The following is a 144179-nucleotide window of genomic DNA, read 5'->3' on the forward strand; positions in this document are numbered from 1 at the left end:
ATGGCATTCAACCCAGATGGTGATGCTCTAACCAGTGTCATATGTTGCATGATCCCTTGAGATTTCACTAATTGTGTGTGTATATATATTCAAGTGGACCTAAGTTTTACAATAGGGCCAAGATTTGTTGCAAACTAAGTTGCAGCAACTCCTACAAAATGCACACGTGTCAATACCTAAGATAGACACTTGTCTAGAGCTTTTTCTTAAAGAAAACTGCTGTTAACCCACTTAACCTTAATGTTAACACCTCTCTCTCTCTCTCTCTCTCTCTTTCTCTGTATTTTGAAAACAAAAATCACTCTAATTTTATCTTACTTCACACAATCTCCTTTTTCAGATTTTTTTTTTTATTCACTCTTTAAACATTCATCACTCCCTTAGAATTTTGGTGAAAGTTTTATTCTAAAAATAATAATAATAAATTAAAAAGTCTTTAAGTACGTGCAATGCTCATGCGTAGAAACTAATGTTAATATATTTAAGTTTTACTTTTATTAAATTGAGAATAATTTAATTTTTTTAATAACAAACCTAGAAAAAGTTCTTGGACGGACCTGCCCATACTCTCTGAAATACTAATAGTGTAATCTTCAATCAATGTCAAGTAGAACTAACAACTGTATATGCCCCTCAGAGTTGCTTTAGCTTTAACCTAAACTATAATTTATCATAAAGATTCATGTATTAAAAAAAAAAAATTATCATAAAGAAAACAAAAGAGTTTCAATGATAGACCGACCGCCCTTGTGGATTACACCTAATGCATCACGCGGAAGTGACTCAATGACTGGGCGGCGACGCTTTCGCTTTATTCTTTGTTCCTTGCATATAGAAAGCGAAAAAGAGAAGAAAACTAAAGTAGTAAAAGCAAGCAAATGACTCCACTCCGTACCAGTACCTATCCAATCTATCAACTTTAGACTTTTCTTAAAGCATTCACAGCAGTGGTGCTAAATAGCTATATTGCTATTTTTTAGCACCACTGCACACAAAAGAAGCCCACAACAGTGGAGCTATAAGCAAATTTTTTGCTTCTCTCAAAGGTAAAATATATATATATATATATATATATTTTATTTTGTGTTCACACTATGATTAGAATATTTTATTTATTTTTTCTTTTTCCTCCTTCCCATTTCTACCAGTTGCTCCTCTCTTCCTTCGCCATTTTTTTTCTTTCTCCTCCTTCCTCCACTCACCATCGACCCAAGCCCCTGCCCAGCGCCAATCGCCTCAGACCCACGCCCTGATCGCCTCCGGCCTCGTGGATCGAAGTGGCTTCCCTCACCTCCACTCTGCTGCTGGGTCGTGGTTGTGCTCCAGTGTGCATTGGTATTGGGGTTGAGATCGGTGTGTGGTTTCAACGTTTCGGTAGCTGGATTTGGGTTTGGTGGGTTTTGGCGTCTGGGTTGCTGTATTTTAGGGGTCACGGTGGAGATGGTGGTGGTGGTGGGTCATATCGGTGTGGGTTCGATTTGTGATTTTGGGCCGATTTGTGTTTTGTGGTGCTGTGAGTTTGTTTGTTTGTTTTTTTTTTCCTTACTGTGGACTGCTAGTGGTGGTGGTGGTTGTGGGTGTGGCTGATGGTAGAGTGGGTTTGTTTTGTGGTGCTGTGTTGGCGGTGGTTGTGTCATGTTTTGTGGTGCTGTGAGTTTTTTTTCCCCTGCTGTGGACTGGTGGTGGTGGTGGTTGTGGTTGTGGCTGATGGTAAAGTGGGTTTGTTTTGTGGTGTTGTGTTGGCAGTGGTTGTGCTGTGTTTTGTGGTGCTATGGGTTTTTTTTTTTTTTTTTTTTCTTCTTCTTCTACTGTGGACTGCTGGTGGTGGTGGTGGGTGTGGGTGTGGGTGTGGCTGATGGTAGAGTGGTTGTGGTTGGTGCTGTGGTTGTTTTTTTGGGTAGTAGGATATATTATTTTATTGTAGTGGTTATATTATTTTATTGTGATGTATATATTATTTTATTGTGTTGAAAACTAAAATAGATCCACTGCTGCAGCATGTGTGTAGGTAAAATAGATAAAGTGACTTTTGTATAGCTAAATAGCTAAAATTTTGCCTTCACTGCTGTGAATGCTCAAGCTTTGAGCCATTTTTAAACTTCCCCCTCTTCTTTCTTCTCTCTTCTTCTCCTTAGAAATTAATCCTGTGTTAGCAATTTTTTTGCTTGCTTAATCTCTGTTTCAAATGGGTTTCTTTTTGGAAGAGTCCTCGGGTTTGCTAGTAACTCATCTACTATACAAGGTAGCTCTTATAATTGCAGTGGTGAGATGGGTCTTCTTGTACTGTTGGGCTTTCAGAGTTAGAAATGGATCCTCTGATGAGGCAGAGGCAGAGGCGGAGGCTTCTTCTCAGATGATAAAAGACAATCTCATACTGACCACCTTTGGTGATATCACAGAGAGATTGGCAGAGGAGAGTAAAAGTTATGACACTTGTGCCGTGTGCTTGAACAAGCTAAGAGTGCAAGATGAGGTAAGAGAGCTCAGGAACTGTTGCCATGTGTTCCACAGGGAATGCATTGATAGATGGGTAGATCATGGGCCAAAATTGGGAATTAACATTGTTTGCTAAACAATATAATTAGTAGGAACTGTATTCAAACTATATTTCATACCAACATCTCGAGTCTAAAAGACTCAATTTTGGGCCTATAAATCAAGTCTCAAAGAACCGGTTTTCATGTTCTGATCAGATCTGAGTTGGCCTTTTCCATGTGGCGTCTACCGGGAAATTGAGTTTTAGAGACTCAATTTCTATCTCGACCCTTAAATGCTCGATTTATGTTCATATATGCATCCCACGTGGATTCTAGCTGGATATCGAGCCTTGGAGACTTGGTTTTTAAAAAGAGTAATCGAGTCTTAGAGACTCGATTTTCAATCTTTGGTCCACAAGCTTCCACGTGGTTAGGGCAGCTACTGACCTTAGTCCTCATAATGTGGGTCTAGGGCCTATCCGTATTTTCCTCCAAAAAACCCAATAGCTCTCTCTTCCTCTCTCACTCTCTCTCTTTCTCTCACTCTCATACAAAAAACTCACCCCCATTACAAAACTTCAAATCAAACTCACCCTCCATATTTTCACATCCTCATGTCAGGTAAGGTTTCTCACTCTCTCTAGTTGTTAGTTATATATATATATATATATATATGTATGTATTGTCAGGTTTTTTTATGGGTATATATGTCATGACTTTTTTTTTTGTTTAGTGTGCTTGAACAAGTTAAGAGTGCAAGATGAGGTGAGAGAGCTCAGGAACTGTTGCCATGTGTTCCACAGGGAATGCATCGATAGATGGGTAGATCATGATCATCAGAACCAGACTACTTGTCCACTTTGTAGAGCCCCTTTGCTGACTTCTTCACAATTCCAGAACAGTTTGAATAGTTGTGGATCCTGCAGGAACCAGCAGCCCAGCTGGGCCGTTGAAAGAATTCTATACCTCTTTGGGGACGATCTGCTCTAAAGTTTTTAACTTGATTTGTATAAGAGCTCAGCCCCAAACAAAATGGCCCTTGATGAGTTGATATAAAGAAGAGCACTAAATTGATGGATACCAAAATGGTCATGGTGATCATGTGAATGAGTTTTTGTTTTACCGTGTTGTACAGAAAAGGGAAAAGTGAAAAAAAAAAAAAAAATAGGGAAATTCATTGTAGTCCAACAATGCTTTGGAATTCTGTGTGTACATGTTCTTTTTACAGTCAATACCTATTTTGTACATTCTGATAAAGAAAAAATAAAACCTACTTGTATTCTCTCATTTTCAAGCTGTTTTATTTATTATTTATTTTTAAGTTGAAACATGAACCAAGATATATGTCTTTTAAGAAACATTAAAAAAAAAAAAAAGATTTACTATTGCATCAACGCATTTATGAGGTCCCCATTGCATTTAACTCAATTTTTAATTACATTAGTGGCCATTTAAGAAAATTTCAAATTACCATAGCATATCTTTGGTGCGATGGTTACTCCACAAGTATAAGTGCTTGTGGGGTGTAGAGGGTAAGGACCGGAGTTCAAGTTTTCAGAATGAAACTTCACACACATATACTTAGATTAGGTTATTATATAATTTCTATCTTGTATAAAAAAAAAAAAATCCAAATTGATCACCACATATTATTAGCATAATAGTCATTCTACAAGTATAAAGTTTGTGTAATGTGAAGGACAAAGGCTGGGGTTTCAAGTTTTCAAGGGAGAGTTTTGCATACATATATACTTAAATTAGACTAGGGTGTAAATTTTATCTTGTATAAAATAAAAAAAACATACAGATATACTTAGATCATACTAGAGTATAATTTATATATTGTATAAAATAAAATAAAAATTCCAACTGAGAATTGTTGCATTTACAATATTTTCACAACAAATCATAGGTAGTAAGTTGTTATTAGTTCTAATTTAAATCTGTGGTGGGCAAAGTTTAGCCATGTGAACTTTTAACTTCACACAATTAATTTATAGTGATGGGATGCCAATAAGCCTTTGTTACCTTTGTTTAAGTGTGTTAAGCTTGAAATGAAAGGATAAGTGCTAAGAATGAGAATGAGACAAGGAAATTGTTAAGTCTCGGATTGCTTGTATTATATTCCCCGAGCTCGGTTTAAGGTACATATTTTACGCTTGTTCTTAGATTACAATAATGTTCCTTTCTTTCGATTTTTTTCTTCTTCTTCACAGAGGCCTCTTTGCCTTATATAGTCACCCAGATTATATCTTGGCCTTCCATTTGAGTTCATTCTCCTTGATACTTGTCCCATCAGGGCCTTACTAAAAGGTTTCTACATCAAGTTATGAGCTGTGATGACACTGTTTAGGTGTCATTTTCACATTAATGTAACTAGCTAAGTGCGTTCAGAACATTGAATGCGAAGGTGATAGATGCTTTATCTGTATTCCTCATTTTCTTACTTGACAACAAGTCTTCATTCTCTTCCTTGGTTTGTACTCGATGGTCTTCAGAATTGGGCCTTGATCCCCCCCAAGGACATGTCGGCATCCTCTGGGTCCTCGGGTATTATAGTCTCCTTGTGCTTGTGATGAGTTATTATATTCACCCAAAGGGTTCGCTATCAGTACTTTCTGAGGTTTGCTCTTTTGACATTGGCCTCTTGACACTTGTCCCTATTCTCGGATTCTCATCCTCCCATAAAACTCATTGTTGAAATTACATTTTTGTCAATTAATAACAATCAATAACAACCTACTATTTAAAATTTGTCGTGAAATTGTTTTGGACATAACCTTTTATATATGTATATCTATAATTATTTTATAATTTTATTAGGTATTTGTGTATCTTACGATTCACAATTTGATATGATATACAATACAAAAAAATAAAAAGTCGATTCACGATTTGACAACTATGTCCCAATTCATACCATTTTCCTAACAATTAAATATTTTTAACTGAAACGAAAAAAAAAACCACCTGTCCACTTATTTATTTATTTATTTTCCTTCATAAAAAGAAAACTACTCATTCCTTTCCCAATCTGTACAATTATCACAACAATTATGTCGGTTTAACTATAAAAAGAAAATTTTAAAAACTCCACAACCACACAATCTAAAAATAAAAAACCACTTGCTTCACGGTCTCTCCCACTTTCCTCACTCCTCTCCTCCAGTGGGGGTAGTTTTCATAAGTTATAACATTTTCTTACCAAAAGAAAAAAAAAAAAGTTTTAACATTTGCAGTGGCCAAGTCAAATTAAAATCAAATAAAGAGGAAAAATAAAAATCCATTACACTTTCCTTCTCTTTTAAAAAAAACAGAAAGGAAAAAAAATTCTCTCTTTTATCACTTCTCACTTTCCCGAGAAAATGCCGAAGAAAAGGCGGGTACCGGAGGTACTATGGCGACTATTCCGCCACCGCGCGCGGACGCTCGCTTCCACAATCGTATCGCTCGTTCCTCCTCTTCCGCCGTCCTCGTGCTCGTGCTCGCGCTCGCGCACAGGTTCACAATGCCTCAGCTGTAGTGGCTCCGAAGCGATGTCGTTTTTGGTGAGAAAAGAGGATCCTCAAGAGTACGTGAAACTGTTGAATAAGTGCTTCGTTGTGGCCTCTGAAAACGCTCCTCCTCTCTCTCCTTTCCAATCTCACTCTCGCTGGCCCCAGTCTCAGGTACATTTATACGCATATACATACACCTATATATGCGTGTGTGTGTGTGTGTGTTTGAAGTTAAAAAACGATAGCTTTTGGTTTACAAACTGAACGTATTTGGTCCCTGAGTGGTTGAAATATCAAAAGCTCTCATTTTTTTTTTTAATAAATATTTTTATCAAATGATCGTGTTCACTCTAATAAACGAGAGATATGTGTGTAAAAATATCTACCATTTTTGGTTGACAATGAGTTAGTTATTTTTTGCTAACATGTCTCATGCATATTAGATTTTGATACTGCTGACATGGTATGGTACCAAATACCTTTTCCTAATTTTTTAAACTTCAGATTACCAAATGCCACTCACCAGAAACTAGTGACAAAAAACACTCATTTTATTTGAAACTTTTACTTGATAAAAAATGCTCATTTTTAAACTTTTGGTCCTTGAAGTTTAAAAAATTATAGAGCTTTTGAAATTTTAAACACCAATAGCGCTAGGAAGCACGGATATGGATACGGTATGATACAGTAACATGAGCAATTTTTGAAAAATTATAATATGGAGTGACTGGAATAACATAGGTATGACACGAAACCCTAAACGAAGTGTACATGCTTCCTAGCTCATGAGAAACTTAGGGGACCAAAAAAAGGCTTATTTTTTAAACTTTAAGGACCAAAAATGCTAAGCAAGTAAAGTATATAGTTTAAACTTTGGGGACGAATAGCACTCGCTTGAAACTTCAGAACCAAAAACACTAAGTAAACAAATTATATAGCTATGGATTATGGTAATACTTTTAGTTTAACTTCATCGTAGTGAGTAAGCTTAAAATATTTTAAGTTTCTCTTTATATATTATATGGATTGATGGTGGTGGTACTGATTGTTTTGTAGGTAGTGTTTCCATTTCTGGGTTGGTTGTCTCGTACTCTCATTGATTAAATAAAGTCTTGAGAAGGGAATCACACTGCACATCTAATATGTAAACTACTGCTGATTATGTTTTCAGATTGTGCAAAGGACCATTGAAATTATAATGCATGAGCAATTCAACTCTATCAATGTAATTTGCAAGGCTTATGATAAGGCAAGCATTCGTTTGTTTATTTATTGTGTAAACTTCATAGACAATGTTCAATGTTGCTATCAACATTGTCAATATCATCCATTTCATTCTGGAAATGGGGTTGGCAGTGTTTTGTTTTTTGGGTATCCTCATTTATTTATTTTTCTAGGAGTAGTTTTTAACATTTCATATTTGCCTTATTTCTTGTTTGAAAATATTCATCAATATGTAACAGATTAATCGTGCAAGTCCCATTGTAGAACTTCTATCTTCTTCAGCTTGGTGTCTTCTTTCACAAAGGGTATGGTTTGCTAACTTCTTCTCTGTTGTTTCTTGAACTACATCACCAAAATTAAGGTCAAAATTGCATTTATGCAGGTTGGGGATGATGTCATGGTTTATCTTTTAAAGTATACATCAATATTTTTGCCAGTTTCTTCTAAGAAGCACCAACAAGTAACAGGTCCTCCTATAAGTGATATATGCCTCAAGCAGTCAAAAAAGCGAACATTGGAGTCTCAGTATCAACATACTTCACTTGATAAATGTGGTAATGACTAATGAAGACTTTCTAAACACTTGTAGTTGTTCTGTCAACATTGTCAGTTGAATTAAAATTCCCTTTTACGGTACCTAGGAAAAATAATGTTACATAAATATTTATTTTATTTTTTGTATGTATGTGTATATGTAAATGTGTACACATGCAGACACTGGCACACATATCAGCATTAGCTTATTATTTATATATATATATATGTATGTATGTATGTATGTATGTAAATGTGCACACTTGCAGACACTGGCACACAAATCAGCATTAGGGCCATAAATTTGCAAAATTCGTTGTTAATATTTTAGCCTTAAGCGTAAAATTAAGTTTAATGAAATTTTCTATTCAGAATGAATGATTGGTGAATAAAAATTATTTTAGATTTAAATAATATATTAATGCAACCGTTTTGACATTAAAACTTTAATACTTTTTTTGATAAGCATTAAAACTTTAATACTATTAGATCACTATACACAGCCAAATCAATTTTACAATTTGAATAAATTATAAATAGAATCTGATGGTACATATTGCCTTTCTTTTTAATATTTAACAACCTCTGTTTTTTGGGATAAAACGTATTTGCCGTAGTCTCTTTCTGACCTTAGGCCGGTTCTTTCTTGGTCTTTTCTTACCTGACTTGTTCTGACTTTAGGCCAGTTCTTTCTTGGTCTTTTCTTACCTGACTTGTTCCCATCTATTTGTGGATGTTCTTTTATAATAGATCTTTCCATTTTCTTATTGTCCTTAATTCCTTTTGCTTTGTGGCTATTGTGTTTGCATTAGATTGTTCAGTCATGTATAACATATCATTTCTTAAAGATTAAGAGGAGTCCAGATGATGATTTAGTCCAAACTTTTCTCAGGATCCAAAAAGAAGAGGGCTTTAGTTGACAATGTTAACCCAGTGCTAGAGATACAGAAATGGAGTAATTCTTCTAGTGTTGATGATCCATCAACTTCATTAGATCATGTTGGCTCCAATGTTAGGAGTTCTTCAAGTCCAAGATCATTTAGTCGGCTTCATGGAAACAAGCGTTCTCAAGCGAGTTCATCGGAAGTAGCTATACCAATTTCTGGAACTTTTACCAATAATACTGAAGGGGATTTAAATGAGAAACTTCAAGAAAGCTCAAATCCCACAGCTACAAAGTTTGGAAAGCGTTCAAGGCCATTTAGTTGGCAGCGTCGCAGAAATAGAAGGCGTTTAAATTTTGAAGAAACCAGCTCTTTTGCAACAATTCATATGGATAAAGATGGCGTATCTGGGAGGCTCCAGCATGATGCAAATTCTAGCTTAAATAGTTCTGAAAAGGTGATTGATTTCCTATGAAGGATCCTTCAGTCAAGTTCAACATTGGTTTGATATATTGGAGGGTTTCAATTTTTCCCAAAATAATGGAATGAAGGGTGAGTTTGTGGGTTCAAGACTCACTAAATGCGTGTGTAACTCACCAATAGAATAAAAAAAAAAAAAGATTTTTAGTACATGAAACCTAATTACTATTTGTTGCCTAACCTAGAAGGCTTTAAGAAATATGCTGTGTGCGCCACCCTTAACATGGATACAGTTTTATTTAATTTATCCCCTCATAAATTGATAAGTAATTCGTACCTTTATTTCAACACATTATGGAATACTTTTAAACATCAAACTTTTGTTATTATTGTAATTAAAGATTATTGGAGCATGAGTGACATAACATCTGGATTAATAATGATGTGGTTTGCCTTCCTATTATCAGAATAAAGGGGTTAGATGCAGAAATAGTAATCTCCAAGTGAACAGAAGACATACAGCCAAACAATCTCAGCAGGTAGTTGTGGCTTTGTACTCATGGTGCCTGCTTGAGCATGAGAACAAGATGCAGTATGTCACAGCTTACTCTTCTGGTAGATGAGAATCTCCAAGAAAGTAAAAGAAGTTGGAAGTAAAACAACAATAAGGAGATATCAGTACCCTAATTAATATTAACACATACATGGCTAGAACAGTGTTTGTTGGCATGGAGATTCTAAGATAGATAAGATTGTCAATTACAAAAGAACCCTGAATCTCAAAAGGGTTAGAAAGATTAATGTTTGGTTTATATATACCCATATCAAGAAGATTGAATGACTTAATGCCATCTCTTAGTGAACATTTGGATTCTTCCAATGCAGTGAAAATGAAAAGGCATCTCTCCCTGCTATTACAGTTTATTATTATTATTTTAACTTTTAACCTTTTCCTTTTGGATATGATCTATTCTGCAGATGCCTTGTTTTTCAGTATCACAAGCTCCCAAGCCCCTGGTAGTTGCCAAAGGGGCTTGTATTAACAGGAAATTCATGTTTTATAACAGGGAATGTTCTTCATCAGTTTTTCCAGCAAAGCGTATCCTTCAGTTTAATTTTAAATGTACATGTACTTAATTTGTCTCTTTGTTATAAAATTGCTTGTATTTCCATTTTTTTCACCCGGCTTTATAGACTGAATGATCAGTGACAAACGGATAATATGTTATCTTTTTATGTTGTGCAATTATGCTTTCTTATTTTTGGAAAAGAAACACAGTTTGAACTTAAATTTGTGATGTTAAGAGCTTCTGTCATGCCTTTTCTTTGGTGTAAAAGAACACAGTACCTTAATAATCTTCAGATATACTAAATTCTCTGAAGCCCAATTTTTCTGGTGCAAATTTTCTTATTGGCGATATCTTTGGCTTAAATGCAACTCAGGAAATGCTGTGCAAATCATCATGCCTGTAAGTGCAAATTCAAATACTGTGATTTCACAACCTTTTTAAGTGTACAGTACCCTTACAGGGCTTTTCTGATTTGTCATGGTAAAATTATTGTTTTATTTTTATTTTTATGTGGCATGCATGTTGATTTCAGTTTGATTTCTAGAATACAAATTTTTTCTTACTGTGGAATATTGATCCCATAGTTATTATAATCTTTTACATAAGGAATCATGAAAAGCTCCTTTGCTGGATATAACAGGAAATTTATGCATGATGTAGTTCCAAACTTCAAGTTATGAAATAATGAAAACGAGTTCCTCAATCAGTATCGGGATTGCAATTTAAAAGCTCTGGAATGGATTAAGGTTAAAAGGGACACTAATGGCACAGTGAAGTCTCTTTGTGCTAAAATCTTATGGCCAATGTCAACTAATTCGCTCTTTAGACTAGGGTCTGGAATCTATGATCATTACCATTACAATGAGTTTCTTTGGATGTAAGCTGTATTGTGTCTTAGAGCACAGATACATGAAAACTTTTTCTGAAGTATAAATGTGGGACATGTTTATGAGAATATTAGGGCAATAAATAATTGCAGTTATAGCCAATATTTCAGGTTTTTAATTTAATTTGGATGGCACTGCTTTAACTGCTTGTTTTTGGTTCTGAAGGTACCGCTCACTCGTTAAGTTGCTTAAGAAGCTCATACGCAAGGCACAACATTGCCAACATCTGAGATTATTGGATAAGCATTGCGCTGTTCCAACATTGGATGCTACTGTAAAATCTGGCACTAACTTTGAGGTAAATTGTGTGAAGGCATATTTAGCATTCACAATTTCACATTCTGAGGTTACACCTCGCTCAGTTTCATATGTGTTTGAATGCATTGGTGCATAGTATGCACACCTTGATAGCTGTGCAAATTGAAATTATGTATGTGATTTTTTTTTTTTTTTTGAGTGGTGGGTGGTTTTTATTTTTATTTTTATTTTTATTTTTTTGTGGGGGGTGGGGGCGGGGGGATTTGTTAAATGGGAGAGCTCATTATAGAATTGCACTGTGTAATGTACATCCCTTAAGCTATCTCACTAATTTAAGCACTTCTTGCTTCCTCTAAGAAAAATATAATTCTTGCGAAATTGTTATTTTAGGGGAATGAATCAGAGAAAATTGTTCCTGAGAACTCTCATGGATCTAATACTTCATATTACGTGGATATTGAACCTCAGTTTGAAGCAAATAAGTCTTATTGCTTGAGAAGTCAGGTAGAGTCATTTATATGGGCAGTTATTAGGAGTGTAGTTCCCACAGAATTGCTAGGTTCCTGTCATAACTGGAGAATGTTTAGGAGGAATATTGCCAGGTTTATTAAACTTCGAAGATTTGAGAAGTTCTCGTTAAAGCAATGCATGCTTAAATTAAAAGCATCAAGTTTCCCGTTTCTATCAACTGAACAATTTTCATGTTGCTCGAGTAATCATGTGCTAAAATGTACAACGGGGGAGAGTATAGACATGCATAAGGGATCCAGAATATTGGACGATGCCACACATGTTTTGAGACATAAACTTCTGGAGAGCTGGATCTTTTGGCTCTTTTCATCTCTAGTGGTGCCACTGGTGCAAGCAAACTTCTATGTCACTGAAATTGAGCATGGGAATCAAGATCTATATTATTATAGGAAATCAGTTTGGGAGAAGTTGATAAATAAGTCTGTCACTTGCTTGAAAAAAGATCAGGGCTATAATGACTTGGATGCTGCAACTGTTAGACATATTATAAGAAAAAGATTATTTGGTTTCTCGAAGCTAAGATTTCGTCCAAAAGAAGATGGAATGAGGATGCTGTCAAATCTAAAAGCATCATCAAGAATGCCATCACGAAAGTCCTCTTTGGAAGATAAATCTTGTGGAATGCAGGGAAAAGGAAAATTTTGTTCCAAGAAAGTTGAATTTAATTATTTCAAGTCTGTAAATCTTGTTCTTCGTGATACACATGCTGTTTTAAAAGGTATACAGTTGGAAGAACCTGAGAAGCTGGGAGCATCAGTTTTTGATTACAATGATGTCTACAGAAAGTTATGTCCATTTCTAATTGGTCTGAAAAATAGGTTGGTAACCGTGCCTAGTGCATTTGTTGTTGTTTCTGATGTACTGAAAGCATATGATTCTATTGATCAGGATAAGCTTCTTAGTGTAATGAAAGATGTCATACAGAAAGATGAGTATCTTCTTAAACAGTCCCATCAAGTAGTCTGCACAAAGAAATCTTTGTGGGTTCATAAGAACCTTGTATTGATGGATCAAAATATGAGCACTGCAAAAGTCACATCCTCTGTTCCCTTTTGTTCACTGCATACTGTCTTTGTTAACCAGGTAGCTATTTCGAGTCGCTCTTCAAGGAAAGCTGTTAATATTTATTCTTATAGATCTTTCCTATTTCCATTGAATATTTTAATGATTACTGCTTTTCTTTTTTATGAGGTTAGTCACTTGGTATCAGCTTTCACTACTTGTCTAACTACTACCTTCATGCATAATGCTTGTGTATGTCATATGTTACCTGCAAGATACAAATAGTCTATAGAATCCTGTAAGCATCATAAGCAATTTTTTGAGTTGGATCTTTATTTTTTATATCCTTCTTGTGTGACTGGTTTTGCAAATCAGCGGAAATGTTTACCTTTTTTTCTTGATCAATCATGGCTTTTAGTTTGGGGTACTAGAAGTTTTGATGTTCAAATAAAGCTCTACTAAAAGAAAATAGATTTGGTACCTACAGAGATATCTTTATCTGGTTCCCAGCTGAGTGTGCTACCCATTGGGTAATTTTGGTAAGATTGGCGGGCGCTCATTTGGTTTTAGTACCAAATGACAAGGGTATTCTAGCCATTTTTGTTATGGCCTGGGAACTGGTTAGTTGGTAGGGACTCTGTTTAGTTGTCTACTCAGATAAGTGTATTTAAGTAGCCAATGAGCTCTAGCTTAAATGACACCTCTTTCTTTGTGATTGTAAGGTGTGGAGGGCGAGGTCGTGGGTTTAAGATCCATGGGGTACATATGTTACTTAGCAATAATTGAAAAAAGAAAAAGAAAAAAAGAGACTAAAGTATACTTTTGTCCCTAAGTTTGGGTTGTTTTCATTTTTGCCCTACATGTTTAATTCAGTTTTCATATTGGCCCTACCATCCATTTCTTTAGTAATATGATTGTTAAGTGTCGTTTATTTTTAACTGTTGCATCGAATACTAGCTCTTAAATGTTGTAGAATTCAGGAATTTTATTTTTTAGGCAGAAAAACATATTATGGATGGTCTCATTACCAATGGAAATGGACACCAGAGTCAATATGAAAACAAAATTAAAAATGAAGGGCCAAAATTAAAATTTTGAAAATAAAGGGCCAAAATGAAAACAATCCCTAAATTTAAGGGCTAAAAGTGTACTTTAGTCTTTAAAAAATGTATTTGGGTCATTGAGATTTAGTCTTAGATTTTCCTTGGTCCCCTACTGTGCTCATTTACCAAGCATATGCAGCCTATGTCAAGATATCCATTGATGTACATTGCATGGGATGAAGAATAAAGTATTTTTAGCCCATGTGGAGTATCTGTGTGGTGTAATAAGATATTTGGATGATCAATGCATCAATGCTGTCGTGATGAATAGGTTTGACTCTTTCCTCTTCCTTGTTACTCCCATCATCAAGCTTTCATCCTAACTGATGTAGGATCGACTAATTTGTATTCTTGATGAGATCTTGAAATGGTTGACGGCTGTGTGGTATTAAAACAATGAAAAGAGCATGAAATAAAGAAAGATAAAATATTAGGCAGTTTTGCTGGTTTTTTTTTTTCCTTAGTACACTGCCTGTTTGCTTTGGTTTCCTGTATTGTTTTCTTTTTTCAATGAAGTTATATTTCTTATTAAAAAAAAAAAAAAAAGATAAAATATTAGGCAATCACACCTAGGTTTTCCCAAGCAATCACACTTAGGTAGGAGACTTTTGAAGTAAAAAAATGAAATGCCTCTTTTCTGAATTTTTCATACTTGTGAATAAATAATCTCTTTTGAGGAAGCTAAGTTTTGTTTAATATTTTTTATTCTTACAGGAGTGGAGCAGGCGTGTGAAAAAAGAAGAGTTATTTTTCAATTTAAAGGAACATGTTAAGTACAACGTACTGCAATTAGATAAGAAGTTTTTTGTTCTAGGTGTAGGTATTCCTCAAGGAAGTATTGTGTCATCTCTGCTTTGCTCATTTTACTATGGACATCTGGAAAGAAATTTGATAATTCCGTATCTTGAGAAAGCTGGTGAAGCTGCTGCTGAAGATATATCTAGAAGACATATTTCTAATGATGTTTCTGCAGAGGAAAGTAGTGGGGATGGATATATACTTCTTAGATTCATTGATGACTTCCTTCTCATTTCAACCTCAAAGAAGCTGGCTGCTAGCTTCGTTTCCAGGTTGCGAAGAGGATTTCATGCGTACAACTGCTACATGAATGATGACAAATTTTCTATCAATTTTGATATTGGAGACTTATCAGGGATTCCATCAAGCAGGGTTTATGTGGGTGAAGATGGTATTTCATTTATTCGATGGAGTGGATTGCTTATCAATTGTTTCACTTTAGAAGTTCAGGCAGACTACTCAAAGTTAATTTTCGTATATAATTTTACTTCTTGTCATTCTACTTGCTAGATGTATCTTATAATGTTCTGTTTTGGATTTTAGCTTCAGATGTCAAGATTAGGACCCAATCATTTGAACCTTTGAAATCATTCCATATCGTTGTCATGCTACTCATTAAGCGTATATTTGATACTCTCGAAATTGTTACATAGCATTCTTAATTGGTTTTATATCTCTTTCTTCCAAACAATTATGCTTGAGAGTTTCCTTTTGCTTGATTTCTTTTTATTTATCAGTATTGGACCTAGTTCTTATCAAATTTCCAGCCACAAATTATCAATATCACATCCTTAGCAACTTCTTCAATATGTTGTGCGAGTTAAATGTTTAAATTGCAAGCGGTAGTCAAGTAGTGTCCAGTCCTCTTTGAAGTACTTTTGTGATTTTTGTTTAATAGGATTCATTTAAGATAAGTCTGTGGGTGGGATCTTAGAATGAAGCTAGGTCTAATTGTTTGCCTCACAGTTTTGGGCTCATTTAAAAAAAAAAAAATGATATTTCATTGTCTTGTTATTTAAGCTCTACATGTTGCAGTTAGATTTTCTTTTTGGTTATCTAATGTAAACTTTGAATCTCAGTTTTATGAAAGTTCAATTTCTTCCCCAAGTAACTTGTTCCCTATACTAAACAGGTATCTGAATAACCATTTAAGTTCGACTCTTACTGTCAGCTGGCAAGGTAAACCAGGTCACCATCTGAAGACAAAGCTATATGGCTTTATGAGACCTAAATGCCATCCTATATTCTTCTGTTCAAATATTAATTCTACAGATGTTGTCAGATTAAATATATATCAGGCTTTTCTGGTATGTGCAATGAAATTTCATTGCTATGTTCGTGACTTATCGTACATATGCAAACTTCACAAGGGATTCTATCTAAAAATGATTCAAAAATCTGTGAGGTATGGATGTAATCCTTGTTTATCTTACAGTGTATGTGGTTGTTAAACTTGGTTTATTGAGATACAGTTTTCCTGTGCTGATTTTAGTTGATATTTTAGCATTTGTGAAGCCCCATGTGCAATGGCCATGTAAAGTAATTGAATGGCTGTCTATGCTTTGATACATAAGAGGTATGGATGTAATCCTTGTTTATCTTACAGTGTATGTGGTTGTTAAACTTGGTTTATTGAGATACAGTTTTCCTGTGCTGATTTTAGTTGATATTTTAGCATTTGTGAAGCCCCATGTGCAATGGCCATGTAAAGTAATTGAATGGCTGTCTATGCTTTGATACATATTCTTTTAATTTAACAACTATAAAATTTAATTTTCAACATTTAATGATACTTCTTTTCTACTATTTTTTTCAGTTCATTGGCTTTGTTGCTTGTCTTGTTAGGTATATGTACAAGCTCATAAAGAAACGGATGCGTTCTGCATACTGCTATTCTGATATCCGGACTATACTTCAGTTGGAGGAAGAAGAAGTTGGATGGCTTGGATTATATGCGTACATCCAGGTACTGAAGAGAAAAGAATCACGGCATAAACAGTTGCTATCTTCATTAAGGTCTGAGTTGGCACATAAAATACATATGAGTGAGCCACTGCCTTCTCAACTAAAGTATGCAGTTGATGCCTCACATTCATCCTTAATTTGGAAAATTAAGTATTAAATTTTTGAAGGTATGTGACTAGTATAATGATGGAACTTTTTTCTTTTCATTTGGCGACTGTATTCAAGCTTATTTGGTTATTCTTTTTCCTAATGCTTAGTAAAAAGTAGAAAGTCATACTAGAGACTTATTTTAAAAAAAAGAAAAAGAAAAAGAAAAAGAACAAAGAATGTTATGTTTATTTGCATAGAATAAAGCTAGGATGCATAGACAGTCCAATATAGTAGTCATAACCACATTTGTTGCAACAGACAGAAATATAAGGGAGATATTTTTATTTTTATTTTGGAAAATTCTGCTTGTAAATCTGTTCAACGATAATTTGCATTCTACACCCAACAATTTGTTATTGAATATTTTTTAAGTTATATACTTATTTATGATATATTGTCGACTAAGTACCATATGTTAAATTGTCAATAACAAACTGATCTAAAATTTATAAATTCTTTTAATCAGTTAATCCCATCTTCAATCTGAATAGAATCAATAGATGCATATGTATGTTGGTAAAGTCCGAAACATGTTTTCATTTTTGTAGACTTAAGACTCATTGTTTTCTGTTATACCTTCTTTTCACGTAAAGATGTACTCCACATGATGATCCTCCACTTAGAAGTTAGAAATCATTTTTGTGAGAGGGGGAGGCATACAAATGGAACTTCAATTCTTTCTTACCCAAAAAAGAAACAAGAAAAAGGAGATCCAATGTATATTTTCCTATTATAGGAAATGTAGGAATGTCTTCGCATCCTTTTTTTTTTTTTTTTCAAAAGTAAACTCTTTGCATCTTCATTGAGTACCTATTGTTATTTTGGATTGCAGGTCTCTCCTAACTAGAACATGGCAAGTGAATGTAAGACGCATCTGGTGAGAAGCAAATTTTTGTACAGACAGATTGACAAAACAGGGAGCTTCTCAAAGGGATAGAGAGATCTTTTATGATACATGCCCTACATATTTGCTAACCTGTCTTTTTTTGGACTTGATGGGATTCGACACAGCCCGTGTATGTCGCTAATGAAGATGCTGTTTTGTAATTTACCTGTGTTTTGTGGTCTGTAATATGCTAGTCTGTATATGGTAGTAGTATGGTTGTAAGGCTGCCATCCCTTTCTGCTGTTTGTGATTGTTTGCTCTGTATATAAGTGATGCAAAATAGATATAAAGGGAAAACACGGTTTTTTTTTTTTTTTTTTTTTAACCAAGTTAGGGGGAAAAAGAAGAAGAATAAATGGAAATTGGCATCTCCACATGTTATCTATATACATTATTTATTTTTACCTTGCTTTAGGAAAAATTATAAATTATTAGACACGGTTGTGAAGTGGGACTCTTTTTTTCTTTTTGGTAAACTTCTTTTGGGGATTCATTCCTCGGTAGAAGAACGTTACTGGACTACTAATTTATCAATCTCTTGTACACATTCTAATGGACAAAAACTACGTTGGGATTACACAAATCGCAAGATTTGATTTCTCTTAATTATATATATATATATATATATATTCTAAAGCAAATGATTCAAGGGCTTTGATTGGTAAGAGGAAAGAGAGAAAAGGGTATTTGCATTGCTTAGCAGTGTGGAAGATGAGGGAATTAAAAAAAAAGGACAAATTTGATAAAGATGCAGTGTAAAACTCTCCAATTAAATATTGATAAAACTATTGCCCGAGTCTGAGACTGAAATGATTTTATTAATTTTTAATTATTATTTATTTTATAACAAAGCCCAAACGAGAAGTCGGTGAAAAAAAAAAAAAAAGGACCATCTGTTCATGAACCATCTTTGGAAGTACAACATTCCTGATCAAAATCCGATTAGATAAATTGGACAATCTTGAAATTCTTTGTTTCAAAATTTAGGTGCCTATTCCAATATACAAGGTGAATAAAGAAAGAACAAGATACATTGGATAGAGGTGAAAAAAAATGTATATATAAAATGAAACAAACAACCAGAAACACAAAAAAAAAAAAAAAACAAAATCATCCATTGATTGATCCTCATATCCTTATCTTTATAGCTTCAGCAGCCTTTGCATTGGTCAACACTCAAAAAGCTTCTTAGCCACATCAAGATGATCAAACACTTGCAGGGCAGGCTCAGCAATTACACAATCGTCATATCATCAAGAGGAGTTTCATTGAGATCAAACGCTGGGGCAGACTTCACAATTACACAATCCTCATCAAGAGTAGTACTGTCCACATTGAGATCAAGAGGGACATTGAGATCAGGGATACCAAGTGGAGCCATGCAAGAACTCATCAATTCTTGTTCTTGTTTTTTTAGTTCTTTCAACTTCTCATTATTATGACTCTTCACATTGGCTATCTCCTTCTTAAACGACTCTATACGTTTAGTGAATTGGTTGATAATGTCAAACAAGAAGTCATCTCTTTTCCTTTTCAAATTCTTTGGCTTCTTGTGGGGCAAGCAAGAAACTGGGGTTTCACTTTCACTTTCACTTTCAGTTCTTGAAGTCTTGTCAATGCATGCTGGCACTGAAGGTAAAGTGGACCTTGGTTTGGTGCAACCCCAGGTGACTTTGAATGTGTAGCGGCTAAACTTCTTAGATTGCAAGATTACCGAAGGAAGTTGAAGCAAGATTTCACAGACCTCAAGCTCTTTGTTGGTAAACAAAGGGGAAGTAGTAGGGTTGCCATTGTTGCTGCCTTTGTCTTCCATTGTTTTCTCTGCTCTATGTAACAATGTAATTTGGAAACCAAAGACAATGACCAAGTTTTTTTTTTTTTTTTAAAAAAAAAAAAAAAAAAAAAAAAAAAAAAAAAAAAAAAAAAAAACAAAATCATCCATTGATTGATCCTCATATCCTTATCTTTATAGCTTCAGCAGCCTTTGCATTAGTCAACACTCAAAAAGCTTCTTAGCCACATCAAGATGATCAAACACTTGCAGGGCAGGCTCCACAATTACACAATCGTCATATCATCAAGAGGAGTTTCATTGAGATCAAACGCTGGGGCAGACTTCACAATTACACAATCCTCATCAAGAGTAGTACTGTCCACATTGAGATCAAGAGGGACATTGAGATCAGGGATACCAAGTGGAGCCATGCAAGAACTCATCAATTCTTGTTCTTGTTTTTTTAGTTCTTTCAACTTCTCATTATTATGACTCTTCGCATTGGCTATCTCCTTCTTAAACGACTCTATACGTTTAGTGAACTGGTTGATAATGTCAAACAAGAAGTCATCTCTTTTCCTTTTCAAATTCTTTGGCTTCTTGTGGGGCAAGCAAGAAACTGGGGTTTCACTTTCACTTTCAGTTCTTGAAGTCTTGTCAATGCATGCTGGCACTGAAGGTAAAGTGGACCTTGGTTTGGTGCAACCCCAGGCGACTTTGAATGTGTAGCGGCTAAACTTCTTAGATTGCAAGATTACCGAAGGAAGTTGAAGCAAGATTTCACAGACCTCAAGCTCTTTGTTGGTAAACAAAGGGGAAGTAGTATGGTTGCCATTGTTGCTGCCTTTGTCTTCCATTGTTTTCTCTGCTCTATGTAACAATGTAATTTGGAAACCAAAGACAATGACCAAGTTTTTTTTTTTTTGGTGGGTTTAATTCAGAAACATATTATATATAGACCCAATTCATTGATATTATCCTTCAACAATTAGGAGAATGGAGGTTTAAATTTTTAACCTTATTGCTAGTCGGTTTATTATTACTATTCCGCATTCTATTTGGAAAAAACACTAGAAAAATAAGACCCTATTATTCTTCTCTCTCTTTGAATGCTTTCTTTTCCAAATCATCATACGTAGTGCCGGAATGCGATAATTTTAAGTAGAATTTATTTAAATAACATTTATTTATTCCATAAAAAGTATTTATTCAACTTTTTATTTTGTAACTTAGAAAATAAAATATTCTTCTTTTGTTTAAATGCAAACTTACTAATTAGAATTTTGTATTTAGGTTTTACTAAAAATCTCTTTTACTATTAATAATAGATAATCCACTCAATGGGCTTTAAATTTTTTTTATTTATTATTGAACAATTTAAGGATTTTTTCAATTGGGTTGAATATCTATTAGTCCAATATTTTAGTGGTCTTCTAGGGTGGGAGAGAGAAACTCACTTATATATTTTCATTTAAAAATTAATTATTATTACTTTTGAGACTTGTTATAAAATTTTGGGAATTTTTTTTCAATGGGAGACATTGGGACCCTTTGGAAAATGTTTGTGGGTAAAACAATTAGATTACATTTTTTTCATACATTGTGTGGGTTTGCAACTGATAATATTTAAAAGTTAAAGCGTGACATTTATTATTGCTATGCTCATTTAGAGCCACATCAACTAGCATTTCAGTCCACATTGGTTCAAGTCAACCCTTTTTGTTCACTTCAATATGATTTGGTTTACTTCGATCCATTTCAGTTCACATCAGTCTATTTCTTCCAATTTAGTCATTTTTGGACCATAGATTCTTTTTTTTTTTTTTTTTTAAACCTTATTGCTAGTCGGTTTATTATTACTATTCCGCATTCTATTTGGAAAAAACACTAGAAAAATAAGACCCTATTATTCTTCTCTCTCTTTGAATGCTTTCTTTTCCAAATCATCATACGTAGTGCCGGAATGCGATAATTTTAAGTAGAATTTATTTAAATAACATTTATTTATTCCATAAAAAGTATTTATTCAACTTTTTATTTTGTAACTTAGAAAATAAAATATTCTTCTTTTGTTTAAATGCAAACTTACTAATTAGAATTTTGTATTTAGGTTTTACTAAAAATCTCTTTTACTATTAATAATAGATAATCCACTCAATGGGCTTTAAATTTTTTTTATTTATTATTGAACAATTTAAGGATTTTTTCAATTGGGTTGAATATCTATTAGTCCAATATTTTAGTGGTCTTCTAGGGTGGGAGAGAGAAACTCACTTATATATTTTCATTTAAAAATTAATTATTATTACTTTTGAGACTTGTTATAAAATTTTGGGAATTTTTTTTCAATGGGAGACATTGGGACCCTTTGGAAAATGTTTGTGGGTAAAACAATTAGATTACATTTTTTTCATACATTGTGTGGGTTTGCAACTGATAATATTTAAAAGTTAAAGCGTGACATTTATTATTGCTATGCTCATTTAGAGCCACATCAACTAGCATTTCAGTCCACATTGGTTCAAGTCAACCCTTTTTGTTCACTTCAATATGATTTGGTTTACTTCGATCCATTTCAGTTCACATCAGTCTATTTCTTCCAATTTAGTCATTTTTGGACCATAGATTCTTTTTTTTTTTTTTTTTTTGGGGCTCAAAAATTCGCTTTTCCCCTTCATTTTTGGGTTGAAAAGTATGAAATATCTACTTGGGCCAAACTTATTTCATTTTGGACTTAAAAATACAAGCAAAATAGACATTAGAAATTAGAGATATAGACCCTAAAAAAAACAATATGTATTAGCCCACTTATGTCAATCCCAGACCTAGTTTGAATGTTTGTGAGATTGAAACCACATAGCCAAATCAAAAGAAATCACTATATAACAAGATTTCACATGTTCTAGGACTATTGAAGGCAAGTGAGTCATTTGCAGAGGTTGCATAGAGTCAAGGCTAGCAAAGGTTTTGTAAGTTGTTGATGGTATTTTTTTGTGTGAATTTTTCTATAAGACTATTTGCATCCTGTAATGGTTTTTCCATTGTAAATGTTTTCACTTGTTTTCCACATCGTGACCAATCCTTGTGTCAGTATCTTTATTAATCCTTGTGTCAGTATCTTTATTGCTTTGAGTCTTTGACTGTTGATTAATATAAATATATATCTGTTGGGTGTATAATTTTTATTTGTTGTGTTTAATTGATAAATTTATCATTGTTGCAAGGTTAAACACTAGCCTTAAACAATATTTTTCACTAAGAAACAGATATATCAACAATTTCACTCATTCCAAATGATTAAACGACTCATTTTGAAAAATACAAGGACTAACTTGATGCATAACATGACATTTGGGTGATGGGTTTAGGAACCAAAGGTATATTTCAACCCAATTACTAACAAGGCTTGAAGAAACTGCACATGGGCATTTCCTAGCAGCAGCTTAATTTTGTATTTCCGATTACATGATGCATAGTCTTGCTAGGACATTGAGAAAACCATTATACCCAGTTGTTGCATCTAGTAAGCTTCGTTAGAAATCTTCTGAGTAAACACTTCCACTTGCAGGATGAGACCAATATTCCTTGACAAGCTGACCAAAAAGTGACCCCTCCGTGTTCATCAGCTTTAATGGTTCATCATACTCTGCTACATTCCCTGGTAATGCAAAATAATATATCAAATCCACTATAGTTGATAAGATGGTATAGTTCTTTAACAAGAACTCAGGGGTACATCACTCACCATCGCTAATAGCAAGCACCTTAGTGCAGTCCATGATAGTTGGTATCCGATGGGCCACTGTTATTACAGTGCAGTTTGTGAATTCGGTTCGTATAGTTTTCTGAATAAGAGAGTCTGTAGCATTGTCAATTGATGCGGTGGCTTCATCAAGCACTAGTATCTGACTTCTCTTAAGTAACGCACGTCCCAAACAAAATAATTGTCGTTGTCCAAGGCTCCAATTTGATCCATCTTGCATTACTGCAATGTAGATTATTAGTTGTGATTTTCTAACCAAAGGAAATGACAACTTACATACACAATTTTTTACCTAAGGAATCCAGGCCCTCCTCTTTTCCACAAATAGCCTCTCGAAGCTGACATTTTCCTAGAACCTGTAACATAATAATAAATACTCTGAGCTAATTCTAAAGAGTAAGCAAAGTAAAACTGTTATTAGTTCTTGGATGTTGATATGATGGCAATCAGTTTCCTTTAACCGCTACAAGTTGACAAAACATCGAAATTGAATAACATTTTCTAGAACTTGCCATATGACTATAAATATTGAATCCAGCTATTATTAAAAGAGTGTAATAATGCAAAAGAGCATCTGAACAAGGTAGATTGCAATGCACATTTCTCAATCCATCCTAATAATTAAAATATGTTATAAAAGCCTTACCTCCCATATTTCCTGATCAGTATGATTTGATAGGGGGTCTAGATTGTATCTCACTGACCCACTAAAGAGTGTTGGATCTTGTGGTATGATTCCTAGGCGTGATCTTAGATCATGAAGCCCAATTGTAGAAATGTCAATTCCATCTATAATGATCATTCCCTCAGTTGGCTCTACCAGACGAAACAAAGCACTAATAAGAGTTGTCTTTCCACTACCAGTCCGGCCAACGATCCCAATTTTGTGCCCTCCTTCAAAAACGCAACTTATACCCTGAAGAACTCGCGGAGCATTGGGCCGATACCTCACCTGATTGATGCCAAATAATAATAATAATTACATTTCCATAATTCAAGAACTTGTTGATGTATAGAGTAATACTCTTTGCAATTTCTTTTCTTTGGTTTACCTTCAAATCACATATTTTCACTTGTCCAACAGCAGGCCAATTGTGCATGGGTTGGTGTCCTTCTATTTCTTCTGCAGCTTCACTAGGAATATGCATGTATTGTTCTAGCCTTTCTACAGATGTAATTGAAGTTTCTAGCAAGCTCCAGTTTAGGACAAAAAAAACAACATATACATTCAATGAAAGACCATATGACAGTGCCATGCCAACATATCCTGCCATCACATAGTAAATGTTGGTTAGAAAATACAGTATAGAGAGATTTATAAACTAGCCTCCAATATCAGTAATATAGCTTGCTCAATTATATTTTAGAAGCAAAATAAATTGTATCTTTGTACTAACCATCCATGATTTTATAAATCCCAAATTTTGTAGCATGTCAGGGCATATTGCTAACGCAAAACCAACAGATGCCTTTGGTTGACTAAGCAAAAGGATGTGAGGGTAGAACCATAAAGAAGTCAAATTTTGGAGTGACTAATTCATGCAAGGAATCCTAAGGAATGCCCAAATGATAAAATAAAAAAGATGAAGGAGCTTCAGTTAAGATGGTTTGTACATACTCATAGAAGAAGCAGACCACTTCCATTACTGGGACAGAGAAAATGGAATAGTGGTATTTTTAGTGGCAGCCTGGGTTGTAATTGGTCCGAGTGTATAGGCATGGGTTGTATTACTAGTTGGAGGGGTTGGATTTATATGTTGCTTATAAGAAATGCATATGTTGAGTCTGAAGCTTAGAGAATTAATAATCATGATATGTAGTAGCATCGCAAGAATTTAACTGAAACATATAAGATTATTTAAATTCAATTGGGTTAAGTTGATAGTACTAACCAGAGGCAGAAGCTCCAAGATGAAGCAAAGTCATGGAAAGTGCTGAGAATGAGAGAACAATTGCACATAGAATTTCCACACGTTGGATCAGCCATTCGTTTGCTGAAAAATTATGAAAGCATGGACTTGCGTTTCTGTCAATAAGGTTCAAGTTCTTTACAAAGAACCGATCCTCCTCTCCAAAAGCTCTAATTGTCATGGCTCCAGCAATGGATTCAGCAAGATGGCTGGCGATTAAAGACTTGGTTGTACCATCTGTTCGCATCAATTCTTTTGCAGAAGCAAAGTAGTATCTCTATATTTCCAAACAGAAACAAGTTCAGTATTTATTTGTTGAGAATGCTGTAGATAATAGGAAAAGGAAGACACCTCTGGATGTGGATGGAGTTTTCTATTTTGTAAGTATTTCATTAGGACATCAAAGAATGTGGTAAACATTCAGAAACATAGAAAATCTAGAGTTTTAACTTATGTCAGTTGACAACCAGTGTATTAGAAAATACTAACATCTTAAATGTCAAGCTATTGGAAAACAAAGTACTAAACCACCAATTGGAGAATTGAGAATGCACTGATGCCACGCCCCAAGTAAATACATAGGTCATGCAATATGTCAAAATAGTTACCAGAGACATGGACAAGGTAATGTTCCCTTTCAATAAATATAAATTTTTTTTGAAAGAATCATGTTGTTAATTGTTATTGGTGCATGTATTACCTGTAACAGTATAGTTAGATAAACCATGGGAATTATGAGAAACAAGATTGGCCAGGTTAGAAGAGCTAATACTGCATAGCTAGTGTACATAATCATAGATGCCCCAAGAGCGAAACTTAATTTGAAAGCCACATCAAGGTCGATGACAGTCAAATCAGACGATACCTGTAAAAGTAACCATTAGTGTAAGTCCAACTGTGTTTTTCTTAAGGAAAGCATATAACTTTTAGTTTTGAACTCTTACCCGGTTGAGAATCCTTCCCAGAGGTGTTGAGTCATAAAATGACATTGGCGCCCGGAAAAGAGAGGTCATCAGTGTAGAAAAGATCAAACGCGATGCCCCAAAACTTAAAGTAACTACGTAAAAGGATCTAAGAAACAAAAAAAGTACTAGGATACATGCAATCACTGAGTAAACTGTGATAAGTTCTACTCTATTTACATGAGAATCCTGGATGTGAGCTGCTAACCAGTAGCTTTGAATAATTTGAACAACTATGAATATGATATGGCATATGGTTGTCAAGGAGAAGTACAAAAAGCCCTTGTTCATATTCAGATACTGTAAGTAAGGCTTAAAACCAGTGTCTCCTGTTTCTCTTTCTTCTTGATTAATCAATTGATCTCCTGGAGATGACATTAATTGCTTCTTGTTATAATTCTTCTTGATTTCACTTTTGGAGGGTTCAAATTTTCTAAAAGAAGCATACTTGGTTTGTCTCTCAAAACCAACAGTGTCATGGTGTGCACTGACAAGATTTTGAAATTCTTGACTAGAAGCCGCCAACTCATCATATTTATACGCTTTTAGTATAGCCCCTTTAGTCATAAACTGCCAAAAAATTGAAGTTTATTTAGTCCTAAAGTTTTTCACAACACTCTAGTAGATAATTGAAAATGTTTAGTAAAATTGGAAAATGAAATCTATCAGTTATTTTTAAGGTATCAGAACCATAATGGTGAAAGTAACCCCAACTAAAACTAATAAATAAATGAAAGACATTGAGAAAACAGCACAATTTCACTGGTATACCAACCAAAACAGAATCAAATGCAGGAAGGAAGTCAACTTGGTGAGTCACCAGCAAGACTGTCTTCCTAGATAGAGCTCCCATCACATATTCCTGGACACAAGGCATATTAGATGTTTCTTTCCTTGAAAGAAAGAAAGAGTATTGCTAGAAAAATCATATTGGATGGAAGTAAAAATTACATGAAATAGTGTAGTGGAAGTATGTGCATCAACCGCGCTGAATGGATCATCCAAGAGATATACATCTGCATCCTGATAGAGTGCACGTGCAAGTTGAACACGCTGCTTTTGTCCACCGCTCAGAGTAACTCCTCTTTCTCCTATTTCTGTGAGATCACCATATGGAAGCATCTCAAGGTCTTTTATTAGGGAACATCTTCTAAGCACTTCTTGATATCTAAGCATATCCATGGGGGACCCAAACAGAATGTTTTCTTGTATAGACCCTGTTTGGATCCAGGATGTCTGAGAAACATATGCTATCTTTCCATAGGCGGTAACCTGAAAATATAGATCCAGAAGCTTTATTAATTCTTTTATCATTTATGAATTTTGAAATCTACATGTAATTGATGCATATAATTAATCAGGAAAATGTCGTATGCTCTAGAAATTTTGTAGGGGGAAATCCTAAGTCTCATGAAAATTTCAAAATATACAATTATCTAGTTGAGGGCTTAGTCTCCTTCATGGATAAGGAATAAATGATTACTTACCATGCCCTTGATGTTTGGCACCTCTCCAAGAATTGCAGCTAGAAGGGTAGATTTACCTGATCCAACCTCTCCACAAATAGCTACATTTTCTCCTGGTTTCACAAACAAGTTAATGTTTCTTAGTATGAAATTTTCTGAATCAGTCTCCCAAGATATTTCACTGGCCCTCATAAATATGGAGTGCTCTTGCTCTTTCCCATTGCACTTTTGCCTTGTATTTCTGTTCTCCAACTCAGGCGCCTCAAGAAACTTCACAATTCGGGTTAATGAAACCTTTGCTTCGATGAAAACTCCTGCAACATCAGGGATCATCCTAATAGGCTCTTGAACAATGCGTAGACTTGATAGGAACATGAATACATTACTAGTAGAAAGTGGAATTCCAAGGAAGTAGCATGACCAAAAGGTGGCAGTTGATACTAAAATCTGAGATGACCAAAATAAAGACACATAATGCCCCTTTTGTGATAAAACTGGTAGTATCCACTTGGATTCTTCTTTCCTTAACACTTCTATGACATTCTTAAAATGTTTCTCCCAGGCATACAACTTCAAGACCTTCATATTTGTAAGAGCTTCTGTAATGGCCATTAGCCTCTTATCTTGTGCCACCATAAGCTTGGTCTGATACTTATGCTGCAATTTGGCTAATGGAGAAGTTGCAATCACAGTTAGTATGATTACAATTAAAGCTCCAACAGTTGCCAGCCCCATAGCATAGTAAACAATAGATAAAGCAATACATAGCTGAATTATTGTTGACCATATCTGATGGAACCAGTATGGGAATTCACCTATTCTATAGGCATCTACTGTGACATAATTCATTATCTGGCTAGGAGAATGAGTAACCTTAGCAGCATTTGAGAGTTGCAGTTGCTTTTGATAAATAGTTGCAGACAAGGAGGATCTTACCTGGAGACCAATCAATCTGGTTCGGAAGAACCACTGCCTCTCAGAGAATGACTCTAAACACTTTGCCACGAAGAGTCCTCCGGCCAGTGCATAACCCTCATATTTAAAAGCTTCTTTGCCATCTGCGATCTCAATGAAGGCTTTAAGAAACAATGGACCAGTGGACACTGTGAGGACCTTGATCAATGCAAAAAATCCAGAAATTAAAATTTCTCTTTTATGGCAGGAAAATATAACAGAGAACATTGAAGGAGATTCATATGTTGCCTTTTGTTTCTGCTTGTTTAGTTGCTCCTTAAACATTAAGTAGCATGTTTGAGCCTGATCTTCCTGCCTTAACTGTGGAATAACACTTTCCTCGAGAATTTTCTCTTTACCCTGCTTCATTAATGGATTCAACCACCAAAATGTCATAGTACTAAGAAATCTGGCTTTTGCAAAAGGAGTAACATTTTCATTAAAATAATTTTCACCTTTGGCATTGTTGTCTTCACTTTGCAAAGGTGCATAGGAAGTATCATAACTAAAGTATGGATCAGTTTCCACTAGCTTGTGTCCCCGAAAAACACACAAGAGAAGCAGGATTGCTCCGGGAAGGGACAAAATATCCAATATCATCTCCATAGTTGCCATTTTTTCCACAATAATGACCCAAAGAGATGAAAAGAAGAGGAATCCAGCATACATGAGGGCTACAATCGAACAAGGCTTTGCAGTTGTGGTGTGCTGAAGGCGTATGCTGTCAATAATTACTGTAAAATCCAGCATCAACCATGTGAACCCTTGGAATAGCATTACTAGCCATCCATGCAAAGGTAAGATGGTTCCTGTTGCATTGAGTTCCTTATAACATATCCAAAACCCAGATCCCAAGTAAGCCAAACCCAGACCACCACTGAAAATGGCTGAGAAAATCAGAATTGGAGAGAAGCGTTTAGACTGTAATGGCTCTATTCTCTTCCTTAAGAATGATCTAAAAAGGACCAAATATACAAATATGAGCAGAAATAGGAAATTAACAGAAATGACCAAACAATTGTTGATGCATGTATTTGGATCGATTATGGATAGAAAATCATAACTGCAACTCTTTCCAACTTCACTTGAACACTCAGAATTCCCACAGAATACAGTCCAGAAACCCTTTGCCATTCCTATTCTTTCAGAGCTGAAACTTCTAACAAGAAGCCTTATGTTGTTGAGAAGCAATCCAATTTATAGAGCCTAACAGGAAAGAACAATTAAACAAGTGAATAATTTAAACATGTTAACAACCATATCTTAATATATTACAAATAGGTTATCATCATAAATTTCACCAACATTAATCCTACAAAACTATTTTTATTTCGTGTGAAATAAAGCCTTTGTTTTTATCCCAATTGACACTCAAATATGGAATTTGTAGTTTGGTTAACCGCATTCTGGAATTGCACTTTCAAACCATCCTCAAGAGTTTAACGTGTTAAAGATATCAACTCCTATAGCCCTCGTATTATCCTGGCGAAAGCCAATTCATTCATATTATCCTAGTTTCAGTTTATTGTTCTAGAAATCCTTCTCTTATTTGCACTACAAGTATTGTAATCCAATGGTTAGTCTATTATATATACTTTTCAAATGGGGCAAAGTTTAATATTTAAGATGTAGTTGTTTGAAGCTTTCCACTATGAATGTAGATGATCTCTAAAAGTAAACCGCAAGGGTTTTTGGTCTAAAATTCCTAATTCCGTATCTTCACTCCTGAGTCCTTTCTTTATAGCATTAGCAATGCTTCCTTCTGTTGGCAATATCAGCTTTCTTTGGTATTGCCCACTTTAGACGTTCCCCTTCTAAAACATTATTTTTCGTTACCAAACCACATGATTCTATCCCTAGGAAGCCGATCTACAAGAGTATGTAAGAACCACCACTAGAATAGCCAACACATGCCCTCAAGTGCCACTAGAATATCCCAAGACAATGTACAGCTATGGCTCCATATACATCCCATCAATATCAAAGCCAAAGCCTATTGTATCCTAGTCAAGACTCAGTACATTTTATTGTGTTATCCTGGTGCATGTTCATTTTACTAGCTAATCTAATCCTGCTTTTAGTGCAACTAGCATAAAGCCTAATGGTCTGTTTGGTTGAATGGAAAACTAAAATACTTTCTATCTTCCCATTTTTCTATATTCTCTACATTTTCTACCATCTCATTTTTCCATCCTCCCAACCAAACAAAGCCTACAATTAGCCTACAGATAATCCACTATGTATGCTCTTCAATGGATTCATTATTACACATAGAACCAAATGTAAAGATGTTGCCATTTGGATTTTTTGTTTGACTTAAGTCTCTAAGGCCAAACACATAAATCTCCAACATTCTCTCTCACACATCCTCCTCTTTGCCTTTTCTTAAGTCTCTACTGCATTTCCCTCACTATTTGACTTGCAGTGTTTCATTTTTTGCACTACAAAAATTACATTGCGGACACTAAAGAAGGGAGGGAGTTGGGAAGGGAGAAGTAAATTTTCAGATGAAGACAAATTGAAACTTATTACCGATAAAGTATGTAATAAACAAATATACACCTAGAAACCAAAAGATGAAGCTAAATATATAACTAAAATAAGTTCGAATGTATAATTATGAACCACTCTATTCTAAATACATGTGCTTTTCATTACAATCCAAGCAGGACAAGAAAAAAGAAATTAAAAGACAAACAAATTGTATAAGTTACAGTATATTTGATTTGTAAGTACGGAACTCTAAGAAGACAGTGATTAATAGTAATTTAATACTTGTGTTACAAGAAAACCAGAAATTCACTTTACCTTTAGGCTTTAGCGAATCAAGGTTCTTGTCATGCAAGAAACTTGAGTCCTGTTTTGCTCAAGCTGACACATTTGTTTTGCAATGCACAAGTGTTATGGCTAGCTCCTGTCATCTTATATATAAATAAAAACCACTTTTAGTGATTAGAAAATGTAGCAGAGACGTGGTGAACCCAACAAAAATTTATACAATTTATAGTGTGAAATTTTTTACGAACCACGAGGAAGTCAATGAGCTTTTAGTGGCTGTTGTATATTGTATCTTTTAGTTAAGTATATAATATGATCCATATGGAGAATCATGATCAGTGCCTGTTAGCTGTAAATCTGAAAACGTTGGTCAACAATTTTTCTTTTTCTTAAGAACCTAAATCTACGGGATCAACAATTTGTTTTTTGCCATGCTTTAGGAAAAATTATAAATTATTAGACATGGTTGTCTAGTGGGATTTTTTTTTTTGGTCTCGAGGGATTCATTCCTCGGTAGAACTTTGAGCTCCTAATAAATAGTCAGTCTTTTCTAGACACATTATAATAATGGATAAAAATCTCATGCTTTGGATTACACAATTCACAATTGTCTTTTCTAAAGTAAACATTCTCAATTGTCACCACGGTGATTTGGAAACCATAACTTTAACTATTCTAACACTAGATCTGAAGCTGGGTTCTTTTGCAGGTGCGGTACAGGAAAAAGAAGGAGACCGGAAAAAAAAAAAAAAAAAAAAAATTTAAAGGGTTCTTTTGCAGGTGCGGTACAGGAAAAAGAAGGAGACCGGAAAAAAAAAAAAAAAAAAAAATTTAACGCTGTTTGTTTGGAGGATTAAATTGGACGAACATCAAAATTTTAAATAAAAAATTTAAGGTACTATACTTTAATTTTACCCTTTATAAAAATAGAATTAATTTCAATTTTTTTCATTTATTGGGTCATTATAATGCCCTCCAAAATTATAAAATCAACCATTATTCCCTTAATATTCCATAATCCATACTGAATTGATTACCGTCTCTTGTCAAAGGGAGAATTGCAAATGAGTCAATAATTAAGTGGGGAGTATAATTAACCTTTTTTTTTTACCATTTATTCAATTATTTTTAATTTAAGCGGGCCCAATAAAATCACTTAAAAAAAAAAAGAGTTTCCTGTCAGAGGGAGAATTGCAAATGAGTCAATAATTAAGTGGGGAGTATAATTTTTTTTTTTTACCATTTATTTAATTATTTTTAATTTAAGCGGGCCTAATAAAATCACTAAAAAAAAAAAAAATAGAGTTTCCGCTGCCAAGATTTGGACCTGGATTCTTAATTATTAAGAATTGCCAATGTGCGACAGCGGATTTCATGTCACATCCATTATCATTTTTTCTTTTATTGAATGCTCTCCAACAAGCTAACAAGTACGATTGCAAAATTTTACCTTTAAACACTATGCTTTAAATGGATCACAAATAAAATCCTTTTATATATATATATATATAAATTTTTAATAATAAGCATATATTATAAAATAATATAATCCAAAATATGCATATTATACAAGCGTAGATGTACAACTTTTTGTGATTTCCCAGAAATACACAACGTACAAAAACCATGGACAAGTAAGTCCAAACTCCAATATAATTGAAATGATACACACATTTATTTGTGTCATGCTAAATGTGTTGAATTGAAACCTAACAATTTATATGTTTCATGGTAAATGTGTTGAATAATTGAAACCTGTTAGAATTGGATATTCACTCACTCACACACACAAATATTTCCAATAGTCTAGCACATATGTCTTCGTTTGTGAGCTTAAATTTTGATAACTTGGCATTTGACCTTTTCTTTTTTAACTTAAGAGAAAAATGGGCTTGTAGGTGTGATCACTGCCCATGACCCTATATACCCGATTCAAGAATGACGTGAGACCACTTGTGTAATACTAGATGTAAGGAAATTTAGACCCCAGTTGATAGAATTAACAAGTTTTAAATCCAAGTTGTTAATTAGATTTATTATGATTAAACCTTGATAAAACAAACTAACATCAATATTATGTCAATATCATGCACAGCAAAAAAGTAAATAAAATAAGATATGATAATTTAGGAAAACCAATGAAACAAACTAGTTTCACAGTAAAAAACCTGGTGAGAAAACTTCCTGAAATGCAATTCACTATAGTAAAGAGAAGTTTTAAATCTAGTACAAAACTTTTGTCCCTAGACTCTACAATCTTTGTAGATAAACTTACAGTAGAAAGTTTCTACTGCTTTAGAACCTCTGAACTCTTTAATATATGAATGCCACCCTTTTGCGTGGATCCCAGTACATGACTAACCAATGATGCACAACTCCTAGTACGTGACTAACACACCAACTTGAAGAAGATTGTTGGCTGCAAAGTTCTTCACTTCATCAACAATAAAGATCAAAAAGCACCTGGTTACAAAACTCTAAGGTGCAAAGACGCAGTAGCTTCTTTCAGAGAGAATAAGCACTCGGTTCACTTTTTGCATATATTCTCCTTGTATTCTCTTATGTGTCGGTCTTTAATATAAGCCTTATATATGTCAAGGGTTATAAGAAAAGAAACCCTACACATACATGTTAACATGAACCAAAAATCAAATCTAGAAATTTTGATTTCGTAATTCTCGATAGATACAGCTGTCGAGATATCTGTCGAAACCTCTATAGATATATCTATCGAGATATCTGTCAAGATTAATTAATCCTCAATAGATATTATCTGTCGACAGCTATTGGGAATCTGTCCAGCTTTAATGAATAGCTTTTCTTTACTTGTTTCTTGGTCCAATCTTCATGGCTTTAATACTAGACTTGAACTCTTGTTCTTTGAAGTATTAAACACATCCTAGGTCTACCCAATTACAAGTAAAATGCATTTTGTCAAAGGATTAGTCAATTCTAAATGACATATGTTCTTAACATGATCCACATATGCAATAACACTAGAGCTTGCCACTACTTGAACCCAAAATTCCTAGACTCACAAGTGTGATAAGTCACAATAACTTCCTATTTATAAGCCAATTTCAACTTGAAAATCGGAGTTTTAGAAATTTATTTTTATGCAATCATCTTATCAAATTATTCATGTGATTTAAGGAGATCATTTGTGACCGTCACTATGTTCTTATAAAATTAAACTAAATATAATTAAAGATTGTTTAAAGCATGTGATAGAATTTCATCACTATCTAATTTATACATACATACATAAATACATATATACATATATATATATATATATATATATATATCACATCACTATTAACCGCCATATTTACCTTTAAACATTATGCTTTAAAAGGATCACAAATAAAATCCTTTTATATACATACACACACACACATATATATATATATATATATAATTTTAATAATAAGCATATATTATAAAATAATATAATCTAAAATATGCATATTATACAAGCATAGATGTACAACTTTTTTTGATTTCTCAAAAATACACAAAGTACAAAAACCATGGACAAGTAAGTCCAAACTCCAATATAATCGAAATGATCACTAGCAAATTTATACATACATACATAAATACATACATACATATACATACATATATATATATATATATCACATCACTATTAACCGCCATAACTGTTAACCACATAACATGCATATTATAGTTACATGATTGTATGTCTACTTCATCACAAAGAATGGAATAACAACCTCTTGAAACTCTAATTGCATATCTTTCATTTAACCAAGACAATTTATGTTGATGTTTCAATTCTTAATTGTTCAAAAATCAAAATCTCTTGTGACTCCATATTCTCATAACTACTTTTCTCAATCAACAAGGCACAAATTCTTCCTTCAATGCAGAAATTAATTGGAAAAATTTTACCTTTATGTTTTTTGTCTTCCTCCATTTCTTGCTTTGGAACTTGTAAGGCTTTTGTTCCTAATGATAAATCATTTTCTTCCTCAACAATAACAAATGCTTCTTCCATAGACTGATCATAAACAAGTTCAACCACATATTTCATGCTATCACTCATTTCTTTCCCTTCTTCACCAATCTGTTCTTCAATATAATTATCAAAAATAGGTTGCCCCACGTCATGATCTTCTAACTCTTCAACCAAAAAATCTTCTAACTCTTGAATTAGAAAGTCTTGATCTTCTGTCTCTTCAAACCACCATGGTTTTTTTACCCTTTGACAAAATAAGATGGTTCTTGGCTGGTACCTAGGAAGCCTTACTTGATTTAGCAAAATTTGATCTATTTTCAACCTTCTTAGTGAAGTTAAATGTTGCATCACCACTTCGAGCACTAATTCTAGAAGTGAAAGGAGCTAATTGTGCCCCCTTGACTTGCTGATTCTCAATCAGCAATGCCCTACTAAAAGCTTCTAAAACAGTCCAGTCATTGTGGAGGAAATGGGCATCTTGGATTTGCACTTTGCTGTAAAGGGTGTGACTGTAGTTGTAAGCCAAGAATTGCTCTCTAAGCTTCTAATTCATCTTCTCCCAAGTATGAATCTTGGTCTTTCATTTCCTCAATCTTTCAATCTTCATCTCCTCCCACCAAGATCTTGCCTTGCCTCTCAAATTGGTTGTTGCCAATTTAACTTTCTTGGATTCTTGAATATCATAACAAGCAAAAATCTCTTCAACTTCATTAAGCCAATCCACAAACTCCTCATGATCCAAGCTACCATCAAATTCAGGGAATTCAATCTCAAATCTTGATACCCAATTCTGGTTTAACATCTTTGGTTGAACCATCACAGGATTGTGGTTATGCCACTCTTGATTTTTCTTAGGAATATGAACAAAGAACCACTCATAATCCCCTCCATTTGAAGTTTCACTTCCAACAACATCATGCTAATTGTGTTGTTGTTTCCTATCTCTTCTCAATTGTTCAGTCAAGTCTTGTAATTGCCTCCTCAACAATGCTACCTCAGCTACCAAATTAGGTTAACCCCCTTGAATCCCCCATTTCGTTGGCTGCAACTTCTTCCCCATATGCTACAAAAATAGCAGGCTTCTTTCCTATATCCTTTCTGGCCTTCTCACTCACTATGACTTATTGTTGTTACAAACTAATTGTTAATGCAACAGAAGGCTGTGGTTGGCTAAAGGAAGTTATTTAGGATCAGAATTAACAATCAAGATTGAATCTTGATGAGTTCTTGGAACCGGGATGAAGAAAAGAAAAGAAAAAAAAAAATGTAAAGGAACTTGAAACCTAAGGATCTCAAGCTCTAATACCAAACTGATGCAGGGAATATGATGGATTGTTTGTGTATGGTTTAGAAACAACGAAAAGGCTAAGTTGCTTTTAACAAAATGATAGGTGGATAAGTACCTCCACAAGAAAACACAGTTCCAAATAGCACACAAATGCTAACAATTCATTCAATTACCAAAATTGATTTACAAAAAGCTTACATTCTACTACTTATACTAGTTGTTTGGCATTGGCAGCCTCTAGATGCTTGACAAGTGTCTAAATCCTATCAGCTAATGCCTAAGAAATCATCTAACTAACTAACTAATTAGTTATAAAAGGATTAGGATATAGCTACTTGAAATTGCCGTGCATCAACCCTTAAAAAAGACAAGGATGGGCCTAAGGTCCAATCAGAGAACAATGATAGGCCTAATTTCTTTAGACAAAAACAAAGGTAGGCCTAAGGCCCTATGACAAAACAAAATGGACCTAACACCCTAAGACAAAAAAGGATGGTGTAGACACCCGATTTCACAACTTACATTTAATCGATATTGAGGGCAAAATAGTAATTTTGCATCAAGGGCATAATCATAACTTCAACATTTAGATCTTCAATTTTGTTATACAAAACAAATCTTGACACTCTAACGATCACAACGGTATGTCATGGGCCTTGATCGGACCACTAGATCAAAAGTTATCATTAAAACAATATTCAATGATCATGGCACACCTATAGAATGGGCCCAGATCACGCTTGATTTTAAAAACTTAATTTTAATTGGTTTAAACAAAAATTAATTTAAAATTAATTAAGCATAAATTTTGATTGGGTTGCATTTTATTTTATTTTTATTTTCTAATATAAAAAATTCATATGCATACATTATTCAATAGATAATAAATTTGACATTTAAGTTAGATTGTGATAAATTCCTTTTTGACACCTTATTTGCTTTCTTGAAAAACAAGATTGGTATCATTTGTTAGTATAGTTCATATTATTTTAATGAGTTATATGTAAAAATAGAAATCGGGGATACTAGATGAGTTGTAAAATAAGATGATAAAATAGATAAAGTAGGTTTTAAGGATGTATAATAGATACTTTTTTGCATCCCCAGATGCTAATGCTCTAAGGCTTCTAGACAAAATAAGTATAAGCTTAAGACCCAAACAAAGGACATGACGTAGTTAAACCTCAAGACAAACTAGGATGGACCTAAGGCGCAAATAGAGAACAAGGTGGGCCTAAAGGCACCTAGACAAACAAAGACAAGCCCAAAGCAAAACAAGATGGGCCTAATTCCCTAAAAAGGACAAGGATGGGCCTAAGGCCCAATCTGAGAACAACGATACGCCTAATTCCAATCCCCTAGACAAAAACAAAGATAGGCTTAAGACCCTATGACAAAACAAGATGGATCTAACACCCCAAGACAAACAAGAATGGGCCTAAGGGCCAAACAAAGAACTAGATGAGCCTAAAACCCCCTAAATGAAAGGAAAAAAAGAAAAAAGAAAAAAGAGACTTAATTCCCCTAAACAAGATAAATATAGATTTAAGTCCCAAACAAAACTAGAAAACAAGATGGACACAAGGCCCCTTGACAAAATTGGAAATGAAAGACTTGAATCATTAGAAAACTTGCGTTATAACTTTGATGACCTGCTGATTTTGTAGTTTTTTGTATCATAATTTGTTTAATTGAAACTTAATTAATAAATTCATTGCATAAAAAAATTTGGGGTCTAAATAAGATTTTTCAAATAAAGTTTTAGTACGTCAAATTGGAAGTATAGCTAAGGATTTTGACGAATAAGTTTTGTGCGAGCTACGGCTTACCGGCAATATTCCTAAGCCATGAAGGATGAATCGGATTTGGAAAAGCTAAAATAAAGTGGGAGAAGAATAAGAAAGGGACTTTTCATGCAAAACTAATTTATTTAGTTGAGAAAGATATCCAAATTGGGAAATGTGCATCCCTTCTCAATAGGTTTTCTGCTTCTGGATCCAAAGAATACCAGCACACAATGATCAACAAGTTAACTCAATTCCTAACTTTCTTGATAGATGTTCTTCAAATAAGGTGATTGGTCAGCCAAATGGGTTTTCCCTTGGAATCCAGTTCCTTATTGAATCCCTTATGTAATTCCTTACCTTTCTTTTCATAAAAGGAAAAGAAGATTCATGTATACCTTTGAACATAGGTTCAATTAAATATTACTTCATATATATATAGTTGTGTTGGAGCAAGAAACCCAAGAAAACAAAAAAGTTGGGAGAAAATCAACATGGGTTTCCGCTATTTCTTATGGTTCTTGTTGTTTTGCATGTTATTAGGAGGACAAGTAAAGGGGGTCTTAGGCCTGGGTGTTAACTGGGGAACTCGTTTAACGCATCCAGTCCCACCAAAAATAGTGGTCAGGCTATTGAAAGACAATGGATTTGATAAAGTGAAGCTGTTTGAAGCAGATCCTGGAGCACTCCAAGCTCTTGGGAGATCTGGTATTGCGGTTATGCTTGGGATACCCAATGAGTTCTTAGCATCGCTTGCAAGCAGTGTCCGAGTTGCCGAGGACTGGGTAGCTAAAAATGTCTCCAACTACATATCCAAATATGGGACCAATATAAGGTAAACCCTTTATCTTGTTTTTTCTCAAGCCTGACGACTCCCAAAATTCAATATTTTCATTTCTAAGACAAGCATCTGCATGGCTAATGCATGAACTTATTCGGAAGAGATGAACACTGATTACTAGTTCTCAAGAAGTCACCCTGTACGTTTTCGTTTGGGTAAAGAAACAGAGCACTTTTTTTTTTCTTTTTTTTCTTTTTTTTTAGAAACAAACACATAGAGAGAGAAAGAGATTATAACACAAAAGCACACCATAACTACACTCAAAAACCATGGTAACTTTTATTTCTCTTTTTTGTTGCAAATAATTCAATTTTTTAAGGTTTTATTTATTTTTATTTTTATAAAAATAAACTAGTTTTTAGTTATTTAATACACATTTAGAACAACTTATGACACTTTATAATAAATGTGTAATAGATTTATTATAAACTAGTTTATTATACGTTTAGAGTCTGTTTGTGAGTAACTTATTTATAATAAATGTGTAATAGATTTATTATAAACTAGTTTATTATATATTTAGAGTCTGTTTGTGAACAACTTATTTATTATAAAGTGTCATTTATCCAAATATTTTAATTTTAATTTTAAGTTGTAGTTGTTTTTTCTTTTTTCTTTTAATTTTTAATTTATTTTTATACTTTAAAATTAAATAACTTACGATTGTTAATTGTTAGATTTTTAAAATATTAATAATAAAAAATTTGTACGTGTCATCTTGTATATTAGTACTTTTTATTTGGTCTAATTGCTATGCATGGCAATGCCTTGGGTTTAATATATTTTCCGACCCAATCCCGATGCTAATAGTATTGGTGTTGAAATTTTTAAATGGGTTTGGTGTGAGTTTGGATTTAAATTTTTAAGCGTGCTACGGTTAAGTTTTGCACATTTGGTATTGAACCCATCCTGATTATGTATTTAAATAACTAAATTACTTGTATTATTATTTTTATTTACAAAAACAATGAGGGTTTGTATATCAAAAGCAGTAACTGTGTTTCACTTTATTTTAAAAAATTACTTATTATTTAATTTAGCGTAAGAGTGCTTACTAATATATATGCTTAAATTTAAATAAACAATATTATAGATATTTAACTTTCGGTTAACTTCTCTTCAAAAAAACAAAAAAACTTTCGGTTAACTTGTCCTGATCTAACTTTTTTAACTCAACTTAATTAAACGAATGGGTGGTTTTGTATTTTTTATTAATATAAAAAGAATGAATTTCTGATGGAATTTCTGAAATTAAATAGACTTTGATATGTAGAAATAATTAAAGAGTTTGGGTTTGAAAAGTACCAAACCCTTAACCATTGTCATTCCTACATTTTATAGGCCTTTTTATATATGTCCTGTTGAAGAATTACAGGCCTTTCTATATATGTCCCGTTCATCTTCAACGTAAGGACTAGAAATTTGATTTATGCTATACGTGTATTATTGAATTTATTTCTTATCATGTTTAACATAAGATTGATGTGAAAATTGAGAAGCATGTTGAGAATATACACATGAAAATCATTGTTAAGAAATGTAATCCAACAATTGAGAATGACAACATATTGATCCAATACAATTTGAATTCAACTATATATATATATATATACACACACACTTAGGTTCCTTATTGCTTTCTCAAAAAAAAAAAAAAAAAAAAAAAAAAATGCCTTGGGTTTAATATATTTTCCGACCCAATCCCGATGCTAATAGTATTGGTGTTGAAATTTTTAAATGGGTTTGGTGTGAGTTTGGATTTAAATTTTTAAGCGTGCTACGGTTTAAGTTTTGCACATTAGGTATTGAACCCATCTTGATTATGTATTTAAATAACTAAATTACCTGTATTATTATTTTTATTTACATAAACACAATGAGGGTTTGTATATCAAAAGCAGTAAGTGTGTTTCACTGTATTTTAAAAAATTACTTATTATTTAATTTAGCGTAAGAGTGCTTACTAATATGCTTAAATTTAAATAAATAATATTTTAGATATTCAACTTTCGGTTAACTCATCCTGATCTAACTTGTTTAACTCAACTTAATTAAATGAATGGGTGGTTTTGTATTTTTCTAAATATAAAAAGAATGAATTTGTGATGGAATTTCTAAAATTAAATAGACTTTGATACATAGAAATATTTAAAGAGTTTGGGTTTGAAAAGTACTAAATCCTTACCCATTGTCATTCCTACCTTTTATAGGCCTTTCTATATATGTCCTGTTCATCTTCAACGTAAGGACTAGAAATTTGATTTATGCTATACGTGTATTATTGAATTTATTTCTTATCATGTTTAACATAAGATTGATGTGAAAATTGAGAAGCATGTTGAGAACATACACATGAAAATCATTGTTGAGAAATGTAATCCAACAATTGAGAATGACAACATATTGATCCAATACAATTTGAATTCAACTATATACACACACTTAGGTTCCTTATTGCTTTCTCAAAAAAAAAAAAGGTACCTTATTACTTTCTTATTGTTCATGTATTAATAAAAAAAAATTTAGAAGGGGAATTATTAATTGCAATTGATTGCATTAATTAAACTGTGTTTAACACATGTTATGCATATATCCACACAGCTATGTAGCAGTGGGTAATGAACCTTTTCTTAAGACATACAAAGACAAATTTCTGCAAACCACATTTCCAGCTCTCAAAAATGTTCAAGCAGCCCTCATAAAAGCCGGCTTAGGCCGACAAGTGAAGGTGACAGTCCCATTAAATGCAGATGTGTACCAGACCGACACTGATCTTCCTTCTGGAGGTGACTTCCGGTCGGATATTCGTACTCTCATGATTTCCATGGTCAAGTTTCTCAGTGACAGTGGTTCTGCCCTCGTCATCAACATCTACCCATTTCTCAGCCTCTACGCAGACCCCCATTTTCCAAAAGATTATGCCTTTTTCAATGGCAATTCTACCCCAATTGTTGATGGCTCTATCTCTTACACCAATGTGTTTGATGCAAACTATGACACCCTTATTTCAGCTCTTGAAAAGAATGGTTTTGCATCAATGCCTGTTATCATTGGTGAAGTTGGATGGCCAACTGATGGTGACATCAATGCTAACATAGAGTACGCAAAAAGATTCAATCAAGGCTTATTTGATCGAATAATTAAAGGTCAAGGCACACCCAAGAGGCGTACTCCACCAGATATCTATTTGTTTGGCCTTATTGATGAAGATGCTAAGAGCATAGATCCAGGTAATTTTGAAAGGCATTGGGGTCTATTCTATTATGATGGAACTGTTAAATATGCTTTGAATTTGGGAAATGGACGAGGTCTAGTTGCGGCTAAAGGAGTAAAGTATTTGGCTAGGGAATGGTGTGTAATGTCACCTGGGGCAAATCTTTTGGACCCCAATTTGACAAACAGTGTAAACTACGCATGCACTTATGCTGATTGCACCTCTCTTGGATATGGATCAAGTTGCGGTACATTGGATGCTAGAAGCAATGCTTCTTATGCTTTTAATATGTACTACCAGACCTTGGATCAGCGAAAAGATGCATGCATATTTAATAATCTATCAACCATTTCAAAAGTGAATCCATCTCAGGGTACATGTCGATTTGAGATAATGATCGACCTTGGGAAGCACGAGCTTCCGCCATCTCGTTCTTCGTCATTGGCTATTGGAAGCAACCAAAACTCACTACTCTTGGCGCTTCTTGGGCTCATCACATTGGTTACATATGTATAACTTGGATTGATTTCACAACTGGATGAATTTTCATGCACATATCACATCCGATTTCTAAAATAAATCTATTTATTTTTTTTTTTTTTTTTTATCTTTATGTTTATCTTTTTTTTTTTTCTTTTTTTTTTTACTCGAGAAGGTATTTGTATAAGAAGAATTCGACTTAAATTCATTCGTTATTCAATATGAATATTCTTTATTTCTTGTCCAAATAATACAAGACAATTCCTAGCTAGAGTTACTTTCATCATGCATGTCTCAAAACTTGTAAAAATATTAATTAACTAACTAATCTTAAAAATAGCTTTGCATGGACTTCATTTCACATTGTGATTTGTGAAGCCATTTCCTGCGTAAGTTGGAGCCGATTGTATTGTGCTCTCAACTCTCTCATCATGCACCGCAAAAGTTACCCAGCTTTCTAATCATTATATGAAGTCGTAACTCATTACGTCTTGACAAACATATCAGCCAAAGCTGTAGCCACCAAATGCTGAGTAATAAACGTGATTTGAATATATCTAGTTTTCAATATTGTAACTATATAATTAGTTTCTTTTTTACTTTATAATTCAATAATTACAAGGGGAAGTTTATCTGTTTTACATTACCACTTTATCAATACACCATACATCCAATACTTCTACTACCTTATCTCTCTATTTAAATATTTTTATTCTATTTTACATTATATATCATTTTAATAATACATCCTACATCTTATACTCTATTCTTTTTGAGAGATTAAAATAATTGGGGTTGAATAAAATAATAATATTTAAGATATAAATGTTGCTACAAGAACATCTAAAAATAAATGTTGCTACAATAACATTGTAGACGACTAAATTTCCCTCTCTACAAACATCTTAAAAAAAGATGTTACCATTAAAACAAGAAAAAATCTCAGCAAAGAGCATCAGATATCTGTTTTTATTTTAAGAGTAATTTGTGTTATAGTAAAATGAAAAATAGCTTAAAAAAAAATTTTAGAGCATTGGATGAGAATGCTCTAAAAGCTAAAGGTATAAAGTGAAATACAAAAGTAAGTTGAACAATTGAATAATTATAAACCACAATCTTCTTTAATAAAATCCTATTCATAATTTCTTAAGAAAGCAAATGAACAAAATCACAAATACCTAAAATTATCAAACTACCTTTGAAACCTCCAAAACAATGACTAAAATACCCAACAAAAATATAAAATGAACAAAGTACTTCTGAAATATCAAAAATAACAAAAATATCTCTTAAACCTCTAAAATGGCAAAAAACACACTTGATGCCTTGAACTTGGTCAATATAAACTTGAAACAACCAAAATGTCTAATAAGTGCTCCATAATGACAAAAAGAACACTAAAACCTCTCCAAAATGATCAATATATCCCCTAAAAATTTATTCTTTTTCAAATAAATTATCATATTTTCATGAATAGATCTAGAATATAATATTTCCTCCATCTCATGAGGTAATCAAATTACAATAATATATGGTAATTTAAAACTCTTTGTAATCTTACATTCCTATAATATTGTGCACAAATAAACCATCCATAATATCTCACATTCTCTGTAATATTCAAATATTTGGCAAACTAAACAAATTATATAGTTACGCCAAGAGTTTTATAACTCAATTAATTGGTATTTCTTGATATTTTCAATGGAAATATCTAATGTAATTTAGTGTTCAAAACTCCTTTGTAACGTTTTGGTTATGCAAAATCCTTTTTTTTAGTGTAATCTAGGGCACGCGACACAAGACCCACAAAGGGGCATATACCAAGAGACTCCAAATCCAGAATGGTGAGAGGCCTGCAAGTTGACTTTGGTTAGTAGACTTGTCATAATAATTATTAATTCTTTCTTTGGGTAAATAACACTAATTTCTCCTTTAGGGTTCAGTTGGTTAGAGGGGTGGAAAAGTGAAAGGATAGAAAATTGTGGGATGATAGAAAAGTAAGAGGATAGAAAAGATTTTAATTTATCTCCTTTTTGTTTGGTTGGGAATGGGAAAGTGGGGGGATGGAAAAAAATGAATTTATATAAATTTATTCATACACCATTATTAAAAAATGATGGCCAATTAAAAAAAAAAGTGACAAACAACCAAAAAAAAATAAGAAAGAAAAAAAAAAAAGAAAAAAAAGAGGTAACGTGCCCACCCACAGCCCAAGAAATCAAAAAATCAAAAATAAAATAAAAGAAAGAGGCAATATGTGCCCAGCACGTAGCACGCGTGCGCGCACACACACAAGAAAAAAAAAAAGAAAAAAAAAGGACTGGATATGAGTATTTTTGTCCATTAAGTAGCCTTATTTTCTCCCTTCAGTTTTCTCTCAATTTTGGGAGAAAACTTTTTGGTGGCGGAGGAGAAAACACCTGGCCTCACAATTTATTTTCCTCTTCCCACCCAACCAAGCATACTCAAAAAAGTTTTTCTTCCCATTTTCTTCCAAAGTTTTCTGTCCACTTATTTCACCTCCAAACAAACACACTCCTAGGCTTTAATTAGCCTCCAATTTTCATAAATGAAGTTTCACCTCTTTGAGGTTTTGATTTATGTAACAAATATCACCTATGATCATTTGTGTTATTAAAATCACAAAATGTTTTATCATTTAAAAGAAATTTTCTTCATTATAGTTGGTAAAACCTATGATCATTTATGTGTTATTATAAATCTCAAAGGGTTTATCTATCTAAAAAGAAACGTTCTTCATTATGGTTGGTAAGATTTTTGAAGTAATACTTACTAGGTGAGTTTCGTAGTCATTGGCTACAACTAAGTTTGTAGCCAAACTTAATCCATAAAATGAATGCATTTCATTATAGTCGGTAAAATATTGCAAATCTAAGGGTATGTTTGGTAACTGTTTTTTTTTTTTATATTTTCTGTTTCCAAAAACAATTTTCTATTTTTGAGATTAAAAAATTTGTTTGGCAATCCAAAATGGACAAAAACAAAAACAGTTCTCAAAACTCAATTTTGAAGGAAATTGAAAATAGACAAAGCCAATGAAAACCGTACCTAATTTAATAAATCCTTTCCATTTAATGAGTTAGCGTTAGATTTCGAATCCTAGTAATAACATATTTTAGTATTTTTTTTTTTTTTAGAAAATTGTTTTTTTTTTAACTAACCAACATGTTTTTAATTTAAAAAATACAAGAAAATTTTTTTTTTTCTAATTCCAAAAACAAGTTTTGAAAATAGAAAACAAAAATTGTTACCAAACATGACCTATGTAAGCTTGTTTTATTTATCTTTATGGCAGGCTGTCTTATGAGCTTGCACTAAATAAGAATAGAAATGTGATTAAGCTTCCCCATGATTGGGAGGAAGAGGCAAAAAGAATTAACTTGAATTAGGGACAGCTATTCGAATCTTAGTGAAAGACTGAATTGATTATCTCATCTTTGCTTTTATGAAAAAACACAAATTGAAGTGGAGGATTTTTCAAATAACAAGTAACTAGGTCAACTATTCAAATTTTGATTGAAGAAATTGCTATTTAAATACCAATTTAATAATCTAAACATTATAATTTTTTCATTGCCTTTGCGATTATATAGTTTCATGTGATACTTGAATATATAATTTTTAAAGCCTATAAAATTTTCCATGCTAGATAACTAAACTAGTTTATAATTATACTTTATAAAAAACTAGTTTATAATTATAATTAATGATGAATGAGATACCAGTGGTTCAATTCCCACCTATATCAAAAGTTGATTGATATCTTAGTTTGATGATAAAGAATGTAATTATTAAAAGCGAACACCATAGGTTAAAATTCTATAATAAAAAATTAATGATAAATCTTTCAAATGAGCCTAAAAGTGAAAGACATTTTTTTTAGACAAAAAAGTGAAAGAAAAATATTTATAATGAACCTTGAAAGCTGAAACATTAACGGATGATTTTTTTGTTTTTTTAAATGACAAAATTTAGCTACAAAATTGATTGTGTCTTAAACTACAACTGATGAATCTAAGGAAATCAGTAGGCTGAAAATCTGCAGGTGTTGATCTTGAAGGCTGAGTCCTGGAAAATCAAACAGAATCAGAGAAGACTGGTGGAGGCCGGCTAAAATCCTCCGATGGTAAAGTCAGTGAGGAGACAACTAAAAGGAAAAATTTCCAAGTTCTTATTTTTTTAAGAATGTTTTTCATACTCTTGTTCTTCACACACGAATGTTTATATAGTGTCCGTGAAATGGTTACTCATTTGACAACCGCTCCTGTTATTAAGGAATTTAGGAAATTATAAGATAACTTCCATAACTGCCATGGAAGTTACCTGATCAGAACTTGTGCTCAACGGTTAGTGAAGGGTTTGGTTCGTAACGACGCAACCCATCCTCGGCTTTTGAAAGAGACTAAGTCAAAAGAGTCAACAAGCTCGTCCGTCCATTACTAAGGATGGACAGCTTGCTACAAGGATCAACAAAAAAGGGGGGACATATATAGAGGGACGAGGTAAGAGCCCTTGCCCTCTTCTTTGCATTTTGTCATGGACGGCTCATATGGACGAATAAACTTGACATTTTCTTTACACCATCAACAACCATACTCAATATCTTTTTATTAGAGGTGAATTTATTGACAAATCTCACGATTAGATTACATCTACGTCTTATATCCTCCATGCTCGCAAATTTATAGAAAATTAAAGATCAATAACTATGTCATCAATAAATTGTTTAAATTGCAAGTTTTTGAAATTTAAAATTATGCATAAAATATAAACTTATCGATCATATAGTATATTGTAGGGACTCAATTTGGATTTGACCTGAGTATGAATGAGTTTTCAGCCCAACAAGCCCAAATAATAATTTTTAGAGCATGGGTATAAGAAGTAGTGCTGTTTGACAGGAAAGGTTATACTCATCAAGTAACAAGGGATATTTTAGGTTCATTCCTTGAGAAAAACTCTCCTCGGCTTTCTTTCAGTCCGTCTCTCTTTTCTTCTTTCTTTCTTTTTATCCAAAAGTCCCCCTTACAATTTCATTCGTTTCTATATTATATACTTCGTTCTCCCCTCTGTTTCCATTGTACACGTGTAGTTCTTATCGTGGGAGCTCCTTTCTGTCCCATCCAGCACCTACCGGAACGTTTTGCTCAGTGGCTATAAAGCTGCTTAGTCACTGTTCAGGTATCACTCCACATTAATGCGCCAGAGGGTCAGCTGGAAAGCATTTAATGTGGAGGTGATGGCCTTGAAAGATATTTGCTACCTACCTTCCCCGACTCCCCCTTAGGTCTATACCCAATTTCCAGTTCAGATGCAACTTTGCGGAGTCTCCTCAATAAAANAAAAAAAGCAATTACCCAATATATTAAAAAAAAAATCAAGTTCCCAAAAAAAAAAAATCATGTCTAGTTAAAAAAAAAAAAAAAAAAAAAAAAAGAAAGAAAAACAAAACAACTATCACACCAACAGCCCAAAAAGAAATGCAACATCTTGGAAAGAAAAGAAAAAAGAAAAAAGAAAAAAAAGAGGTAACGTGCCCACCCACAGCCCAAGAAATCAAAAAATCAAAATAAAATAAAAGAAAGAGGCAATATGTGCCCAGCACGTACGCACGTGTGCGCGCACACACACAAGGAAAAAAAAAAAAAGAAAAAAAAAAGACTGGAATGAGTATTTTTGTCCATTAAGTAGCCTTATTTTCTCCCTTCAGTTTTCTCTCAATTTTGGGAGAAAACTTTTTGGTGGGCCGGAGGAGAAAACACCTGGCCTCACAATTTATTTTCCTCTTCCCACCCAACCAAGCATACTCAAAAAAGTTTTTCTTCCCATTTTCTTCCAAAGTTTTCTGTCCACTTATTTCACCTCCAAACAAACACACTCCTAGGCTTTAATTAGCCTCCAATTTTCATAAATGAAGTTTCACCTCTTTGAGGTTTTGATTTATGTAACAAATATCACCTATGATCATTTGTGTTATTAAAATCACAAAATGTTTTATCATTTAAAAGAAATTTTCTTCATTATAGTTGGTAAAACCTATGATCATTTATGTGTTATTATAAATCTCAAAGGGTTTATCTATCTAAAAAGAAACGTTCTTCATTATGGTTGGTAAGATTTTTGAAGTAATACTTACTAGGTGGGTTTCGTAGTCATTGGCTACAACTAAGTTTGTAGCCAAACTTAATCCATAAAATGAATGCATTTCATTATAGTCGGTAAAATATTGCAAATCTAAGGGTATGTTTGGTAACTGTTTTTTTTTTTTATATTTTCTGTTTCCAAAAACAATTTTCTATTTTTGAGATTAAAAAATTTGTTTGGCAATCCAAAATGGACAAAAACAAAAACAGTTCTCAAAACTCAATTTTGAAGGAAATTGAAAATAGACAAAGCCAATGAAAACCGTACCTAATTTAATAAATCCTTTCCATTTAATGAGTTAGCGTTAGATTCGAATCCTAGTAATAACATATTTTAGTATTTTTTTTTTTTTTAGAAAATTGTTTTTTTTTAAACTAACCAACATGTTTTTAATTTAAAAAATACAAGAAAATTTTTTTTTTTCTAATTCCAAAAACAAGTTTTGAAAATAGAAAACAAAAATTGTTACCAAACATGACCTAAGTGTTTTATACTCTAAGTGTTTATATCTTTATGGCAGGCTGTCTTATGAGCTTGCACTAAATAAGAATAGAAATGTGATTAAGCTTCCCCATGATTGGGAGGAAGAGGCAAAACAGAATTAACTTGAATTAGGGACAGCTATTCGAATCTTAGTGAAAGACTGAATTGATTATCTCATCTTTGCTTTTATGAAAAAACACAAATTGAAGTGGAGGATTTTTCAAATAACAAGTAACTAGGTCAACTATTCAAATTTTGATTGAAGAAATTGCTATTTAAATACCAATTTAATAATCTAAACATTATAATTTTTTCATTGCCTTTGCGATTATATAGTTTCATGTGATACTTGAATATATAATTTTTAAAGCCTATAAAATTTTCCATGCTAGATAACTAAACTAGTTTATAATTATACTTTATAAAAAACTAGTTTATAATTATAATTAATGATGAATGAGATACCAGTGGTTCAATTCCCACCTATATCAAAAGTTGATTGATATCTTAGTTTGATGATAAAGAATGTAATTATTAAAAGCGAACACCATAGGTTAAAATTCTATAATAAAAAATTAATGATAAATCTTTCAAATGAGCCTAAAAGTGAAAGACATTTTTTTTAGACAAAAAAGTGAAAGAAAAATATTTATAATGAACCTTGAAAGCTGAAACATTAACGGATGATTTTTTTGTTTTTTTAAATGACAAAATTTAGCTACAAAATTGATTGTGTCTTAAACTACAACTGATGAATCTAAGGAAATCAGTAGGCTGAAAATCTGCAGGTGTTGATCTTGAAGGCTGAGTCCTGGAAAATCAAACAGAATCAGAGAAGACTGGTGGAGGCCGTCTAAAATCCTCCGATGGTAAAGTCAGTGAGGAGACAACTAAAAGGAAAAATTTTCCAAGTTCTTATTTTTTTAAGAATGTTTTTCATACTCTTGTTCTTCACACACGAATGTTTATATAGTGTCCGTGAAATGGTTACTCATTTGACAACCGCTCCTGTTATTAAGGAATTTAGGAAATTATAAGATAACTTCCATAACTGCCATGGAAGTTACCTGATCAGAACTTGTGCTCAACGGTTAGTGAAGGGTTTGGTTCGTAACGACGCAACCCATCCTCGGCTTTTGAAAGAGACTAAGTCAAAAGAGTCAACAAGCTCGTCCTCCATTACTAAGGATGGACAAGCTTTGCTACAAGGATCAACAAAAAGGGGGGACAGATATAAGAGGGACGAGGTAAGAGCCCTTTGCCCTCTTCTTTGCATTTTGTCATGGACGGCTCATATGGACGAATAAACTTGACATTTTTTACACCATCAACAACCATACTCAATATCTTTTTATTAGAGGTGAATTAATTGACAAATCACGATTAGATTACATCTACGTCTTATATCCTCCATGCTCGCAAATTTATAGAAAATTAAAGATCAATAACTATGTCATCAATAAATTGTTTAAATTGCAAGTTTTTGAAATTTAAAATTATGCATAAAATATAAACTTATCGATCATATAGTATATTGTAGGGACTCAATTTGGATTTGACCTGAGTATGAATGAGTTTTCAGCCCAACAAGCCCAAATAATAATTTTTAGAGCATGGGTATAAGAAGTAGTGCTGTTTGACAGGAAAGGTTATACTCATCAAGTAACAAGGGATATTTTAGGTTCATTCCTTGAGAAAAACTCTCCTCGGCTTTCTTTCAGTCCGTCTCTCTTTTCTTCTTTCTTTCTTTTTTATCCAAAAGTCCCCCTTACAATTTCATTCGTTTCTATATTATATACTTCGTTCTCCCCTCTGTTTCCATTGTACACGTGTAGTTCTTATCGTGGGAGCTCCTTTCTGTCCCATCCAGCACCTACCGGAACGTTTTGCTCAGTGGCTATAAAGCTGCTTAGTCACTGTTCAGGAATAGAGGGTCAGCTCCACTAGCATTTAATGTGGAGTGTGGTTGAACAGAATTTGGCTACCTATCCACGTGTCCTATCATTAATTGGCCAGAAAATATTTGCCCTCCCTTAATAATGAAAAGTTACATTCACCCTTCAACTTTGCGGAGTCTCCTCAATAAAATGAAAGTTACATTCACCTCGGACTTTGGCGTCCTCGGACGTACGTTATGCCGCTGCATACAATATCCACTCCTTTATCCTATATTATCCATTTAATAATAATAAAACTTTTTTAGGCTATCCTCGGATAACTAAGCGTCCTCGGATTGGGCTGTTGGGCCCCGAGCCCACTTCTGAGGATTACTATATCTTTTTAACCAACAGGCCCCATATATATAATATTCAACTAACACAAAATTTGATATGTATATTAAGAACGTAAAGAACATACAATTTAACGATTAGATTTTCAAAATATGTAGTACAATTTATTTTATTAAGTAAGATTGTAGCCTTAGACTACAACTAATTTTGTAACTAAACTTTATTCTTTTATTACTAAGAGCTCAATGGTAGGCAGAGGCGTAGAAGGGATACAGTAATAACTAATATGGCATTTGGTATGAGGTAATGTTTTAGGATTTCCATGAATGTTTAAAGATTCTCATGTTTGGTTGCAAATCATACTAGGGAGTCAGATAACAAAGGAATTTGGATTTCCCCTTTAACTCTCTTTTAGTAGGAATGTGGATTCCCTTTAAAATAGATGGGTATCCAGATTACCAAACTTAAAAAAAAATTGTATTTTTATAAATTAACAATTTTAACCATTTTTCCTTATCATTTAAGCAATTGAGATAAAATATAAAATAAATCATTAATATCTCTTCCTTTGTCTTTATATCTTCCCGTCAAAACAACATTATTTCTTCTCGCTAAAACAACATAAACATGATAGACAACTCTATTGATATATTCATCTTTTCTTCTTTTAGACTATAGTTTTAATGAATTTGTCATAATTTATAATTTATATTTTATTTTTCATTATTTATTTAGAGGAATATTTTTTTTAAAATACTTATATTGGATTTACAAATCTAAGGATAGAATAAGAAAAATAAATAATTCAGTTAAGATAACTAGAAATAAACCAAATATTATAATCTCACATTCCTTGGAATTTTATTAGATTCCCAATTAAACAAAACATAGGAATTGTTACATTCCTAGGTATCCAAATTGCAAGGTATAACATTACCAGGAATATGAATGCCAAGAACAATATGGATTCCTCGTACCAAACACCACCTAAGGGTCTACTTGGATTGAGGGAGAGGGAGGGGGTGTAGAGTACAATAGATTATTGACCTCAAATTAACCTATTTTTGCAAACTCTACTCTACTATCTTCCACTCCCTCTCAATCCAAACAAAGCTCTAGATTATTGTTGTGGGGCCCGTGGGCCTGATAGCCTCGGCCCATCGTGTAGCAGGCCCAAGACCCATGCCGAGGAATACTGACCATTCAAGGCTAAATTGGGGAAAGCCTCTGTTCCGGATCCACGCCGAGGACCTCCTCATCTTCGGCATGACAAGGATGATTTTTGGGAAAGACCTTGCCCAAAGTAAGCTGTCACCCTCACACTTAATGCATTCACCTAACCCTTCTAGCCGCATTAATGGGGATATAATCCCTTAGCAGGGCAACGTTGATCAGAGTGAACCACTTGAGTACTGATAAGGCCTCTGATGGGATGGATGGCCAGAAGAGAGGCGAATGGATGATCAACAGATGGAAGAAGGAGATAGGAAGATGAAGACTATATAAGAAAAGCAAGTAAAGTAAAAGAGGGGGGGGGGGATAAGGAGAAGAAAAGGGGCTCCTCGGCCCGTGGCCGAGGAGCATTCCCCCAGTTGTAAATAAACTCTAAGTATTTTCTTTTATAAAACAGAGTTCATGCTTGGTGAACGACGGCCAGCGCCTAAACCTTGAACCCATACTCTACAAATTTATTGTTTGAGCTTGATTGAGCTGAAAACTCATTTGTACTCGGGGTCAAACGCAAATTGAGTCCCTACAAGTTAAATAAGTTTCTAATTTATATTCAATTTGACATGTACCTATTTTAAACAGGTCTACCACATAACTAAATTGTGAGCAGTAAAGTTTTGCACCTCTCCAAATAACAGATATGGACCAACAATTGAAGTTATACAATCATCTAATATAGCTGCATTTTCTCAACAAAAAAAAAAAAAATATATATATATATATATATATATATATATAGCTGCAATAAATAGTCCAATCCGGCCTTGAGTTGAGACTGGGTCAAAACATTCAAAAAGCTTGACCCAATCAATAAAATTAAATTGCACTTCACAACCAGAAAAACATATCAAATTCTAAAAGAGATCTCCTAAAATCACAAACTAACTCACAATTTTGTTCAATACTCTTGTTGTGCTAGACTGTGTATTGCTTTTATATTCATCCACCATTTTTTTTTTCCCCACTAATTACAATTAAACAAATAAAAAGTTGTAACAAAAATTATACACATTTTTGTTGCAGCAGATTTTATTTTTAATTCTAAAATTCCTCAATCCCTTGTCAGGAGTAAAGGAGTGTACTTTTTTTTTTCCTTTTTTTGGAGCAAATAAAGGAGTGTACTTGGGTATTAAAGAATCACATTATTTTCACCTGAAAAAGGACCTGGACCCAAAGTTTCATTATTTGTACACTTAAGTGACCATAATACCCCTGTTTACTCGTTTCCTAATGACCAATCTCTCCTTAGAATTTCCCAAAATTAGTATCCTGCTAGCTTTTCCCAACCAATATTTGGCCATTGCATTGCATGTACTTTCCCTGCTCTCTCATACCATACTGTCCATACACTCTCTCTCTCTCCTCAGTGACAAATTTCACCCTTTTTTTTTAGCTTCCAACTCTGTGCAACAATGTTATCCAAAACATGAAAGCAAAGTAAGAGAAAAATCTAAGTGGCCCAAAATTGTATCTTGGTGAGTCTAATTTCTCTATCATCCCCAACAGAGTTAGTAACTCCCAACCCCAGATGACATTTCCTTTCTCCTTTCCAGTTTTTTCCCAGGAAATTGTTTTCCAAGCAAATGGGCTTCATTTTTCAACTCTTATCTACGTGTTTGATTTGTGCATTCTAGTGAAACTCTACAAGTTTTGCCTAATGTGTCTTCCAGTTTCTTTTTTCTCCTTTTCCGAATTTATTGGGTATCTGTTTCCAGAAAAAGAAAAAAAAAAAGAAAAAGAAAAAAAAAAGAGAGCTGTCTTTTAACTGTGTAACGTGGTTTTACACACTATCTGGATGAAATAATTGATGGGTTATGTTTCATTTGTGTTCTTTCAATGACTTTTATATAGATTTAGAAGATTAAGATTCAGAATTTGCTTTCCCCTTATATTGGCATTTGTGCAATATTATAGCTATTAAGAGAATAGCAAATCAATTGTTAGTTTTTTATGCCAAAAACAAAAAGAACCCTTCAATAAATAAATAAATATTTATTTATTAATTTATTTATCTCTTCAAGGAGTTTGATTTGAAATTGGGACTTAAAAAAGTGGTCTTGCTTGTTTTTGAAGTGTAATTTGTTAACGAGTATGCTTGGGTTTCACTTCAGATCTGCCATTAGCTCTTCAAGCAATTCTGGTACTGGGGTACACTACTGCTAATGTTAACCTCCAAATTAATATAGAGGCCTTATTTAGGAGCCCATTCGGCTTAAACTTGGACTAATGGAGTTGGAGCCTGTTGGGCTCATCCAACATTGGATTAAAAGTGGCATAAGCGCAGATGTCTCTTCCAGACTTAAATACATGTTTGATTGAAGTAAACCGCATACTTTTGGAAATAATGTAATTAGTTTAAAATTAATTATTAATACTAATCAAGTAATCATATAAAAACAAAATATAAAATTTTGTATAATTCTTGTACCTTACAAAATATACACAAATATTATATTTGATAGTCATGATCAAAATAAAGACATGAAATATATATGGTTGAATCATAGAATATCTAAAAGGCTTTTAGATAAAAGAGAAAAAAATCACTAGAATATTAAGTAATAATTTTTTTATGCCTAACAAAAGCAATGCAATGCAATCCTAAAGTCTATAATTGTCATCCTCGTTATGCATATGACCATTGTCATCACAAGATTTTAAATTCTCATTATTTTCCTCATCTATTTCATGTAAACTAATGGTCTCTTCTCAGTATCTTCCTCATCTATCTCATGTAAATTAAGAAAAGGTATCCTGTGAGATGGGCGCATACATGTGGGACCCGATTTTTCCCTAAATTAATACTCTCTCATGAGAGGAGTGTGTTTTTAACAAGAACTTGAATTTATTGCCCCCTCTAGCGACCTCACTCTTGACTTGTACTTGTACTCAGCTTGACTTGTACCTAACTTAAACCCATTCAATTTGACTGGATCCATTTGCCATGTCAACCACGTAGCTAAGTTGTGAGCAGAAAAGATTGCACCTCTCCAAATAACAGATATGCACCTGATCAATTTGTTTCTTCTTCATTTTTTTTTTTCTTTTTTTTCTTTTTTTCTCAAAGCTTGAGTGGAACTTAAAAGTTTTTCTTTTGTCATGGAGTTGTTATATTTTGTTGTTCTTTTTAATAGAAGTTTGTTTGGAATAAAAAATAAGACAAAAGATTATGGAGATTTAAAGTAAAAGTAAAACTAGGATGGCAATATAAGAATAAGAAATGGTGAAAAAAGAGTTTGAGGAACTTTTGAATCAATCTATAAAAGAAAGTTAAGTTTTTGTTCTTTCATTAGTAATCCTTACAGTTATTATGATTTGTTATTAAGTACTTGGCTGGCGCCCTTCAGCTTTCTTAATGAAATTTTACTTATAAAAATTAAAATTAGCTGTTGGTAATTTTCATTAGAATTATATGATTTTGTTGTTCGTGGAATGTGGGAACATTAAGGATTAATTTAATTTAACTAGAAGGCAACATTTTATCCAAATCCATCAAGGTTTCATTGTCCAATGTTTCCCCATATTTTCTGGCATCATAATTTTAATTCACGTTGTTTTATAATTATTGTCCCGAGTTATGTCTAAAATCATCATATTATATATGAAATTTGTAAATATTTTCTTATGGTGGAAGGTATATCTACAAATGTAGGTTGTCATGTTGCTGAAATTTGAATATTATATATGAAATTTGAATTTAGTTGTTGAATTGCTTACAGGTTGTCATGTTGCTGTTTCTTCAAATAAATAAATATTTTGGAGACACCTATACAAGTTATGCTCAAGCTTGGTAGAAAATATGCATATGTAGATGTGGATGATTCCTTTGTTTCATCTCATAAAAAAAAGGAAAAAAATTTCTCTCCAAACTTAAACTCATCTTATATATTATTATTGGATATAATTTTGAAAATCTAATTGTTGGATTACATGTTTTTATTATATCATTTATGTTTGCAAAATTTTAATAAGATCAAGCATCAATATCTATGTAATCAATCAAATGTTTAAATTTCAAGTTTATTATTATTTATTTTTTGGTTTAAAATTATGCATAAAAAATAAGTTTATTGATCAAATAGTAAATAACATCTGATTTGAATGAAATTTTACATACATGTTAAGAACTTAAAGGATATGTAATTTAACGGTTAGATTTTCAAATTTTACATAAAATAAAAAGATATAGGATGAGTTTGAGTTTAGAGAGAAACCTTATCCATAAAAAAGACACAATATGGTTATTTCTCAAGATATGTATTTTTTTGTCTTTAAAATATTAAATTTTTAACTACTTTTAGTATTAAGCAAAGTCAAAATATTTAACATTGGCTAACTATGCTTTCTTCATAGGGTTAGCCACTACTTTTTTAATTGTTAGAGCATTTGTATCAGACAATGCAAAATAAAAAATAACTCAATTTTAGATACTCAACCTCCAAAAATCGCATACATTAGTCAAGTTAAAAATATGTAAATTTCAGTCAAAAAAGAATATGTGAATTTGCAAAGTTACTATCGTAACTATGTAAATTTATATTGACATTATTCATTTTGCATTTAGTTTTTATTCTTTTTTTTTACATGAAGAAATAAAATATATGGTGGTTGTTGTATGTGAAAGCAGAAAAACAATATAAAAAATCAAGAAAATTGATATTTTGTTGAAATAGAGTTTAGAATAAATAATTTAGTAAATTGCAAATCACACCCCTAACATTTTGGGTGTTTGAATTTTACAACCTGAAGTATTAGAATTTGAAATTCACCCTCTAAAGTTTGGGAAGCTTGGTTTTTACACCCTGACGTTTCATACTTTAGATTTTACCCCATAAAATTTTTGGATGTTTGGATTTTACACCTTAAATTTTGAAATTTTAAAGTATAAAATCCAAATACTTCCGAATTTTATGTAGTAAAATCTAAACACCCCTAAAATTTAAAGTGTAAAATTCAAATTTTGAAACGTTAGAGTGTAAAATTCAAACACCTTTAAATTTTAGGTAGTAAAATCCAAATTCTGAAACTTAAGGTGTAAAATCTAGACATTTTCAAATTTTAAAAGTGTAATTTACCATTTATCCTAATTAATTTAATGTGAGTATTTATAAATTAAAAAAAAAATAGCTAAGTAAAAAGTAGAAAAAGTCAGATTTTTATTTTTATTTTTATTAATCTAAAATAAATATAAATTTTTGCATGATGATTTGAATGTTCAAACTTCAAAGATCAGTTCAACTTCAACGTTCAACCGTGCGCTATACGTGGATGTCTTTCTTGCATGCAACGCAGCCACGCAGGAACTTCATCCTCAATTTCCTTCTCTCAGCGGCGAAGGTGCTCTAATCATGTTTGTCCCATCTTTTCCCCTCTCTCAATTTGGTTCACCAGATTGGAGTAGCTTGTTGGACAAGTGCTGAGAAGTCAGCAAAGTGAATTGGCTTTGCTGGAGTAGCTTGACCAAAAGAGAAGAATTGGATTCATCTTTTTTCTCTATAACTAAATGATGTCTTGCGGTCGGTGCGTCGTTTTGGGAGAAACTTATAAAAACACAAACCCGCTTTAGAAAAAACTCAAACCCAAACACTGCATCGGTTCAGTATCCTTTAGACATGGCAAAACGGGCGGGTCAGGTCGGGTTCGGGTCGGGTCAAAACGGGTCACGGGTTAAAACGGGTCATTTTTAAACGGGTCAAACGGGTTGCGGGTCAAACGGGTCACGGGTCAAACAGGTTGCGGGTCAAACGGGTAGGGGTCAAACGGGTCACGGGACGGGTCGAGTTGACCCGTATTTTTCAAACAAGTTTTTTTTTTTTGGAAATAGATGCAATTTATCAATTGTTTCTAAGTTCCTTAACTATGATTAGATTTTCACTGGTGATACTATTACCACTTACCAATTACCACTAAACACTTGATATCTAAATTTGGTGCAACTCTTATTCCAGCTTTCTAGAAGCTAATCTTGGTATAATTTTTGATATGTTTAAAGTAGGAAGAGAAAATGAAGGTTTGAGTAAAGAATGACAAACTATAATGAAGTACATAACATATTAAGTGAAGAAGAATAAGTAAATATCTTATAAGAATTACACCTCAATCTCAATCTACTCAACGTTGGTAGACGTGAAAAAACGGGCGGGTCGGGTCGGGTTCGGGTCGGGTTAATCGGGTCGCGGGTCAAAACGGGTCACGGGTCAAAACGGGTCATTTTTAAACGGGTCAAACGGGTTGCGGGTCAAACGGGTCGCGGGTCACAAGGGTCGGGTCAAACGGGTCTGACCCGTTTTGCCATGTCTAGTATCCTTTAATCTATAAAATGTTCAAAAACGATTTCCAAACCCATACCTTGACAATCCGTTAAACAGAGAGGGGGCAGAGTAGAGAGAGCGCAAAAGTCTGAGAAATCTGTCCGCCAATTGCGTCAATACGTAAGACAATCCAGGCTTCTACAGAGATACAGAGATAGAGAGACAAAGTTCCTAAGCCGCCAAAAGAGAAATATCTTAGCCTACCATCACCGTCAGTTTTTTCCGCCATCGTCCGTTCACTCGACAGATGCAGTCCACCGGAATCATAGACAGATGCAGTCCGTAAGCACTCAGAACCGTAGGCACACAATCAAGTTTCATCAACATCAAGATCGACCTTAGATCTGGTAAAGTTTTTTTATTCTTTCTTTCTTAGATTTGGGTATGAAATATGACTTAATTTTGGGTATTTTGGTTGGATTGGTTTATATTAAAGTATTTGGATTTTCAGTTTTGTTTTGATTTTTTTGCCAACAAGCCCTCTTCAATTATATTTTCTTTACAGAAATTACAACAACAAAAGAAAACAGTTTTGGTTTTTCACTGTGAAGAAACGGAGTTTAAACATTTGTATATGTAACTAATCTTGAAGGTATTTTTAGGATCCTATTAGAATAGGATTTAACGTTTTGCTGCTATATATTTTTTGTTTCCAATTTTATTTTAGGTGGAGATTTAGTTTTGATATTCTGTTTTGTTATTATGGATATATTTACGTATAGAGGATTTCCTCTTTGCGGTAATGGAAGAATGAATGGGCCATTTTTGGGAAGGTTGATACGGTAGATGTGGGTGAGGTTATTTTACGGGTTTATTTATCCATTCTTTTATATGGATATAGAATTTTCTTATTTGTGCTTGCTTGGTATTTAATTGCTTAGTTACATTATTTAAACAACTTCTTTTACACCAATATAATAAAATTTAATATTGACTTATTATAATCATTAATAATGGCATGTATGAGAAATATTGGTAGTTGTTTCACAAATTAGATGAATGATTATCTACGACAGACATCTTGAAAACCACTGGGTCCATATTGAAATTGATGTGAGTTTATCCCACAAATGTTTGAGTGAGTTGATGCAATTATATACTCACAATTTCTGTTAATGGGTATATAGAGATCAATAGATTTCCGGTTATTATGACTTTGTGATTATAAATTGAAATCAGTGACTAATTGGAAATTATTACTCATTGGCAAATTACCACACATTATATCACCAAATTATCAATCACCAAATTTCCTAATATTAAGAGAATACCACTATTTGTTCAGTATGTTAAGCCATCAAGCCATAAACTGTTTAATAATAATTTTTATTCATATATTAGCCAAGTTTGTTCATCATCATTAGTTACTAACAGTATCTGTTAATTGTAATTACTCATTATTCATCTAATGGCCAGCCATCTAGATACCATGGATGATCTCATCTAATTATCCTATGAGCTATTATTCATAACATAAACCTATCTATGTTATATTATATAGACTAATAATTAGGCCTTCCCCATTAAATAATGAACAAACTGTGCTTAATGATGGTCATCAGCTTTAAATGTAGATTACCTATTTACCGTCTAAATTACATAAGACTCATTGAAAATGAGTAATCCATTGAAATATGTGTTGGTACTTAATTTATATGATACTAAGGCCAGATTTGTTGATTAATAATGGGTACAGGCACTTTCTCAAAAAAAAAAATAATGGGTACAGGCAAATCTTCATAGTTTTCTAAAGAAATTCTTTTCACAATTTTTTTAATGGCACGACAATTAGAATGTTGATTGTTTGTTTATTTTTATAAAACTCAATTCCCTTGGCATACCAGGTCTTACTCATTTTATCCTTTTATAACATTTGGTCTGATTGGCTTACGATGATACTATGATAGTAATGTGAGAATTTAATAGTAAATTGTTGTCTTGATGCTAAGCAAAAAAGTGAAGTTACTATATCTGATTTTTATATTATATAAATTGATAGAGTTTATGTTTGATTGAACTTGGATCAGCTGAACGTTTTTTCACTAATTCAGTTTGTTGTGTATGTGCTATACTCAATTTTCTTTACTGAATTTAATGTGAAAAAAAATGTTTTCTTATTCTTGACATTGATTTGACTTAATTTAGATTCAATTTATTTTCCATTTTTTAAATCACGCAATCTTTGTTGTGAAGTATCATATTGTCTGGGTTTTTATTCCCATCAAATTACATTTCAAGGTTTGCTTTGGCTTGAGCCACATTTTTTAAGGAAGTCAAACACTTTGGTGAGAGTTCTTTTGTGTGTGTCCTTAGTATGTTCAATTCTTTGGTTGATATATTGATTCTTTCCCTTGATGTGCTATATCATAATAGGTTGTTGGTTGTTGCATCTTCATCATGATCATAAGGTGAAGATAGAGATTACCCTCATCAATAGCTATTGTGTCTTTGTCATTATCACAAGATGAAGATAAACTTCTTTTGTTTTGCCAAACCTCATCTTGCTTGACAAACCTTACATTTTTCTATTTGGACCACATATATTTACCTTACTTCTTGAATTGATTCTATTATTCACTATAACATTTGTATATGTCTCTTGATTTTTTATGATATAATTTTTATGTTAAGTTGATCATAATAGCTATTTTAGAAATGTAATGATATAATGTTTTTGCAATTTAAGTCTAATGTTTTGTAATTAAAGTTTAACATTGGTTTATTTGATCCCACGCATTGCGTGGGTCAAACGCTAGTTTTTGTAAAAATAAAGTACTTTCCAAAAACAAATCAAAACACTCAAAAATCTTTTTGTGTTTGACCAACAAAGATTGAGCATGTGAAAATACATTTAATCAAGTACAATCACACAAATGAATAAGACATTCATTGAACATAAACTTGTGTGTTGTGTGTAGATATAAAAAATGAGATAGTCCTTAGTCCAATGTGAATCTTCAATGATCAATTCAATCAAGGTATACACAACTAGCACTAGATAATGTGATCTATCTCAATTATAGAAACATGCATATATGACCTCCTACAAGTACTTGATAACAATTCTTTGAAGCTTTACATTTGGCTCCATATTCAACATATCATTTGCAATTTTTTGAGCAAAGAAAATATCATTGAGAGATAGATGCTTGAAATTTTTGATATTTCAATTGATGTGTTAGCCTTTGGCTTTTTTGGCATCATTCATACATTTTATTTTGGTCGCTTTCCATTTTTCCTAGTCGAATACTAGTTTGTGCAACAAGCTTTTGCAACTCTATATCTCTTTTCATTTGGAGATTTACATTTAGAGAGCTCTTTTAAGCATAAAAATAAAAGGTGGGAAGATATATAGGTATAAGTCTATGCATGTCTCAAGATCATCACAACCATTCACTAATCATTCATGACAATGTTGAAGATCTATTTACAACAGTCACATAGATTTCAGAATTTCTTCCACAATGATATGAATGCATGAGAGACAAGCTAAGCTCATTAAATGCACAAAGCCATAAGTACAAAGGTACAAGGCAAAACATGCTTTGTGACAAAAACTCAACAAAGTGATCAAACTTTTTGGATTTTCTATTTTTTATGTATTTTTGGATTTTTGACACAAAAACAGTAAAAGATTGATAAAAAACATAACATAAAGAACAATGTAAAGCATTTGAACAAAAAACAAACAAAACCTAAAAACTAGCAAGAAGTACACAAACAAGCATATACACACACATGGGAAGTATTGATGCATGGACACGATGTAATGCTTATGCATGAGTACCCTTCGTCACCCACACGTCACGTGCGTTTAGGGTGATATCCTTGACGGATCGGATATGAGAGTTAGGATTTTCTAACCTTCTGGTAAAACTCTCCAAGCAAGTGGTGAAGGCACCGATCACTTTCATCACATCCGTCATAACGGGATCACGATTTTGACTTCTTGGTTGCTCACCACCCCAAGATCTCATGTCATTTCTCCTTCCTCGTGACCGAGGTGCGCTTGCATTGTTATCTGATCTCAGCTTTTGACAATTGGGTCTGGTATGTCCTTGCAATCCGCAATAATGACGCACATAATCTGTTCTGAGACTTATTTGTGATCTTGGGAGAGATCTTCCTCTAGTTTCATTTCTAGCCATAGACTAATTTCGAGGCTTATTCACCATTCGTTGCTCAGCCGCATTCTCCCGTTTTACATCCTTATCTTTCTCAAGAATGGACCCTTCAACAACCGTCTCGTTTGCCTTCACAAACTTTACTCCTTTGGTGACTTTGGCTGATGAGCAGTTTCTTCCGGTGCATCCCAACCCGGACTTGTTTGAAGAAGGTTTTTAAGATGATATAACATCTTCTAACTTCTGAGAGGAGACTCTCTCTATCTTAGCATGAGCTTGCACAACCTCTTGTTCAAGAAATCTTACCTTTGTATATGCTTCAGACAGCTCACCATTTAATGTCTCAATCTCATACTTAGCCTCTTTATATCTGATCAAGAGACTTCTGTAATCTTCCTCAACTTTTCTCATTTTCCTTACAGCTGCCTTGGCTACTCTGGAATACTCTCCCTACTTCTCAAGAAGTAAGGTGAAATTTTCTTGAAGATTAGCTGTATTCTCTTCCTCTTCAGCATCTGATTCTTCCACAATCCCAATAGACTCTGAATCAGAATGCTCACCAAGCTCTTTCACAAGTGCACCCAAATTATCTGATGACTCCACATGAGCAATGGTCATGAAGGCGGAGTAGTTTCCCTCTCCATCACAGCTCTCTTCCGAGTCAGAATCAGAAGATTCTGAATCACTGAGTGTCGTGGAATAAGCCTTGCCTTTTCCTCTCAGAAAATTTGGACACTCTTTCTTTAGATGTCCATGGCCATTGCACTCATAGCACACAATGTCTGAAGAAGGTTGAGAATCTTTCCCTTCTTTCCTCGTAAACTCTTTCCTATCACCTCTTGAAGATGAAAATTTCCCTCTGTTGAATGGTTTTCCACTGTTCTTCATTTTCAAGAATTTTCGGAAGTTTTTCGCAAGATATACTACTTCTTTCTTCACTCCATCTTCTTCGGAAGGATTATCCATTCTTTCGGTGATGGTTTTAAGAGCAAGCAATTTACTCATATTGTGGGAAGGTAGTCCAAGCTCATACATTGGAAGTGACCCAATGAGCTCTTGGATATTAATTTCATCCAAGTCCTTGCTTTCCTTTATGGCTGTGACTTTTGCCCGAAAGCTCTCCGGTAAGGACCTCAAAATTTTTCTCACCACCTTATTATCTTCAATCTTCTCCTCAAGATTGAATTTAGCAATTACAATTTCATTAAGCTTCCCATAGAATGAATCAAATGGTTCATCATCCCCCATCTTGAGCTCTTCAAATTTGGTGGTAAGCATCTGAAACTTTGTGTCCTTAACTTTCTTTATACCCTCATATGTCGTCTCCAAAATCTCCCAAACTTCCTCGGTTACAGTCATATGAGAGATTCTGTGGAATTCATCAGGAGACACACCACAAAAAATAGCATTTAACGCTTTACTATTAGCATTGGCTGCTGCGAGAGCTGACTTATCCCAAGTGGACTTAGGATCCGTCGGCTTGGTCCAACCAATCTCAACCGCATCCCAAACGGTATCATCTATAGAGCATAAAAATGCTCTCATTCGGACTTTCCAAAATGTATAATTATTACCATAAAAAAATGGTGGAACAGTGAGAGATTGAGACCTATCCATCTCAACAAGGGGTCAAGGATCACACTCAAGTCTTAAAACCACAACAAGTGTACCCGCTCTGATACCAATTGAAAGTTCAATATGGGTATGAAACACTCTTGAACGTTTAGACCCCAAATTATAAAAATACCAATTCAAGCTTTATATCAAACAATTAATGTGTGGAACATGATAATAAGCCAATAACAGAATTGATAGACAATCTAAGCCAAATATAAACACATCCACAGCAGTAAACATAAGGCAAAGATAAAGGGAAGAACGATGCAAATACACAGACAACACACGATGTGTTATCGAAGAGGAAACCGAAGTCCTCAGTGTAAAACCTCTCCGCCGCCCTCCAAGCAGTGATAAAATCCACTAAAAAATGTAGTTGGGATACATGAACAGCAGAAGACCCTCCAAGCCTAATCTACCCAAGTATCTAAGCCCTCCAAGCTTCTTGCTCCAACGAGGTTACGCTAAACCTATTTCTTCTTTAGCTTCCTAGATTCTACTACTTAACCAGAGCATCAACTAATGTATATTGGTTCCTTTCAAACTGCTTCCCCTCAGCACCAAATAAACCTTCTCACAGACGTGGGTGTGGTGAGATAAGGATTTGGTAAAAGACCTCTCAAGGGTATGACAATGGAGAGGAAGAGAGTAGAGGAATTTGTAGAGTTTCTTAGATGAAGATTGGGGATAAGGCAATCTTGTTTTTCTCTAGGGCTTTCTCTCACAAAATTCTCTCTGGAAGCTCTCTACATTTAGTGGGTATAAGGGTCTATATATAGTGAGATGAGATAAGAATACGAAGAGACATATTTTTGCCAAACAAGGTAAATTGGCAGCTTGGTCTCGCGGCTTGTCCAAGTCGCGAAATCAAGTTGCGACGTAACGGCCTGGCTAGCCTGGGACTTTTGTCCTGTAGTGCGACAGCTAGCGCGACCCTTCAGCTTCCCTGCATGCATCTCACGTGCCTGAAGTTGGCGACTTGCAGCCGCGAGCCACCCGCGAGTCCTAGCTGCGAAGCTCTGCTTCTTTGCACATACTTGAGCTTTTCTTCACAACTTCTCACACACTACCCTTACAATAATCCCACCTAAATACAGGGTTACTAAGTGCTTAAATTACAAGCAAATTGGCACGGAATAAAGCCAACAAGATGGTTGATAAATTTGAACCTTAAAGCATCTATTGGCATTTCTAATTATATAATAAGACAATGATATCCTAATTACGATTTAATTAATTTCAGGGTCTAATAGAATCAGAGAAATTGGACAACTTCAATTTGCCGAACTATGCACCTACTTCGGAGGAAGTAAAGAAGGTGATTGAGGTTGAAGGATCTTTCACTTTACATAAATTTGAAGTTTTCAAAATGGATTGGGACTCTTATATAAAGAAAGCAAACATTGGCCTCGGTAGGCAAGGAAGGGCGACGGTGATAGCCACCGACATTAGGGCCATGGGGGAACCAATTTTGTCAAGCCAGTTTGGTGAAGAGGCCATGGACGACTTGTTTCAAAGGTTCAAAGCTGTTGTACTTGATCATATGGAGGCAGAGAAATGTGAGCACATCAACTTGGTTATCTCCTTGACAAAAAAGGGTTGAATTATTATAAGGTTAACATGAAAGTGGTGCACAAAATAATGTCAATTTACGTGGTAGTCATGCATTTCTGTCATTCAATTTGTGTAAGTTTCTTATTACTGATATTAATTTCCAGTGAAACTCAATTATTTAGACTTTTTTGTGTGACATTTAGCCATATAAACTGTTGTTGGTAATTTAGTCATATCCCCTCCTCCTTCCACTTTAGCTTCTGTTAATTGTCTATGATCTGATGGCCGCTATCCATGAGTTTTGTAAATTTCTATAGCTGAAGTATTCGATGATGGGTATGTGTGGAGATTTTGCGTTTAGAAGAGAGCATGTCTGATGAGTGATGAGGTAGATAGAGAAGAGAGTGATGGGAAGAGGGAGGGAGAGAGAGAGAGAGAGAGAGAGAGAGAGAGAGAGAGAGAGAGAGAGATCCATGGAGAGAGAAAAAAATAAAATATGAGAGAGAGAGAGAGAGAGAGAGAGAGAGAGAGAGAGAGAGAGAGAGAGAGATCCATGGAGAGAGAAAAAAATAAAATATAAAATGCAAATAAACAATAACCGTGTATATTTACTAGGTTACTACAAAGTTGCTATAATACTGTAGCAACTTTGAATATTTAGACAACTTTGGCTTGACTGTTGTGGAAGATTTTTGGGGAAAAATGTGTGCTTTTTGTATTTTGCAAAGTTTTACAAAGATTGGTGTGATTGCACTTAGTCCTAGGTCTAAGGTGAACAAGGTTTCTCTCCAAACTATTTTGAAAAGAATTTTTAAACCTGTTTTATATCTTTTTATTAAATGTAAAATTTGAAAATCTAACTGTTAGATTACATGTTATTTATATTTTTAACATGTATGTAAAATTCATTAAGAACATATATTATTTATTATTTAATCAATAAAATTATTTTTTGTGCATAATTTTTTAGCACAAAACTTAAAATTTAAACATATCATTTTTTATTTTTTTGGATAGGAAGACTACTAATTTTACTAAGAATGATTAAAAGTTACATCCTAGAGAAGAGCCTGTTCTAAGAAACATGGGTTCTCTTCCATCCAAATACAATAATCCTCAATGCCCTTAGCATGTTTTGGCTAGAAGATGAGCTGGTCTGTTCCCTTGATGAGGCACACGTGAGAAAGACATTTGACGAAACTCTCCACAAGCAGTCAATATCCCTTGAACCACTAAGTCAACCGATGAAGGGGGAGGGGAGAGATCAACTAGAGCATGGTGGATAATAACTGAGTCACCCTTTAGGATAAAATCTTGAATACGTATGTCCTTCGCGAACTGTGCCCCAGCTTCGAAAGCTTTCGCTTCAACTTCAACCACCCCCAATGGCTCGTTTAGTCTCCTACTTAAAGCAGCAAGCATTTCGCCTTTATCATTCCATACGATCACTCCAATACCAATTGCTCCCTGCGTCGAAAAAGTAGCTCCATCTACATTCACTTCGAGTTTAGGTGTTGTTGGAGGGCACCACGATACTTCTTGTGGACCTGGTACAGAAGCCGGCTTTACTTGCTCCAACGTTGCATTATACTTTTCCAGATACTGCATAGCCTTTTTCATCAAGATTGCTCCTTCCTTTCGATCACCTCCAGCGTGAACTTCGTTTTGGTGAGACCACAAGCACCAGGCCCCTATTACGAATCTCACTATTATCTCAGCCTGTGTGTATTCCTTCATAGCCAATTTCCAAAGCAAGTCTTTGAAGGAGTAGCTCTGGTCCAACTTAAACGGCAATGTTAGTTTTAAACAACTCCAGAACTCACAAGCCCAGTGACAAGACCAGAATAGATTACTTGGCGTTTCTGCTTCCAGTCCGCACCCTTCACACTTGCTATCCTAGACCACATTTCGCCTCATCAACATATACTTCGTGGGTAGAATGTCTTGACACGCTCTCTATGCGAAGTGCCTTATTTTGTGAGGAACTAGAAGGCTCCATAGGAAACCCCAAAACCGCTTCTCTCAACTTCCATCAGAACAGTTCCCCTCCTTTTTACAACGATTTAATTCAAAAGCCCCATGATATGCACTTTTCATCGTGAACAAGCCCTTGGGATTGAAAGCCCAAATTTGTTTATCCTCAGGCAGGTGCGTACTAATCGGTATACTTCGAATGACCTTTGCTTCATGTGGCAAAAACATAGTTTTGATGGCCTCAGACTTCCAACAAGCATCCTCCTTGTTAATTAACTCTCCCACCTTTGTATCTAAGTGCATAAATAATCTAGGCAAGGAAACCTTAAAGGTTGATGGAGTTAGTAACCATTTGTCCCCCCCAAACTAGTACAAAATCACTATTACCTAATCTCCACCGTAACCTAAACTTCACCAATTCTTGTGCTGCCCAAATACTTCTCCAAGTGAAAGAAGGATTATTCCCCAATGGGGCCTGTATAAATTTACACCTTGGGAAGTATTTAGCTTTAAGGACTCTGTAAACTAAAGAATCATATCTCATTTGGAGCCGCTACCCCTGCTTTGCAAATAAACCCAAATTGAATTCCTTTAGCTGTCTGAAAGCCATCTCACCTTTAGACTTCGGTTCACAAAGCTTATCCCAACTCAACCAGACCATCTTCTTCTCATTATTTCTTTGTCCCCACCAAAAATTCCTAATCATTCTTGTTAAATCTGCGCATAAGGAATCGAGAATTTTGAAGCAACCCATAGTGTATGTGGGGATTGCTTGAGCTATTGCCTTTATTAAAATTTCTTTGCCTGCTTTAGACAATAACTTCTCCTTCCACCCCGCCATTTTTTTACCTAATTTCTCCTTAATGTCATTCAAGGTATTTCGTTTTCTCCGTCCCACCAAAGAGAGAAGCCCCAAATACTTTTCATGCTGTTTGGTCACTTAGGCTCCAAATCTACTCTTAATCTGCTCTCTAATTTCCCTTAAGGTATTGTTGCTAAAAAATAAGGATGTTTTTGCTTGATTCAACTATTGTCCAGAAGCATTTTCATAAACCTGCAAGACTCTCTCAAGGCATCACATTCCTCAATAGTGGCTCTGCAAAGAATAAGTAGGATAATTTAGGTCTATTCCTACACACCGCAAGTCCGCCCGTCTGACCAGAACCTACTACTGAATTTATCAATACTGAGAGGTATTCAACACAAAGCAAATATAGGTAGGGCGATAGAGGATCTCCTTGGCGTAACACTCTAGTTGGAACAATACGTCCCCTTAGTTTCCCATTTATTCTCATCGAGTAGGTCACAGATTTAACACACTGCATCAGCAAGTTCCTCCATTTTGCTACAAAGCCTAGTCTGTCCAAAATTTTCTCCAAGCGCATCCAGTCCACTCTATCATACGCCTTACTCATATCCAGCTTCAAAGCCATTTCACCTATTCTTCCTACCTTCTTTTGATTGATGTGATGCATAGTCTCAAAAGCAACAAAAATATTATTACTCCCTTTGTCCCAATTTGTTTGTCCTTTTTGAAAAGTCAAATTTTTTAAGGAAACATCATTTATTGTATACGTAACTTTCGGCTGGATAGCCTGTAAAATTTCATCAAACTCTACAGGGTTACTGGAGGTAAATAGATTCCGATAATAATCCACCACAATCTCCTCAATTCAGTTATCCTCCTCTTGCCACACATCATTTGAATCCAATAAACCCTCAATGAGGTTTTTCTTCGAATGAGCTAATGCCCTAGCATGGAAATATCTAGTGTTTCTATCACCAAATTGGAACTAGTCTATTCGAGATCTTTGTAACCACATAGCATCCTCTTTTTCCAGGCACCCATTCAACTCAATTCTTATAGCTTTCATTCTTGGATTCTTATTGGAGAAGCTGGTTGAAACTCTAGCCATTCCAAATGTTTTTGCAATTTGGCTATCATCCTACCCACACAGCTAAACTGTTCTTTATTCCAAGTTTCTAGCCTAGTTGTGCAACTCTCCAAGCACTCACCCAGTACATACTCATGATTGGCTGCTAAACCTTCCTCCCATGCATCCCTAACCACATCTTCACAGTGAGTCCTTTAACCATATTGATTCAAAGTGGGAAACTTTCTCCATCTTCATTTTCCTTGATGTTGGACTCAGCCGAAGCAACAATGGAGAATGGTCTGAAGCTACTAAAGTTAGATGGATGAGTTTTGCTGCAGGAAATCTTGAACATCAATCCTCAGAAGCTAGGGCTCTAGGTGAACTTAGGCCAACTAAAACCAATATCCCAAAAACCACACCAATTGATTGTATCAATAAAACCCTCTATTTGCTGTCCAGGCCGAAGACTGCCCCCCTCCTTATCTAAGATCCCTATGAGTTCATTAAAGTTCCCAATAACTAACCAAGGTAGAGATGATGTACCACGTAAGTGTCTAAGCTTTGCCCAAGATTCCGACCTTTTTGCTATATCTGGATCCCCATAAAATCCTGTCAAGTGTCACCACCCTATCTCTAGGCCACCATCTATTAAAGCATTAATATGCGAATGTGAGTAGGTCTGGATATCTAGTTTAATCTCCTCATTCCAAAACATAGCTAAACGTCCACTTTTACCTCTACTTGGGACAATTAAACCATTCTTTGAAGCCACATTTATCACAAACTGTGACCATCCAATCTAGATTTGATTTTGTCTCCACAAGGAAGACGAAAGTGGGCTTTTCTTTTTGTACAACATTTTCCAAGGCTCGAACTATCCAAAGATTTCCAAGCCCTCGACAATTCCAACTTAAAAGACTCATTGCATCCAGCGGGGTTACTCCACAACCTCCGCCGATTCCAAATGTGTAGCCAATAAATGACTAAATTATCTTGTTTCCTCTTCCAATTTGGATTTCTTCACCTGTTCCCCTTCAAATACTTATGTACTTAACTCATTGTTCTTCCTCTTTGGGCCACAAGCTTCCACAGGTGGGGTCAGGGATATTGGACTCATTTGCCTATCCATTCAGGTCCACACTCCAATCTCTGACTTCTTTTTAACTTCTTTTACTTCTTTAAGTTTACCTTTGTTTCTTCCACCAGTTTTTCTACCCGAAGGACACGGAGGTATACCTACTGAAAACCCGACTTCCAAGATGCACGAATTGTTATTTCTTTGCTAAGAATCCGAATTTCCCATCTCAATCCTCTCTACAATTATCACTTCATTAAACGAATTCCCCTTATCCAAGCTTTTGAAGTTATCCAAGATGTCAACCTATCCCTCCAATGTACCTACTGCTGGAGATAACTTTGAATTTGAATTTAACTCTATTGGGCCCTTGTTGATAGCATTATCTAACTCCTGGATAACCTCCTCAAACACTAGCCTGGTTTGATTTTCAAAAAAATTTGGTACCATCAATGTCGATGAAGTCATTACTGGACTCGAATCCTCGGCCTCCATTCCGCAGTCCGCCCCACCGCTGAGATGACTAGGACAAATCATTGTTGCCATCCCATCAAGTACTAACACCGCCAGAGAAGGCATTGAACTGAAGCTTTCCTCGATGGGTTATATTGGTTTGCCCTGATCCATGCACTAAACTGTTGCTTGTCCGTTTACATAGATCCTCTACTTTGAAGCCAAATAATGCAGTCTTTGTCATTATGTGACAAGTGACCACACCAATAGCAAATGTTGGGGAGCCTCTCATATTTGAAATAAATCCAACCCTCTCAAATTATCTTGTTTCCTGTTCCAGTTTGCATTTCTTCACCTGTTCCCCTTCAAATACTTCTGTACTTAACTCATTGTTCTTCCTCTTTGGGCCACAAGCTTCCACAGGTGGGGTCAGGGATGTTGGACTCATTTGCCTATCCATTCAAGTCCACACTCCAATCTCTGACTTCTTTTTAACTTCTTTTACTTCTTTAAGTTTACCTTTGTTTCTTCCACCAGTTTTTCTACCTGAAGGACACGGAGGTATACCTACTGAAAACCCGGCTTCCAAGATGCACGAATTGTTATTTCTTTGCTGAGAATCCAAATTTCCCATCTCAATCCTCTCTATACTTATCACTTCATTAAACGAATTCCCCTTATCCAAGCTTTTGAAGTTATCCAAGATGTTAACCCATCCCTCCAATGTACCTACTGCTGGAGATAACTTTGAATTTGAATTTAACTCTATTGGGCCCTTGTTGATAGCATTATCTAACTCCTGGATAACCTCCTCAAACAGTAGCCTGGTTTGATTTTCAAAAAAATTTGGTACCATCACTGTCGATGAAGTCATTACTGGACCTGAATCATCGGCCTCCATTCCGCAGTCCGTCCCTCCGCTGAGATGACTAGGACAAATCATTGTTGCCATCCCATCAGGTACTAACACCGCCAGAGAAGGCATTGAACTGAAGCTTTCCTCGATGGGTTATATTAGTTTGCCTTGATCCATGCACTAAACTGTTGCTTGTCCATTTACATAGATCCTTTACTTTGAAGCCAAATAATGCAGTCTTTGTCATTATGTGACAAGTGACCACACCAATAGCAAATGTTGGGGAGCCTCTCATATTTGAAATAAATCCAACCCTCCGATGCTTCATCCCAGGTAACATGCCGCCCCCTGCATAATGGCTTCATAACATCCACCTCCACTCTCACTCGCATAAAAGTACCCCCTTTCATCTCACTTATATCTTTAGGTTTAGAGACTACACCTAAAGAATCACCAAACTTAAGAGCCGTTTCAACATTCAAATGGGAGTAAGGGAGACCATGGATTTGAACCCAAAAAAATGTGCTTCTGAACTTCAATTCGTTAACTTCGATAGACCTATCATACTGCCCCAGCACCACCAAATGTCTATCAAAGGACCAAGTTTCACCCATCAAAACTTTTTCCACGTCCACTTCAAGCATGAAATCAAATAAAACTATATTATCCCCAACATCACTGACTTCAAAATCACGCCTGCTTCTCCACAATGGTCGAAAAGTACGAGCCACTGCTTCGATATTTACAGTTCATGGAGAATTTTGCTACCAAAACACACTTCCCTTCCTTCTTATTGCTCGTCAAGTCCACCTTTCTATCCTCTTCCTCCGATAGAGACAATTTCTTCCAACTCTGACCAAGATCCTCCATACTACCATACCCGTTTGGAAACTCAATCCCTACTAGTAAGCTACGTTACTAAAGGGAACCTTACCTTCCTCCCAAAGCTGAGGAGGTAAATAGTATGCTACAGTAGGGAGAGGAAGCCACTCACCTAACTGAGAACTCTTTCTTAATACAATTTTTTATTTTGATAATTTAAATTTATCATTGATGATATAACTATTGATATTTGATTTTCTTGAAATTTTGCAACCATTAAAAATATAATAGGAATATCCAATTCAATGATTAAATTTTCAAAATTCGTGTTTAATAAAAAGAAATAGAAAGGTTTGAAGGTTTTTTTTTTTTTTTAACAACTTCCTATATTTGCGGAATTGACTTCTTCAATGATCCTGGATGAAGAACTCATGATGTGGCATGGATTCAATCATCTCCAAGACTGTTGAATCAATCATGTTCTTTGATGCAAGCTCAGTGGTCTGATCAGTGTGCACCTTATCAGCAAATGCTGCATTGACTGCTGCTCCTATGACTGAGTTAGTGCACCCTTCAGCAGCACGTGCTGCACCACTGGCTAGCTGTGTGACTCTAGGCTTGTCACCACATATCTTTGTATTCTTAATACATGTTTTATGCATTGTTGAAAACGCACATTCCATAGCTACTGCTTCCTATTAGTTACTGCTGAAATAGGAAGGTAGCTTTAGTGAATCTTTGAGCCTTTTTAATGGATTCAAATTAATATATGTTTTAGAATTTGAGACAAAGGATTAACAGTTTCTGAATCTTAAACACTATTTCCCTTCAAAATCCGTGTCAATTGTAGATGATTTTCTCATTAGTTACTTACCTTTTTAAACAGATTAATTAGTTACATTTTGAAACCTAAATATTAAATTTTATGAATTAATTATAAAGATCTTTTTAAAGTATAAAATATGACCGTGTGAACAATGAAGGGTATTCAGCACAGCAAAATGGTATAAATTTTAGTAGGGTTGGGTTCAAGTTACACCTAGTGGTGTAACTCTAAGAAATGTTATGTCTCCCAATAACTTATTATTAAATTCATATTTTGAAAATACAACTATTGAATTACATGTTCTATATGTTCTTAACATGCATGCCAATTGAATGTAATTTACCATTCGATTCATAAACTCATCTTTTATACATTATTTTAAACTACAAAAACTTGATTTAAATAATTGATTGATGACATGATTTTTAATTTTTAATCACCTTAACATTTTGCAAGTATGGAGAATATATGAAGATAATTTAATTTGATGGCAGATTTGTCAAAATTCACATCCAAATTAAGAAATATAGAATTACATACAGCAGGTGTAATTTGAACCCAACTCATTTTAGTATATCTTTAATATTTCGACAACCTATTATACATAATTATTAAAAAAAAAAAAAAAGTAATCAATATCATTTCACCGAAACACAAAAACCAAGGCATTGATTTAGTAACTTCAAGTTTGTAAATTGAAAAGACAAACACAGAGAAAGTATATCCTAAAACAATCTCATGAGACTAATGTCTCATTGACTCATATGTCTAAGTCAGTTTCATTGCAATTTTCTTGTTACATTACTTTCATTATTACACATAAATCTATCTATAGACGTATTGAATCGGCTAGAGTACTACACAACTTTGATGGAAATTGATCCTGAAATGACAACCGACCGTGAGGTGTCTACATGCATGTTAACTTCAACTTCATTTGCTGCTATCTCTTTGACAGCTAGTTTTCTATTGCTTCTTTCCTTGACACCTAACTAGGAAGCGACGTGTGAATTACCGATTATATATATTTCAAAACATTGTGTATTTCAAATCAAAAAAAAAAAAACATTGTGTGTTTCAAATAAAAAAAACCATTGTGTGTGACAGATTTTGCCGCTGTAATATTATCCCTAGGATCTTGTTCCACAAATATAGGCACTTACACAATTCAAAAGAATAGAAGAAAAATGGTGGAGATAGAGAAAGTCCTTCACATGAATGGTGGAGACGGAAACACAAGCTATGCAATCAACTCGCTACTTCAAGTCAGTCTTCTCTCTCTCTCTCTCTCTCTCTCTCTCTCAACATCGTTTTCTCATATATATCAACCTCATTTCTTCTTCTTTTAGAGAACGGTGGCATCTATGGTCAAGCCTATACTCGAAGAGGGCATTGAGCAGCTTTACATAACCCTCCTCCCTGAGTGTTTGAAAATGGCAGATCTGGGATGCTCAACTGGATTCAACACCCTTTCAGTTGTATCAGATGTCCTCGAGATCATCGGAACCAAGTCCAAAATGTTGAACCTCCCACCACCTTCGTTGCAAGCATTCCTAAACGATCTTCCTGGGAACGACTTCAACACTATTTTTAGGTCATTGCCGAGCTTCTATACGAAGTTGGAGAATGAGAAGGGAAGCTCGTTTGGGCATTGTTTCATAACCACAGTTGCCGGGTCTTTCTATGTCAGGCTCTTCCCTAGCAATTCCTTGCACTTTGTTCATTCTTCTTATGTTCTTATGTGGCTCTCCATGGTTAGTTATACTAGCTATAACTCCCTCTTTTTCTCTTTAGCTACTTATAACTTCTCCATTATTAGTGATATTTATAAATTTCAGCTGCTTCAATTTTTATGATTCAGTTTAGTTACTAAACTACTTAATCAACGTTGTCTTTTATAGTATGACAGGACTTCTTATGAGAGATTCAGAGGGTAGCTTTTTTGGCTTTCAAGATTTGAGTCGTTTTTTGGCGTGTATAAAACCACCTAAAATAACTTATGTGTGTAATAAACATTACTCTTTTATATGTATAACAATGAGAAATATATATAGGTACCAAAACAGTTGGTTTGTGAGACCCAGGAAGCCTTGAACAAGGGGAATATATGCATTGCAAAGACAAGCCCTCCTGCCGTGGTTGATGCATACTTAAAACAGTTTGAAAAGGACTTCACAATGTTTCTCAAGTGTCGAGCAGAGGAGTTAGTCCCAGGTGGTCGTATGGTCCTCACAATTTTGGGCAGCATTAAAAGCGATGATCCTCTGAGCATATGGGAAGTTGTTGGACTGAAACTCAATGACATGGTCTTGGAGGTAAGGAAGTGTCTAAACTCTAAATTCTTGCCAGAGATATGAGGTTAAAAAAAAAATTATAATTAATGAGGAAAACACTAAAATATATTACTATAAAATGTTTATAAATTATTATGACAAACCACACCATATAAATAAATATTCTAGTACTTTTTTTTTTCTCCTAATAAGAATTGGGGTAGATTACCTTTTTTTTTTTAGTTTAAAGTGAGTGTGTTTTATTTAAACCTTAAACTTTTTTTTTTTTTAGTTTAAAGTGAGTTTGTTTTATTTAAACCTTAAACTTTTTAAATATTACAATTGTGCGTGCACTTTTAGCATAATAGTCAGTGCGTGCACTTTTAGCATAATAGTCACCGTAAAAGTATAAGCATTTATGAGATGTAGGGGATAAAGATCAGAGTTCAAATTTTTAGGAAAGAGCTTCATATACATATACACTTAGATTATTCTAGAGTAGATTTTCTATATTATATATAAAAATTAAAAAAAAAAAAAAAACTTTATCGGTTCTAAATGAAATAAACTTTATTGTTTTGTACAATTTTCTTTAAATTTTAAAGCTTTGGGTAAGTTTCCTTTAAGACTCAAAGTTTGAAATAAATTTCATTTAAATAATTTGATTTAATGTTTGGTGTTTAATGCAATTAACTGAAAAAAAATGAGGTAGAAGATTTAAATAAAACGTTTTTAGAAATTTTGAAGTTTAAATGAAGCATTTTGAAAGTTTATGTTTTAAGTAAAATACCCTGAAAAATAATTTATCCTAAAAATTAAGTAATGTTAAAAATATTACATAATTTGGTGCATAAATATGTTACAAATACAAATCGTCCGGCTAAAATACTAATTTTAAAATATATAAATACTAATCTAATATTGTAGAGCACTTAAAATTCATCAATAAACATAAAGACCGAAGGTAGAGACAATTATGAGCCAATTGTAAGTTAAGTCTATAAGCGACACTTGTTGACTTGTCTTTGACCTCCATTCGCTTATGCTGATCCAAGATGGTGTTGTTTTACTCCATTTGCGTAACATAAGTTTAGAGACAACTATTTGTAAATAAAAAATTGGTGATGATTGTGAGCCAAGATGATACCAATAAAAATTTGTCTAAGTCATACTTAGTATTCTAAAAAAGAAATTTATCCTATCTGCAACGTTACATTACTCATTTTACTTATGAGTGAGTTATCTGATAGAGCAGAATTTATTACGCACTAATTATTTTACATAGTTTTACTCACATGCAAAAATATAATGATTTTAGTTTTTCTTTTTCATTTGAATATAAAACAACAAGTTTAACCATATCTATAGTATGTGTTGTTGTGAGATCCTGCTCTCCAGTACCATTTTATTTTATTTTTTTTACAAGTAATTAGATGTAAGGCTCAGTTTCAAATAAATAAATAAATGTAAAGCTCAAGTCTGTCTTAAATGACTCACCCAACTCTAGGTTTTCGTTTGAGAGTTCATAAAAAAAATTGAATGAAATAAAATAAAATAAAATGATCACAAAGGAATAGAAAGAAGTGAAATAAAAAGTAGTGTGGTAAAACTAACATGTAAATCTCACCTCAGCAACATAAGACAAGCCTACATACAAGAAATGGTTTTCGTTTTCTCTATACTAAGTATAAGTGAGAATGTGAGATGGCAACAGATTCTTGTTAATAGTTCAAAGTTTTCAACATCTATTGCCATTTCTAATTATATGATAAGACAATGATACCCTAATTACGTTTTAATTAATTTCAGGGTCTAATAGAATCAGAGAAATTGGACAACTTCAATTTGCCGTGGTTTGCACCTACTTCGGAGGAAGTAAAGAAGGTGATTGAGGTTGAAGGATCTTTCACTTTACATAAATGTGAAGTTTTCAAAATGGATTGGGACTCTTATATAAAGAAAGCAAACATCGGCCTCGAGAGGCAAGGAAGGGCGGCGAAGATAGCCACCGACCTTAGGGCCGTGGGGGAACCAATTTTGTCAAGCCAGTTTGGTGAAGAGGCCATGGACGACTTGTTTCAAAGGTTCAAAGCTGTTGTACTTGATCATATGGAGGCAGAGAAATGTGAGCACATCAACTTGGTTATCTCCTTGACAAAAAAGGGTTGAATTATTATAAGGTTAACATGAAAGTGGAGCACAAAATAATGTCAATTTATGTGGCAGTCATATGGGCATTTCTGTCATTCAGTTTGTGTGAGTGTCTTATTACTTATATTAATTTCTAGTAAAACTCAATTATTTAGACTTTTTTGTGTGACATTTAGCCATATAAACTGTTGTTGGTAATTTCTTCATATCCCCTCCTTCCACTTTAACTTCTGTTAATTGTCTATGATCTGATGGCCGCTATCCATGAGTTTTGTAGAGTTGATATTTCTCATGTATGTAGGCAGGATAATAAACCAGCTTATTTACTAGCAAAATATGCTTTAGATGTTACTGCTTGGGTTAAAGATTGATTTTAAAAATATTAACACTCATCAGATAGCTTATCATGAGTGCCCCACATAATAACAGAGAGCCCCAGTATGTCTGAAGGCCAAGAATTCATCTTCCATTACAACATTACCGCCAAAGTATAGCGGCCAAATGTCACAATCATCAGTCAAATAACTCAAATTGTGTCTAATTGTCAAAACATGCTCATTTCAATTACACTAAGCCAGAGTTTTATTTACATAACCGTATACTCAGCAGGGAATCGCCGTCCCATATCTGACCAACTCAGTAATGCATATGGCCAGTGGAAATTTTGTAAATCTCAGACTAGTGTGTCAATTAAAGATACAAGTAGATAATACAGTGCAAGTAAATTAACTCTTAAATATACAGGTTCATAAGGCATTCAAAAACTTAAGAAAAAAGTGGTAATAAATAAAAATAAATTAGATGGGAAAGATGGGTACCTTGGCTTTTGGGAACAGGGGCAGTGATGGGGTTTCCATCAGGAATGGCTTTCTGGGGTAGAGGGGCTATGTCCATCCTGCAAACAAGAAGAGTGGACTCTGCACAATACATACACAAAATTTGTGGGAGGAGGAATTTGTAACCCAATACTTAAAATGTACTAGTCGTATACAAAAACCAACACACACAGACCTAATGGTGAGGTGGAAGGATTCTTGTGCTCCAAGTGCAGAAGGTCTTTGCTTGTGTGGCCCATCTCTCTCTAGACTAGAGCTGGTCAAGTAAGAAAGAGGGTTTTTCTCAGTTTCTCTGGGAGAATTTTTGTTTCAACATTATAATTACATGTTGTGGTGACCGAATTTTATCCAAGTTTCAAAATGGTCTCAAAAACCTACGGGTATATACGGTGCTGGGTTGGGCTTTTTTGGGCTAGTTTGGGCCTAAATATTTTTTTTTTGGGGTTCCAATTTACAGCCAACATTAAAATTACTTATTATACCCATTAATAACAACGGGTAATAATCTACAATTTAAAATTTGTTGTAAAAATATTATAGACATAGTATTTACTAAAGAGTATACACTTAGATATAGATATATGCATAGGTAATCGTATTTTTCATGATACACTTAGAAGTTTGGAGGAAAAAAAAAATCTTATTTTTCATGAGTATACACTTTATTTATATATAGATATATGCATAGGTAATCGTAGATAAGAATTTTTTAATTTTATTTATTAGTGAAATGGAGCATTTCATATTACATATATTAAATTTAAAATAAAAATTATATATTAATAGGTGCTATGTGGTGGGATTTTTGGCAGTTTTCTAAAAACAAAATCATAATACACATTGATAACTCTTGAAAAATCAATAGGCTGAAAATCTCGAGTGTTAGTGATCTTGAGGCCGAATCCTAAAAAAACAAATGTAGAATCAGAGGAGACCGGTGGAGCCCGGCCCAAAATCCTCCAATGGTAAAGTCAGTCATTATTACATGCCAAAAGAAATTATTTCTAAAGTTCTTTGTTTTTTTTTTGGTGAAAAAACAATGTTTCTCATACCTTACTTCTTCATTTGGGAATGCTTATATAGCATTCGTGGAACGGTTACTCATTTAAGAACCATTCCTGTTATTGAGGAATTCAGAAGATTATAAGATAACTTCCATAACTGTCATGGAAGTTATCTTATTGGGACTTGTGCCCTATAACGGTTAGTGGAGGGTTTGGTTTGTAACGACGCAACCCATCCTTTACGTTTGGAGGAACTTAAGTCATCAAAAGCCCAAGGTCCAGTAATCTCGTCCGTCCATTACTAAGGACAGACGAGGTTTGCTTTAGGGACGAGCATAGGAGAGACAAGTATAAGAGGGACGAGCGTAAGAGCCCCTCATCCCATTCTTTGTATTTTGTCATGGACGGCCCATATGGACGAGATAGAACTTAGCGCATTCTCTTTATACCATCAATTGCCCCCTTGTCCATGGGTCGTCCAAGGAAATACAGTCTAACATCATTCCTTGGATGGACGAGCTCATCTTCATAATCAGATGTGCCACGTGTCATAATTTCACTGGTGGCTAGTCACGTCGATTAATTTCTTCGAGACGTTTGCCACGTGGCATCTTTTGGTTAGTTGTGTTGTTTTCGATGTTTAAGTCCACGCCCTATAAATAGTAGAATCCCTCTAGTACCCTTTGCATTTCTGAAATTTTCCTCCCTGACACTCCTCGTCTAAACCCTCGTCTAGAAGTTTCTGCGTCTTTAGTCTTCTTCTGTCTAGAGCCAAGTATTCTCTTCCTTCTTGTCTTTAGGTTTTCCTTATAAGTATTCCTTAGATCATGCCATAGACGAGTATCACGACACCACTAGTTATAGTGGATCTAGCAGCAGTACTGATAGTAGCAGGGGGAATACCACGGACGAGGAATATGTTTCCGGCGTTCCTGGATTTCCTATAGATGTTGCTCAAGAATGACTTAGGGAGAGGGCAACCTCTGGGGTTCAGGCTGGCACCTCTATGAGTGTTCTGAACAACATCTATAGGAAATCCACACACAAACCTAATGGTGAAGTGGAGGGATTTTTGTGCTCCAATTGTAGAAGGTCTTTGCTTGTGTTTGTGTGCCCCATCTCTCTCTAGACTAGAGCTAGGCAAGAAAGAAAGACAGGGTTTTTCTTAGTTTCCCTAGGAGAATTTTTTTTGTTTCAACATTATAATTATATGTTGTGGTGATCGACTTTTGTCGCAAGTTTCAAAATGGTCTCAAAAACCTACGGGTATATACAATGCTGGGTTGGGCTTTTTTGGGCTAGTTTGGGCCTAATTTTTTTTTTAATTGTTTTAAGTTGTTTTTTTAACTTGAAGCCAACGTTAAAATTACTAATTTTAACCCGCTATTAATAACATGTAATATCTTACAATTTAAATTTTTTTGTAAAAATATTATAGTAATATTTATTAAAGAGTTAGGAATTTAGAAATTTGGAGAAAAAATATCTTATTTTTCATGAGTATACACTTTATTTATATAGAGAAATATGTATAAGCAATTGTAGATAAGAATTTTTTAATTTTATTTATTAGTGAAATGGAGCATTTCATATTACATATATTAAATTTAAAATAAAATTTATATATTAACAGGTGCCAAGTGGTGAGATTTTTGGTGGTTTTCTAAAAAAAAAATCATAATACACATCTCTAGGAGAAAAAATTAAGCCAATTATAAAATGCCACATCAAAGTTTAGTAACAAATTCTAGATTAATATGTCATTAAATTAGTTAAATCAAATCATAACACGTGTCATCCAAATTGATATTACATTGTCATAATGAAATTTTCCATGTGTCACTTGGCCTACAAAATAAAGATAAATCACCTATTCAAAGTTTATGGATAATTATCTTTATTAAAATAAATAAAATAAAATAAAGATAAATTTTCTATTCAAAATTTATCTTTATCAAAATATGATCTTTATCAAAATAAATAAATAGAGATAATTATCCCTAAGAAAAATTTGGGACAATCAAAAGTCTACTACATATTTTCAAACATATCAATTCAAAGTGGAGTTTATCATCTGAAACCATTACAAATAGAGGACGCCCTCTCCCATTTTGGACCAAGTTTTCAAGAAGCCCAAGCTCTAGAGAAATTTTGTCTCAAGAATCTTTGAAGTTCTTTAAGAACTTGACGTCCTCTCTCATTTTGGACCAAGTTTTCAAGAAGCCCAAGCTCTAGAGAAATTTTGTCTCAAGAATCTTTGAAGAACTTTAAGAACATTCAAAGTTCTTAAAGAACTTGAAGGACAACAAATCTCTATCAAGCTCAAAGCCAAAGATTCGTTGTGAAGACCATTTGATCCATCTTCCAACCAAATTGAAGAAAATTTCGCGTTAGAGTCAAGACCACAACAAAGATAGAATCAGAGGAGCACTTTTTGTAAAAGAGTCAAAACAAAGATTGTACTCACTACTTGATCAATACAAAATTATATATGTGGAACACATTTTTCACTTTGTTTGATTTTCTACAATTGAGAAAATTTTGTGTTAACATCATACTTGCACCTGTAGGTGCAATTTTTGCACCTCCACTGCAATTGGGGAGAATTTATACCTTGCTTCGGGTATATGCTTCTCCTCTCTTAAAATTGGTAGGTCCCATCTCTTAGTGCAACCCAGCAATTGTGAGAGAGAGAGGAAACATATACCTAGTGTAGGGTATATACTTTTCACAGTTGGGAGTGCACTGACCACATTGTGGTTGGTTCTAGACTGTTCTAGTCAGTTAAGGTGTGATGGTGCAGTTAGAGTGGCTTTACTAATTTGGTCCTTAAATGTATATCAAAAATGTCATTTGGGGTTTGTAAAAAATTTTAAGTTCAATCCACCACACTATTAGTCTGGCCATAGGCTGGGACACCACTTCCTTATATATATATATATATATATAATGCTATTACCAATCATAACTTATGACTTGTGAATGAAGTTTGTGGGGGTGTACTTTTTATTAAAACCTCATTTCCATATGATGTGGCAATCTAAAAATAAAAAAATATGAATTCCTGCGTGACAGTTTAACAACAACAACAATAATAATAAAATCAGCTATAAATGAGCCAGGGATTTCAAAATGTGAAATCTCCTAAATCATCCTTGGGCTAGGGATTTCAAAATGTGAAATCTCCTAAATTATCCTTTACCGAAGTTGATGTCTTTTTCGAAAATAAAATGCCATCAAGGCTTCAAGTCATCATTAGTCCTATAGTGCTTGATTTCAGTGTTTTTATTTGACAAATCATACTTTTTCATCCATTAGTTGATGGTAATTTAAAAAAAAAAAAAAAAAAAAAAAACTAAGAACTAAATTGAAACATTTGAAAGATTAGGCACCATTTTAAAAGATGAGATACACATTAAGGCCAAAATATCTAATAAAATCAAGAGTAACCCTGGTGTACACTTCTATTTCTTTTTTCAAAAAATTACTAATTAAAGACCAAAAAAATTAAAAAAATAATTAAAAGAGAAATTTAAATGAAACTTATCTAACTAATCAGGTATCTACCACCATATAACCATGAAAAACAGTTTAGAGTGGTTCGATGAAAAACTGTATAAGCAATCTTCTTTTCTTTTTCTTTTTTTCTTTTTCGCAATATTAAAATCAACTTCCATTAGAAATTCTATTTTAATCGAACACTTATCAACCTAAATAACTATCACAAATCTACCACAAATCTGGCAAAGGGTAGAAAGTGTTAACAATATAAAGTGAGAGAGAGAATGACTGAATAGTCTGTATATTGTATGTAAATAATAATGTACAATAGAGAGTCTTATATAGGCTAGACATGTGTGCAGTACAAGCAATATGAGTAACCTGCAAATACAGTATACTGGGCTAAACCCATTGGGCTAATCTAATCTAAGCTATACACTAACATCCCCCCTTAAACTCGAGGTGGCAAGGAGGAAGCCAACTGGAGTTTGGATATAAGATCTCGAAGACGACCAGGCGAGTGAGACTTGGTGAAGATATCAGCAGGCTGGTCAGCAGAGGAGATGGAGAACAACTTGAGATTTCCTTTCTTAAAATGCTAGCGAGTTATGTGGCAGTCGATCTCAATGTGCTTGGTGTGTTCATAGAAGACATCATTATGAGCAATATAGATAGCACTACGATTGTCACAATAAAGAGGGGTGGTAGTAGGCTGTGGAGCATCCATGTCAGCTGAGAGCCAGCGAAGCCAAACAAGCTTTCAGGTGGTATCGGCAAGGGCATGATACTCAGCCTCAGTACTAGAACAGGAAACCACATCCTGCTTTTTGCTACGCCACGAGACAAGAGAAGTACCCAACAAGAAACAAAAACTTGTGATAGGACATTGATCAGTCGGATCACCTGCCCAGTTCGCATTTGAATAAGCATGAAACTCGAGAGAAGACCGAGAGGAGTAGTGAAGACCATGATAAAGTATGTCCTTGACATATCAAAGAATCCAAAGAACGGCAACATAGTCAACAGAACGAGGGGCATCCATGAACTTACTAACCATACCCACGACATGGGAAATATCCGGACGAGTTACAGTGAGATAGATCAGACTACCAACCAACTGACGATAGCGAGTATCATCGGATATAGGTTCATCATCCAAGGGTGTGAGTTTTGCATTGTATTCCAAGGGAGTAGAAACAGTCTTGTTGTCGGTGATACTAGCTTTGGAGAGAAGATCATAAGCATATTTAGCTTGGGAGAGATAGTATCCATCAGAAGATGAGGTAACCTCAAGCCCAAGAAAATAGCTGAGAGTGCCCAGATCTTTCATCTCAAAATGCTGACTAAGGAAGTACTGAAGAGAGCAGATACCTGCAGAATCATCTCTAGTAATAATCATATCATCAACATAAAAAATAATAAGAGTGATACCAGTAGAGGATCTTCAGACAAAGAGAACAGTGTCATGAGGACTCGAAGTGAAACCCTGCTGAGCAACAATTGAGCTAAACTTTTCAAACCAAGCTCGAGGAGCCTGTTTGAGACCATAAAGAGCACGACGAAGGCGACAAACTTGACTGCCTGAGTGTGGATAGCCAGGGGGTGGCTACATGTACACTTCTTCTTGGAGGTCTCCATTGAGGAAAGCATTCTTCACATCCATTTGATAAAGAGGCCAATGACGAACAGCAGCCACAACAATAAGACATCTCATAGATGTAAGGCGAGCAACAGGAGCAAATGTTTCCTCATAATCAATGACATACTCCTGAGTAAAGCCTTTAGTAACGAGGCGAGCCTTGTACTGTTCAACAGATCCATCAGCCTTGGTCTTGATCTTGTAAACCCACCTACAACCTACTACAGACTAACCAGGAGGCAAATCAACCATATCTCAATTATGATTCTTATGAAGGGCATCTAGTTCTTCATTCATAGCTTGCTACCAAAGAGGGTCAGTATGAGCCTCACGATAGGTGTGAGGTTCATACAGGGTGGCAAGAGCAAAGAAGCAGTGATAATTAGTAAGATAAGGGGGAGGAATGCTTACCCCAGTGGAACGATGAAGTTCAGTACCAACAGGAGACTCAAGTGAGGGTGGTGCCACAGGATCCAAGACAGGCGGGTCATATGCCAAGGATAGAACCGGAGATGAGTCGTCTGGAGAGGCAGCCGATGTTGAAGAATCCTCCACAAGGTTAGGATAGAGAAGGAGGAAAAGATCAGTAAAAATGGGAGACTTCGAGGAAGAGGACGCAGGGAATTGTTAAAGACTTGTGAAAGGACGATGTTCCCAAAACTCAACATGATGGGAGACACGAAGGCAATGAGAAATGGGATCATAACAGCGAAACCCCTTTTGAGATACACCATAACCAAGGAAACAACAGAGACGAGCACGAGGTTGGAGCTTTGTTTGTTTATGAGGAGGAAAAGAGACAAAACAAGCACAACCAAAAACCCAAAGAGAGGAGTAGTCAGGGGTAGAAAGTGTTAACAATATAAAGTGAGAGAGAGAATGACAGAATAGTCTTTATATTGTGTGTAAATAATAATGTACAATAGAGAGTCTTATATAGGCTGGGCATGTGTGCAATACAAGCAATATAAGTAACCTACAAATACAGTATACTAGGCTAAGCCCATTGGGCTAATCTAATCTAAGCTATACACTAACAGAAAGAAATTGAATTTAGCTTATCTCTAGTACTTTTATAAGAAATTCTAGTTAAAAAAGTACTCTTTTATAAAAGTACTTAAGGTAAGCCAAATCCTATGGTTGGATCAAATGGTTTTTGTTAGGTTCTAAAACTTTAGAATAATTGACGAACTGTGAGTACAAACTTGTCTAGATATAGATTCATAGATCTATAGGTTGGATTAGACAATGCTCAGTGTGTTACAAGTCAAAACACGAGAACATACAAGCTGCATAAAGAAGAATTTGAAACATGCCAGGTTCGATCGATTGAAAGACAACTTTGACCAATCGAAACATGGGTCTGCAGAATTTTAATTAAGCCTAACTACTCATTAACCCCATTAAGTGATTAGGTTTCAAATCTATTTCACATAGTATTTAAAGGAAATTCTAAGACACGTTTTGAGATGACTTTAGAGATGCTCTTGTGAGATCTAAAAGGTATTGTGTCTTCTTCTATCAAAGTCACTACCAGAAATCATTCTCATACCATTAGAACCTGTAGATTTGAAGTTGCTACAACAAGATCAACAATTACTGATGATCTAAACCTTCAAGGGTGGTCTTGGAGTCACAAACTGAAGAGTTTGTGTTGCTAAACCTTTGAGTGGGATCTCAAAGTCACAAATATGGGTGATTATGCAAAGCAAATCCAAAAAAGAGAAGGAGTCCGTAGATTCGGAGCTTGCACGTGATCGTGTCAGTAAATTACTACTAGAGGTAACAATAGATTTAGGGTTAAATCTGATTGTAAAAACTTCGATTCTCTATAATGGATTTGTTTTACTTTGAGGATAGCTAAGTCAAAATTCAAATCCTCCTCAAGTTTTTACCTTAAGATGATTTGTTTCATTAGTTTTTTTAGGTCATCATATCGTGATGTTCTTTATTTTACGTTGTTGTGCATGATATGATTTATTATTATTTAACTTAGATCTGAATAATTTATTCAAGTAACTACTTGGCTAATATATTAGGTTAAACAATATGTTTTAAGGGGTCTAAACAAACAAATAGTTTTGAATCTATTGAAGTGGGAATGAAAGAGACTAAGAGACCAATTAGTTTTTTGGTGTAGGTGGAGATTGAACTCTAAATCTCTTATTCAATTATCAGAAACTTTGAGCTAATTGGAACCCACATATATATTGACTTGGTGTGTGTATGTATATATATACATACATACATAAATATATATATATATATATATAACTTCTTTCTTGCGTTAAAGTGTGCACTAATCTTTAAATAAAAATCTTGATAGTGCCGCCTCCATATTTCATTTGAGGTTTTGCAATTTTTTTACGTGAATTTTTCAAATCTTTGAACGCATGGATGAAGTCAATAACAGTGGGTAGATTGTCCCTCCAATTTTTTGTTTCATCAAGCTCCTTTGACTTCGAGTTTGAGAGAAGCAATACTTTTGGAAGATAGAGCCAGAATATTTTTCCAGGGGTTCAGGGTAAAATAAATGTAACAAAATTTTTAAATAAAAAGATATATGACTTAAAAATATTTTATTTCATAAATTAACTTTTACTTAAAAAAATTTTGTTTTTACATGGTCTTAGAATCTTTCTCTTTTCTATTCACAGTTAAAGATCATCACTAAAAATCTTTACTTTCCATTTTGTTACAAAACTTTGCTTTTACATGTTTTATGCATTGGTGAAAACGCACATTCCATAGCTACTGGGTCAATTTGGATTGAACTTATTATTATTGAAACTGAAAACTGAAAACACTGTAGCAAAATAATTTTTAAATGTGTGAATAGTACCGTGAGACTCATTTTTAATATTTTTTAGTGCGTGAATAGTGCTGTGAACAGTGCATGAACAATATTTTTTGTCCCTTGTACAGTGAACCCATGTGATGTTACTGTTCACGTGCAGGAAAAAAAAAATGTTGAAATGCAGACGCAGGATTCAGTTGAATCCAAACACATACACTGCTTCCTATTAGTTACTGTTGAAATAGGAAGATAGCTTTAGGGTCCGTTTGGATACAGCTGAAAACTGAAAACACTGTAGCAAAATAATTTTTAAATGTGTTAATAATGCCGTGGGACCCATTTTTAATGAAAAAGTTGTTAAAAAGTGAGATTTGTGGGACCTGTGAACAATGCATGGTGCACTGTTCACTGACTGAAAAGTCAAATAATGTGGCTACAATTCATGGATGCCGCATTACACTTGAAACGCGTGGGAAAAAAAAAAGAAAAAAAAAAAAGAGCAAAACTTGCAAAACCCAAAACGCAGACTTGTTATCCAAACGCTCACTTAGTGAATCTTTGAGCCTTTTTAATGGGTTCAAATTAATATATGTTTTAGAATTTGAGACAAAGGATTAACAGTTTCTGAATCTTAAACACTATTTCCCTTCAAAATCCGTGTCAATTGTAGATGATTTTCTCATTAGTTAATTACCTTTTTATACAGATTAATTAGTTACATTTTGAAACCTAAATATTAAGTTTTATGAATTAATTATAAAGATCTTTTTAAAGTATAAAATATGACCGTGTGAACAATGAAGGATATTCAGCAAAGCAAAATTTTTATTTCATACCATTATTGCCAGATATATATATATATATATATATATATATTATATTTGAGTGTTATATAATATAATATTACATAAATTTTAGTAGGGTTGGGTTCGAGTTACACTTAGTGGTATAACTCTAAGAAATGTTATGCTACCCAATAACTTATTATTAAATTCATATTTTGAAAATACAACTGTTGAATTACATGTTCTATATGTTCTTAACATGCATGCCAATTGGATATAATTTACCATTCGATCCATAAACTCATCTTTTATGCATTATTTTAAACTACAAAAATTTGATTTAAATAATTGATTGATGACATGGCTATTAATCTTTAATCATCTTGACATTTTGCAAGTATGGAGAATATATGAAGATAATGTAATCTGATGGTAGATTTGTCAAAATTTACGTCCAATTAAGAAATATAGAATTACGTACACCAGGTGTAATTTGAACCCAACCAATTTTAGTGTATCTTTAATATTTCGACAACCTACTATAAATAATTATTAAGAAAAAAAAATAAAAATAAAAAGTAATCAATATCGTTTCACCGAAACAAAAAAACCAAGGCATTGATTTAGTAACTTCAAATTTGTAAATTAAAAAGACACACACAGAGAAAGTATCTCCTAAAACGATCTCATGAAACCAATGTTTCACTGACTCATATGTCTGAGTCAATAAGATATTGGTCTCATGAGACCAATGTCTCACTAACTCATATGTCTGAGTTAGTGAGACATTGGTCTTATGAGACTGTTTCATACAAGATTTTTCCAAAACACATATACTAGGTTTTTGGTATGGTTGAGAAGGGCTGGACAAAAGACATCATGACAGGGTGACTGGCATTTTACGAGCATAGATCATCTAGCTAGTGGGTAAGGAGCTGGCGGCAAGGTGACAACGATGGTCAAGGGCCGCTCAAGGCAACAATGCAAGTGGCGACTCGGCGGCGTAATGAGACTGGTGTATACAGTTATGCATTAGACATATTTGGGTTTTCTCTTTTTTGATAATTAAGGATTTCTTAAAGAAGAAAGTTTTGGTTTGCATATGTATATATACATACATATCTATCAAATGTGTTTTATTAAAGTAGAAAAAGGTTTTGTATTAGGATTTTGGAAGGACAATGGAAGGACAATGGAGTATTCACGTCCCCAAAAAAAAAAAAAAAAAAAAAAAATATCGGAATCCCATCCACCATGAACCTACAAGGAGCAAAAAATTGTAAAAAAAAAAAAAAAAAAAAAACAACTTCAATAATAATAATAATAACCTAAGGGGAAAAAATGGTCACTTGCAACGTGCTAGATATATTAGGTATCTGAACAACAATCATACTTTCATAACTTCAGGGTTTTTCTTTTTTTCTTTTTCCTCTACAACTTAATTTAATTACTTGGTTTGATGAATTAACTACACCTAATAAAAAATTTAAGAAAAAAAAAAGTATTCCATTTGTTAGTTTTCTGGTGAGGTTTAAGACTAAAAAATAAAACCTTTTTTTTTTTTTTTTTTGAAGATAAAAAAAGATAAAACCTTTTGACATAAGTTGATTAAGTATAAATGAAGTGCAATACTTGAGGTAATATTTGATAAAGTGGCATACATAATTAGGTATATATTCCACAAGATTGAATAAGTATGGAAGTCCTTTGTTGGATCAAACCACAAGTGAATCCTCTGTTCCCGATTTCCAATTCCATCAGAAAAAATATTTGTTTGCAGACCATATGGCTTCCCAATTACATTGCCAAGGAATTCAAAATCTACGTCGTCACGATTATTAACATCGCCTGACTTCAGCTGCATTGCATTGCATTGCCAAAAAAAAGGAAAAAAAAAACCATTATTTATAAGCAATAATACAAGAAAAAAACAAGGGAGATGAAGAAAATATATGCTTACATAGAAGGCCACAACAAGGCCTGCAGAACGACCAGGTCCTAGTTTGATTTGCATGTCGAATTGTCCAAATAAAAGCTTCTCCTTCGAAGTGAAAACAGAACCTAGAAGAAACGCAAGAGTGAAATTAAGAGAAAAACATTGAAAGGATTTGCAAGTTCAATGTGTTTAATATATTTTTCAAGTACCTGAATCATGGTCAAGCGACAAGGTTCTAAATCGGCCATCGGGAGAAGTATAAACATGGTTAGGGGGATATTCTATAATGAAATCCTGGTTATAGTTCCCTGAAAAAAGAGTTGCTACTGAAATTTTAAACAAGTTTAAGGTAACAAGGGCAATAAAGATGATTTGTCTGTGACAATTCTTCATGGTGATTTTGATTTTTTTTAATATAAATTGTGCTATGAGAATGGTAAGAATATGGTGGGATAAGCTATATATATAGGTCATGCGTGGGAGGAGAGTGCAAATATGAATTTTAGAGTGGAAAGTCAAATTAAACTACCCCTAAGACACAGAATTGACTTAATTTTGTTAGCCTAAATCATTGGATAAGCTCAAACTTCATGTTGTAACAGCTAGAAGAACATATCTTGAGTCAACCTTGAAAATTTTGGTAACTCTTCAAAGGAGATACCAAATTTGGAGAACATCCCTGCATGCAATTATGTTAGGACACTTCCAGCAATATGAATGGTGGACTTAATCACAAGATTAGCACCTCAATTAAAATTACATCTCATCAACCCATAGAATTTAATGTCCAATAAATTTAAATATTCTTCATCTTAAATTATATTTTTAGATACTTATGGTTTGTTTGAAATTTGCTTATTTTACTGAAATTGAAAACTTTTTGCTAAAAGTACTGTAGATAAAAGTAAAAGTTAGCTGAAATAATATAGTGGGACTCATGAATAATATCAAAAAGTGCAGTGAGACCTATGAATAGTAACAAAAATAAGCTGAATAGTAAAATAAGCTGGTTTTTTAATTTTTGCCAAACACACACTCAAATGAAAATTAAGATTTTTATTAACTTTTAATCTTGGATTTTTTTTTCTCCTTAATTTCTGTAATATAACTTAGATACTTAGGTAAATGGCTTTAAACCCTTTTTTTGGGCCTTATGGCCTTATATAGTTACCAACCCTAAATCAACCTTGCAATGTCTAACCTAACCTCAAACACTACTGGGGATTGCCGGGAATCATTGAGAACTATTGCGCCTTACCGAATCAACTCACACATTTTAAGTTGAATTTTCTAGATTGAGTGCTGCAATGGTTTTAAGGACCTTGGAGACAAATTAAAGCGGGTTTGGTTTTTGTATAAGTGGTTGTGTGTACTTGGAGTAAGTGGGAATTTATACACTAATCCCATTTGTTTTTTCTATATTCATTGATGAACATGAAGCTACTTTGATGTTCCTTCTCGTTAAATTCTAATATGTATTATTGAGATTCTCTGTACAGATTCTCGTTGATGCTTATGACCCCTAATCTCATATTACTTTCCTATAATAGATTTGTAAATTCCATGAAATAATCATTTAGTCTATAATATGTTATACAATGTGCAAGATTAAAGTGTGATGATGTAACTCAAAGAAGACATTTTATCATAGTTTTGACAGCCTTTAGATTGAATATTGATCGATCAAACATTAGGTTTCGAAAGCATTCAAGCGCATCTCAAATCTCAATCGATGAAAATAGGATTTTTTTTTATCGCTATTTAATAGTAGTTTCATCAATCATCGTGAACAGAAACTCTTTTAAGTATTTTAACTAAAGTCTTGGTTTTAATACCTTACTTGCATAACATCTATAAAGCACATTATAAATTTGAATTCATGGGGATTAGAAAGACTACAGTCATGCACCTTACAAATAAATATTCCAAACCTAGCTAATTTGTTCAATCCATGAGTTCAGAAAGACAACATTGATAACGAGGCTGCTCCCATATTGATGATCATGATTGAAAACAGAGTCTATCAACCTAGTGCATCATTGAGGTGATCAAATCTTCAAAGAGGGTCCTTGGATTTGCTTAGAGGTTCTGGTTATAAGCACCGATGGTCCGTTTGTGAAGGTTCCAAATACAAAGGGTTCAGACCTTCTGAAAATGATGGGTCGCATTAGTAAGTTCATTTACAAGTTGTAATGTCTAGGAAAAGTGTCTTTAACTAGATTGTAACTTCTATTAATTAATATAATTGATTTCCTTGTTTGAGGTGCATTGCCCAACGGGTGTTTTTTCTTTGGTGTTATTTTCTATTGGTTTTTCACTTTGTTACCACTTTTATGAATCATCGATTGTTTCTTCCTTTTCCTATTTGGTACTTGAGTGGTTGTGACTATTACAATTGTGATCTCATAATTAGCATAATTTGTAAATAATTGATTACTCATAGCGTAATCAATTGGGATTGGGAGTCAAAACTTGTATTTTCAAGGATTATATAATTAGTGATGTGGAGGTTGGGGTGTTGTGGTTAGATGTTGTGATATAATGGGTTGATGATTATTTATTTTCAATGACCCTACTCGTGGGAACAATTTGTGGATGTGACACAGGACATGAGATCTTGAATTATTATAATTGTGACAATGTGCATATTACTTGCTATCCATATAATTTGAGCATTCATTTTTGGATATATATTTATCGTTCTCTCTTTGTTTTTCCTTAGTTTTTACATTGTGATTTATTGAATTTATTGTCTCATTGTTTCCTGAGATTATTTGGCTGTTTTCCAGATAGAATGATTGACCATGCAATTTTGATTTTGAGACTAAATTTGTTTGCTTTGCAGATTTCTTATTTGGGGTTGAATATTGACATTTTGAATTGAAATTTTTAGAAAGTCCATAAAAGGGGTGAGTATTCCTGCCCATAAAAGGAGTGCAAAGAGAGTACTTAAAGGGTGCTGGTGAAGACAATTCAATGATTAGAAGTGAAAATTGTTTAGTCTAACTCATGATAGGAGAAGTTTAGAGATCTCATCATTTGGTTTTGAAATATCCTTTAATTTGCAAGTTGTTAATCAAACCCGGTGAACTATTAGAGATTCTAAGATCATATACCTCGAGCCTCATCCATCTAAAAGGTTGCTTTACTTCTAAGGATAGAGATACTTTAACAAATTGAACTTAACTATAAAACTTATTATATATATGATTATTAAGTTAATAAATGATATAAAGTAAAAGAATAGAAAATCTCTCCACATGAAGTAAGCTCGAAGTATGTTCATCACGTAGCTAAGCGAAGCCAATCAGCCAAGAAAAAAGCCGTGTAGGAAAGGCTACAAATAGAAGTATGCCTTTGCCTTTGCCTTTGCCTCATTTTTGGTCAATACTTAGGAAGAGAACACTCCTTGGGAAGTTTGTCTTGGAATCTCTGGTTATCTTGGCAATAATCATAAATCAAGTGGTACTTTCTGACCCATTTGAAATACCTTTTTTGCGTAGATGTTAAGCTACTAAACCTTTCCTTGTTCCACCAATTGGTAGAACTATCTGCCCTACAAAATCTTGCATTTCCTTTCCAAACACAGGCATCAATTTTGTAGTTCCCAAATGAAGCTAAGAAGGGGCCCTTGGACCAATCAATTTTGTCGCGGCCACCATTTGTTGCCCAGCTGTCACCATTCCATAGGCTGATTTTAATGCTCATAGGTTGCCACCTAGGAAACCCAACTCCCTTGTCTGCATGGTTTCTGTACACTCTTATGGGAATCCAATCCACCATGAACCTACGAGGAACAAAAAAAAAAGTTCTTCAAAATTGATACAACTTTTTTTCCCTTTTGTAACAAATTGAAGACCATTAATTCTCAAGCTTGCAATAACAAAACTTAGAAGTTCATGTTGTGTTCACTTGTACTGTCCGGATGTTATTTACACCAACCTAAAATTTCCAAATACTTTTCACATATATGATAAAAATAGTATTTATCATCAATAAAACTAAATATATCTTCAACGATTAGTTTTCTACTAGTTTAAAGTCTTTTAGAAAAATTAAAATACTTTTATATTGGTATTGCCATCAAATTTCAATAAGGAGATGAAGCTAGCTCTAATATGAAAATACTGCAAAACCATGATTGTGAATCTTTATAAACTGGCTTACACAATTTGGTGAAGGTTCCACAGGATCGAATACGTGTGGAAGTCCTTTGTTGGATCAAACCATAGATTAATCCTTTCTTCACGGTTGTCAAAGCCATCAGCAAAAACATTTGTTTGAAGGATATATGATTTTCCATCCACATTTCCAAGGAACTCAAAATCTAGCTCGTCACGGTTAGGTTGATCAGATGTCAGCTGCAATACACAATGCAAAAGCATTCATGAAAAGCAATAATACAATAGAAGAACACAACATGTGAGGAGAAAAAGGTCACATACATAATAGGCCACGACAGTGCCAGCCGAATCACCTGGTACTAGTTTGATTTGCATGTCAATTTGTCCAAACAGAAACATCTGGTTCGAAGAAAAACCAGAACCTAGACAAAACTCAAAAAACAAAAATGAGAAGCTAAAAAATTGAGAGGGAGTTGCAAGTTCAACATGCACAGATGTATTTCTCAAGGTACCTGATTCTTGGTCAAGCTTCAAGCTTCTTGTTTGACCATCAGAAGAAGTGTTTACATGGCTAGGAGACCATATAACAAAGAAATCCTTATTGAAGTCCCCTGTAGAAACAACAGAAGCGACTGAGTTTTGAACCATTTCGAGCACAAGAAGCCCAATAAGGGCGATTAGTTTGTGGTTATTGTTCATGGTTTCTGAGTTTTATCAAATTAGTGTCAAAAAAGAAGCTATATATAGGTATTGCATTTAGGGGAGGGGGTGAAATTGTGAATAGAACAAAGGAAAGTTTTTGTTTAAGCAAGAATATCTTTAGAGGGAAGCAAAGGAATGTTTGGCAGTTACATATTAAATAATTAGCTTCTCGTTAGTGTTCTCATTACAATGAAACTAACATTGTAAACATTGTTGATCAAGTTATTTTGGATGACAAAGAATATCTTAGTCAGCTTAATTTTGCTTTTCGAATTATAATTGTACAAGTTTTCTTACTTCCTTTAAGTACCATGCAGAATATTGTTCTTCTCTTGTACTTACCATAATTCATATAAAATGCAATTGAGGCACTAGCTTTAACCCTGCCCATCAACCAATTAAGTGTTTAATTCACACCAACTTTGTTGTGTAACTATTAGTTTATTTTGTTTTTATACAATTTTTTAAAACATCACTTATCAAATTTAATACAAGTAATATACTTTCAGCAAAAAGTAATCACTAAGAAGTTAAAATAAATTTATGCCAAACAGACGCTAAAAAACATAATCAAATCGTCTCAAAAATTTGCTCTCCATTAATGCTATGTTCACTTGCTTAATGCACTCAATTAATAGTCAATTCTGAATTCACATAAGGAGATTTATAATTATAGACAGTGGTTTTAATTAAAATTAATTATTGTAAATATCCCAAGCTTTGGACATACTCTTTAGGCTTTATCAATAAGAGCCTGTTTACCTTTCGGGTTAGCCGAAAGTATAGAAAAGTAATAAACTGAGTAGAGTTTCGCTTTCTTTTGTGCTTTTCTTTTCAGGATAACTTGGTCATTCAAGCTTCCCTTTTGTAATCTTTCGATTGGAGGACTTTAAGCTTATTCCTTCCCTTCTTTTGTAGGGCTAGTTCCTAGTTATGAATTTGGTTACGTTCATTTCTGCCCCACCACAAATGTCGACAAGCTCAAATAATTTAACACAAAAGTAAACTCGTGGGCCTTGCCCGTGACTCTTGCAAACCGTGTCGTATATATTCTGTTGTTGTTCTTAATAATTTGGAAGCTCCAGCTGGGAAGTTATTTTCTTTGGCATTCAATAATGCATACAAATTCCAGAAAATTAATTAAATAATGCATAAAAATTTGGATATATTTTAAAAAACTTCTTATGAAAAAAAATAAATAAATAATTTTTTTTACATCTTTTTATATTTTATATTATAGTAGTATCAAAATTTTCTTAAAATAATATATTAACAAATTTCATATATGCATCCGTTAATAGAACTATAATGATATTGTTGAGTTCATGCAAAACTGAAAGGCACTGTTTAGAATATACAGTGTCACACTGTCAGTTCAACATTTATGCCCGTACCAAATATTTCCAAATGCAAAAGCAAAAGTTGGGACAATTCTATCTTTTATTATCCGTGGTAATCAGTGAAACCATATATAAATTGAACCTTTTTTTTTTTTTTTTTTTTTGGTCCTGTGATAACAGAAAGCATATGATAGCATAGCAATCCTAGTACCTAGCTAGGATTAACCCTTGTAATTATTATGATCATTATGGACTACCTTCAATAGCAAGATTATAATAGTATGGCAATTGTAGTACCTAGAATTAACCATTATGATTATTATGATGATTGTGTACTTTCTTCGGAAGCAAGCTGAACAGAATTAAAGCATAATGAACAAAATATAATTGGTTTTGCTCATCTTTGTAGGAGAGGGAGCTTACTGTAGCTTCAATCCAACTTCTAATCATTATCCATAGAACCTCATAAAGATAAACGGATGAAGAGGTCACTTAGATAATATAAGATCTCTAGAAACAGAGGAAGGTGTCTGATTTTCACAAAAGCATTATATAGTTTTTATCATAGTTTTACATACAAAAGCATAAATTCATAATCTACAATTAAGAAATTATCAGAAACAGGGGAATTTACCTGAATTTTACTTCATGAAATTTGATTTCTTCAAGAATTTATGGCACTTTGATTGCCTCCTAAGAGATCATGTACCAGGCCTACTGGTATGGCAAATGTCAGTAAACTAAAATATCTTTGATGGAATTTTCATGCGGCATACAAATCATTAAGTTAATAGAGATCTGGTAGGAATTTGAGAGAAATTAAGGTTAGGGTTAGGTTTTAGGCTTAGCTTGTGATTTTATTCTTTGATTATAAATTTTGTAAATTGATCATAAAAACATGTAATTAAGAACCCTAATTAATAATTTAAATGCCCAATTTCATGAGCCTTGAAGGATTTATTAAATAATTACAATTCTAGGGTTAGGATTTTTTTACAAATTAGGGATTCTGGTATTCTAAACATTGTTGTGTGAAAATGAATGCTTAAGTATGAAATTTAGAATCCTGATTAAAGTTTATAACTCCTGATTAGGTCATATTACGGTTGGATTAAGTTTAAATAAGAAAAGTGCGTCTTTAAGTACTACATTTATATTACCACCGCATGTTCTTGGTGCGATAGTCATTTTATAAATATAAGTGTTTGTAGGATGTGGGGGGCAAAGACCGGAGTTCAAGTCTCCAGGAGGAATCTTCACACATATATACACTTAGATTAAGCTAGAATAGATCCTATCTTGTATCAAAAAAAAAAAAAAAATTTATTACATTTATATTTGTATTTATTAATAATTATTATGTTAAATTTGGGTTTGGCAATCTAGTAATGTTTTAACAAAATTAGCCGGAATAATATATAATTGGGAAATCTAATTAATTCTACGAAATGTTTTAGAGGGAGTTTCTTTTTCCCTTGCCGACTACTAGCCTAAAATTCTTGTAAAATTAGGTCTGTAGAAGAGTTGCGTTGTCTGTGTATTTGAAAATCAGCTTTTGCGTGCCTACACAGCATCAAATCTTCACTCCGTTAGAAAGAAGTATTCTTTATGATGTTATATTGATGGAATTTTCAAGTTTCAACCCCGTATGTATGCTATCTTGCATTACAATTAATCTTGCGAAAAAAGCGACAATGCAAAAACAAAAAGGATCGAACAAAACCCACTATTATACAGTCACCACTTCACCTAGTGTGATCATGTGCAATGGCTTTACCAAATGTGCTTTCTGAGTAGATATTTCTTGAGAAACTTGTTGCATTGTTGGACGAGATTGTGCGCTAGTGTGCAAGCAAGCAATCGCAATATTTGCAATATGGAGCAAATCACTTGCAACTTCATTTGTAGGAAGTGAAAGGCGTTTGTCCAACAAATCATTCAGTGGCATATTATGGGTTGTAAATGTTGCTGATGGTGATAGAGATAAGATGAGATCTCCTGGATGCTTTCCCATGATTATTTCTAAAGTCAACACTCCAAAACCATAAACATCACACTTTGTATTAATTTCCATTGTGTATGCAAGCTCTGTCATATATATATAAAAATAAAATAAAATAAAATAAAATTAAAAAAAAAAAAAAGAGTCATGGTAACACCTTTAAAAAAAAAAAAAAAACAAAACAAAAAAAAAAACAAAACAAAAAAAAACAAAAACAAAAACAAAACAAAAAAACAAAAACAAAAACAAAAAATCAAAATTGTTTTAAGAATATCTTAATTTAGGCATCAAAAATCAACTGCTCTTCATACATTAATTTATTGTTCAAATCACAGGACTCTAATTACTCAATCCATTTTTAATATTTCCGTAACCAATATATATATATATATATATCCATTTTTACTATTTATACAATCTTTTACTTAAGGATGAGACAAATGATTTTTATTTGATTCAACGATATCTAGTTAAATCTTGTAAATTTTCAATCATATGAAACTTCCTTGGTTAATGACTTCAACCATCATTTGACCTGAGCTAAACTAGATTTAACAAATTGGAAGGATAAGTAGAAAATTCTTAATATCTTGTTGGTTTGATTGGGAAGAATTTCAAATCACACTAAACATAAATCTGTGATTACAAAATACCAATTTCTATGATGTAAAAAAATATTTATCACAAATTGTTATAGTTAGATCATAGATAACAAAAAGTGACTAACCTGGAGCCATGTATCCATAGGGCCAGCAAGTGTAGTCCAGTTGGAAGAATCGGGCTTCAAAAGTCTAGCAATGCCAAAGTCAGATATATGAGCCTCATACTCTATATCTAGTAAAACATTCTTACTTGATATATCACGATGAATGATAGGAGTTGAGCAATCATGGTGCATATAGGATAAAGCATTTGCCACACCTTTGATAACATTCACTCTCTTAATCCACTCAAATGCTTTTGCTCGTTCCTCATTTTTTAGTAACTGTAACAAACTTCCTCCTTCCAAAAACTCATAAACCAAAAGTGAGTGGCGTGGATGTGCACAAAAACCATATAACTTTACAATATTCCGATGTCTTATTTCTGTTAAGGCATGAATTTCACTTATGAAGGCTTTTTGATTGAATGTCTCACCACTAGGGAGTGAGTGAAGTTTCTTCACAGCAACGACTTGACTTGTTGGCAACTCAACTTTGTAAACACTTCCGGACCCTCCTAGTCCAATGCAATATTTGGAACTAAATTCCTCTGTGGCTTCGATGATGTTTTCGTACACCATTTTCCCATCAAAGCTCCATATGGCAAAAAGATCATCATTTTGTGTGCTTGTTAGCTTGTTTTCTATCTTCATCACTCTTTGGCTACATTTATGTGAAACTTGAAATGTGATAAATATAAGAAACAAAGTGCCCAAAAGAGGGACTAAAATTATTATCACATAATTGTTACCCTTTCTATGTAAAGGATTATGAATCATTTGTGGGCAGGCCTTCAAACCAATGACATTACCGCACAAGCCCTTGTTATTTTGAAATGCTTCATTTGGAGCATCGCGAAAGGCTTTTAAGTTGGGAATAGGACCCTCTTGGTCATTGTAGGATATATCAATAGATGTCAAGCTTGAAATATCATGAAAAGTTGATGGGATGGAACCAGAGAGATTATTGTGAGAAATGTTCAATATTTCTAACCGTGGCAAGTCTCCAAGCTGTGGTGGTATCTTTCCTATCAAGGCATTCATGCTCAGATCAAGATTTTCAAGAGAATTAAGTCTACCTATTTCAGAAAAAATACTTCCCTCAAGTATATTTCTACTCAAATTTAAGAATAGTAAATTTGAGCAATCCCCAAGTTCTTTGGGAATCAAACCACTTAGATTGTTTCCCGCTAGGTTCAAATTTTTCATCCTAGATAGCATTCCAATTTCTGAAGGAATTTTACCTGAAATTTGGTTATCACTCAACAGAAGTGTGATCAATGACTTTAGGCGCCTTAGTTCCACTGGAATCTTTCCCATTAGATGATTTGATGAGAGATCAAGCTCAACTAGCTGAGTTGCCCCACTAAGCTCGGGAGGTATATTGCCTGAAATTTTATTGTTGGAGACTTTCAGGCTTGTCAAATTGTGGCACTGCCCCCACTTTGATGAAAGCTCACCATAAAGATTATTATAACTCAAATCCATGTAGATCAAGTTCCGGTAAATGCTGAAATCCTCAGTTATATTTCCCACTAGTTGGTTTCCATCAAGCCTAATCCTGATTAGAGTAGTGCAGTTTTTCAAACCTTTTGGGATAGGACCTGTAAAATGGTTATTGCTTATGGAAAAATGTACAAGTGATCCAGCATGACATATATATTGAGATAAATGGCCGGTAAATTCGTTGCTACCTAGTACCAAATTTCTCAAATTAGTCAGATTATTAATTTCAGGTGGAATGGAACCACTTAGTTTGTTCACCATCAATTTCAAATCGATGAGCTTAGTCAAGTTTCCAATAGTGGTTGGAATTGAACCAGAAAGTTTGTTGTCGAAAAGGTCAAGCTCATACAATTTACCCAAGTTTCCTATAGAAGTAGGAATGGATCCTGTGAGACTATTTGTGTCCAATGCAAGGGAAAGTAGAGCCCTCAATAGGCCTATCTCGGATGGAATTCTTCCAGAAAGCTGATTGCTAGAAAAATCAAGATAGGAGAGTCTAGAAAGTCTACCAATGCTTGAAGTAATAGTTTCGGAAAGATCATTGTGAGCCAAGTTGAGAAGGGTGAGTTTGGAAATGTTACCAATTTGGTCAGGAATATTTCCATAAAGAGAATTCCTCGATAGATCAATGGCGATGAGGTCGGGAAAGGATGAGAAACTGAGGTTGGAAAGCGTACCTATCAAACCAAAACTCGAAAGGTTTAGACCGGTGAGACTTCCTGCCTCATCGCAGCGAATTCCAACCCATTTGCAGGGGCTGCCTTCACCCCAAGAAGATAGGAGAGTTTGGCTTTGGTTGTCAAGACTAGCTCTCCAATTAAGAAGAGCTTCTGCCTCCTTCCATTCCTTTCCTACGTCTCCAGCAGCAGCAGCCACCAAAGAAGTTGTGGAGTTAGCTAAAGCAAACGCAGCAAAATGGGATAAGGGAACCAATGCAATTGCAATTCTTAACAAGACTTCAAACACTGCGGATAGCTTTTTATCTAACAAGTATGCCATGACTTTGGTAGCTATATATTGAAGAGAATGTGTTTTTTATTTTTTCAGGAGGAATGTGAGTTGTATAAGGGCATGAAGGTTGTGTACAAGGCGGAGAATTAATAGGAAATGAAATATTAAGCAAGAAACAAGCACTTTTTTTTCTTTTTTTTGGTGTAAATTCATTTAGCTAGGACTTTTCGTTTAGGAGGTTGGAAAAGTACAGTACAACTTTTTTTTGTTTTTCGTTTTTCTTGCGTGTGATCATGATGCCTCTGGCAAGGCACACGAACCCACTACTACCACATGCATCACAATGCAGTGACAACCCGATTGTTCAAGCAAGAAAGAGGTTAAAAATGTGTTTCATGCGGGTTGTCACTGCATTGTGATGCATGTGGTAGTAGTGGGTTCGTGTGCCTTGCCAGAGGCACCATGATCACACGCAAGAAAGAGGTTAAAAATGTGTTTCACTTTATTGACATGCTTTGCTTTCACATTCACTTATTTAAAAATTTTATTTTGTTTACTCATTTTGGGTTATTCTCTTTTATCATATAATTAAAGTATATATTTTTAATCCTCCAATTTTAAGATATCCGTGTGTATGTGTGTGTATATATATATATATATATTTTGGGCGATATATTGTAAGTGGGTAAGGGAGACTTATATGTTTTAGCAACGAACTTTGGCCATCACAAAATAGCAGATTTCTTATAGTACATTTAAGGATACAAGTCAAGTGACAAACTACAAGTTATATGAGGGTTAATCAAATATTTTATTTTGTTAAGAATATAAAGACAAAGAGGCTGAGAATAAACTCTATAGTATGTATGTATTATATAGGCACAAGATGTATGAAATACAACTAATATGAGTATACTATAAATACAATACACTAGGCCCAAACCCAATGAGCTAGACTAGCTAACGTATACACTAACATATTTTAAGAAAAAAAATTATTTAATTATTTATTGGCATGTAGTCCTAAATCCAAATGACTATAAATTGTCCACCTTGGCCTTTTGTTAAAGACGAATCTATTTGAATAAACATACAATACATTTAGATTTTAGACAACACAAGCTGATGCCTTAAAACATTTTTCTTTTGTTTACTTGCTCAATAAAAACATAAAGAAAAGCAAGTTTAGCAGTAGAAATGCATCTAAAGTATGTTGAATGATCAAAGGACCTTACCTTAATCCAAGTAATCATGGCTGTTAGATCTTTTAAGAAATATAGAAACATATAACTAAATTTCAAAGAGCCAGATCAGAAAACTGCCTGCTCTCATGTTAATAATTATATGAAAAAGAATATTGTTTTATATTATATTATACAAATTAAATAATAATTTAAAGTATTATGACCAAGGCACATCGTGCAAGTCCATGTGTTTATTAAATAATAAAGTTTGACCACAAACTTAATTATAGCCTAAAATTACAATTCTCACTTAAAAAAATTAACATGAGTACTACATATTTTGAAAACCTAACTATTAGATTGCATATTTTTTATATTCTTAATACAAGAATTAAGAATACTTATATTACTATTTTCGTGTGTGTTCTAATAAGTATTACTGTTTACTCAAAAAAAAAATCATGTGAATTAGATGTTATTTACTATTTCATGCAAAAACTTATTTTTTATGTATAATTTTAAACTACAAAAACTTGAAATTTAAACATTTGATTGATAATATATTTATTGATCTTTGATCTTTTGAAAATTTTGTAAGTATGAAGGATATAAGAAGAAAATGTAACCTAATGATGGATTTGTCAAAATTCACATCCAATAAAAAGATATTAAATGGAGTTGTAGTCTTAGGTTACAACCAAGTTTGTAGCCCAATTTTGTCCTTATCAAAACCTGAAATTATAATACAATTATTTAAAGTATATAATATAAATCCTTTTTAGTAATATGCAAATCGCATTTTATGAAGAAGGCCAATACTTTCACAATTATAACAAGTGTAGAAGAAATAGTGCGGTTCTAGGCCATTCGAATCAAATAGCCTGATCATTAGAGATTGGTTTGCAAACCATTTTTTTTTTTTTTTTAATTTTTCATAGTTAGGTTTTCATTTCACACAAATTAGCTATATCATTTGAGATAAGGTGAGGCACCAATGGAAAGTAGGATTAACGCTCTGTTTGTTTCGTTAGAAAACCTTCTGTAAAGATAGTTTTTCACATTTTCTAGTGTTTGGTAGCACAAAAAAAAAAAAACTGGTTAATAAAAAACTATTTTTGGTTAACGGAAAACCCTAATAAAAATAAGGCTTATTTTCTATAGGTTGTTTTCCTAAATTTCTTTTTGGAAAACAATCTCTCTCTCACACGTTGCATCTCCTATAAATATTATCTTTGTCTATAGCCATGGGAAACATAATTTTCTGGTGCCTGCTCTCTCTTATGGTAAGTTTTCTCACTTTTTCTCTCTTCCCTTTACTTTTTCTCTCCTCATACCCTCACTATCACTAACTCTGGTCTCTCCTCTTCCCATAGATATCTCTCTCTCTAACTGTCTCTCTTCTCTCTTTTCTCCATGTTTCTCTTCCCTTTTGTAACACAATTCTCTGATTAGATTTTTTTTCCCTTCACTGATCGGTCAATAGCTTTGACTTGCAAGGGAAAACAAATTTGCACTGGTAATTATTTCATTCCTCTCTACCGAAATCCCAATTCTTTGCTTTGAATTTCAAGCTCGGTTTTCTTTTTCTCTAAGAAATTTTCAGTTTGATGGATTCCAGGCAGAAGTTACTTCTTTGTCGTACATAAAGTGCAAAAAATAAAAATAAAAATAAAAATAAAAAGAAGAAGAAGAAAGAAAGAATGAAGTAAAAGATGACAATTTTAAACATAGAACCTATATTGCTCTAAATTGCTTTTACATGGGACAATATTTACCGTGGACTAATAATATTATTATATAATGAATGATAATTGTTTAGGAGAATTGCATTTGTTGGCAAAACTTTTTTTGTTGGCAGATACTATGCAGTGATGATATATTATACAGTACATTATGTAAATACATAATTTAGAGTTATATTGAAGACTTGTGGTTGACCATAGTAGACAATTAGTATACCAACAAAAAGAGTAGACAATTAAAAATTATTATTATTTATACTTATTGAAAATGTATTCCCCTGTTAGATATATATATATATATATATATGTAGACAAATGGTTGATATGTGTGCGTGTGTGTGTGTACGTTACTGTCCGATAGGCCAAGAATGTATTAACCCCTTGTGATGAATTAACTAATTAATTAGTCAAGTTAATTAATTAATTCAATTAGCATGCAATATGCGTAGTAGCACAAACAAATCACCAAAGTTAATATGCAGCTGAAAATAAAGTTGACACGGTGATTTGTTTACGAATGGAGAAAACTTCTAAGGCAAAAACCCCACTGGGTGATTTTAAGGTCACCACTCTTGAGAATTCACTATTATCACAACAACCGGTTACAAGTAAAGGAATCTCAATACCTTATACCAACCTACAGTTGAACCCTTACCCCTAAACCCAATTAGATTTGTTCTGTAGTGATAATCTCTCCTTTCAATGCACGACTCCCTGTACGTGACTAACCAATTCAATGCGCAAATCCTAGTACGTGGCTTACACACCAACTTGAGAAAAATGTTGGCTGCAAAGTTTTTCAAGTCATTACATGATGAAGATCACGAAACTCCTAGGTTACAAAACCTTACGGTGTATAAACACAGAAGTTTCTTGAAGAGAAAGATGAACTGGGGCATATGTCTCCAGTTCACAATATCCTTGTGAAAAACTTTTGCATTGAGATGCATTAGCTATGACGGCTTTTAAAACAATCCTTATATATTTAGTGTTGCAAGAAAAGAAATCCCAAACATTTATACACGGATTGGATGAAAATCAAAACTGAAAATCTGATTTTCTTAAACCTCAATAGATATCCTATCTATCGAGCAGCTTTCAAGCATCAAGCTTAAACAGCCTTTTAAACCTTGATTGATACTAGCTGTCGAGTTTTAAAATTCAACACTTCTTCACTTGATTCTTGGACAGACTTAATGGCTTTAACACTTGAACTTAAAACCTTGTTATTTGAAGCATTAAACACATCCTAAATCTACCTAATTATAAGTAAAATGCGTTTTATCAAAGGATTGGCCAATTCTATATTGGCATATGTTTCTAACGTAATTCACATATGTCCTAATAATCTCCCCCTTTGGCAATCCGTGACAAAATCACAACAAACAAATGAACATATGAGAGAAGCCATAAATCACTTAACTCATACTCACTTGTTTAATACAATAAAATCTATTCTAACACAAACTCTTGAAAAACTTTGCAAAAAGAGAGTTTATGGCTAGAAGACTTTGACAACTTGTATTTCTGAAACACTTTAAACAAAACTCATCCTAGCATCTTAGTGTGAAACAGAAATAAAATATTGCATACAATTAATAAGAAGCATGTGCATAAATAAATAAAAGAAACAACATATGTAAAGACAGGTGAAAGAACTATAATAACAACCTTATCATATATATATATATATATATATAATATTATAAGTACAAGGTTTGCTATCACAAAGTAAGAACAATGTGTCTATAAAAGAAGAAAAGAAAAAAAATACATAAGTCCCTAAAAAAAACACACTCCTCCTAACAAAAATCTCCTATACTAACTCTCCCCCTATGTACATGACTACTCTCCCTTTTTGTCACAAATGAAAAAGGGTAAGTAACTCAAGCAGTCATCTCATCGTCATTAGGCAAGCTAGCATCCTCATCCTCATCATTATCATCGTCGTCGTAGTCACCATCGTCATCCTTGTCCTCAAATGCCTCTAGTAGAGGGAGACTCTACGAAGCCACCAAGGCGAGCCTGTCATCGAGTAATACGGCCGACACGGGTATTCACCTGACACAACTCATCACTGAGTGTGTCAAGGTGAGCATCCATGTGCTGTAACTGCACCATGACCACCTCGAGGGTCACACCACCCGCAGATGAAGAAGGTGCGGATGTTGAAGGAGCAGAAGAAATTGGAGGAATCGCTGTCTCTGTCTGTGGCCACTTCAGTTGAAGCTGGGCCTCGCTCCGTCTGACAGTAGCAACATCTGTGGCACACATAACTGTAAAATGAGGAGACTCAAGATAAGAGACAAAAAAGTGGCAAAGAATTCGCATGATAGCTGAAGGAAAAATGAGTTTATCATGGGTTGCCGTATCCTTATAGACATTTATAAGGGATAGAATGAAGTGAGAGGGAAAATCAATGGCAAGCCTCTCAAGGAGGGACAACAAAAATCAAGCATGAAGCTCTGTGATAGAGTTATAGTGAGACAACGGATGGAGAACAAATGTCATCACCATGTTAAGGAATCTCAGACCTTTTGCAAAACTCAAGCAATGGGTGTTTTGACGATCACCCCAAGAAGAAGGTGTCTCATAGAAAAAAGACAAGAGTTTGTCTTTGGACACAGTCCTTAAAAAATCGTAGCCAGGGTAGTCAGGATGCGCTACCCTAGGAACATGTAACACCTCAGATACAATATCCAGAGTGACTACAATGCGCATACCTTGAATGCGAGTGGCAAAATGAGATACTAAAATATCGAATCCATGCACATTGGAGTAAAGCTCCTGTATGATCACGGAAGGACAAGTAATCAGGATGCCACACAGTAACTCTCAACCCCTACTGTAGATGATAATAGGAAGGTCAATATCAAAAAAATTCGATAGAACGACTTGGCATTCCGAATGAATGCCTCGTTGTGAGAAGTTCTCCAAAAAGTCCTTACAGGCTTTATCATCATAGAATCTGACATGAGATGGAGTAGGATCAAAGGGGGAAGAAGAAGAAGAAGACGCCTCAGAACGAAGAGGGTTCGGGGACAGAGTAGTTTTGCATTTAGGTGCCATAGAGCAAACTAACGCAAGAAAGAGAGAGAAAGAAAGAGAGACATGCAGAAAAGCACCAAACAAATCAATATAAGAATATGAAGAAATGAAGGTACGTATGCATAAAAATGCATGAACATGTGATATGCAACATTAAAAGCATCATGGGTTTAGCCCAATCCAAACCTAACAGCACACAACAATTCAACATATATAGCACACATCTATAATGCATGAAAATATAGTTAAAATGCAAATGTAATGCAATGCATGAACATTTGAAATCATTTAGACAAAAACCAACACAGAAATTTGTGGAAAACTCATCAATTTTGAAAAACCCCAAATTTTTCAAAAAATCCCAAAAGTTAGGTAAAAATAAATGAAATGCATGATAAGAATAGAGAAAACAATATCATACCAGATGAAGAAATGATCTTGAGGCCGAAAAACACTTGGGAAAGAGGTTTGGAGTGATTGAGAAGAGTTTGGGGAGGTGAGGAGACAAAAACTGTCAAAAGAGATCGGGGAGAAATGAAGAAAAAATTGCGCGGACCCTATATATAGAAATCCTAGTTTCTCAATGGATCAAGAGGTGTCAAGAGCTGTCAAAAATTAAAAATGCGAGAAATAGCTATCGAGGAGCTATCAAGCAGCTATTAAGAGGTCCACAACAAAAGGGGCTCGATGGATTAAGAAGCTATCGAGCATACAGAAACTTCCTCGATAGATCGAGTAGCTGTCGAGAAACTATCAAGATTGAATCTTAAGAATCTCGATAGATCGAGTTTGCTATAACAGCTATCGAGAAAGAAGCTCAAGAGGTTCGATAGATACCCTAGGTATCGAGAAGCTATCGAGATTGCTTAAAAACAGTTTTTCAAAGAAGAGAAAAATACAGACATGAATGTAATCAAACATACTACTCAACCAAAGATCCAAACAACATTTTAAACTCTCAAAAACATCTCTTAACAAGAAAAATGTCAAGCATTTAGATCCAAAACACACACACACACACACACACACACACACACACACACACACACACACACACACACACACAAAATAAGTCTAATCAATTTTATATTTCAAAAATAAGTTAAGACAGTTTAGTGAGTATACATTAACACATGTATTCCTTGTGATGGCCAAATCACATTATACCTGCATATGTATCAAAAGTAGCAAAGAATATTGCGTGTTGTGTGTGAAAAATATCGTAAGATTGCATAAATATCTACATGTTATGACGATTTGAGAAAATCACTTTAACTCACACACAGTTATAACTATTTGATGGAGATTATCACCTTCGAGATATATCCTATAACTCCCACATCTCCTAGAAGACATGCTTGCAATCATATATGAAGCATTTTGATTCTTTTTACTTTTATTTTTCTTTACATATTTTTTTTTTCTTTTAAGCAAACTATGCATGGGTATATAGGAAAGACAAAAGAAATACCCAATGATGTTAAGCATTTGACATTGCACTTTTGCCATGCCAAAGCATATAGATGTCATTTCATGATTGGTGGGCAACAATGATGAGATTGTTATTTATGCTTTTCTCTTAAGATTTTCTAGTCCTTCCTGTCAAAAAGAGTGATACGAGTGTTAAGTACAAGAGATTACTTAATCTTGCTCGTCACAAACACAAGCCACAAAGCTCACTTACTTAGTTGTGCATCGAGATACTCATTTAAGCTACAAAAGATACAAAGTTTAGAAAACTTTATTTCAATGGTCATCCAAGGTACACAAGTACCAATATACACAAAACATACACTGTTTTTGTATTTTTTTTTATTTTTCAAATTTTTTTATAAAAAATAAAATAAAACAAAACTGAAAATAATCAAACAAAAACATGTTAAACAAAGCAATGCATAAAACTAGACCGACTCAAAACATGAAAGTAAACACATACAAGTAATGCAAAAACAAAAACAAGAAGGGGAGAGAGAGAAAAAGTAACTAAATCATTTGTAGCCTTTTTCCTTCCACATCTTGGAAGACCATTTTCATTTAGCAAACCTTTAATCTGTCAGTAAGAGGGAAGAATTGAAATCATTCAAGTTCGAAAAGAACATGAGGGCTTTGAGTAGATCTCCAAGAGGAGCAAAAAAGGATGGAAACTGATTCTGGTTTCCTGATAAGTTCATGTTGTTGCTCTGTTGAATGGCTAATCACTTGTAGCAATTAGGTCAAGTATGTCTCGTAGCTCCACAGTGATGATAGAAATGCGACTTCTTTTATTTAGGCTTTTAAGTGTTTCTCTTCTTAGCCGTATGGATTTTAGTCTCTTTCTTATCTAGCTTAGGGGGTGCTCCTAAAATAGATTTACTCTTGTCTATGTTCTCACTAATTACAACAGTTTTCACATTATTGTTCTCAGATTCAACATTATTAGTAGGAGAAACAAAAATAGTAGTACTAGTAAAAGCAATACTAGGAGAAGAGAAATCATACCCTAAGTCGGTTCGATCAGAAACAAATTTTTGAATGCTGAGCATCTCGTCAAGTTTTGCACTTGAAGTTCTTTCCAACTGAGCTCTGACTTGGAACAGTTTTGCCTTAAGCTTTTTGGTCTTCTCAGCCAAGAAATTATTCTCAAACTGCAATGCTCCAATGGTTTGATTGGCTTCATCAAACTTTGTGGAAAGTTCTTCTTGATCAAGTTCCAAATCACTCAGCTTCTTGGTAGCCAACCTATATAGTTTTTCATGTTTCTCAAAAACCTTATACAACTTTCATAGGCTGTATGGATATCATCTTGATCATCCATTTTCTTGAACTTAGAATCCACCAAGTCCTCTTCATCATCCACATCTTCAACAATCCCCTTAATAGGATTTACAGTGGTAGTGAAGGCATTTAGGATTCCATTATCCTTATTATCAAAATCATCCTCAGGCTCAGTGTCACTCAAAGTAGCAGCAAGTGCCTTACTCTTCCTAATGGTCTTGAAATACGTAGGGCACTCTTGTTTCATGTGACCGAAGCCTTAACACCTAAAGCACTTTAGTCCTGAGGAAATAGTGTACTGACTATCATCCCTAGTATCCTTCTTTCTTTTGTCTTGGTTCTTGAACTAAGATGAACTAGACTGCTTGCGGTCTTTGTCAAATCTTTTGGCATTGGCATTCTTCATAAATTTTTTGAATTGTCAGGTGATATAAGATTTCATCTTAGAATCTTCATCATCTGAAGACACATCAATGTCACTGCTCTTGGCCTTTAATGCCATGCTCTCTCCCTTACTAGATTTCCCTATCCTTGTCAAACCCAACTCATAGGTCTACAGATTACCAACCAGATCTGTCAAAGGAATTTTACCAATATCCTTTGATTTCTCAATCACAATGATCTTGGCATGAAATCTCTCAGGTAGAGATCTAAGCACCTTTCAAACAATCTTAGGTTCGAGAATGGTTTCCCCAAGATTAAAGACTGAGTTCACTATGTCCTTGAACTTGGCATAGAACTCATCGAATGACTCATCCTCCTCCATCTTAATCTCTTCGAAACTTGTAGCAAGCCTCTAAAGCTTTGAATCTTTGACAGCCTTAGTTCCTTTATAAGTTGTCTGGAGGACATGCTTCTTTAACAGTTCCAGTAAATGATATCTTCTTGAACTCCTCATTCGTGACCGCACTAAATAACGCATTCAATGCCCTGCTGTTGAAATTTGCCGCCTTGATCTTAACATCATCCCAATCGGCCGGCACTTCCTTTGGCTTGGTCTAGCTTATCTCCATAGCTTGCACATCTTTTCATCTAATGACTACAAGAAAACTCTCATGCGTATTTTCCAGTATGCATAATTAATGTCATCAAATAAAGGAGGTGTAATAAGAGACTGTCCTCTATTCATGACAAACAAGGGTCAATGGATCACATAGCAAAGCTTAAAACCTAATCAGAGTGTGCCTGCTCTAATATCACTTGATAGGCCAAAAATTTATTGACCCCTTATGATGAATTAACCAATTAATTAGTCAAGTTAACTAATTAATTCAATTAGCATGCAATATGCGTGGTAACACCAAAAAAAAAAAAAAAAAAAATCACCAACTAAGTTAATATGCAGCGGAAAATAAAGTTGACATGGTAATTTCTTTACAAATAGAGAAAACCTCCAAGGCAAAAACCCCACCGAGTGATTTTAAAGTCACCACTCTCGAGAATTCACTATTATCACAACAAACGATTACAAGTAAAGCAATCCCAGTACTTTCTACCAACCTACACTTGAATCCTTTCCCCAATATCCATTTGGACTTGTTTTGTAGTAACAATCTATTCTTTCAATGCACGGCTCCCAGTACATGACTAACCAATTCGATGTGCGGATCCTAGTATGTGGCTTACACACAAACTTGAGAAAGATATTAGTTGCAAAGTTCTTCAGTTCATCATACGATGAAGATTACGAAACTCCTTGGTTACAAAACCCTACAGTGTACAAACATAGCAATTTCTTGAAAAGAAAGATAAACTAGGACATATGTCTCCAGTTCATAATATGTTTATGAAAAACTTTTGCATTGAGATGCATCAGCTATGACGACCCTTAAAATAATCATTATATATGTTTAAGGTTGTGAGAAAAGAAAGTCCAAACATTTATACACAGATTGGATGGAAATTAGAACTGAAAATCTGATTTTCTTAAACCTCGATGGATACCCTATCTATCGAGCAGCTGTCGAGCATTGAGCTTAAACAACCTTTTAAACCTCGATAGATACTAGCTATTGAGCTTTAAAATCTAGCACTTTTTTCACTTGATTCTTGGACAGACTTGTATGGCTTTAACACTTGAACTTGAAACCTTGTTCCTTGAAGTATTAAACACATCCTAGATCTACCCAATTACAAGTAAAGTGCGTTTTGTCGAAGGATTAACCAATTCTATATTGACATATGTTCCTAACATAATTCACATATGTCCTAACACTATCTATACATATGAGCAAGATGAGCAGTAGAGATCATGAAAATTTGACAACTAATTAATTTTGATTATATCTATTGTCAAACTTTTAGTATGAAAACCAAATTCATTCTTTTTATTATTATTATTATTATTTATAATGATTACATTAGTTAGTTTACAGAATATACATGTTTTAAATTATACAAGAAATATTTTTTTAAAAAAAAATTGCATACCAAACATCAGAAAACATTCTCAAGCTCATTTTAAAGATTGTTACCAAACACTAGAAAATGATACAGTTTTTTAGAAAATGTTCTTTGGAAAATGAACCATTTTCCAGAAAACATTAATGCTGAAAACATTAAATTCTATGAATTTTTTTTTTTTTTTTGAAGTTGAATTCTATGAAGAAAAATGATACAGATGACAAAATTTTTTTTAAAAAAAAAGTATTATTATTATTAAAATTAGTATACATGGCAATTAAGTCAGGTCTCCACAAATTGGGGCCATGATTTTTAAGGCCCAATTTATCTCTATATATTAAGAGAATTCAAAAAGTTAGTTACTGCATTTTTCACTATCAAAAATACCCCTAATTTAATTAATTTATCATTATTTCTAAAAATAAGAAATGAGGTTAAAAACGTAAATAGATAAAAATTAAAAGAAAAAAAAAACTACTGGTTATTAATTCCCCACTTTTCTTCCCACCCCACCCCCCACCCCAAAAAAAAAAAAAAAAAAAAAAAAAAAAAAAAAAAAAAAAAAAAAAAACTTCCCACAACCAACGTTTGAAAGAAAATAACTACCCCTCCCATAAAATAAGGAAAAACTATCCCAAGTTAAAAATATAAAATAAAATAAAAAGTGTCAGACTAAATTATCCCAAGTTTCTTTTTTAAACTATTGCATTATTTATTTTTAGTTTTTTGGATTTATTACATTATCATTTTTTTTATAACTATTACATCATCAATTGGATTTGGATAAACACGCAAAAGCTTCTAATTGAAAAAGGAATCCTATTCTCTTCAGAAAAGAAAAAATCCTATCTATTTTTTCAAATTGTGATGAAAGAACAATTGTGATACTATATATCAAAAAAAAAAAAAAACCTCATCGTACGCGCAAAGCACATGTGATGAGGCTAGTATAATATGATTAGTATATTAAATAATTTGGGTACAAAAATTTAAATAATAATCCTTTTTGTAAATATTTTGATAATAATAATTAAACTAAATAATCGATTATTATATAATTTTACCATTGGCATATGATATACTAAAAGTAAAAATATTTGACACAGGATAAGTTTAGGGTCGGCTCAATAACTTTGAGGGCCTCAGGCGAAAATTTTAAGTGGGACCTTTTTTATATTTAAATATTAATCAAATAATATATATTGAATTTAACTATCAAAATACAATTTATAATTAAAAATGATAATTTAACTAAAAATAAAATTTAAAGTAAAGAATAATAGAACCTGGTTATTGCAATTTTTTAAAACCGTGATCACTTTAAAGTCTAAACCTGCACAAATAAAAATTAATTTATTACATGGTTCAATAAATTAGTGTCACTATAATACAAATGAGTTGATATAGTACACATCAAATTATTAATTGGTAAGATCATTTATAATAATTGATAAATTCAGAAAATGTGTTTACCTATCTCCTAGGACTGTGGGCTATGCNTAAAAAAAAAAAAAAAAAAAAAAAAAAAAAAAAAAAAAAAAAAAAAAACTTCCCACAACCAACGTTTGAAAGAAAATAACTACCCCTCCCATAAAATAAGGAAAAACTATCCCAAGTTAAAAATATAAAATAAAATAAAAAGTGTCAGACTAAATTATCCCAAGTTTCTTTTTTAAACTATTGCATTATTTATTTTTAGTTTTTTGGATTTATTACATTATCATTTTTTTTATAACTATTACATCATCAATTGGATTTGGATAAACACGCAAAAGCTTCTAATTGAAAAAGGAATCCTATTCTCTTCAGAAAAGAAAAAATCCTATCTATTTTTTCAAATTGTGATGAAAGAACAATTGTGATACTATATATCAAAAAAAAAAAAAAACCTCATCGTACGCGCAAAGCACATGTGATGAGGCTAGTATAATATGATTAGTATATTAAATAATTTGGGTACAAAAATTTAAATAATAATCCTTTTTGTAAATATTTTGATAATAATAATTAAACTAAATAATCGATTATTATATAATTTTACCATTGGCATATGATATACTAAAAGTAAAAATATTTGACACAGGATAAGTTTAGGGTCGGCTCAATAACTTTGAGGGCCTCAGGCGAAAATTTTAAGTGGGACCTTTTTTATATTTAAATATTAATCAAATAATATATATTGAATTTAACTATCAAAATACAATTTATAATTAAAAATGATAATTTAACTAAAATAAAATTTAAAGTAAAGAATAATAGAACCTGGTTATTGCAATTTTTTAAAACCGTGATCACTTTAAAGTCTAAACCTGCACAAATAAAAATTAATTTATTACATGGTTCAATAAATTAGTGTCACTATAATACAAATGAGTTGATATAGTACACATCAAATTATTAATTGGTAAGATCATTTATAATAATTGATAAATTCAGAAAATGTGTTGTCCTATCTCCTAGGACTGTGGGCTATGCATGCAGCTTATGTAGTGTGCTGTGTGCAACTGTACAAACTGTGTTGCTATACAGTGCACAACTGTCCAGTGTTGTGCAGTAGCACAGTTGCGCATAGTTTAGAGGCTGTTTGGCTTCAAAAATTTCATCACTCAATTTTCGTCACTCAATTTTCATAACTCATCACTCATCACTCATCACTCATAACTCATCACTCATCACCCATCACTCTAAATACTACACCCGTTTGGCACCATCACTCAATTTCCATCATTCAATATTTTTCACACTATTTATGGGTCTCATGCCTGTCATTTGGTCAGAAAAAAACTGTTTTGGGCCCCACAATTTTTCTGTTCTAATTTTCCCTCCTTAACCCCTGATACTTTCCCAAAACACAGACCCGAACCCAGCTCCAACCACAATAACGAAAACAGCAACAGCAACAGCAGCATCAACAACAACAACAACAACAAAATGTGGCCAATCAGGAAAAAAAAAAAAAAAAAAAAAAAAGAAACCCAGAAACCCGAACCCAGTGAAAAAAAAAAAAAAAAAAAAAAAAAAAAAAAAAAAAAAAAAAAAAGAAAAACTGAAGACCGAACCCAGTGAAAGAAGAAGAAGAAAAAAAAATGGAAACCCAGTGAAAAGGAAAGAAAAAAGGAAAAAAAAAAAAAACCCAAGCCCAGAAACCAAACCCAAAAACCAACGTGAAAAGAAAAGAAAGAAAGAGAATAGAAAAGAAAAGAAGGAAAAAAAAAAAAAGAATCAACCCCAGAAAGTGAAAGAGAAGAAAGAAGAAAAAAAAAAAAAAAAAAAAAGAACCAAGCTCAGAAAAGAAAGGAGAATAAAAGAAAGAAGAAAAAAAAAAAAAAAGAATCAACCCAGAAAGTGAAAAGAGAAGAAAAGAAGAAAAAAAAAAAAAAAAGAACCAAGCTCAGAAAGTGAAAAGAAAGAAAAGAAGAAGAAGAAGAAGAAGAAAGGAGGAGGAGCAGCGTCCCAGACCACGTGAAAGACAAAAAGAAAAGAAAAAAAAAAAAAGGAGAAAAGGAGATAAAGAGGGAGCAAAAGTCAGATGGTGGGACCGGGTTTGTAATGGTATTTACAATTTTGCCATTGAGAATTGAGAATTGAAAACTGAAAACAGCCAAAAGTTGTTTTCAGTTTCCATAACTCATAACTCAAAAAGTAGAGAATTGAGTATTGAAAACAGAGTTATGAAAATAGAGTATTGGTGCAGGCAAACGAGTATTTTGCTATGGGTCCCACCATTTTTGAGAATTGAGTTATGAAAACTGAGAATTGAGTCATGAGAATTGGCCATCCAAACAGCCTCTTAGCCACTGGACATTTGTTTTTTCCTTTTTGATTTTCTACATTTTAGGATACAATGGGGTCTTTTTAATACATTTTATTGACCATTAAATAATTTGGGTACAAAAACTTAAATAATAATCCTTTTTGTAAATATTTTGATAATAATAATTAAACTAAATAACCGATTATTATATAATTTTACCATTGGCATATGATATACTAAAAGTAAAAAAAAATTGACACAGGATGAGTTCAAGGCCGGCTCAACAACTTTGAGGGCCTCAGGTGAAAATTTTAAGTGGGACCTTTTTTTATATTTAAATACTAATCAAATAATATATATTGAATTTAACTATCAAAATACAACTTATAATTAAAAATGATAATTTAACTGAAAATAAGATTTAAAGTAAAGAATAATAAAACCTGGTTATTGCAATTTTTTTAAAACCGTGATCACTTTAAAGTCTAAACCTGCACAAATAAAAATTAATTTATTACATGGTTCAATAAATTAGTGTTATTATAATACAAATGAGTTAATATGATACACATTAAATTCTTAATTGGTAAGATCATTTATAATAATTGATAAATTCAGAAAACGTGTTGTCCTATCTCCAATGACTGTGGGCTGTGCATGCAGCCTGTGCAGTGTGTAACTATGCAAACTGTGTTGCTATACAATGCACAATTGTCTAGTACTGTGCAATAGCACAGTTGCGCACAGTTTAGTCGCTATACATTTTTCCTTTTTAATTTTCTATATTTTAGGATATCATGGGGTCTTTTTAATACATTTTATTGACTAATAAAAGTACTTAAATTTTTTTAATTAAAATATATAGATAAATATATTTTATAAATATATTTTATATATATATAATTTTTTTTTTTTACAAGTGGATACTTTTTTATTTTTTTTTTAAGTCTTAAATGATTGTATTAATTACATCACCTATTGAGCCGGCCATGAGTTTTTGTGTTTAGAATCTTTGGATGATTTGTTGAATATGTGTTTAGATGACTCGATGGCATTCAAACCCCATACGCACCATTCCCAATAATGGGAGGTGGGTGTACCACTTTCCCCAAAGACCATTGGGCATTCATGAGGGACTTCATAACCTGTTTTAATGTATATGTTAATGGAGTAGCTTCATTTCCACCACAATCTAGTCATGTCAAATAGCACTAATCTTATTCTTATCAGGCCAACAAATGATTAGCGTTCACATTTGGGGATTAGGATCTTTTCCACTAATTCGGAGCAAATGTACTCTCCATTTCAAAGAAACGAGTGGATAAGATCTTAATACTACTATTTTCCAAAAGATATAGTCATCACACAATTTTGAGGTAAACATTTCTACGTATACAATATTATTCACAACAAATGTATAATAATTGAGCTGTTAAATTGGTTATCGTTTTTTATTTAGACTCATCACTAATATTATTTTATTGTATATTATTTACAACTCGTCACTTTAATGATTGTGAAAAATTTTGTGAAAATAATTATGAGTTTATGACTCTAGATTTATTGTTTTACAAACATGTCTCTAGATTTTGCAGGAAATAAAAATAAAGAGATATATTAACTTATTAAGACTATTATAGTTTTAAATAAGGTGATTTTTATTTTTTATTTTGGATGAGTTTTATTTATTTATTTTTGTTTAGATAATGAGTGGATGTCATTCATTCCCCACGCTCACCAGGGCCACCACTCTGGGTGTACAGTGAACCATTCATATGGGACTTCATAATCTCTTTTAACGCATATATGTTAATGGAATATTTTATCAAATAAAAGTAAATGTTAATGGAATATAAAGTGTACCTCCATTTCCACCACAATATCATATAGCTCTAATCTAATCAACCCAACATTGGATTGGTGTTGGTGTTGGTGTTGATGTTGATGTTGATGTTGATGTTGGTGATTATTATTCATTAATCCATTTCAAACGACCTTTTTTGAGAAAATCCTAGTACTACTTTTTTGGATGCTAAAAGCATCTGCATCCAAACCTTTTGGGGAAATGAAATTTACATTACAAGAGATGAACTTGTCCTTTTAGTTCTTATCGCAAAAGATGTCCATCCAAGTATTCACATGGATTCTTTTCTTGGATGGACATCTTTTGCGGCTTTTGCTCAGGAAAATGGAAAAGAGAACCATAGTATACAACCTAAAAGTATCCTCCTCCCTTTGCGAAAAAGTTAACCTGAGTTGAGGTTCAAAATTCAAATGGTCCAAAATTATGCCTAACAAACTTAAAAAAGTCGGGGTGGGTCGAAAGTTTCTATGCCTCCCAAATATTCGTTTTGTGAATACTTTTTCTTTAATATTATTTTCTTAGAAACTTTATAAGAATTCTCTAAGATTGCAACTTGTAGAATCCTCTAGCTTAGTTGTATTTTGGGGGGCAAATTTACTATAAAAACCGTTAGCAAGGGGGCAAATATTTGATATATACCTAATCCTTCGATCAACTGCATCACTAGTTCGCCTTAAGTTCTTAATATATATATATATATATATATATCCTTACTAGCACAAAGAATTTGTGTTTTGTCTAATTTATAAAGGTATCTTTCCTAAATAGAACTTGACTATACCAAATTAGTTTCCAAAATGTTTATCATGCATTTCATGCTAGAGGCATCTCCTAAAGGCTTTGAATTGGTAATTCCATTTTTTTTTTTTTTTTTTTTGCCTCATTTAGTTGTTAGGACTGTATCAAATAGCCATGAGTTGTGTTAAGATTGGTATTTCTTCAAATAGCCATGAGTTGTGTTAAGATTGGTATTTCTTTATTATTATTATTTTTTTGCCTCTTTAACACACACACACACACACACACATATATATATATATATAATATTCATTAATTAAGGGAGATGAGATTTGAATTTTACACGTCTTTGTTGGAAATACTAGAAAGTAACAATTGAGCTAGATGCTCTTTAATAGTTGTGTATTTTTTTTAATATTATTAAATTGCAATATTTGATTTTTCTTACTTCAATACTATCATTTGAGAAAATTTAAGAGATGCTTTGCATGGAGGACATAATTTTTTTAATTATTTAATAATTTAGATTAGGTAAACTCATAAACTTCAGGTTTAATTTGTAGCTAAAACATATTTAAATTGATGGATTCAACCATTGCTTAAAGTAATAAGCTAAATGGCGCTATTTAATTTCAACTATACTCCATTTTTTCTGGATGGTAATTATAGTAACCCTACATATGATCTGGCTTGTTTTCGATTTATCTATCCATGGTTTGAAAAGTATCACTTTGCCCACTTAAAGTTTGTTTTGTTTGTCTCTTGTAATCCACGTCCGTTAAAAATAAGGGTAAATATGTATTTTTACTCCCCTTTTATATCTCTCACCACCCACAAAAATATAAACAAAAACAAAAACAAGAGAAAACAAGATCAAAAAGTGAGAGTTTTGTAAAAATTAATATTTAGAACCCCATGTTCAAAACACCTAACAACACTTACAAGAATGCAACAAAATCAATCAAAAAACTCATAAATCTTAGCACTTAGCAATAGGATTGATCCTACTTTTGCTTGTGTTTTATACCCATTAAAAATTTAGATTTCAAAGCCAAACCAAAAACCCATAAAAAAAATCCAAGCACACTATGATTCCACCCTTCATTCCAGCTTTCAAATTCCCTAATAGTAGCCTACATCACAATAGTCATAAAGCTTGAATCAAAACCCAAACCCAAAACAAGAAATTAAAACTTTAGCGACCATGACCCAATCCAAGCACCACCATGATCCTCCCCTCTTTCCTCTAATTTGCTAACGTGTACCACCACCACCAACCGAAGACTTCCACCATCACCATCACCAACACCATCGTGTGAGCAACAGCTCAGACAATGAGGGCATGAAATATGGATTTGGGGTTAAGCAAAGAAAGAGAGTTATTAACAGCAACACCAGTGACCCAACACATCCATGATCACGCCGCAACCAAGATGCAACCACCGCAACAACCCAAAATCTTAAATTGACCACTACCAAAATTCAAATCACTACCCACACGTTACACTTCTCCTCAAACCCAGACTCAAAGCAGTCATGCTCCTCCTCCACAAATCAAAATCCAAATCCATACAACCCCTCTTGCTCCTACATTATCACCACCATGACCCATAGCTATCGTTGATCTAAACCGGAGAGAGAGAGAGAGAGAGAGAGAGAGAGAGAGAGAGAGAGAGAGAGAGAGAGAGAGAGAGAGAGAGAGGAGAGAGAGAGAGAGAGAGAGAGAGAGATGAAATCAAATAAGAACAAATAATAGATAGAGTTAGAAGTAAGTAAAATTTGCCTTTTGAATTATTTTCTTTTTAGTGTTACAAAGACATTATGTGTCCTATTAAAGTTCTTGAGCCAATTTTATAAATTTTTACAAATGGAATTNAGTTGTGTTAAGATTGGTATTTCTTTATTATTATTATTTTTTTGCCTCTTTAACACACACACACACACACACACATATATATATATATATAATATTCATTAATTAAGGGAGATGAGATTTGAATTTTACACGTCTTTGTTGGAAATACTAGAAAGTAACAATTGAGCTAGATGCTCTTTAATAGTTGTGTATTTTTTTTAATATTATTAAATTGCAATATTTGATTTTTCTTACTTCAATACTATCATTTGAGAAAATTTAAGAGATGCTTTGCATGGAGGACATAATTTTTTTAATTATTTAATAATTTAGATTAGGTAAACTCATAAACTTCAGGTTTAATTTGTAGCTAAAACATATTTAAATTGATGGATTCAACCATTGCTTAAAGTAATAAGCTAAATGGCGCTATTTAATTTCAACTATACTCCATTTTTTCTGGATGGTAATTATAGTAACCCTACATATGATCTGGCTTGTTTTCGATTTATCTATCCATGGTTTGAAAAGTATCACTTTGCCCACTTAAAGTTTGTTTTGTTTGTCTCTTGTAATCCACGTCCGTTAAAAATAAGGGTAAATATGTATTTTTACTCCCCTTTTATATCTCTCACCACCCACAAAAATATAAACAAAAACAAAAACAAGAGAAAACAAGATCAAAAAGTGAGAGTTTTGTAAAATTAATATTTAGAACCCCATGTTCAAAACACCTAACAACACTTACAAGAATGCAACAAAATCAATCAAAAAATTTTTTTTTTTTTTTTTGAAGGAGAGAGACATAAATTGGGAACAAAAATACATATTTACTCCATTTTTAATAGAGGTGGGTTAGAGTTTAACCTATATAAACTAACTATATTAATAATTAGGGGAAGGTAAAAAATAATAGTAAAACTCATAGTTTTATCTTTAGGACAAATTAAACCCCAACCTTTTATAAATACACTAAAAGAGAACCCAAAACAAATCGTACGCTCATACATGAAATCTACATTTATGAAAGTCTAAGGTTTAAAATGTCACATTTAAAAGTTTGGGATTTAATTTGTCCCAATGTGGAAATTAGGAATTTTTGTTTTTTGGTACTTTCCCCAAATTTTTTTTTTGAGAAAATTCCCGAAATAATTAATAAACCATAGTCATTGATAAAAACACATTAATTTTAAAATATATAATACATACATATATTAAGCTATTTGACACATGCATATACAATTCTTTAAAATACAAAATTTTAATTCTTCTAAAAATAATACAAAATTATAATATATATTTAAAATTACTATTATAAATATTAAATTCTACTTTAAAATTCATAGGCAACAGCATTTTACTTGGAGTAGGATTTTAAATTTGATCTAGAGTAATATCTAAACAATTATGATATTTTAACAATAAAATTTCATAAAAAGGAAATTATCTTAATAACAACATCGGCTTTTTTATTTATTTTTATTAAGAGTACTTGTATCAGTGAGTATATAATAAAAAACATACCACATTTTAGCCAATTAAGGTAAAAATTTGCCCACATTACAATGCAAAATTGTGTCAAAATATACGATTGCTATAGTAACCTTGTAAATTTACAATGATATTATTTATTTTACATTTTATTTATTTATTTATTTTACGTATCTTAAAGATGAAGAAAGAAAATGAATGGTAGGTGCTATATGTAAAAAAAGATAAAAAAAAAAAGAAAAAAAAATTTAGTATATTAATGAAATAGAGTGTAAAATAGATAAAATTATGTAGAGTATTTTAAAAAGTGAATATATAAATTAAAAAATATATATATTTTTATGCTAAAATAGACGCAGAAAAACTGTGAGAGCTGATGCAAATTGTCTAAACATTTTTTTTTTTTTATGGGACAGAATTATCTAAACCTTGACCCAATCAATGCTTCAAAAATCCAATTATTACTATATACACAGTAATAAATTATTATTTTTTGAGAATGTACAGTAATAAATTATGTAGGTGGATAAAATTTTAAAAGGAACAGATTTTTTTTTTTTTTTTTGTTTGGAAAATGTCAAAAAAGGACAGATGTTGCTTGGTCATAAACACTTGGGAGCTACCCTGGATTTTTCGTTGATTCTTCACTCGACTCTCACGCCCATAACCCATTTCCTCAACAAACAAACACCACTCTCTTTGAGACCCACATTTTAATTAATTCAACAACACCACTCTGTCTCTCAAGTCTCTCAGCTTTCACACTTTCCACCACACTCTCACTCCCTCACTTTGCTTTGCTTCATCAGGTAATATATACATCACTTTCTCCCCTATTTAACATTTTTGTATGAAATAATGTGTATATGAAGGAAGATCCATGTGTGTGCTTTGTTGTTATCTGTGTTTTTGGGCTGAGAGTTTGTTAGGTTCTTGTAATTATCTGTTTTGGGAAATGGGTTTCCATTATTAACCTCAAGTTATGGGATTTTGGCTCTTGTTTTATTTCTGGGCTTTGGTTTTTTTTTTTTTTTTTTTGGGTATTGGGGTTCTAGGGTTTGCTTTGCTTTCGACCATTTTTGACTTATTTTCTTAAAATTTTCTAATTAGGTTTCTGTGGGAATTTCACTTTACCTTCGTTTTGTTGTGTTTTGTATTCTGTTTAGCGTAATGGGTTTTCTTTGGTTTGGAAAAATATGTATATTTTTATGGGATAGAAGGTGGGGTTGCTTCCAGTTCTCTGAAAAGATTGTTTCTTTTTAAGAATTAAAAATTATACTGCAACGTAATCTGGGGTTTGTTAATGATGTGTTTGATTGCCTGAAAATTAGGAGGAAAATGATTATAAATGTTGAATGTTAGAACTTTTTGTAATGCCAAGAAAAAGAACAGTGTCTTTCTTAGTTTTTAAAGTACAGTTACCAACTGTTTGGTTGCTGCTGTCCCCAAATTTAGAATAAAAAAGATGAGAGATGAAGAAGTGAGATTTGTGAAAGAGGCTGTCTCCTGGAAAAGGTTTTAAAAGTTATGTTCAGTGTTTCCGAAACATAAATGGTTCTGTGTTTGAGACAAAACTTAATGTGGTAATTGTGTTGGGCTCACTTGAGGAGGCAGCTTATTAGAATTTCAAGATATTGTATTTTTAGTTTCCTTTATTCCTGCAAATGATTTCTCCAAAACTGAGTGGAGTTGAATGTAATTTAAATTTCAGAGGAAATTTGTTTCGATTCATAGTTGTGGAACTTAGTAAGCACATAGTTTAGCTTAGTCATTTTAGGAACTTAGTCACTTAGGATTTCTCATTCTCTTGTTGTCAACTTGTGCATATTTCAAAAGTCCTATTAAGTTAGGCGTTTCTGAACTCTAGACCCTTGTCTTCATAATTAGATAGCACTTTGAGCTAGATATATTATCTTGAGAACCATCTTGAGTAACCTCAAAAGGGAATTAAAAAGACTAAAATTAATTTTTAGTTCAAACAATTGGGCTGCCCATATAATTTTAACAAAACTTGTGACACAATGACGGTGGAATGAACTTGTCTAAGTTTATAATACTAATATACTTGATCATGAAATGAACTTTTCAGACTTCTGAATTGATTGTTTTTGGTTTTTTAATTTAATTCATTTATTTATTTACTTTTTATTCTGGGCAGGTGTTTAGATTTGATATTTACTTACAGAGAAGATAAGGACAGGAATTTAGGGAAGTCCATCATGTTCAAGCGATCACCAAGTAGACCCAGATCCAAAAGCGTCAAGGTAAAACATATTCTGCAAATATGTCTATTACTTGGTGTGTGCTTTTGGTTAATCTACCAGGTCAAGCGCTCCCATGATAAAAAGAAGGAATTTAGTGAGAAAGATGCAAAACTCTCGGTCAATGCACAAAGTGGTGGTGAGCTGCCTAGATTAGGGAGGAAAGATCTACCTCATTTGGAGGAAGTAATTGAGAGAGAGAATCATCAGGAAGAAGAGGAAAAGGTAATTGGAGGAGAGGAAGAGGAAAACAAGCCAGATGAAGAAGAGCGAGAAGAAGAAAGCAAGCTTGATGTAGAAGAGCAGGAGGAAGAAGAAAACAAGAATGAAGACACAGAAGATGAGGAAAGGGGAGGTGGAGACGATGAGATAGATGAAAATGATGAAGAGAAATTAGGCAGGGAAGCTGATCATGATGAGGAATTTGTGGATGAAGAGAAAGAGAGGGAAGAGGAGCATGATGAGAAGGACAGTGAGAGGAGCATGGATAAAGAAAGTCAAGTAGCAAATGAAAATTTTTCAGAGGATCAGGATCATGATGTAGGTGATCAGAACACTCATGAAGCACGAGAGGAAAATTACAAGGGAGATGATGCTTCCAGTGCAGTGACCCATGATACCCGGACTATTATATCTGAAACTGAGAAAGTGAGTTCAGAAAACTCAATTGAGAAATCAAAAGTGAGTATCTTGGAGCAGGAGAACAAATCAAATCACACTGAAGAAATTAATAGTGATCAAAACAATTTAATTGTAAAGGCAAGAGGAGATGAAACGACTAAGAATGGCACTTCTTTGAGTGTAATTGATGTTGAAAGCAAGGGTAATGATAATTCTTACAACTCTGCTGATAGCTCAGTTACAAATTCAACAGGGACAACCCAATCCGGTGATCACCCTGAAGCAATCAATAACACATCACTGTTGAGTACCAATGCAGGCAATAACTCAACTGAAGTAAGTACTGAAGGCCATGACACAGCAGTAACAGGTACAGACACTTCTGATTCTTCCCAGCAGAATGGAACAGTGCCTTTACCTGATTCAGCACATGCTCATAATTTAACAGTGGACGTTTCGACTATTGGAGATGGCGTGAGTGTGCAAAGGTTGAAAATTGAAGAGACCAATAGCTCTACGACAGTTTCTGAAAGCAATCAATCTGATGGTAATTCAAAGCTTTCAGTTAAAATTGAAAATGTTGAAGCAGATGCAGGAGAATCATCTACTTCACCTAGTAATTCTAAGTCTGCTGTATCAGAAAACTTAACAGGTGAAACAGAGAATGGCTCTGGGTCTTTGGCAACAAAGGAGAATGCTGATGCTACCGAAAATGACAAGTCAGATGGTAACACTGAATCAGATAGAACTGAAGAAAGCTCAGACAATTCCTCCAGAGATGGGACTTCAGATTCTGTTCACCATGACCCTATTGATGCTTCGGATTCCCATATTGACTTGACTGAGAAAGAAGTTCGCACAGATCTGGATACATTGCCAGATATCAGAACAGAAGGGGATAACAGTGAAGACACTGCAGCAGAGTGAGGGCCGTGGTAAATGGCTGTTTTGTTCCTGTGCTCTGGAGTTACTTGTATGTCCCTCTGTCTTCATACTACTGTTAAGGTTATTGGAGTGTTTTGCTTCACTGTTGATGAATGTTTGCCTAGAGGATCAAGTTAGCAGGAAACATGTAGGCTAGTGGATATTATCTGCAGATTTAGTCTGTAATTTATTCAACTTTTTAATTTATACTGTTTTTTTTTTTTTTTTTTTAGAGAGTATAACAACTTTTTTTTTACTACATCAATTTTACTAATAGATATGTAATCAATCACAGAATGGTAATTTAGATATTTATTTATTAAGGTGGCAAAAATCACATTCATTTGATTATAACCTCAAATTTGTAGTAGTTATAACGTTTTCCTAGCAACTATTAGTGTTCGGCACCATGCAGTAATGTAATTCTGTATTCAATGTTTAATTACCATGGATGTCATGTTTTAAATTCCATTTCGTTTGGTTAGTATAGTGGGAATCTTCACATTCAACTTCGTGTCTTAAACAAGCTTTGTCATATGTGTATCCAAAATAAGAGATAACTATTCGTCCTCTACAACAATGATGGTGGCAGGGAGCTTCATTGGTATCTTATTTTTAATTTATATTTTTGGTGTTGGACCTAGGCAGATGAGCAACTATATTACACTTTAAGAAGGTTTGAGTAGAACGAGTTATTAGTGCAACTCAGTGGAATTAAAACATCAGTTGCTTGATCATTGATCACTGACCAATGGACCATTGGACTTTAAGAAACTTTTTCTGCCATTTCTCTCGAACAAAATTTTCTGTGAAACTTGATGAGTTTCCTATGGAGTAACATATTTCAAGTAAAAAGTAACCGATATAATATTTTTCGTAACTTTTTTTTAGCTAATCACGTTTATTTAGATCTACTATTAGACTATTAGCATCATTTTTATCATGTATCAATCATAACAAATGATATATCACATATCAACAATTATGATAAAAAAAAATTATGAAAAATATGTCTCTAGACTTTTAATAATAATTCCATCAAGTGACACTAACTCATTCAACAAAAGGGCAAAAATTAACAATAATAAAAATGGTAAATTCCAATCAACTACCCTTAGGTTTGAGCTAATGTCAAACACATCCAAAACAATTAAAAAATAACCAAATTGATTTCTAAAGACAAACAGCGTGTTTGCACACTTTACCTTAAACAAATTTTATATTGTATTTTTTCATTTCCAAGACTACACAAGTGCTCTATAATCCTAAACAAATGTTAACCCAATTTTAGTATGAAGAAAGAGACAACATTCACTCAAAAAAAAAAAAAAAAAATCTAGGCAAATAGAAAGAGAGCTTCTCTTGAAGGAGAGGTACAAATCAGTTTTTTTTTNTTTTTTTTTTTTTTTTTTCGATGTATTTAATGTGTGCCATGGTTGCTTGAGGCCAGAACTGCACAGTTAGAGCACATATGGTTAAACCTTCAAAACTTTGTTTCCAATGGATTGACGCTCAACACAATGAAAGATGTTTGATGTCTTGGAACATAATGACTGAACAGCTACCTTATTTGACATTTTGTCTCAATTATGTTGTGTCTTTGTTTAAATAGGACTGTCGTTCTGCTAAAGATGAAAGAGCTTCAACATTGGATTTACCTGAATCCAACTTTTATAATAAGAACTTGTCTTACCTTGTGCATATTGTTCAATGATGAAATCATCACCTATAATATGCTATATTTGATTTGTTTGGATATATGGTCAAGAAATTAACAACTAATGGTATTTTTCTCAGACTACTTGTGCGGTCATATTATCATTTCTTGTGTGATGATTGCCATGAGTTCTCTAACCAAAATTAATTTAAGTTTAACCAAAATAATAAAAAAAAATGCAAAATTGAATTGGGATTTTTTTTTTTAATATCCAGTTTGTTTAGATTCATGTTACCAAATTAAAATCAATTATATCGTCTCTGATTAGTCATATGACATCTAAACACCTTAGAGTTGCTCCAGTAACTCTTAAGTTTTTTTTTTTTTTTTTAAATATATATATATATATATAGGTACAAATTAGTTCTTGATATTACAATATAGCTAAAATTTCTAGTGATTGAAGCAGTATCAATGTCAACAATTTACATACACAACGGACTTGGAGGTTATTGGACAGCTTTTGGTTTCAATTTATAGTGTATTAACTTTGATTGATAATTATTAGTGCAAGCTTTTGGTATCAAATAGATGGTATAATGTTGTGAATGTAACTGATGGTATGTGTAGCTTTGACAATGATGTTAATGAATGGCTATTATGAACTTGATTAATGGAAATGTAAATTTAACCTTACTTTTCTATACTTGTTACTTCTTAAGTTTGTGAAAAAAGACCATCGCGCACCTGTGATGCGGTGGTTACTCCACAAGTATAAATACTTGAGGGGTATGGGGGGTAAAGACTGGGGTTCAATTCTCCAGAAGGGAGCTTCACACACATATATATTTAGATTAGGCTAGAGTAAAAATTTTATCTTATATCAAAAAAAGTTTGTGAAAATGTGGAAGTGAATTATCTTATGCATAACATTATTTAACTGCTTGACATGGTTGAGTTGTCTCTTTCTATTGTTAGACAAAATTATGAATTGTACTGTCGATATGTACAGAAAGGGTTGTGTTCTCTCTCTCTCTCTACTGTTAGACAAAACCACCCTATGCTACTATTTATGTGTACGAGCGCATTATTGTTAAGGAAAATTGGAAAGAAATACAACATCCAATTTCACACTAAACATTGGGTCCCATAGTTGGACTATAATGTCTCCTTTAGAAATTTCAAATTTCATTTAGAAAGCATTTGTATTTAAGTTGGAAGGAACAGATCAACTTTGTTGGTCTTACTGAACCTGCAATCTTGGAAATGAAAAATTACAATATAAAATTTGTTTTAGGTAGAGAGCACAAACGTGTTTGTGTAGGACCAATTTGGCTATTTTTCAGTTGTATTGGATGTGTTTGGCTGCCATTAGCTCAAACCTCAGGATAGTGGACTAGAATTTACCCTAATAAAAATAACATCATCTCAAATGGCTACCAGTGTGCAAGTGTTCTTTCTTATTTAGCCAGAGAAGGAGCTTTATACGTGCCAGTGTTAATGATGCATTGGGCTACAACAAGTCAACAATCTAGACCCATTGTAACTGGGCCAGACTTGAGTTGCCAAGCCCGCTTTGTCAGGCGTTTCATAGCTTTAGCCTTTAGGTAAATTTCAAGCTTGTTAGAACAGTCAAAGTCTGTGTGTATTAGAGCATTCAGTTGTGGATTGTTTCCTAGACTGAAGGAAAAGAAATTTGGATGTGGATTGTTTGTATGTGAAGAGAGCAAAATTGATAAATATTAAAATTTAAAAAAATAATATTTTAATAAAATTGAGAAGAAAATAAAGAATTGGATATAGAGTATTTTGAAAAGTGGTTAATTAAAAAAGAAAACGTGGGAATGCTCTCAAAAGCCAATTCAAGGCTTAACCAGCCTTTCTTATGCATTGGATAGCATTAGTTTGTGGGAGTCTTTTATTAAGTACGAAAGCCGAAAAGTCTTTGTTGTCTTTAGGTTTTTCTAAAGTTATTATGCTAAAACTATATTTATTTATTTATTTATTTATTTTTGAGGTTGTCTAAATTTCTTTGACTTTGAGCATCTAACAAATACAATCTCTCTCCCCACATATAATTTGAAGTGAATGTATATCTATTTAACATTCTATGCTAAGCCAAGATTTTAATGATTTATTTAATTTTTATTATTAGTTCTATTCCACCCTAAAAAGTTAGCCTAGTGTGGGTTTCAATTAACTCAATCGGTAAAATCTATGATGGTTGAATAAGAAATCTGAAGTTTAGTCATTCTTTACACTAAAAACTAATTGGTATCTTGGTCTGATGGTAAAGAGCTATTATCAAGAGCAAATGTCATAGGTTGAAACAATTTCAAAAAAAAAAAAAAAAAAGGTTAGCCTAGTCAATGCATACGATCCAATAATGAGATATCTTATAGCAGTGCCAAGTAAGGCAAATGTTTAAGATTATAACAACCAAAAAGGTTCCAAATCTGCAAAGAATGGAGTAGACTATTCGCAATGTATGTAGCCTGAGATATATTTTCCAAGTCTGTTTTTAATTCAAAAGTCGTCTTAATTATTTAGCAGATTTGGAAAAGGTCGTGAAACTCTATGGCCCTTAAAAAAATCAAATTCTGATGGGCCAATTTTTCAAGTAAGGAGGGTAAGCGTGGGATGGTTATTCGAGATTTTGTTTTTTGATACAAGATCGAAATTTTATTATTGTCTAATCTAAATGTATACGTGTGTGAGTCTCCCTTCTAGAGACTTGAATTCTGACCCTTACTCCCTCACTCCACAAGAACTTTGCACTTATAGAGTGACCATCATGCCAAGGATGCGCATTGGTGTTATTCAAGATTGAAAAGACTTGGTAGTAACTTGTATGAACAAGAAAGTAAAGTGGTTCGAAATGCTGAGAAATTAAGAAGCTATTGTATTGTCACTGTCCAAGCTCCAATTTGCAATGGGGGAGGAAAATCAGGATATAATATTGGATAATGATTCACTAAGAGCATCCACATCGGTATGTCTAAAATTTTTTGTCTATTTTACACTAAGAACCTTTTTTTTTTTCCTCTATTTTACACAAGCAATTTGCAAAAATACCCGCATCAGCTCATTTATTATTAGGGCTGTCTAGAGACCCTGTGAATGCGACCTACCGCTGACCAAACCGACTTCTCTGGCAGTCAACGACATGTTTCTTCCTCCAAAACCCGAGTTTGGCGAGTCATATGTCGAATTTCCTTCTCCAAAATCCAATCAAACCGATCCAACCGACCCACAAAATTTCCTACAATATTTGGTAGATCGGGCGAGATCTAGGCCATTTTTGTCAAGATCTCAACGAGATTTTGCTGAATCTAACCGAGATCTTGCCGAAAATGGCCTAGATTAGGCCGGATTTGGTGAGACATCAAAGATTTTATCTGTTTTTTTCACTATTTTCATGCCGGATTCTCGCCATTTTCATGCCAAATTCTCTTTGTTTTCCAGATCTTCGATCCCAACCGTCTTGCCTACTACCTGTTTAAGTTCCAACCCGCTCGATCAGATCATCCTCTCAGTCGATAACAGGTTGAAATTTTGTCCACCCGATCAGGTCGGGTCTGATGCGGGTTGAGCATAAACCTGATCCGACCTGACCCGACCCGTGGACATGCCTATCTATTATGCACTGCGTTTTCTTTAAATAATTATTTATTTTTATTATTTTACTATTTCACGTTTCAACTACCCACTTCCACCACACATGGTCTCTCTTTTTATTTTATTTTATTTTTGGGTTAATTACAGTAAACCTACTTGTGGTATGACTCGTTTTCACTTTGCCTACTCGTGGTTCAACCATTTACACTTTGCCCACCTAAGGTTCTTTCCGTTAGGGATTTGTTACCCATCTCCATTAAAAAGAAGGTTAAATATGTATTTTTGTACCATTTTTATGTCTCTCTCCTCCCCGAACATAAAACACATAAAAATTCAAGAGAAAACAAGATCAAAATGTGCTATTGGTAAAAAATATTATGCAATTTCTTAGAACTTCAACTTGTATTTGAACTTACCATCTCAACCACAAACAAACTAATTATACATCTGAAAGCATGATAAAGTTGTATGAGAAAAATTGGATAAAAATTAAAACTCCTAATCTAACTCAACAACGTTCAAATAAATAAAATCAAATCTCTTGCTCCTCATGTCCAAAAACTGGAAACCCAGAAAAGTTGAAAACCCAAAAAATTTCAAACAACAAAAATTGAAACTCCTCATGTCCAAAAACTAGAAACCCAGATAAGTTGAAAACCCAGAAAAGTTTAAACAACAAGAATTGAAACTCATCGTGTCCAAAAACTGGAAACCTAGAATAGTTGAAAACCCAAAAAACTTCAAACAACAAAAATTGAAACTCCTCATGCCAACAAAAATTGAAAACCCATAACTGCCACTAGCATACCCACAATCCACAACCACTACCCCAAAAGTTCCCCGATTTGCCCAAAATTTTCCGACCAAAATAACACTCATTTGCCCAAACATGAGGTGGTTGATTTCATGGCGGCAATGGTGACCTCGATGGAGCGGCCATTGAAGGATTGAGAGTTGTTGTAGTTGTGTAAGTAGAGGGATTTCTACGACATTTTGGTGGCATTGACGAAGTGAGAAGAGGAGCGGTAGCAGAGGAAAGATGGGCTCGTCAAGAAGAATCGGCTGTGGGTTTAGAGGAAACTTAATACGACGTCCACCAATGGCAATGGTGACCTCAATTTCATGGCATTGAGACAATTTTAGTGTGTTACAAAGATGAGAGAGATATTTGATTTGATTTTTAGCGTGAGAGATGAGAGAGATATTTTCTGTGCTTGGGTTATGGGGTTTAGTGTGTTACAAAGATATTAGAAAAGGTCCCAACGTAGACTTTTTTAATGGTTCATCATAAACAAGCATATCTTTCTTGCCTTCTTCCTTTCTTGATTATTTTTCAAAGGAATTTTAGCAAAGGACCTATAATTTGCATAGAGACACAAAACCCCATAACCCAAGCTTTTTCAAATAAATTCAAACCCTAACTTTTTGATTCGTGTTATGTTATGTTTTGGTGGTAAAAGTTGTTTTTTAATGGAAAAGCCAAAGGTGGGTAACAAAGCCCTAACGGAAGTAATTTTAGGTGGGCAAAGTGAAAACGAGCCATACCACAGGTGAGTTTACTGTAATTATCCCTTTATTTTTCATTTTTCAAAACAATACTCTTTCTCTTCTCCACAACCCAACCACTCCTCTCTCTCTCTCTCTCTCTAAAACTCTCAGTCCCTCACAATCCTCCATAGCTCTCCTTGAGCTTCGTCCAAGGCCGAGAGCCCCAAAGCCCTCGCCACCACAGGTGGCAGTGAAGCTCAGCAGCACCACCACAAATAGTGGTCAAAACTGAACTCCTTGAACCATCACAGACCCAATTTGGGTTGGTACGGTCTTATTTTCACTCTCTCATAATAGCAGCGAACACCTAAGCTTCCATGGTAGCGGCAACAGCAACTTCGGCATGGGTTTTGGGTTGATTTGGTTTTTTAATGGGTTTACGGTTGGGATTTTGTTTTGGGTTGATTTTGTGATATTTGTTTGAGGTGATTTCTTCTTCTTCATCTTTTTTTTTTTTTTAATTTAAATTTCTTTTTGGATTGAAAAGAGTAAGGGAATAGAGAGAGCCAGAGAAGAGAGAATGAAGGTGAGAAAGGAGAGAAAAAAATTGATTTAATAATAAAATAGAAAGTTACAGTAACCATGTAAATATGCAGGATTATTATAGCGTTTTTAGATATGAACAGTATTATATACCCACTAACATGGGTAGTTTTTGAGTAAAAATATGTAAAATTCACTTCCTTTATTTTTCATGGACTGGTGCGATTGGGTTTAGGGTTGCTCTGACAGTCTCGAATGACTTAAAAAAGAGAAGGGGCCGAATAGTTCTAAGGATATCCACATTATTGATGAAGCAAAAAGCACTTTAGAAGAGTTCCCAATAATTGAGGTAGCTCATGTCATCAGAATAGATATAATAGTGTGGGATAGCTGGAAATGAAATGCACGTGGATGACTTCCAAGCTTGGATTGATGAGCTACAAGGTTCTTCTTGCCCAAGTGTAAATATTTGAGATTTCAATGCATCTACCTAATTGCAAGATTTGTATAAAAGTTAAGAATAATACCAGCGTTTGGTAAAACTGAAAGGACCTTAATGCGCCAAAAGATGAAGTTTCATTAATAAACTATGGCATTTGGCCAATATTCTCTCTCTCTCTCTCTCTCTCTCTCGATCTCGATATATATATATATATATATATATCTTTTTATTTTTATTTCTCTCTCTCTCTCTCTCTCGATCTCGATATATATATATATATATATATATCTTTTTATTTTTATTTTTTATATCTGGATTCGAACTTGTTTGTTGCTCTACACCTAATTAGACCTGTACACTACAGCGCTTGTTGATAGGGAAATACTCTGGGACAACCATGAAAGAATGCAAGAGACATTGTTACCATATAACATGTAGATTTAATCACACTCTACGACATGTAAATAATATTAGATGAGATTTTCCCATGAATTTGCATATATGATTGCATATTTTTATTTTTTTTAATTATTAAAATTTAGTGCTAATAAAAATAAAATGGAAAAGAGAATATGTTAATGTCAACAATATTTTCTATTAACCTCAACAACCCCACCTTGAGAGAGAGAGGACCTAAACTATAGAATAAGACATTTTACATTGGTTTTTTTACTTTCACATGACTTTATGACAATAATAAGACTGAGTGCATGTTCTATCATCATTTAAAAATCAACCCTCTAAAAAAAAAGAATCATTTAAAAATCAAATAACTTTAAAGATTTTAGTTTGTGGCATGCATCTATATTAAAAAAGAAAAAGTTAAATGTAATGTAGTTAATGGACCAATTGATGAAATAACTAACACATGCTGTCTAGCAATAAGAATATGATTCATTTATTAGTTGTAATTTGATACCTTTCTTTTTTTTTTTCTTTTTTTTCTTTTTTCTTTCTTCCCCCCTTTCCAAACGAAAAGTAAATGACGAGGAAGAGTCATGTAATCAGCATCAAAATCACTTTGTCAAAATATGATCAAAACAAATAATAATAATAATAATACTTTGTCAAAGACAAGCACCAAAATCTACAGCATAAATCTATCATAGTGTTGAAACTTATCCCTTTACACCTACTCATTTGAGATTACATCACATTTCTAGCTGGGGATGCCATAATTTTCACTTATTATTATTAACCATCCAACTCATTACCCATTAAAATTAGAATCTTCATCACGCCACAGACACATGGATTGCTTTAATAAGAACATTTCTCCCAACATAAAATTCTCAGCTCGTTCCAATATAGCACATGGACTAAAAATCAAAATTGATATTAATATTATTTTTGTTTTTATTAATAAAAATAAAAAGTAAAACTATACAAATCACAGGCATAATAAAGAACTAGTAAAAATTAATCCCCTTATGCCTAATAATTCCTCACTGTACAATTAATATTTAATCCGAAAAATCCAGACAAAAAAATTGCTGTTAGTTTTCAGCAATATGAATGAGTCCAATTACCCCCACTCCAAAATAATAAAACAAAAAAAAAAACTGACAAGACCCGACCCGACCCTATTGTTGCCTCAATTCCTTTCGGAGCTTCTTTGAAAAAGACCCGCAAGCATCCATGCTCAAATCCATGGCTGCCGCCAATGCCACGAAGGCTGCCGCGTCCTCCGTGCATGTCACGTGCTTTACACCCACCTCCACCGTTGGTTTGCCACTTTGCCCCACTTTCCTCACCGTAGAAGACATCACAAACCCTCTATACAATTGAAGCAATGCTGCCGACCCGAGTTCGAACCCGGATCCGGATCCGGACCTCGAAGCAGGTCTTGACCTACTATTCCATGACCCAGATCCGAAATCCCAACTTCCTCTTGGGGTGTCCATTGCGGTGACACCAGATGTTTTGTCAACACAGAATTTCCCGCCACTCTTGGAGCTGAGAGTCCCCGCGGCGATCTCGGAGGTGGTGTCGGGACCCGAGAAGAGGTGGAAGCGGTACCCAATGGCGTCGGGGCCGCGGCGCTCCCGCCACGCCTCGAGGCGGCCCCACGGGTCACACGCCACATCCCCATGGCGAAAAATGAGCCACACCCCGGGGCTCGATTGGCTGACCCGCCCCGGCGACCCGGGAGACGGCACAAACCGTGTGACCATTGAGGCCATCGCCACCACTGAACCCGACAAGTCGTGCACGCTTATTTGCCATCCCTTTCTATGTTTACTACAGGTTGAATTACTTTGTTCACTGCATAGGAATAAACATATTTAAGATTAGTATAAAGTTGCGAAAGATTTTAAATTAACATTTTACTCGGTTTCCAATGAAATTTCGTTTTCCCTTATTTTCTCAACAACCAAACAGAAACAAAAGAGGACAAATGGGAATAAGAATAAGACAAAAAAGAACTAACCTTGGTAACGAAATTTGATCGGCCATGTTTCTGAAACTGAACTTGCAAGAGAACACAGGTTGTCTAACACTCCCATGGACTTGATAGACTTGAGGACTACACTCTGGTTCTCCACCGAACTCAAAAACAAATCTTGGGTCTGGCTCGGCCTTAACGCTCAAGTACAATTGCGCAGACGAGCCCTTCTTGTTGTTGTTTCCAATACCAACCCAACCTTGGAGAATGTTACTAGCCCTTGTCTCCACAGCACCCAGATCGATCTCTACAGGGACTGTCCCCAATAGCTTCCCACTGTTCAAACCACAAGATGTGCCTCTCCTCCCTGTGTAGATTTCAATCAACAAGATTGGATTTTTCTGCTTCTTGAGGAATTTGTCGATGTGGGTTTTGTCCAAAGTGAAGCAAGCCGCTAAGGAATTGTCATGGGAGTGGATTTGGTTTTCTTGAGTGATTAGAGGGACTGTGGTGAATTGGGTGGGAAAGTTCTTGAGACTGATCTTGCAGAAACATGGAGAGGTAGAGGGGTGGACACCAGAGAAGGAGGGTTTGGAAGCTATGGGAAATTTCACTCCAAGATTTCCTACAAGGATTCGTACAAACTGGTTCGGATTCATTAGGAGTTGTTAAAGTTTTTCTTGGCCTGGTTTTTTGTTTAGATGTGTTTATGGGTTTGAGAGAGAGAGAGAGAGATATATATATACATAAAAGAGGGAAAGGAGAGAGCTAAGAAAGAGAAAATAGGTGCAACTGTAACTGTAAGTACTATGTCCAGCTGTTTTTTTCTTTTCTTTTTTTGAGAAAAGTTTAGGTACAGGTACAGCTGGGTATTTGAGGTATTTGAGGAAACTCAAATCCAATTCGATTTTTCTTTCTTTTTTCAAATAAAAATATAAAAAAATTATCCCTTTGGTAGATTAAGAAAATTTTACTTGTACAAAATATATATATATATATATATATTTATAAAAAAAAAAAAAACTGATGACACAAACTTAAAAGGAAATGGGTATTCACGTTACTAAAATTGATTAACCTAAAGAGTAAATGATGTGTTGGGTATTTTCTGTCAAAATAGATGAAGTGGAAGTGGTCAATTTTCCTACTAAGGAAAATAATTTAATTTAACATAAATGACATAATGTATGCATCAATTTAAAAAGAGAATATACTTTCATCAAAAAAGAAAGAGAATATGCTAAGGTGGGCTTCTATTTTTTCTCGTGGAATAATGGATGGTTGAATAACTTTTGGTATTTGTTTGCTTGGGGGGTGATTGGTTGAATTCTACCTACACAAAGAAGTCAATTTTTTTTTCTTCTTCTTTTTTAATTCTTTTTTTTTTTTTTTTGGGTGAATGTAAGTAAGCCATTCATTTGTTAACTTTGAGTTACCGTTAATAAAGTGCTAACACATTTACACAATAATGAAAAGTTTGATTGCTTCAAGAAGTAACCTATGAAATGACAAGTGCTTGAAGAATTAACCCGCCTCTCTCTCTCTCTCTCTCTCTCTCTCTCTCTATATATATATATATATATAGTTAATTGCACCTATGCTCTAATCAAAGTTAAGGGATTTCAAGTGTTTTGTCTAGTTGCTAATTACATTGAGCTAAATATGTAAATATTTTATATAAAAAAAGAAATCATTTATACATAATAGTCAAAATTTAACCACCATACACCCTTAACGCAATGGTTACTCCACAAGTATAAATACTTGTAGGGTGTGAGAAGGTAAAAGTCAGAGTTCAAGTTTTCAAAAGGGAGCTTCACACATATATACACTTAGATTAGATTAGAGTAAAATTTTTATCTTGTATTAACAAATTTAAAAAATAATATTTTCTTTAAATTTTTTTAAAACTAATAAAGAAGAAGAGGAAGAAGGAAAGACTAGAGAGACATTGGAATGAAAATTGACAAAGAGGCACTGCCATCACATTTCCAATTTTTTAATGAATCTAGTTGCTCTAAATTTTTAATAATTAAAGGCTCCAGCCTCTAGGAAATTTGAAACAATAAATTTGTGAACCATTTTTTTTTTCAAGTTGGATTTATTACAAAGTTTAGGGAAAATGCTAAATATATATACTTATAATAGAATTTCAATTTATGGTATGTATTCCATGATTTTTGATAGATATAATAGAATTTTAATATATTGTCCACTTCATGTTAATTTTTTTTATCAGATCAAAAAATTAACTGAAACTCGCATGATATAATGTGTTGGAGTTGGTGTAAATTAATGTTGATGGCAAAATTACAAAACAAAATGACTCATGCAACTATGCAATTCGGAAACATGGTGTACATTAACGTGAAGTAACCTATTCAGCCAAAAAAAAAAAAAAAAAGTGATGTAACCTAATCCTATTAAAAAAATATATATATCTTACGAGATCATTGTACTTTTTTGTCATTTTATTTAAGTTTATTTTACAATTTTTTTTAAAGATATAGGTACATTTAAAATAAATAATAATTGACAGAACACTAGTCCACCATGGTGTAAATCAACGTGATGCAGCCTATTAGTACCTGTTTGCCATTGTTTTTAGTTTTTATTTTTGTTTTAATTTCATAGTTTTACCCGTTGAAAATAGAAATTTGTAACTTCAAAATAAAATATATATATATATATATATGGTCCCCAAATCAATAGGTAATTAATCATTTGGCCCACCCATCACCATTTGCCATGACACACTAATTAGCATTTTTTTTTTTGTGGAATAAAACAGTAATTAGCATGTTGACTCTTGATATTAGAATTCAATAATGTTATGGGCATAAAAAAATTTAATAATTAAATGAGGAATACAACTATGATTTTTTACCACTCAAATAGATTACTTTAATAATTATAAAATTTATTGTAAAAAGAAAATTAGACGTTTGTATGATAGACAGGAATTAGATCTAATATAATTACTAGTTTTCTATGTTTAAGAAATAATGTAGCGTGGAGAGAAAGTGAGAACGAAAGTGTAGAGTAGAGGTTTCCGCAGTAGTCCAAAAAATTGCATGAGCATGCGTGGAGTAAGCTGGAAGTCAGTGCACACGTACACTTTTAAGTTATTGCCAGCAATGTCGCATGATATGATATGACATGTGAATTAGGTGTCACTTTCTGTTTCTGCACGTACGGATTCTCGATTGGCTGCAAAGAGATCTACTGGTGCCCGACAGGCTACAACCCATTAAACAGCTGTCCCAATTGCCAACATTTTCGCAACTGGAATGGATGGTGTGGACCATAGTTTGACTTAATTAGTTACACTCAAAGTTTGGAATTACTACCAAAAGAAACGTGGGTCCTACTGGTGACTACCGTCAACTCACTCACACTCAAACCCCAACTGATTTAGTATAAGTGTTTATAATAAAAAAAATTGTTTAAATTTACACTTTTTTGTTCAAAAATAATCCATATCAATCTGTTTAAAATATTTCAAAATCTTTTAAAATTATTCACGAGTTATAGTATTTGTGTAAATTTGCACGGACACTGTAGCATGTGTATATAATTTTTTAATAGTTTTTTTTCTCTCTCTCTGGTACTGTAGCGTGACTTTACCTGGCACTGTAACACTGTAGTATTGGGTTAAAGAAATGAATATTTTATTTGAATAAATGTGTATAATAAACAAACTGATATGTGTATTTTGTAAAAATAAATGTGTAAAATAAAAAAAAGTAAGTTTTAGACTTATAAAATGAAAAAAATTTTCTACGGATTGACGTGGATGCTCTTAATAACTTCGGACAAGTCTGCCACCTCATTCCTGTAATCCTTCCAGATTGGATCTTCCTTCCTTAAGATAGTTTATTATTATTATTATTATTACTACTGTTAAGAATCCAATAAAGAGAACTATAGCTGACAACTATATATATATATATATATATATGTATGTAGATAAAATTTAATTGTAGTATTTTATATGCTGTTTTTTATTAAATATAAATATATATATATATATATATATATATATATATTAAAAATAAATTATGTGTAAGATTATAGATTAATTTGGAAAGGTTGAGAAACTGTTATGAATTTTCTTAACAATCTTAGAAGAATTCATTACAATTTCGATTACACCTGTGAGCTTTATTGATGATGCACAAAAAATCGTCAGTGAGTTGATCGTTCATACATGTCAATGGGTGCACCTGAGAAACAAAAGAGAAGAATCAATCAAAGGGCATCGGTGGGGTACCAGCCAAAGACCCTCTGAAGGTTAAGTCAGAAGAGAGCTCCAACAATGTTTGAGAGTTTAAGCTTTATAGAAATTGTGCGTACCTTTGTGAGAAAGGGTTTTGGGTGTTATATAGTGGTGTGGATTTGACTTTAATTTCTTGAGGAGGAAGGCATTTCCTTATCGGGAGAACTCTCTATCAAATTTCCGAATTTTTCGAGATGGTCTTCCTTGTAGATGACCCTCAATTATGGTTGGGCGTAGGGTGCAAGGCTTTTTTATATCAGGATTCTTGATGAGCACTTCTAGTCACGTGGGAGCCACGTGAGTACCATGCATCCCCTTTTATTGGGTTCGTCTGCCTGGGGTTCGTCTCCTTTGTTGGGTCCATCCATATTGAGGTTCATCTAACTGAGGTTTGCTTCCTTTGGATCCGTTTGCAAACAGAAATGTCTTCATCAGTCTTGTCATGTCGTCAGCCTAATAAGACCATCTACTATATTGTAGGGTGGGCTTGTTAGGCTAAACAATCAGACATTTGGTTTGTTCACTTATGCTTCGTGTCGTCAACTCTGTAGGTCTAAAAATACCCTTATCAATTGCCCCTTCAGCACATTTGTCCGTCAGTTTCACCCTGAACGGATTCATGGGGTGATAGATTCTTGTAGCCATCGTCTCTTTCCTTAGGAGTTACGCTTTGATTGATGGGGTAGTTGAGGGTATACACGGCGCGTTCTGAGTGGCACTGAGGTCGTCAAAGAAAATGTACCCGCTAATCAACCTTAGGATTTTTACTTTTAAGTTAATTTTGAGAGTAGTAGTTTTGTATATGCTAAGCTCTTTTGAGAACAATAGATTTCTTTGCTTCCGTCGCCCTTATATATTTGTGTTTGACCTCTTTCTTTTGTGTCATGAAAAATTCTTAAGTGCTTTAATCCGTCCTATTTTTTTTTTTTTTTTTTTAAGGAACCGTTAACCCATCACTTTTAGATAAGTTTTAATTTCATGTATCTATCCACCTCGTGGACATAGTTAATGTGGATACCTTTTTCATGTGTATCCGTCCACCTAGTGGATTTGCTTGTAGCAAGCTTCTTACTTACTGCTAGCCAATAACAAGACTTTCATATCCTCATCTATCTCATGTAGGGGGTTACATATGATTATGAAAAGTGGAAATTGCATTAAGTGATGACAGAACACTACCCGGCCTCTAATAAAGTAGTTTAGTTCAATCATACCACTCTTGAACACGTTATGGGAGTCTAGCTCGCTCTGCCCTTGTCCAGTAACCATTCTGATGTACATGTACTTCATTATAAATCTTTCATCCGTCCACCACGTGGACTTTTTAATAATTAGATGTACCTCATTCTTTATCATTAATCCGTCCACCTCGTGGACTTTGTCAATGTACCCGTCCATCCTGTTGACAAAAATTTGGATGCTGGCTTGATAAATTAAGCTCTTCTATCGGAAGGTAGGCCTTATAGTTGTTTTACTCATCCTTGTAGTAATGTTTATTCATTATTTTACGAGCAACACAAAAGATAAAAATGGGCAGACAAAGTACCTTGGTAGCAAAACAAATTTAGATAATGTACTCAATGGAGTTGTGTGCATTGTTGTGCGCATCATTCTTAATGGAGTTGTGTGCATTGTTGCTGCTGCAGTTACTATCATGGTGGTGGCAATCCCTGAAGGTCTGCCATTGGTTGTCAAAATCACACTTGCTTACTCCATGAAGAGAATGATGGTTGATTAGGCAATGGTTAGAAAACTTTCAGCGTGTGAAACAGTGGGATCAGCAACAATTATCTGCACCTATAAAACGAAGATAAGTATATTAATATAAAGGAAAAGTTTTAAATTTTCTAAGAGCATTGATTAGGAAATATTTTTACAAACTTTTTATGAAAAAAAAAAAAAAAGCCTTTTTGACAACTTTTTATATTTCTTATAAAAGTTATATTAAAATTAACTTCCCTATAAAGGTTCAATAACCAATGGTCTAAGAGAATCTGTTAACCGAACCCGTAATATAATAATGCTACATAGCGCATTTTATACTATATGTGAAGTGTTTAGTTGTTGGGTGTTTCATAATTAGAAGCCAAAATGCATAAAACATGTATCATTCTTGCTAGGCAATTGGCTTCGTGATACGCATGCATAACTTCAGCCTGCAGATCACCAGAGAGTAAGTTGAGTAACATCCTAGATAAAGACATTATACATGTATACTTTCATCATTCTAATGAAAAATGTCCTAACGGGTGCGGGAAAGTGTGGCAGCAGCGAAGCCATATACAACTTGAGATGCTGTGTAATGGCCTGCAATGGCTTAGATCGTCCCTACTAGAGAAAGACCCTAATGTGAGGGACAATGTTGTGATTTTTTTTATTTATAAAATTATGTAA

At 33.7% G+C, this 144179-nt stretch overlaps 11 protein-coding genes across 11 annotated transcripts; 6 read left to right on the top strand and 5 right to left on the bottom strand.

Moving 5' to 3' along the window:
- Positions 1-2162: 2162 nt before the first annotated feature.
- LOC111987436 (E3 ubiquitin-protein ligase ATL4) lies at positions 2163-3764 on the top strand. The gene is made up of 2 exons (XM_065761441.1): positions 2163-2473; positions 3243-3764. The coding sequence occupies exons 1-2, from the start codon at positions 2186-2188 to the stop codon at positions 3465-3467; spliced, it is 513 nt and encodes a 170-aa protein (XP_065617513.1). The 5' UTR covers positions 2163-2185; the 3' UTR covers positions 3468-3764.
- Positions 3765-5601: 1837 nt separating this feature from the next.
- On the top strand, positions 5602-17955 carry LOC111987511 (telomerase reverse transcriptase). Its single transcript, XM_024019233.2, has 13 exons — positions 5602-6145; positions 7146-7223; positions 7438-7503; positions 7581-7752; positions 8625-9073; positions 10015-10135; positions 10400-10505; positions 11159-11291; positions 11642-12865; positions 14602-15149; positions 15818-16090; positions 16531-16817; positions 17633-17955. Exons 1-12 carry the CDS (start codon positions 5843-5845, stop codon positions 16805-16807), a joined length of 3750 nt encoding a protein of 1249 aa, XP_023875001.2. The 5' UTR covers positions 5602-5842; the 3' UTR covers positions 16808-16817; positions 17633-17955.
- Positions 17956-22660: 4705 nt separating this feature from the next.
- On the bottom strand, positions 22661-31777 carry LOC111987383 (ABC transporter C family member 10). Its single transcript, XM_024019104.2, has 12 exons — positions 31324-31777; positions 27583-29721; positions 27047-27367; positions 26871-26957; positions 26078-26665; positions 25834-25998; positions 25116-25410; positions 24276-24490; positions 23870-24175; positions 23516-23579; positions 23206-23445; positions 22661-23118 (listed from the first exon to the last, which is right to left on the bottom strand). Exons 2-12 carry the CDS (start codon positions 29647-29649, stop codon positions 22994-22996), a joined length of 4473 nt encoding a protein of 1490 aa, XP_023874872.2. The 5' UTR covers positions 29650-29721; positions 31324-31777; the 3' UTR covers positions 22661-22993.
- A 7042-nt stretch (positions 31778-38819) lies between these two features.
- On the top strand, positions 38820-43119 carry LOC111987316 (glucan endo-1,3-beta-glucosidase 6). Its single transcript, XM_065761443.1, has 2 exons — positions 38820-39185; positions 41793-43119. Exons 1-2 carry the CDS (start codon positions 38845-38847, stop codon positions 42919-42921), a joined length of 1470 nt encoding a protein of 489 aa, XP_065617515.1. The 5' UTR covers positions 38820-38844; the 3' UTR covers positions 42922-43119.
- A 22452-nt stretch (positions 43120-65571) lies between these two features.
- Positions 65572-66652, top strand: LOC136062417 (probable jasmonic acid carboxyl methyltransferase 1). The gene is made up of 2 exons (XM_065761427.1): positions 65572-65640; positions 66293-66652. The coding sequence occupies exons 1-2, from the start codon at positions 65572-65574 to the stop codon at positions 66650-66652; spliced, it is 429 nt and encodes a 142-aa protein (XP_065617499.1).
- A 6386-nt stretch (positions 66653-73038) lies between these two features.
- Positions 73039-73708, bottom strand: LOC136062418 (uncharacterized). The gene is made up of 2 exons (XM_065761428.1): positions 73585-73708; positions 73039-73472 (listed from the first exon to the last, which is right to left on the bottom strand). The coding sequence occupies exons 1-2, from the start codon at positions 73706-73708 to the stop codon at positions 73039-73041; spliced, it is 558 nt and encodes a 185-aa protein (XP_065617500.1).
- Positions 73709-75557: 1849 nt separating this feature from the next.
- Positions 75558-79126, top strand: LOC111989174 (S-adenosyl-L-methionine:benzoic acid/salicylic acid carboxyl methyltransferase 3). Its single transcript, XM_024020963.2, has 4 exons — positions 75558-75751; positions 75836-76240; positions 76541-76801; positions 78569-79126. The coding sequence occupies exons 1-4, from the start codon at positions 75674-75676 to the stop codon at positions 78926-78928; spliced, it is 1104 nt and encodes a 367-aa protein (XP_023876731.1). The 5' UTR covers positions 75558-75673; the 3' UTR covers positions 78929-79126.
- A 15458-nt stretch (positions 79127-94584) lies between these two features.
- LOC111986457 (probable xyloglucan endotransglucosylase/hydrolase protein 10) lies at positions 94585-96242 on the bottom strand. The gene is made up of 4 exons (XM_024018094.2): positions 96045-96242; positions 95854-95954; positions 95576-95769; positions 94585-95195 (listed from the first exon to the last, which is right to left on the bottom strand). The coding sequence occupies exons 1-4, from the start codon at positions 96229-96231 to the stop codon at positions 94793-94795; spliced, it is 885 nt and encodes a 294-aa protein (XP_023873862.1). The 5' UTR covers positions 96232-96242; the 3' UTR covers positions 94585-94792.
- A 3061-nt stretch (positions 96243-99303) lies between these two features.
- LOC111986472 (MDIS1-interacting receptor like kinase 2-like) lies at positions 99304-102781 on the bottom strand. The gene is made up of 2 exons (XM_065761429.1): positions 100304-102781; positions 99304-99579 (listed from the first exon to the last, which is right to left on the bottom strand). Exons 1-2 carry the CDS (start codon positions 102779-102781, stop codon positions 99304-99306), a joined length of 2754 nt encoding a protein of 917 aa, XP_065617501.1.
- Positions 102782-124168: 21387 nt separating this feature from the next.
- On the top strand, positions 124169-127600 carry LOC111986473 (uncharacterized). Its single transcript, XM_024018106.2, has 2 exons — positions 124169-124375; positions 125725-127600. The coding sequence occupies exon 2, from the start codon at positions 125786-125788 to the stop codon at positions 127373-127375; it is 1590 nt and encodes a 529-aa protein (XP_023873874.1). The 5' UTR covers positions 124169-124375; positions 125725-125785; the 3' UTR covers positions 127376-127600.
- An 8852-nt stretch (positions 127601-136452) lies between these two features.
- LOC111986478 (uncharacterized) lies at positions 136453-138233 on the bottom strand. Its single transcript, XM_024018113.2, has 2 exons — positions 137552-138233; positions 136453-137385 (listed from the first exon to the last, which is right to left on the bottom strand). Exons 1-2 carry the CDS (start codon positions 138163-138165, stop codon positions 136704-136706), a joined length of 1296 nt encoding a protein of 431 aa, XP_023873881.1. The 5' UTR covers positions 138166-138233; the 3' UTR covers positions 136453-136703.
- Positions 138234-144179: the final 5946 nt, after the last annotated feature.

The sequence above is a fragment of the Quercus suber genome, unplaced genomic scaffold, assembly GCF_002906115.3.
Source record: "Quercus suber isolate HL8 unplaced genomic scaffold, Cork oak 2.0 scaffold_412, whole genome shotgun sequence".
Taxonomy (NCBI): Eukaryota; Viridiplantae; Streptophyta; class Magnoliopsida; order Fagales; family Fagaceae; genus Quercus; species Quercus suber.

What these genes read in the sequence shown, in the direction of transcription:
- LOC111986473 (XM_024018106.2), top strand. Translation starts at nt 125,786, where the DNA reads ATGTTCAAGCGATCACCAAGTAGACCCAGATCCAAAAGCGTCAAGGTA.
- LOC136062417 (XM_065761427.1), top strand. Translation starts at nt 65,572, where the DNA reads ATGTATATTGGTTCCTTTCAAACTGCTTCCCCTCAGCACCAAATAAAC. An exon ending in TTCTCACAGACGTGGGTGTG is followed by an intron (nt 65,641 to 66,292) that starts GTGAGATAAGGA and finishes AATTAATTTCAG; the next exon opens with GGTCTAATAGAATCAGAGAA.
- LOC136062418 (XM_065761428.1), bottom strand. Translation starts at nt 73,708, where the DNA reads ATGGAGGATCTTGGTCAGAGTTGGAAGAAATTGTCTCTATCGGAGGAA. An exon ending in AGCAAAATTCTCCATGAACT is followed by an intron (nt 73,473 to 73,584) that starts GTAAATATCGAA and finishes TCATGCTTGAAG; the next exon opens with TGGACGTGGAAAAAGTTTTG.
- LOC111987436 (XM_065761441.1), top strand. Translation starts at nt 2,186, where the DNA reads ATGGGTTTCTTTTTGGAAGAGTCCTCGGGTTTGCTAGTAACTCATCTA. An exon ending in AGCTAAGAGTGCAAGATGAG is followed by an intron (nt 2,474 to 3,242) that starts GTAAGAGAGCTC and finishes GTGCAAGATGAG; the next exon opens with GTGAGAGAGCTCAGGAACTG.
- LOC111989174 (XM_024020963.2), top strand. Translation starts at nt 75,674, where the DNA reads ATGGTGGAGATAGAGAAAGTCCTTCACATGAATGGTGGAGACGGAAAC. An exon ending in CAATCAACTCGCTACTTCAA is followed by an intron (nt 75,752 to 75,835) that starts GTCAGTCTTCTC and finishes TTCTTCTTTTAG; the next exon opens with AGAACGGTGGCATCTATGGT. An exon ending in TCAATGACATGGTCTTGGAG is followed by an intron (nt 76,802 to 78,568) that starts GTAAGGAAGTGT and finishes AATTAATTTCAG; the next exon opens with GGTCTAATAGAATCAGAGAA.
- LOC111987383 (XM_024019104.2), bottom strand. Translation starts at nt 29,649, where the DNA reads ATGGCAAAGGGTTTCTGGACTGTATTCTGTGGGAATTCTGAGTGTTCA. An exon ending in TGCCAAACATCAAGGGCATG is followed by an intron (nt 27,368 to 27,582) that starts GTAAGTAATCAT and finishes CTATATTTTCAG; the next exon opens with GTTACCGCCTATGGAAAGAT. An exon ending in ATCTAACTATACTGTTACAG is followed by an intron (nt 25,411 to 25,833) that starts GTAATACATGCA and finishes TTGGAAATATAG; the next exon opens with AGATACTACTTTGCTTCTGC.
- LOC111986457 (XM_024018094.2), bottom strand. Translation starts at nt 96,231, where the DNA reads ATGAACAATAACCACAAACTAATCGCCCTTATTGGGCTTCTTGTGCTC. An exon ending in GAAGCTTGACCAAGAATCAG is followed by an intron (nt 95,955 to 96,044) that starts GTACCTTGAGAA and finishes AGTTTTGTCTAG; the next exon opens with GTTCTGGTTTTTCTTCGAAC. An exon ending in TGGAACCTTCACCAAATTGT is followed by an intron (nt 95,196 to 95,575) that starts GTAAGCCAGTTT and finishes TGTTCCTCGTAG; the next exon opens with GTTCATGGTGGATTGGATTC.
- LOC111987511 (XM_024019233.2), top strand. Translation starts at nt 5,843, where the DNA reads ATGCCGAAGAAAAGGCGGGTACCGGAGGTACTATGGCGACTATTCCGC. An exon ending in CTCGCTGGCCCCAGTCTCAG is followed by an intron (nt 6,146 to 7,145) that starts GTACATTTATAC and finishes TTATGTTTTCAG; the next exon opens with ATTGTGCAAAGGACCATTGA. An exon ending in GCTTAAATAGTTCTGAAAAG is followed by an intron (nt 9,074 to 10,014) that starts GTGATTGATTTC and finishes TCTATTCTGCAG; the next exon opens with ATGCCTTGTTTTTCAGTATC.
- LOC111986472 (XM_065761429.1), bottom strand. Translation starts at nt 102,781, where the DNA reads ATGGCATACTTGTTAGATAAAAAGCTATCCGCAGTGTTTGAAGTCTTG. An exon ending in CTATGGATACATGGCTCCAG is followed by an intron (nt 99,580 to 100,303) that starts GTTAGTCACTTT and finishes ATCATGGGAAAG; the next exon opens with CATCCAGGAGATCTCATCTT.
- LOC111987316 (XM_065761443.1), top strand. Translation starts at nt 38,845, where the DNA reads ATGGGTTTCCGCTATTTCTTATGGTTCTTGTTGTTTTGCATGTTATTA. An exon ending in AAATATGGGACCAATATAAG is followed by an intron (nt 39,186 to 41,792) that starts GTAAACCCTTTA and finishes ATATCCACACAG; the next exon opens with CTATGTAGCAGTGGGTAATG.
- LOC111986478 (XM_024018113.2), bottom strand. Translation starts at nt 138,165, where the DNA reads ATGAATCCGAACCAGTTTGTACGAATCCTTGTAGGAAATCTTGGAGTG. An exon ending in GATCAAATTTCGTTACCAAG is followed by an intron (nt 137,386 to 137,551) that starts GTTAGTTCTTTT and finishes ATTCCTATGCAG; the next exon opens with TGAACAAAGTAATTCAACCT.